The sequence below is a fragment of the Gymnogyps californianus genome, chromosome 5, assembly GCF_018139145.2.
Source record: "Gymnogyps californianus isolate 813 chromosome 5, ASM1813914v2, whole genome shotgun sequence".
In the NCBI taxonomy this organism is placed as follows: Eukaryota; Metazoa; Chordata; class Aves; order Accipitriformes; family Cathartidae; genus Gymnogyps; species Gymnogyps californianus.
Window position 1 is genome coordinate 5,416,653 of NC_059475.1, and position 116,196 is coordinate 5,532,848.

General features: G+C 40.1%; 1 protein-coding gene across 2 annotated transcripts; it reads left to right on the plus strand.

Annotated features, from left to right (window-relative positions):
* The first annotated feature begins 34,003 nt into the window (after positions 1-34,003).
* On the plus strand, positions 34,004-95,086 carry ANO5 (anoctamin 5). 2 transcript variants are annotated; one of them, XM_050897031.1, is made up of 21 exons: positions 34,004-34,080; positions 50,405-50,475; positions 57,235-57,282; positions 64,025-64,138; positions 70,906-70,974; positions 72,162-72,446; positions 72,798-72,911; positions 75,034-75,149; positions 76,058-76,192; positions 77,435-77,540; positions 77,630-77,690; positions 79,341-79,492; positions 83,285-83,359; positions 84,051-84,273; positions 86,738-86,907; positions 88,038-88,135; positions 88,398-88,528; positions 90,232-90,437; positions 91,515-91,696; positions 92,824-92,929; positions 93,790-95,086. In XM_050897031.1, exons 1-21 carry the CDS (start codon positions 34,020-34,022, stop codon positions 94,009-94,011), a joined length of 2,745 nt encoding a protein of 914 aa, XP_050752988.1. In that variant the 5' UTR covers positions 34,004-34,019; the 3' UTR covers positions 94,012-95,086. The 2 variants fall into 2 exon arrangements, with proteins under 2 accessions (XP_050752988.1, XP_050752989.1); XM_050897032.1 differs by lacking the exon at positions 57,235-57,282.
* The last annotated feature ends 21,110 nt before the right edge of the window (positions 95,087-116,196 follow it).

Here is a 116,196-nt window from a genome sequence, read left to right on the forward strand (position 1 = left end):
TGACAATGGCTGCCGTTATGTTTTTTACGCTTTTCTGAAATTTTAGTACATCATAACTACCTCACATTGCCACAGTCACCCTTAAATTATACCTTTGGTTGATCTCAGTAGAAAGGCCAAAGCCTGATATTCTTCCCACCATAAACAATGTAATTGGTCTTGTTGCCTTCAAGGAAAGTTGCATTAGGTTTTAACACGGAAAATTGTAGAATGAAGAACCTAAAGTGTTTTCTCCTTCTCCAAGGTTACCTTTTGGATCAGATTCAGGTTTTTCAGAGTACAATAATCTCCTTCTGTTTTCAACTACCCAAGAGGAACAGACGAATACTGGTGCTAGTCATATGAGCAACGACTCCTCGTGTACCAATATCATTCCTGAGAGCCTGGCATAGAGATCAGCACATAGCTTCTGTGTCAGCTGTGCTACCATAAGACATGGGCAGCCAAAAAAACCTGCAGGAACATATACCTTGTGTAAGAAGAAAACATCATTAACCAAACCTTATCCCTAGGTCTATATACAGAAATTATATTGCTATCAGTGAGACTTATAAATACAGATCCAAGGGCAGAATAAAGCTGCTAGATAGCATTTCACTGTAGAGCTGTAATTATTCACATTGTTTTTCTCAAAATAATTTTAGATTAACATACTGTAAAACTGTGTAGTGAGTAGGGTAAATTCTACTTTCCAGCTGGAACAATTCCAGACTAAGATGCTTCCTGATGAATACATAAGCTAGTTCTGCAGTCAATGAAACTATGACATGATGTTGAAATATCAATCCAGAGTCTTTTGGATAGCATGCAGAAGAAAGGCAACGGGTTATTTACTTGGTGTTCAATATTCTTTTGTTATGGAGGTCATTCTGCATTCCCTTCCAATTAGAGGGAAAGGTTCAAACAAAGTCCAGTCTGTATTTAAATTACATTATCTACATGTTCACAAGCTTTTTTTGCCATTTATGACGTTAACTGCAGGAGTCAAAGATCCAAGGCTCTGGCATGCATCATGAGTCAGCACACAAGAGACTAGTTTGTGAATTCAGCTGCACAGTACAAATCCAAAGGCATACTATTACCTGTCTCAAAACTAAAACTTTCCCATAATAAGGAATCAACAGCCTTTGTTCACCAATCTTTGCCAAAATCTCTTAATCTGGCACTCAAAATGATCAGCTGGCGGAGAACAGAATAACTCCAGTGGTGTACACAAAATACCAGCTGGGGCTTAGGGCAAATCTTGGTCCTAATGAAGTTAATGGCAGAATTCTTTCTGATCGCAATGAGACCTGACACAGAATGTGACAGCTGCACATAAACCAGAGCAGACTGGTAACAGCCTTTCAGCTCATTGTACTTCCTTGGAAACACACAGAGGCTTTCACAAGTCCTTTTGTCCACTCCAGTAACTCAAAGGAGATTTAAAATTACCTTGAGGCTAATGCTGAGCAGTACAGCTACAACTGATTTTTAGTTCTCTGCTGTATAAGAAAAATAAAAACGAAATGTTGTTTCAAGACTCTCTCAGATGAATATTTCATGAATTTTGTAGACAATTAAAATTCTAAAAATTACTAGCCAGGCCAAAATCTGTTCAATGTAAAACGTTTTGCAATGCAGTTTAAATATAAAGAAAACCATTCTGATCATTCAGTTAAAGAGAAAAGTAATTTTGAATTTAAAATCTACTAAAATTTTGTTTATAACAGCTTTTCATTTTTGACATGAGCTAACTAGAACGATGCTTATAGAAGTTGTTGAAACGTCATTTCCCCCAAAATAGTTTTGGTCAAAAACATCCTAGCTCAATTTTTGTAGATTTGACCTTTGGCAGAACAGGTCACAAGCTGCTTCTGGACTCCTTCCCAAAACAAGTGGCCTGTGGTGATCTAAAAACATCTCAAGACAAAAGAGAAGCGGGTTTAGTAACCCTAGCTGACAGGATTGCTCCTCCTGTCATGCAGCTACTGTACCCTAAACTGAGGGGCAGTTCAGGACTCCTGGGACAAAACAGAGATTGAAAATGGATTTGCCTTCCACCAGGCTTGCTCAGTGCTTACCCCTCTATTGCACTTGCACAGAGCAATGTTCAGAACTTCCTCTTTGTCCTTTGATTTTTCTGTTAGCAAAGCAGTTTAGTACTGCTATACTGAGTCCCACCACTCTGTAGGGTTACCTAATTATGCCTACGAAAAATGAATTTTACCTTCTTTTCCTACTGTATCTTTGCTTTTATAGCTCATATCACAGGTGTTTATTCAGTGGGAAGAATAAGGTCAGGGTCTTCTATTTTTCTTTGAAGAGGGTAACACAAAGCTATCCTGTTTTTTCTTGATTTAATTACCAGTTCTGTGAGGAAAGCTCTCACACAGGTTCTTACTGTTATTTCGCTTCAGTTGCTACTTGGGGCCATTGTACTGTCTGCTTCGGATATGCCTCCAGGCAGTTTTGGCCTGCTGAGATCTTTTTTTGACAGTCTGAGAACTACTGATGAGTTTTTGTACCCCTGCGGCAGTGCAACCTGTCTCCCTGGCAGCCAGAAATGATGCTGCACTGGTTGGACTGCTCTCCAGTATGGGTCATGTATTCTCTTCTTGGCACATAATTTTCAACAGGTGTAATCATGCTCTAAGAGGCCCATGGTAGCAGCCTGTAATACAGTAATTGCTTAAAGGAGCTGCTCTTTTAGAAAAAATGACACTTGCATTGTCATGCAGGCTGCTGATCATTGCCTGGCACCTCTGCCCTCGAGGCAAGAGTCCAAACAACTTGTGAGAAGGCACTTTGCCATCTCAGCAGATGGACATGAGCATAAGCAGCTTAGGGACTGTGTCTGCGTATCAAGCATAGGCATTGAGGGCATGATTCCCAGCCAAGAATGCTGCAACTGCTGTTTATCTTCTGCTTACCAACCAAGAGTTGTTTATCTTCTGCTTACCAACCAAGAGTTCAGGGAATATGTCATTCCTAATTAAGACCTGGGCTGGACTCGGTTTCAAAAGTATAAAATACGACTGCGCAAAACAAGTGTCTGTCTGGCTTGAATCGAGCAGAAAGTCCTAAGAGGGGCCAAGGGAGTTACCAGGATGAAATCTGCACCGGGGCTGACCAATATGTAGGAAGCGATACCTCAAAATGTTGCCATTTCATCAGATTCAGGAAAAGAGTAAGGGTGAACGGGGAAATCACTGTTAATATATGGGTGGATTTATATCTACCCAAAAGAAACAGTAAAACTTAGCATAATAAAAGTATGTAGTTGAAATTGCAAAAAATTTAGGCCCAATACGAGAAAAAATCCTGATTGTAAATTGCATGAATTTACAGAATAATCTCTGAAAGGAAGGCTTAGAGGCATTTTTGTTTGGCAATTGAAATACCTGAAAGAAAAAACTTCTTCAAAATAAGAAGACAATACTGTATTCACTGTGAGAAAACCCAGATGACCTAAGGGATCTTCTCCTCTCTCAGTTCCATGAGTCAGACAAGATTACGTTACCTGAGGTACGGTGGTACTACAAGTCCTATAATGCCTTTGAAAGCCTGAACTAGAATTAAGTGGTTCAGAGGCCTTGTCCGTGTACAGAAAAGAAATGAAGCAGAGGATCAGGCAATATATTATTTAAACCATGACATGACATGCTTCTGCTCATTGGAGACAACTGCAATATCAGATGACAGGATCAAGGACATGCTGAAAGTATACTGGAAATATGTTAAAACTGGATTTTGATCTTGCCATTGTTATCTGAGTTTCAGGCCAAATATTCATGAAGTATCACAAAATCTGCCCCCTCTTTTTACTATTTTAGTATCAAAAATGCTTAGTAATTAGGGCAAGAAAAGAGGTCAAGCATTTGCTTTTCTGATAAAAAAGAAATTATAAATATATAGAAGGAAAGCAAGCGAATAAAAATGCAAAACTAAAACTGGAAGGGATTCACTGCACGATACTTTACTGAATACTTGAAATACAGCACCCTAAAAAGAAAAGCTGGCCCAAAAGGTAAAAAAGTCTGACACAAAAAAATTATGAACCAGGCACAGCAGATTTCAGAGCTGATGTTCTCTCATTCAGGTCATTAACCACACACTACGAGTAAAAGGACCATGTATTTTACATCATTTTATTTCATGTATTTTTATTTACACCCAAGAAGCTTCATCAAGCCACGTTTGAAAGACATCACGCCTGTATGGGAACTGGGATACAAGAAACTCAAATGTTCTTCAAATCTTTATAAATACATATATTCAGACAAAAAGGTTTCTATATATTGTATGTTTATTTTACCATGCACTGATACTAAGAAGTTAGAAATGTCTAGCTTCCTTTCCCACTGTCCTTCCTCTTTCCTGACCTCCAATGGAAGAGGCAGAGCCTCCAAGGGAGCAAAACTGAAGAACAAGCACAGCTCACACGAACAGACGCAGCATGTTCCAACACCCTTCTCTAATGATACAACTAGATAAATCGTATCACTTCAGACTGTTCTCCAGCCCTATGCAAAAAGACAGATGGGATTCGATTGTCATTACCAAAATGTCTTTCCACAGTTCCACCAGCTTTCAGAAACAGTGCAGGCCTGACAGCTACTTTCATTATCACTACGCTTGTATCTATATCAATATTTGAATTTATATATTTACACTTCTGCCACAGGACCTTCATATTTAAGAAGAAAATTTATGTGAAAATATCTTTGGTAGTATCAGAAAAATGTTGCAAGGCCATCACATCCCCTTGCATTGTTTCATGTGATAATGCAAATATTTTGGGATACAAAGTAAATTAGAAGAAATCGGCAGTTTTGCCCTTGTCTGTTACCGTGCGCTTTTTCCTACCGTAACTCTTTAAAGTCTAAATCAAAGCACAGTGAAGTCAGAATTTTCTCAATGAAATAACCTTTTCTTATTTATCACACTTCAAGTCACCCAGTTTTCATCTGAATATCCTGATGACCTACACAGTCACACGTGAATGTCAGCTGAACTACTCATTTTCTCAGACTGCTCATACTGCTTTGCAGTGCAACCGCGGCGCCCCAACACACCAACAAAGGCAATTAAATGGATATTCTTTGCTTACTTACAAGATGTAGGTCAGCTATCAGGTTGAAGATGATGTGTTAGCCTTATCCTCTCTGCTAGCTGGCAGAATATCTAATTTTGGGAGGGTTGGTTTGGAAAAAATGTAGAAAAAGATTGCTCTCCATCACAAATCACAAGTACAGGGTACCGTGGCTGGGTTTTGTAAGGCTGGAAGATGAGCACTGGGCAGCGCCTGAAGAGTTTTAGGGAAAACAAAAACCTGAAGAAAGTAACCGGTAGTTGAACAGCAACCAGCACAGACAGTGAAAATGTGTCCTACTAAAGTAGTGCTGTTTTCTTCTGGTTTACCTTTAGTTTTTTTCTCCTCTTCCATGATACCAAAGCCAAGGCTTACAAGGAGAGTAAGCACCTGCAAGTCAGGCATTCCACAGTCAAACTTGCACTTGCAAGTGTCTGGCTCTCCAAAAGGTCTCCAGATACCTGCCTGAGGTGCCACGGCTCCGCAAGCAGTGCACAAGGAGGGTGAAGTACCTCAAAATGGGCATCCAAAGATGCTTAAAATGCATATGTGGCACTAAAGCTAGACACTAGCATTATGGTTGTTCTAAAGGTAAGTCAGTCTTTCTGCTTGTCTCCAGCTTCTTGTTTGCTGTGTCCACTCTCTCACAAATCCACACACTTCCCTTCTGAGGCTTGCTCTAGCTGTACACCTCATCTTCCGTTTCACCAGCCCTCCTCTAGCATAACCACCCAGACTGCCTATTTCTATCCTGCATAAAAATTCTTGCATGCCCAATCTCCAGCAAAAGAGGTCTCGCACACTAGCTCTCATCTGGGACTCTTATTGCCTACCTGGAGATCAAGAAAGCTAAACTCCTTCCAAACTTGCTCTAAAGAGGACTTGTATGGCCTCCCATCACTAACCTCAGGCCTTGTGTCCCCCTTCACAAAGAGATTTCTTGGAAAACTGCCTTTTTCTTGTGTAAACTGTTTTCTCACAGTCCAGCTTCATTGCTACCTTGCCTCACTGGGTAAGCAGAGATCTGCCAGCAGTGGTGGTGCAGCCAGCGCACAGCCAGGCAGGCTGGAGAGGGGCAGGAGAGACTGACCATCCTCACCCAGCTGCGGCCACAAGGACAGGGCACGCTGGAGCCTTGGGTCCTCCTCGTCCCTTCCTCCTCCAGAACGATTAGCCCACAGTAACTAGTGTACACTTTTCACATGGTTACCAGGGAGAAAGACAGAGGAAAAAGGGAAAGGTAGCGTCAATGATATTTCCCCGCGCCTCCACGTGTTCCTGAGAAATGTGTTTCAGAATTTATTCTGTGCCGTGAGGGAAGGCGGGGGAGGAGGCTCTTTTTGAAAGCAGCTGGTTTAGGAAACACTAAGCACAAGGATGCATTTGAAATGTGACCCTGACCTACTCTGTGCTTCACATTTTGCAGGAAAATGCTTTTATCTCCTGCAGATCCACAGCTTTTAGCCCTTTCCTGAAAGAAGGGGTCTGTGACCTGTCTTTGAAATAGCTAAGCAGGGACTATTCTTTTCCTTTTAAAGCACAGTTGAAAGGGGAGATGATGAAACAGCATTGAATAAAATATGAATCCTTGGAGCAGAACTCAAGTTATCCATCTATCATGTAGTGCCCTACCCATGAAGCTATGTTCGTACTCCTATTATCTTACGGGCCTAGTGAATCTTGAGTTCATTTCTACACAACAATCCAGATTCAACAGGACGGCTGAAGAGCACTGCCCACGTATATACCCCATTAACCACAGACACCTAAACTAGGCAAGAAAATGGGGCATGTGGGTCTCAACTCTGTAAGACAGGAAAGAAAGGTGAACAGAATTCTTTCGCAATTACAGGCTACTACATATAAGGGAAATGGTAGGGTGAGACTATCTTCCTTCTAAAGGAAAATGACATCTCCTACTGCATTTTGTCCAATCTTTCCAGTTCATAAGGCACTTAACTAGGTGGAATCCCTTTTGAGATTTAATCACCGGATTATCTAATTACTGGATCTTGAATGTGAAGCCCATGAAACCCAAGTTATGATTTCATTGTTACTTTAGCTTGGCATCTGGGCAAGGCCGAGTAAATCTGAACTCTGGCAGAAGAGGGAAAAGAAACATACTGAAGTATAATCAGTTGCAGCTACTCTCTGAAAGCCAACAGCAGTCAAAGAGCCAGCATCCAGATCCTGACACACAGAAGGGAAAGCATGAGTTCATGGCATATTTAAGCTCACAAAAAAAGAGAAAACTGAAAATAGCAAAACATAGAATAAAAATGTCATGAGCAGTACAACTTTTTAGGTTTCTTACTAAGTAAGTGTGGTCCAGCAAAGCAAGTATAATCTGCAGTGTGGGTTCACTAGGTAATACGTTAAGCAAATTCTCGGTTCAAAATTCCACTGGGAACAATAGTCATTAGGCACTGTCACCTACTGTAGATGGTTATGAAGGATCTTAATAGAGGAAGAAGCTATTAAACATTTCATCTTAATAATACCTACCTGCTGTCTTATGGTCTACAAAAAGAGACACGAGAATTTTCCATGATAGATTTATCTCATAGAAAAGGAAGAACTGCTACTTGTTACAGATTTTTGGCTGAATTTTTTTCCACTTGTCTTTTTTGCCATTTCACTCCATATGCTCTGGAAGCATTTGCTGCCAGAGAGGAAAAATATATTATTTACTGAACCAAACCAACAGTTCATGTAGTTTTAAGCCCTGTCCTTGGTGGTGGTCAGTATGAGTTACCTGACACAGAATAGGATGGAAGAGGTACATGAAATTCTAACTAAAAATTCTGAATAGCAGGCTCAAGAAGAAATCTGGCTTAAGCTCAGGATGAATATGCCCTGAAACATAATGATTTATAATCATTTAAATATTGTATCCCATTAATATTTGTTGGTTCTTTCCAATTTTACTTCTGGTAGTTTGATAATACGGAGACTGTTTCAACTCATATATTCCTAAATGCTATTTCACTCCTGTCCTGTGTTCTCCCAGTTCACCAGCATACGAGTTAAACTGATTGAGAAACAGGCTGCTTTCCATCTGCTACCAACAAATGTGATATAATACATTAATTATATTAAAAACCTATCTTTGAAGAGTTTTTTAATAAAGTGCTAGCGGACCATCACCAGCAGTTTTTCCAGTTAAACTTATTTTGGCTCACAGTCTGGTCTAATATTCCAAACCACCCTAACTACAGTCTGCATTTGAAGAGCAAGCCATTAGCGTTCTATTTAACAGCTGTCTGTCTGCTTCAGTTCAGATTCCCAAAGTCAGATGCAAATCCCTCATGTTGCCTCCCTTCTTCTTGACTGCTCTGCTCAGATAAATTTCCCCATGACCACCACCTCTGTTATGTTTCCTAAACCAGAAATGAAGCATGGATTTGTAACATAAGCACTAGGTCTTCATACTGGTTAGCTCAACGCAGGCAGTCACACAAATGTTTTTTGCATCCTGTTCAACATTAGTCTGTGGGAGAACTGATTTCTCCCCACACTTACTTCCATTCTTCTGGAATTGTGAAAAATTGGTGGCCTTGATGAGGTATTTTGTCAAATAGGTTTTGATGAGATGCGTAGCTGGAAGGATATTTGACTAGTTCTGCATCTGTGCTCTCCAGCAGAAACAGCTCATCTGCTTAGCTCATACATTTCAGCAGAAAGAGCAGGATAAAATGTCATGAGGCTGTACTGGATTATATGCAAGGTTTCCTGACCTAATTCACTTTCATTTTTCCTTCTTTTTTTTCCGTTCTAGTGCAGTATGCTTCAGTAAACCTAATATCTGACTTTCATAACTATTTTGAAAATTATAAATACTTCTTCTATGAAGCACTATGAAAAGTCATTGCATCACAAGCCTTACAAAGAGATGCTGAAAAAAATCTTTCATTAAAAGTGCATTAGGTGCTAAATGAATCTACAAAACCATACTCAGAGACCCATATATTGCCCGTATGGGGAATAAGATATATAAAGTTTGTGGCTGGCAATCTGTTATTTAAATGGAACATTAATGTAATAGAAAGTATCTGCTTGTATCAGCAAGACTACCATCATAAACTTTACAGAGTAATCTCTTGCTGTTAATAGCATTTCACACAATCACCACAGACAGCACAGAAAACATACCCACTGTAGCAATATACAGCAATACCCAATGGATAGTCCTTTCTCTTCAATGAGTTTAATGAAAAATTAGAGAGGGCATTCTTTAAAAAGGTCAGCACTTGAATTTGATTCTGGATCTCGGATCCCCAAAATATGAGGGTAAGGTACCAATCTGACCCAGATTTTCCATTTTATCTACAAAAAATTGAGAACTCACCAACACTAAAATCTGGTATTAAGAATATAAGGAAGGAAGAAATGTTCTCAAGCGTGGAGTGTGGTTTCTTCCCCTTATGTTAATGATATGGAACTTAAGTTATACTTAATGGATTAAGATGTGTAAATTCAATTGAAGTTTCCGAGCCAAATCCTTAACTGGTGTAACTCAGATATAGTTCAGACTTAAATAACACCAAACTAACAATATGAACTACCAGGGAGTAAAAACAGTAAGAAGGAACAAATTACTTAACTATGTCATTTCACTGACTAAATAAAATATCAGGTTTCAGTAATTTTAGCAATAGCAAGGCTTCAAGTAGCAGTTAGCAAGATGCTTCTGAAAAAAAAAATATTTGTTAGTCTCTTGGTGTCTGAAATAAATGAAGATTTTTTTGTCTTGATGTTTTGTTTCATCTTCCATCACTGCAATACCCAACCAGAAAAATATGTGATGTCTATTGGGCTTCATTTAGACTTCGCCAATGAATGGTGGATAAGGGCTTTTCTGACCACCCTGAGGTTGGAATTTCTTTCTATTTTCCTGTCTCCATATTCCAGTACAAGTCTGTGGACACTTCACATTTAAAAACCACTGTGATTTGTAACATAGACATTCCCCTTCCTTTCTCACCGACAGGACCCAAACGATATGTTCTGAGCATATTCAACCCAATGAAAGAGAGGAGAGGAACTCTCCATAAAGTCATTAGAATATTTATTTAGGTACTGGACAATCCAGATCAAAAAGCTTCATCACATTATAAAACCTACCAGCAGGACAGTATCCCACTGGAAACCACAAGATAAGTGGTTCTCAGTCTTTCCTTGTGAAGCTCTCCTTCTTTGCATAGAAAAATTAAAAAAATTTGTCATTAGTTTGAGATAGATTCTTGGAATTCATATGGGATAAAAGCAAAATGAATTAAAGTCCTTGAGGAAATTAACATTTTTTTCTTAAAAGCAGAGAGAAGCTGGGCAGGGCCATGAGAGACAGGGAGCTCCCCAAAGGCACTGACATCTGGGCCGTCCCCTCTGCCAGCCTTTCCCCATCACCTAGCTGTTTTGCCATTTCTGCATGCTGACTTTTATAAATCCATTTTTTAGGTAAATATTAGATCCAAGGATTGGGTGATAGAATTTATACACTTATCTCTGGGTTGTGAACTCGCCTAGCCCTCTGGGTATGAAAAGTTAGGAATTAAGTAGGGTAGTACTGCAGCAACAGAAATCCCCTTGAGAATCTGCCCTCAGTGTCTCAGTTCTGTGTCGCCTGAAGAAGGGCACAGGTCAGGTTATTCTACAGAACAAAACATAACAAAAACAATAATTTTTTTTGCCATGTAAATCACCACTGCCTGAGACAAGAAGCAAATTGTAATCTCTAATTGCAGATTGTCAGAACCAAGTATTTTTCCCAGGTCAGTATAATGGGGAACAGCAGTGACAAACTGATCCCACATCTAAAAACATGACTTACCGTCTCCTTTTTCTGACTTTGAAAAGACTGAAAAGCCTTTGTCTTATTAACAGGGCATACTTTTTTTAGAAGTACAAAGTACATATTTGTCCAGAATATTTCTAGATTGGATTTCAGGACAGCCATAAATCTACATTAGAAAATACCTTGGCAAGCAGCTAAGGTTTGATTGTACAAAATGCTTCCGAGTAATACTTAGCAGATTATGCTGCAAATTTCTTAAAGGCTAAAATCAAATCTAGTCCAATCAAAAACAATTCAGCTGAACTTCCTGGATGAAAGGATAGGCAGGTGGTCCACTTACATGACATCTTTACTTTTTTCTAGGATTTTCAGAAATATGGATGTAACGTAGAGACACTTGCACTCCAGAGCCACTGAGCGCTTGGAAAAGCCATTTATAGGAAAATTTTATAAGCACATTGATGACTTAGGAACCTAAATTCCCTTTTTGAAAGTGAGGTAGGCACTGACAAGCTTAACTCTTCTAAAAATGTAAGTGACTCAACACCATAATTCCCCAATTCTCATGCATATAACCAATGTGAATTAAGCTTTTCATCTTTTAAGGAACAGAATTCTTGCAAATGGCAACTATTTTTCTACTGATATTCAAGCAAATAAAGAGACTATGTATACTTTCTACAGACTCTATTTTTATGTCTGAATCTGAAATTATTTCATCTTGGAGTTGGTTAAGGGTAATTTTTTTCCCCTCTCACAATTTGAGCAAGACCACTTCCATAGCTGTGGGCAGTTTGTAGTAGACTTCTCAAAGAGCACCAAAACCAAACCAGAAAATACAAATGCTTATTATGAAAATGTTTATATTTAGAATGGGGGCAAATATTTTCAATAGTTATTTCCATGGGAAGGGATTGCCAGAAAAGGAAGACGGTGGGAATACATGTGTTTGCACCTCTTGCTAGCTGGGAAAAAGAAAGGCAATTTTAGTTTCTTTCTACAGACCCATTCTAGGTACTCTGCCAAAATCTTAGCGCAGAAGCCCCACTCCCCTTCTGCCAGGTAAGGGGGCTGCAAGGGAAGCACTGCACCCAAACTCGTATTTCCTTCCCTTGCCCATGCTGTGTGATAAACGGTCCAACTCACTGCTTCCTCAGCCTCAACACGGAGCCGCCTGTTGGGGACTTGCCTTTCAATTTTGCTCTTTCCTTGCATCCAGAAATATCTTCAGTACCTTAATTTCTCAAGAGGATTTTCCATCAGCTAAATAGTTAAAAAAAAATTCCCCCGACATTTTCTAACGTTCAGCAATCATCTGCTGAGTTTTGGAGCAGATGATTACTTATTTGAGCACAGACTTTGCTTTTTCTTCATTTTTGTACAGTGCTTTGCACAACAGGGGCCTAATTATATTAATGGTCCTTTGCCTCTAAAGTCTGTAACTTGAAAGGGTCATTTCAGAGACTTGGGCATTTCCATGTGTGCCAAGCCTCTAACAACCTGTTATTCTGAAAAAAAGTCCCCTAAAGGACAACAACATTTAAGGATCTAACAGATCACTAAGGATCTACTTGAGACAATAATATAAATATATCGACTCACAGAAACCAATCTGGTTCTGTGAACTCACATTTTGTTTCCAGACAGTATCAGATACCTTGCCTAAAAGAACTGCACTCATCTAACCTGTTGACGATAACCTCTTCCCATTTCATATAACACATACATTGTGATAAACTAATACCAATATTCATACCTGAATTTGGAAGATAGAAACTTAGGACACAATGTTTGCAAACTCAACAAGATCACTCAAAGCACTAAGGTACTCAGGCATAAAAATACACAGTAAGGGATCTTAAACTTGTACATAAATGTTACTGAAGAATAATCCTGGGAGCAAGTGTGAAAAAAAATGGTTCTCAATAGTATATTTTAAATCAATGAGCTGCCGTACTATTGGAATTTAGTGATGCTTGTGCCCTTTCTAACATTACAGTGCTTGCCATGCTTGCTTTGTCTGATCAGAGCCTGTAATCTTTGCTGTTGCTATATTTCAAGCTGCTGATGAAACAGCCTGAGGAAGACTGGAAATACCCCTTTGAAATGCACAGCAGGATTTCTCAAAAATGAACCAACAAAACTTTGAGAAAACTCTGCTGCAGAACCAAAAGCAAGAGAAAACTATGCGCATTACAAGTGTAAAGATATTTTGACATCTGGGAAATGCTAGGATAGGATTAAAATGGAGGGCAAATAATCGTCTAAAAAAATAATCAAGTATGGACAAGAGTCCCTGCACAGATGTAAGATTCCCCCAACTAAAAGTAAATATTTGCCCTTTATTGGTTTTTCCTCCTTCCTGTGTATCCAGCTTCTACAATGGCAGAAGGACAACTAACCCCGATTCTTTGCCGTGGTCTACGTTAGGAGACACAGGGGTCACTTCTTATTGCAATTGCAGAAAATCACTTGGTGAAAGCACACAGCAAAATTTTTCTGTCTTAGATGAAAGGCTGGAGGCTGGGGGAACAGAAATTGATGACGATCTCAAACTGATGATTTCATGGTAAGGAGACAAATAGGAAGTCTTCTGTAGCATCTTGCTACCAGAAAATTAGGACATTCTTTCTCACAAGGTTTTGCTGATATTTTATTACTGGTGACATTTCTGTCAGTAACCCGTGTGCAAAAGATGGAGCATTGCACTACAAAGCCTGTCATGAGAAGCAATCCCATCCAATGTTGATTTCATTTAAAGGTAACACCATAGGAAAAAATTGAGCAGAAACCAAACACTCTCTTTTGCTATATATGGAAATTTCTTGCCAAGAATAGTGCTCTAGAAAATTTTTTTCCCTCTTTCTGCTTTTGCTACACCTGTAAAAGATGACGACTGCCAGCATGCAGCAATCAGTACTACTTTGTAAAACAGATGATAAAACAAACCTGCTTGTGATAGCAGATAGCTGGAACCAATGATGTAGGGACTTTCCTCCAGCGCTGCATTCCTATAGATGGTCATAAAGTATTGGAAAAGGAAGCCTTAATATGTTTTATTTATTTTTATATCTACTTAAACAGAAGAAGTTTAAAGTTTCAAGCCTTGTGACCCCCTCAGCAAGAAAAACTTCAATAAAACAGGAAAAGAACTTGTACATCCTGAATGATGTACATCACTAGTAGATAAATTACAACTTAGCACCTCAGAGTAGTATTGTGCAAAGGCAATACATTGTCAATGCCACCTATAGACAAAGTGAATTACAAAGCACTCAGGACAGTACCTGCAGCACCCTTCTCTCAAACAGCTGGCTGTTACCCAGGGGGGACACAGCCCCCTTGGCACACAGGCACTTCTCAGCTCTCCGCAGCAGAGACCGTCTTGTTCTTCCGTGTATTTTTACTATGCAACACTGAGCAGAAGGCAGTCTCACTTCACGACTGAGGCTCTGGGATTCTCTGTTGCAAATATAAATAAACAAGCCCACCAAACAGCACTGCACACAGCTCTGACATTTGTCATGGCCTCTTCTGGAAACAGAACCCGCTCTGTATATGATGCACTCTTTCTAACCATTTCCCTTCCCAGTCTGAGAAATGTGGCAAGATTAGAGGGTTTCTACTGGAATTAGAATTATTCATCAACCTTGAGCCACCTCAGGCCTTTAAAATATTTTAAATCAAAAGGGAGTGTTTAGTTTTACCCTGCAAAGCGTGAGCCTTATGTGCGCTATATTAACAACTAATCTTAAAAGCGACCTTCAATCTAACGCTTGCCAAGTGAGGGGTAATGTTAAATCCTAGCCGCCCCAAACTTGACCCGCTTAAAGGGCGAGGAGCATTTCATTCCGGCTGGACGCTCGCGTTGCCGCTGGCAGGCGGCGGCGTTGCGCAGCGCAGGCCGCCAGCCCCCCCTGCCGCCCGAGCCGCGCAGCCGCCGCCGCGCAGGCACCGCCCGAGCCGCGCAGCCACCGCGCAGCGGGCTGGGGACACCGCACCGCGGGGCAGCGCGGGGATGGCCAGCGGCTCAGTGTGAAAAAACACGAAACAAACCAAACAACCGGAATCCCTCTTACTAAGGTTTACCTACCGTAAAAATAGTTTTAACTTTATCTGAGTATTTTGAAACATACGTATTTTCACTTTATACATGCACAATCTCATATGTGTGTGCGCGCTCCGCGATTTCCAAAGAGTTACTCACCAAAACAGCTTGCCTGGCACCATGTGCGTGCCAACAGATGCCCATGCTAACCATGACAGATAACCTGTGAGGAAGAGCGACCTTCACCTGTACGTGAGAGATCCGGGTTAGCATCCAGGCTCTGCCCGTGCTCGTGCAGATGGACGGTGTTTTCGTGCTCGAGTTTCTTGCCTGCGAGGAGAGGATTTTAAGTAACGCCTGCTTTATCTGCATGGCTATACTCGGGGTACACGATGGGGACCCTGCACGACCTGGAGGGCCTGGCAGCCCGCCCAGTCCCACTGCCCCAGCCAGGAGCAGGGCAGCCGGGGGGCACCGGGGCAGCCCCAGCCCCGGCATCAGGCACCTCCGTGGGGATGGGGATGGGGATGGGCCGAGGCCAGGTTGGGACATCAGCCAGGCTAATCTCGGTGGGGCCCATGGCCAAGCAGGGCAGGGGCAGGCAGGGCTGGTGGTGCCCTCAGGGCCCTGGCAAGTTTGTCTTGTGTCTTCTGGGTCCTCCTGCTTCAACGTTCCTCCCAACTCTCAGGTTTCTCTTCTTTTCTGCATTTATAAAGGGAAAAGAGAGGAAGTGCACCGATCTGGACGCGGCAGGGGAGCCGGGCTCCCACGCAACACGGAGCGCAGGTCTGCGTCACAGTGAGTGCAGGACTGGTTCTTGATTATTAAAGCTGACAGATAAAGACTATTAGGTCTCCTTGCCTGCCCAGTACGCAAATTAAATACTTTCCTATACCACCCACAAAGAGCTCAAACAAACCCTGAAGTGGATTAAGCAGCTAAGAAAAGGAAAATTTCCTAAATTTAGCAGGATGGAACAAATAAAATAGTTTTTAAAAATACGAATAAGAATCTCAAAGCTGCCATGTAGGTCCTTAACTGTACCATCTCTAGGCTGCTCTGGTGCCCAACCAAACCCAGAAATTTACAGCTTGTAATCAGAAATTTTTAGCACTTGTTATCTCATGTCACAAGTTTATATTGAAAACATATATTTTAGTAGTCACGCTTAAAGCTGCCAATTTGTCTCCACTGCAAATATAAACTTTTTTAAAAATATGAAAAAATAAAAGCATGATTATGTGGAATAAGTATGCAATTGGGACTTCAGAAATAGTCCCTTAATTAGTTTCCTTAGGATGATATCAAATACCTAAGAAATAACACAATAAAATAGAAATTTAAGTCACTGGAAGGTTTAAGTTCTGGTAGGACTGCTTTCACTTATTATAAAAAGAACAGAACAAATTTCCCAAAATGTTTAATGTCAGTACTTGCAGCTCTCCTTTCACAACAGCAGGAGAAAAAAAATTGTCTAATGCCCAAAAATGACATCTGCGAAAAAATCTGTGCTAAAAAGGATGAAAAGAACATCTAGTACAATTTATTCACAGAAATGCCCTTAATAGACTAAATTTACACCATAAAAGCCCTTTTCTACCCAGTTTGTATAATAAAGAAAATTGTGTTGATACTAGTGTTGAACCAGCTTTGTGTGGTATAGTAAATCAGACTCATGCTATGCTAAGCAGATGGACACATTTCTGCTGCGTGCCAGGGACTGTATCAGTTAGCCATCCGAGAAAGTCTTACCAGCACATTCATCCCTGTCATCTAACTTTCATTTAAGGGCATCACAAAAATCAGTGGCTGAGACTTAAAAGGTTGAGAAAGCAACCAGATCACCAGAACACTCTTTTGTTACGCAGCCCATGTCAGATAGCCCTTGCCACAGATTTGAAACTGGTGCTGCAGGCAGAGAGCAACAGAGTGAATTCAAGTAGCAGCCATCTTCCCAGGACAGCATTTGAAATCTCACTTGAGGAGGCACATACTGGAGTCAACCAAATTAACATTTTCACCATTATTGACACTACCAGATTTATTACTCCCTGTTCAATTTAAAAAGATTCTCTGGGGAAATTTTTAAGGGGTGCTTGCTTTATTAGTTGTTATTGAGTTGGACCATTTGACAGCTTGTGGGGAATGTCTGAATAACAAAATCCTTGCTAGAAAGAGATCAAGAGACCCCTGGTGACTGATACAGATGACATTGATTTGATTTTAGCATGATGCATTTAGTTTCCATTGTTAAAAGCATATAGCAGATTAATTTATAGAATGAATAGTAACTATACGAACTGTATACACAAAGGAGTCTGAGTAGGGCTGTGATGGAACCTGGAGCCCTACAGCGCACGCAGCTCTTGCTCCCCCAGTAAGCAATAAATTTCAGAAAGATTACTATATAGAGACGGATTACTGTGGGGAGGAAGCACTAGGGCTGAACCCTACAACTTCTATGCTTGATATTCACAGAATCACTCCATTAATGTATTACAGTGGCTGTGAAATGAGGAGAGAAGGAAAGATGGGAGAGGAAGACTTCTATCATCTTAAAGCTCATGAATAACTTTCTTCCAGCATAAATGTAAAGAAACCATGAAACATTCTTGTAGAAGCAGGGTGTTGAAACAACAGAAGTGCTCTGGCAAATACAAACACAGTGTATATTAGAGTCATGCATTCATGTAGTTGAAGAGGTATTCTTGGTATTAAAACACAAAACACAAGGCTAGCTAACAAGTAACAAAACACAAAGTTAAGCACTGATAAGACTGCAATTATTTTTTCTGAGGGATTATGAGAAAAACAGAGAGAGTCTAGGAAAGTGGAGACAGGAAAGACCAGAAGTTTAATGAATTCACCCAGACACTAGAGCATTTATAGAACTATGCAGAAAGACACCAGCTTCTTCTAATATGCTGATAAGAACTTTAGAAAAGCAGGTGTGCATCAAGTTTACATGATTACATCACCAGCATCATCTGCTAATTGCCATAAGCTCTAAATCCCTCATTTTAGATCTAGTCAGTAGTTGAAAGCTGTATTGCTGCTGTCAAAATGGCTTTCACTTTCCAAAGAAAGGGTTGGTGAATATTCCTGTTACACCAAGAAACAGTAGGTAGTGCAGGGACATACCATACTCAGAGACGGCTGAAATCAACTTATCTGAAGCTTAAACTAAAAGCTGAAGATTTTTTAAAAGGCCTTAAAATATGTCCTTAAAAAAATGCCTCAAAAAGTCTGAGGTGTTTCAATTTCAGATGAAGTCTCTGCTGGATGGGCAGCAGCTATACATATTCTAGACTGAGAACTGCACTAAGATACCTTCCTACCATGGTTCCAAAATCTCCCTATCCTCATGTATTTATTTTCCACCCCTTAGTCCCCTGGCAAATGTATAGTTGTGGCGACCAGGTTGATCATCCCTACAATTCCAACCTGCAACCACTGAGAGCCTGAAAAATTACCATGTGAAGCAAAGGGGTTTTATTCGGTCTGTGAGCATTTGGGGGCATATCAGATCTGAATTGTCTAATCCGAGAGTTCATCCAAGGCTTAATATGAATCGATCATTAAACCCACATCTGTGCTACATACTGGTATTTGGCAAAAAGGTGTGCCAGGCAAATACTCAGATTACACAAACCAAAGGAAGCCTGGAATCTGTTTCTCCAAGCACACCAAGGTTACTCAGCAGGAATAGCATTTGTCCCACTGTTTTTCTACCCATCTATACTTTGCTGTGTCCAGCTATTGTAATTATACTTAACCCTCTCTGTGTTACATATGCTAATGTAATTTTCTGTACTGTGTTTGAGTCATCCATAATTCACTCCTGCTTTTCTCACAGAAAGCTTTATGCCTGTGGGGCTGGAACACACAGTTGGTCTTCCAATATGCCAGATGAAAGCCCAAACCGGTGGATTACCGTCAGTTTCCTTAACCTTGACTCTGTCGTCAAGGCGTCTGTAGAACAAAACAGTTTTAACAGCAAGAGATTCCATGGGGTAGGAGATATTCACAAGCAATAGCTCTAACTCACCGTTTCTGGTGATCTGGCACGTCTCCATTGCCAGGTTAATATCCTTGTCATTGACCTACACAATTACCTTGTGCTAATTTTCTCTTGTTTTGGCCAGAACGAGAGAAATCCTTTTTATAGAACAAAAAGGGTCTCAAGAATAGTAAACTTCTTACTAAAAGCATCAACTTCAAATAATTAACATTAGCTTTTGAAAAACAACGCTGGACTCTCATTTTCAATGATATGTCTGTTGTTCCAGGTCTGAGACCAAAAAAGTCAGTGACTATGAATCTCTAAATGGTGGCTAAAATAGACAGAAAAATTATTGCTGGGTGTTCCCCAAATGAGAGCTTTGCACATCTTCCTAACTAGTCTGCTTACAGGAGGAGCAATTCGAGGGAGCTCCACGAGGTACTGCAGTGCAATTCCATTCCTTACACACTCCTGTAACCTGTGAAAGCCACAGACAAGGCACAAATACTTCTTGAAAAGCATTTAACAATGAAGGAAAGGAAGAACACACTTCTTCACATTAAACCAAATCAAAATACCATGTTCAAGAACCTAGCCACAGATGACTAAACATAGCAAATTGGATGATCATATTATGGTGAGCTACAGCTATGGGTATCACACGGCAAGTAGTATCCTGCAACCAAGGAGCAGCATGTAAGATCAGCCTCACTGAAAGAATGATTGATTGCAAGCAAAGAAGAAAGCAATTACATAGGATAGCTTTTTCTGGGGACAGTATTCTTCTTTGTGCTCTTTAAACCCAAGACAAAGCCTCTGGGAATGTAAGATGCTAATTCAAAAGAAATGAAAATGATTTCTAACTTGTCATATCAAACCCTTATATAAAAGCATTTCCATTCGCTGTGTAATTCCTGTAATGCCTAAAGATCTTCTCAATTATACTTGTTTTCCGGTTGATTCTCCTCATCTAAGAAAGAGATACATTGCTATCTAAAAATGAATGCTTCTGACAAGCTTTTTCTCTTTTTCAATGACATTATAACAGTAACAAAAAATCTTGAGCCATTAACTTTAGCGCAAATTTTGTCTGAAAATGGCCAAACTAAACATTTCAGGATTAGGTCCATAGAATTACACCGTCATTAGATTCAAATAGATAAATATTTATTCACCGTGAATGATATCCTAACACTTCCAAAGGAACGACGCTGGGAACAAAGGACGACAGCATCAGCAACAGCCCACAGTAGTCTGATGCTGAAACATTTTATATATTCAAATGTTAAATGTCAAATACTTGCAGACAAAGAGACAAGGGTGCATTCAAAGGTGACATAAAATACTTGCTGCTCCCCAAGGGTAACTGCTGGACACCAGGAGACTACTGTGACAGCACCTATCCCCTGAACCAGCAATCTCTGTTTCAGACAGCAGGAAATCTAGTTTTGCTAGGAAGGAAAAGGGAGAATATGTGGCTGTGCAGGAAAAGCGGAAGGCCAGCCATGCAAGCAGCAAAAATCCTGTACTGTTGCCATACCCTCATTTCCTTCTTAAGGGAAAAGCACTGGAACTCTGAGAAGAAGAAAAGATATTCTGAGCTGGCTAGGAAGAGAATGATCAACGAACCTGAGGGTACGAGGGAAGGCTGATTAGGGGAGGAATGGAAGAAAGGGGGGTATCAGAATCAAGTGGAAAGGGAAGGGATCTGGAGGGGGGTAAGAAGAGCTAGGTAGCACCAGTGGGACAAGAAGAGACAACAGAGGTGGAGAATGCAAAGGCTCTGGGAAGTTTAGTTACATGCCAGAGGAATCCTTGGTAAAAAAAAGTTTGGGAATCACTGACATAAAACACTGTACACGATACAGCAGTAAACCTACGCGAATTATTATTCAGATTACACATAATATTCACTCTGTGTAGAAGTGTGAGACTGTAACAGGAAAAGAACAAAATAAGAGCTGCAAAGTGTAAAAGAAAGTAGAGAGGGGAGAACTTGTTTTTCTCGGGTTATGTTTTTACATACAGAGAGGAAAATGGTTTCATTCTGAAATATTAAGAAAAACAATTAAAAAAACCACTTTCAGCACCTAAATCTGTATTTTAGATGTATATGCCTAATGACCCCTAGCTATTGAGTATATCTGTCACATATGAGAATCACCACCCTGCCAACTCTGGTATCTAAGTCTCACTCAGGCTCCGTACTGGGAGATATCTCTGTATGCCTCTTGCCATCAGAAAAAGGCCTTACTTCTAGTCATGTCCACAACACAGCCGGCCAACTGGAAGGTGGTCTGGAAGTGAAGTTCCTAAAGGACAAGGCTGACTAAACCACATCACAGCAGTGCCTTTTGAATTCACAAGAGTGAAAAATTAGAAAAGAATTAGCAGGAGAATAGGTTAGGTTTTTATACCTGGGAGCCATTAAACTGTACATGAGGTAGTTCAGGTTTTAGGATAACCTAGATAGGCACAAGGTGGGAGAGATCAAGGTACAAACTTAGATAGGAGAGAAAAACTAAGCAAAGATCAGGTTACTCTGGCAGGAGTTAAATACAACACTATTACGGACCGTAACACTAAGGCAATTGTGAATCCCCTACCTCCTCATGATTCCTGCTGGTTACTTTGCATTTTGAAACAGCAAAACGGAGCTCCAGCCAAGCTGTTTGTTTGGATTTGGCTCAGATATGTCTACGCCCCACTGAACCAACTGATTTCACTGACAAATTGACAGTAGCTTGAAACCTGTCACTGGAAATTATTTGTTGCACAAAGGCAAGCTCACTTGGCCAAGTTCACAACAGGTGTAATAAAACTAAGGAAAGTCTCTGGCACGTTTTCCTGGTTTCGGCTGGGATAGAGTTAATTTTCTTCCTAATAGCTGGTATAGTGCAGTGTTTTGGATTTAGTAGGAAAATAATGTTGATAACACACTGATGTTTTTAGTTGTTGCTAAGTAGTGTTTCTACTAAGTCAAGGATTTTTCAGCTTCTCGTGCCCAGCCAGCAAGAAGGCTGGAGGGGCACGAGAAGCTGGGAGGGGACACCGCCAGGACAGCTGACCCAAACTGGCCAAAGGGATATTCCATGCCATATGATGTCATGCCCAGTATATAAACTAGGGGGAGCTGGCTGGGCAGGGCAGATCACTGCTCAGGAACTAACTGGGCATCAGTCAACGAGTGGTGAGCAATTGCACTGTGCCTCACTTGTTTTGTATATTCTAATTCTTTTAGTGTTATTATTGCCATACTATTATTATTATTATTATTATTATCATTATTTTTCCTTCCTTTCTGTCCTATTAAACTGTCTTTATCTCAACCCCTGAGGTTTTTTTTTGATTCTCTCCCCCATCCCACTGGGTGGGGGGAGTGAGCAAACGGCTGCATGGTGCTTAGTTGCCGGCTGGGGTTAAATCACGACATACATTTTTCATACAACTCACCCAGGACCCTATTTCCTGACGTACCCCTTATCTGCTAGCCAAGAAACTTCTGAGATGTGTAGCGTATAAACATGGAGCAATGTTCCTGTTGTTAATAATTTTATCATTGCAACTTGAGTTGATAGATTATCACTGGACTGTTTCAATCAAAAATAATGATGAGTACTGACAAAGGGAACTGTTCTAGAAGAGCAGTTGATGACAATGCCTATCCCATCACTGTCTGGGCCTATTTTTTATCTGAATTAAAATCAGCGGTGAAAGGGCCAGTGTTAGGAATCCACACAGGGAAAGTTTCAAATCTAACTTCTAACTGACCATGCAGTCATGGTGATTGCACTGGATGCACCACATAATCACGGTGGGGAACATAACTGTGTTTCAGAGTTTCTTGTGAGAGAAAAGCAATAGGAAGAATCACATCATTCCATGTCCTAGCTCTAAAAACAATGAATGACACCAACAGGAAATAATTAGTGAAAGCTTACGGGAGACGTGAAATGGGTTTCTCAAAACGTAAAAGAAGGGCTCATGAAGCAGCGTGGGATGCTGACTATATTTCAGGAAAGGACTGTATAAAAGTTGCTGGTCTTTGGAGGAGGAAGCTCTCTTGTATGATTTAGTAAGATGTACCATAGTAAAACAATACTAATAACCAATTCTCCACTGTCTGACAACACTGCTAAAAAGATTAGTGTTAAGAAGAGTTGATTAAAGTAAGTGCTGCAACTGCTGTTGACCCTGACAACATATGCAATTGTGCTGAATTAGAGACTATGAGCCCCAATCTAGCAGCTAAGCATGATCTTGAAAATGAATTCAGAACAAAGATTATCAGATGTCTGGTTAAAAAGCATTATAACAGAAGAAGAAGAAGAGATTTTAAACATGAGTTCTGGGGTATGCAGATAGAAAAACAATGATGGACTCTTAGACCGTTAGCATTTCTTAAGGGCTGTGGTATGGAGATACTAAACCATAAGCAGACAGTCAGAAATATTATTTAAAAATAGCGTGGATGCTCATAAGTGCAAGGTAAAGAGAAATGCTCTGCCTGTTTCAGCTTTCATTTGAGCGTGACAGGAAATGTGTGGGGAGGATATCAATTTTACAAACAGAAACGGAGGGATGAAGCTTAATAACTTCATTACTTTGTGAAAGTACAAAGGAAATGAAGAAAAAAGCTGCAGCAGGCCAAGGCAAAGTTAGCCGATATAGATGGTGCCTCATTGGCTAATGATTGATAAGAGCAGCGATTACTGACAGTTTTAAAAAATGTCATTCTATTTTAATTCTCAATATGCCAGACCCAGGAAGATTAAATCACATCAGAAGCCACAGACCTATTACTGAAAGGCCAATTTTTATGAAACTTTTCCTCAACAATTTTAATGGACAGATTAACTAAAGCCTACTCCATTAACTTGAGCCAGACAAGTTTTAGGAGAACATCAGGCAAAAATGGACTAAGAACTGTTGTACTTACAGATACTGCACAAGGCTTTGCTTCTATTTCCAAAAATCGCTTGGAAATCAAAGAGTAAATGACCTTGATATTCACAGTAGTAATAGCATTCAAGACTTCTATCAAAACACGCAGATGTGCTTTGAACTGAAAAATGAAGTAGCATCACGTGTCTTAATTAATGTAGGGATGGATCAGGAAAGCCAGTGTTACCCCTCCTATGTAAAGTCACATTCACTCCTCTAACGCACCCATTAGAACTGATGGGGCAGGGGATGAGGTGATGCAGAGTCAGACCACTACACTTGCAAATCCTGATGCTGCAGCTTCTTCAGTAACCCACGGAAGGGCATGAAGGAAAATATGATCGCTGAGTCCTTGTGCAATTGACTGGTTTTAAAAGCCAGGCCAAAAAGTGCTGTGTGTTTTATACTAGCCCATTTCTTGATTCATGCACAATTTAAAATTGTGAAGCACGGACTATGCCTCTGAGAAGCTGAGTATGATTGTGCTGGAAAACTGTGAGAAAATTGAGGACCAAGTTTGGTCCAAGAAAAGGAAAGTTTATTCTAGACTTCAAGGTCTAGCTTGAAAAAACCCAACAACAGGATTTCGTGAAAAATAGACCTACTAATATATTTGCAGTACCAGAGTTTATGTACCAGATCACACAAATATCACTTTCTCTCCTTTACAATACAGAGGGCTATCAGTGAACGTCTGTGTGTTCATCTTTTATGTTTGATGATAAGGATAAGCCCAGTAATTTCAAGCATGTGACAGGTACGCTAATACCAGCTATCTTAGCAGACTGACTCACCTGAAGATTTAACTTAAAGGGAATCATCCAAAACTATATATTGTATGCTCATTAATAGGAGAAGTAATGAATTCAACAATCAGGAAAAATCTTCATAATTAATACAGTAAGACTTGGGGATTTCAGAAATGATCCAATTAGTTATTACTGCATGAGTAACTACCATGGTATCTTCTTGCCTCTTTTCACATTTGAACTGAAGTGTGAAACAGTAGAACTTTTAAAATGAGGGAAACAAGAAATGACAAATGAGATTCTTCCTCATATATTACGCACTTGAATGGATATCCAAGAGGGCATAGTTAGAAGGCATAACTGGTTTGTCTTCTGATAAACAATACAATTTACAATTCATAAGAAGAACTATATTATAGACAATAGCAACGATCTCCAGAAAAGAGATTTGACTTTTATTAGAGATGGCATAGCTCCTCTTACGAATTCAGCGGTTTGACAGGAAAGGAGAATTAACATTCTGAGTGGTAGCCACTGAAAAAGTGTTCAAATGGCAGATTTGCTCTACAGAAATTACAGAATTATGCGCTGGCCTATTTGTGTTACACTTTGGCTTTCCTACCTGAAGCCAGAGGTAAACAGCAAAAAAAGAAATAATATTGTTGGCACTGGTAGGCCTCTTTGAAACCAGATGAAACAAAGTACCACCTTGCATTTTGAGGGCTTTCATCTATTCCCCTGAAATTTTAAATATACTTCCCAGCCAATGAACGTTTTAATTTGATATTACATTTTTCTTATTTATTGCTTCTATTCTTTTTCACTCTGTTCCTCACAGGCTCTGCTTTTTCCTGTTTAGAATGTGTACATGAATTATTAGATTATATTGATTTCATCCTACTATTCATACTTCTTACCTTACTTTTAAAGTGCTGATTTTTAGATACATCTTCACTGTGTAAATTTGTCCCTTCACTTTTTTGCCCGATCCTTCCGATTCTGTTTGATGTGGCTGAGGGTGCCCTGTGCGTTTCACGGCTCCTGCTGCTCCTGGATGCTCATCACGTTCGCAGAGCTCACACAACTATTCTGTATGCCCAGGCTCAGCTGCGGCTGGGATGGACAAGCCAGCTGGGGCAGCCCTGACAACTTTGCACAAGGGTTCCCCCGGGCGGGGAGATAAGTGCTACATTATTCAGACAGGATCTGGGGTAGGGATCAGCTTGAGCTAGAGACTGGGGAAAGGCTGAAAACCGTACGGTCGCTGTATCTCACACAGTTGCAGGGAAAAGCTGTGAAAATGAGAAGGAAACTAAAGGGCTGTGTCCTGGTTTCAGCTAGGACAGAGTGAATTTTCTTCCTAGTAGCTGGTATAGTGCTGTGTTTTGGATTTAGTAGGAAAAGAATGTTGATAACACACCGATGTTTTTAGTTGTTGCTAAGTAGTGTTTATACTAAGTCAAGGATTTTTCAGCTTCTCGTGCCCAGCCAGCAAGAAAGCTGGAGGGGCACAAGAAGCTGGGAGGGGACACCATCAGGACAGCTGACCCAAACTGGCCAAAGAGCTATTCCATACCATATGACATCATGGCCAGTATATAAACTGGGGGGAGTTAACTGGGAGGGGGGATCGCGGCTCGGGAACTAACTGGGCATCGGTCAACGAGTGGTGAGCAATTGCATTGTGCACCACTTGCTTTGTATAGTTTAATTCTTTTAGTATTGCTATTGTCATATTATTATTATCATTATCATTGTTTTTCATTCCTTTCTGTCCTATTAAACTGTCTTTATCTCAACTCACGAGGTTTTTTTTTTCCTGATTCTCTCCCCCATCCCAGGGGTGGGGGGGCAGTGAGCGAGCGGCTGCGTGGTGCTTAGCTGCCGGCTGGGGTTAAACCACGACAGGCTGCAACAACCAAGAGCTACCAGCTCGCTTATCAGTTTTATTAGAATTAAAAACAAGACTGTATCAAGTAGTACTGGATCAAGGCTGATGTCATCCACTATTTAATCTATCCCTTATGAGAAAAGCTCCCTTCCAGCATATATTAGTGTTACTACATCCATCAGGGTACAGGCCAGCACAGACATCCACATCTTCAGACAACAGCACCTTGAAGCACGCAGCTGGGTTGTGAGATGGTATCAGCCAGTGCACAGCCCCAAGAATCTGGGAAAACCTGGGTGTGCACGGGTAGGGTTGGTTATTGCAGAAACACCTTAGTCACCTTCTTTTCTGCCTATGACCATCACACAGCCTCCCCTAAGGCAGACAGCCCTACCCACACCCCCTCACCTTGCTTGCTCCTATAAATGCTAGTTTCTAACTTTTTCTCCTTCTGTCCCCATAGAAGACTGCATATTGTTTTCTTTCCTGGCCCATCTATCTACACTCATTTCTGCTTAGAAGTGCTACCTGCAGCCCTATGCCCAGACCACTCTGTAAGATATGAGGCCTTTGCAGCTGCTTCTCTGCTTTTGCAGGGAAGGAGGAGAATGGGAATGCTGGCAAAGAAGAGGAAAATAGGAAGCTGCACAAGCTTGCGAAGGATGGAAACCTTCAGCCAAGGCATTGGAGCTAGCCTGCAGAGCCTACCCAAGGAGAAGGGCTGAAAAGAGATGATGTAGTTTGATCATTTGATGTCAGAGCAGCCAACATGGAAAGACGCTTCCTTTGTTTAAGTAAGTTGTTTATAGGGGTGCTGTATATGTGCACTGCATTGAATGGAAGCTTTGAAAATTAAGTGTAGGTCTACCAAATATGTAGAATTTAACAATAATTTATAACAGCAAATGTGAAGCATTTTCTAAAACTCACATTATACCTACTATTATTCTTCATGGAGAATGCTATAAACAGCAGAGAACATGGTCATTCAATACTGCCCACAGGATTAGACAATCACTTGTGCTATTATTTCTATTGTTCTCACCAGCCTGCCAGCTAACTAAGTTGTGCTTGAACATCTCGCACAAAATAACTTGTGCTTGAATACCTTGAAGGGCTTATATTTTTCTAGAATTTTTGACAAAGCTGCTAATCTCTTGATATAGTTTTTATACACTTTGTAATAAAATATGTAATCAAGGACAGGTAAAAATGCATATATGAGAGATGCACAAGTAATTAAAAGGTGTATACAAAAATTTGTGGTTATCACAAATTTATTTCTGATGACACACAATATTATTTCTGTGTATCATATGTAACTGCGTTTTTTTGTTCTCTTGTACTTTTATGGTACCTTTATCATTCAGTTCTGCTTTACTGTCTAAGCTGATTAATGCACACTGTACTGAACCGAATTTTTTAATATTTTTACTAGAGCTACTGAGCTCCCTGCATCATTTCAGTGCTCTGGCTTTCACACATCAGCCTCATTTACTCACTCCACAATCCTCTGTGTTTAAAAAAATAATGTAATTCGATTTTATTTATCCATTTTTCACTCTGGGATAATCAACAGATATAGGTAAAAAACCAAAATGAAGCATGAGGTGTCAGCATATCTAGCTTCACAGGAGAAAACACTATTATCACCAGAGGGCACTAAACCCTGAGAAACTAAATTGTCTATAAAAGGACAAGAGAGAAAATGGATGATTTCACTAGAAGCACACAGGAATTTACTAAGATGATGCAACTTCTTATCTCAACATTGTCATTTAAGTGCCAGAACTGATGAAGTGGCTTTATCCCAACCCTACTACATTCAATAATCTTTTATGTGAGCGTACCTATCAGTGAACAACCCATCAGAATTAAATACTGATCTTCACTCATGCTGTTTAGGAGCAGTTTAGCAAAATCAATGCAACTATAGCCACGGAGACATGATGAGAGTGAAGAATCATGCCTCAGACATTGTTAGTGAATAGATTTTGTACATATTCAATTATCCTTAAGAATGTCTCTGCCAGCAGGAAAGAGATGAATTCTCTCTACTCCCCAAAACACACCAAAGGTATTTTTTCTTGTCAGTTTTTTTTGTGGTTTCTCTGGATTATTTTTTTAAGAAGGCTTTGATGGCAGCTGTAAACCGGGCAATCCAGTTATGGGAGTGTAACTGCAAGATTACAGAACTAAAACGTCTGCTCGTGCTTGAAATGGGATACAGGCTTCTGTTAAGATTACCTTGATCTGTAGCAGCTCTCTCAAAATCTCAGTTGCTCACGCAGAGGGCACAGAGCCAGTGTCCCCGTCTCAGGCTTTCCTCCTCCCGCAGCCAGCTCTGCTGGGACATGGCTCTGTGTAGCTGGGACCGCACCCATGCAGTTTCCTTGCCCTGGGGAGCGTGCAAAACGGGTAGTTGATTTTAGTTCTACTGTTGCAAACGTGTAATAACTCCGGCCGAGAAAATGGTAGATTATAGTCTGTAAAGTCATCTGTTTGTTTAGACATCGTGTTATTCTTAACTGCACCGCTTACTGCAAACAGCTAACTAACTGAAAAGTGATGGAGTAGGAAAAAAATGCAGTGAGTAATGATTAACTTTTGCATACTATGTAAAACTTTTTACTTCCTTTGAGATGTATTTGCATTCTGCTGCCTTGCACTGCAACTCTTTAGGGCACTCTCTTTTCATTTCCTGACGGCTTTAGGGCTGTGCGGCAGCACGCACAAAGAATCAGCTGTCTCGATATACAAATTCACATGCCCGTCCCATCAGCAAGTGTTGCTGTATTTCTTAGCGCCTGACCCTGGAGTGGTATTCAAGCAGCTGGGTGTAGCCTTAGGAACTGTGTATAGCGGGAGGGGAAGCGTCGGATGTCAAACAGCCTCTGAGTAAAACGCAGAAAGAGTTTAGGGAACCCAGACTGAATCTCAAGACAGTTGCGATCTCCCTTGGGCTTTCTCTTTGGTCAGCGTCGGTTACATTCCTTTCTTTACAGTGGCAGCCTTCACAGGAGAGCACGCAGTACTTCCCCCATCATCCCCGTCTCCTGCCCAGTTGCTCACTCCCTCCCCACACCTACCCTAGCCTGCAGGCTGGTGGGGCAGCCTTTCCTCAGGAGAGGCTGAACCCCCTTCACTCACAGGAATTGGCCTGGGATCTCCCACACTCCAGGCATGTGTTGAAGCTTTAACTGATGTTATTGCCTGGGATACAGAAACTGTGCTCCCTTTCTGGTGCATTTAAAAAAAAAAAAAAAAAAAAGCCTGTGATAACTGAATGGCAGTTTTGGGTATCATAATGCTGGATTTGGGCACCTAACTTCCACCTGAGTCCCATTTTACCTTTCTAAGCCTGTTTGGTATCTGGCCCTACTGGTCTCTAAAAGATTCATTTCTTTCCAAATGACACTATTACTTATATTCTAAAGGGCTAATTCAAACACAGGGAAAGAAATAGGTTAGTTCTTCAACTAGAAAGCCTCAATGGTTGACAAAAGCACACTCCTGAAGATGTGGGAGGCAGCAACATTCGTTTCTGGGATGCAGCCCGCGTGTGCTGAAATCTCACAGCAAAGTGACTGTCCATGGGGTTGTTCAGCCATCAGAGAAGAAAGAGCAGGCTGAAGAAGCTGGGAAGGAGATACACCGCTTCCTTTTTGCTCCTGCATCTGGTTCAAACTCGTGTTTTGTTATTTCTAACTGGTGCTTACCGTCTGATTTGAAAACTTACTAGAACTCTGAATATACATATAAAAATTTTTTAAACAAAAGGAGTGTATGCAATACACATATCTTCAATAGCAGAACGTTGCTGCACCTTCTGAGGCTGTGACATGGATATATGACATGCATAGCATAGGGAATCCTGAAAGCGTACGTTATTTGAACAACTTACAGGTAGGTCCCCAAGTGGTAAATGCAAAAGCTGTATATATTAGATTCCTTCCCAGAGGACAGATAATAGAGAATGCATTTTTTCAGAGCATCTAACTGATAGACACAAAATCTCCATTTTCCACATGATTTAGGACTCAGGGTCATATTTTCAAAGATGCTTTAGTGCCAAAAGGTTTAGACAGTCCTCTAACAGGACTTTTAAAAGTTGGGATCTTGGGTTGTAAGTTGTGAGTTGTTTTGAACAGGCCTTGGGGTACCTACCTGAGACAATGATGGGCGCAGAGATATCTTTGAAATCTGACCCTCCAATCGCACCAATTTTCTGTGTTTAAATAATAATTTTTTAAAATACAAAGGCCTGTAAATCAGTTCCATGCTTTTGAAAAAGCCCATCAATGGAAAGCAAGACTTTATAAGGGCTACAAACTATCTCCTCTCCTTTAGCACAAACAAAGGATTACGCTTTGGTGCTGAACATCCTAAGTGTAATCACCGCTAGTAATTTTTGGTGATGCTTGCTACCTACACCCACAGCCTTCTACATATTTTTATTATTTTTTGTTTTATGTATACACTGTATCAGAAACAGTGTTTGAACTCTAGACCACCAAAAGCAGAAATACTATGGCGTACCTGGTTACTGTATTGATATTTCAGGAATAAAATGATCCTGCCGTTGTGTGGTTCCCCACTTCCTCCTTTGTTTTGGCAGTATCGGTTGCTTGCAGTGAGTCATGGAACTGAAAGCCCAGAAAAAAAAAAAATCAGTCAGTTTAACAGGTTGACCTGAGTCACTGTATCGGCTTATGATCAATCAGCAGTGAAGATGTAAGGTGGGAAGGAAAAAGGTCTGTGCCTTTTGAAGGAAGCGTGATCCTGGATCACTTAGGCATACTGTGAAACCAAGTCAGACAATGGCTGCTTAAACTCTGAATAGACAAGAAACCTCAACGCTGGGTTATTGTATGGATCTCCTGTGCGCTTGCCACGGGCACAAGGCCTTCCATAGATAGCTCCTCCTGGGAGAGCAGACTTCTGTCCCGTCCCTAACACAGGCCACTGTGTAATTTACACAAATTCAGTGCTTCAACAAACCATGAGCCTGTCCAATTATAGAGAGCTGCAAAATCATCTTCAGCATTCTGGATGTGGTACTTACACAACTTTAGGTACGGTTGGCTTCGCCGCCGCACATGCTGGGTGGAGCTGGGAAGAACGAGCGTGTAATTAGAAGGCAAAACTCAGCGACGGCCGCTGCAATTCTTGCTGTTCCTGGCTCTTGTTGAATACTGGCTCTAATTGCATCTTTTATGGGCATAAAAGCATTTATCCGAGATATATAATGCTGTGAGGAAATTAAAGGCTTAGAAAATACAGCTTTTAAACTGAACCTTGTGACCTGGTGCATTGTATGCAGTTACAAGCTGCTTAAAGGCGTCCTTTGGTGTGCCGTGCCTGTCCTCTTTGTTCCCACCATCCTGCATCATGAGATTAAAAACCAAACTAAACATTTCAGACTTTGGAAAGCAACCAGACACATTTTTAGGTCTTGCTCCTGACTAAAAATACGCTTCTCGAAGCAGTAATGCCACACAGTACAAACAAAGGCCTAATACAGTATGTAGACCTGAACACGAGCCCAGCACCTGAACTGACTCACTTTACTTGATTAACTTTATGATTAAGAAATCCTGTCATGAAGCCGCTGTTGCATTACAGTTGCCCAAGTAACAAAACTCCGTATCAGTTTGGTGCATAAAATGGTTACTTAGGCAGTAAAACCTTAATATACAAAAAGTTAATCTGAAAGAAGGTCTCAAGGTCTGCCCTGAGATGATATTAACGAACAAAAAACATGTGAAACATCTGTACTGAACGAACAGTCTGTTGGAAACTACCTCAGATTACCGAAGAAAGCGATGAGGAGACGGGGCTGTTTGAGACACGGAAATGGTGCCAGCTCCGGGAGAAGGGACAGCAGCTCTGACTGCAGCCTCCCGTCCTCCCCAGCACCGTCAGGCTCTGGTCCTGGGAGATGCCCTCTGCTTCAGAGATCCTGAAGGAGCCTAGACTAGATTCAGCCAGACTGAGGGACAAATTCCCTCTCGATCCAACACCTGGAATGAAAGATTTATGCCTTCTGAGGCCGTTTCATGCCTCATTTCCCCTTCTTCAGGCTTCATTCTTATTTCTGTCTCTCTCCCAACTACTACTTAAAAAGAACCCAGAATCATTAGCCAAAACAATGTTTTTACTAGCTCTGAATCTGTAATCAAGACAGGGAACAGCATTATCCTTTATTGCCTGACACCAGCTTAAAATTGTCCTGTAGGCAGGAGAACTGCATGCTGTTCTTAACATCCCTGCAGGATCAAAAGTAAGAGTAAATTTATCCACAGTAAAGAAGAATCGGTGACTGTACTGGTTTTCGCTAGGATAGAGTTAAATTTCTTCATGGTAGCTTGTACTGGGCTATGTTTTGGGTTTGTAATGAAAACAGCGCAGATAACACAGGGATGCTTTAGTTATTGCTGAGCAGCACTTACCAGCGTCCAGGCCTTTTCTGCTCCTCAGACTGCCCCACCAGCGAACAGACCCCAGGGTACACAAGAAGCTGGGAGGGGACACAGCCGGGACAGCTGACCCCAGCTGACCGAAGGGATATCCCATGCCATAGGACATCATGCTCAGAACTAAAACTGGTGGGGGGTGAAGGTTGGCAGGGGCTGCCATTGCTCAGGGACTGGCTGGGCATCGGTTGGTTGGTGCTGAGCAATTGTTTTCTTTTAGCATCACTTTTTTCTTGGGTTTTATTTTCCTCTCCATTATTTTTTCCTTACTGTTTTTTTAAAAATTATTAAACTGTCTTTGTATCAACTCACGTGTTTTCTCAATTTTACCCTTCAGATTCTGCCCCCCCCCCCCGTCCCACTGCAAGGGGACTGAGCTGGGGACTGCGTGGGACAGCTGCCAGCCAGCATTAAAACCACGACACTGACCCACAAAGCAAATATTACTTTAGCCCACTTTCTTCCCCCTTTTCTCTCGTGAAAGATCAACTATTAGAAAAGATGCAGACAGGCAAAGAAAAAAAAAAAAGACAAACCCTTAAATGGACAAATAAAATTTGTACAAAGGGGTGGCTTTTCCAAAATGCCACTAAAGGAGCGTGCAAACGCTCGAGAGTCAATCAATGTTCACAAGTTCTGGATGTTTTTCCCAGCTCGCCTTCGCTCACTTCTCTCTACGTAGCAGAAAACCAAAGGGTTTAATAGAAATCTTAGCGAGCTAAAGACTTTCCCTCAGGGGGGGAACCAAGCCACCCTCCACCGGGCGCGGTCCCCGCCCGGGGCGGCCGACGGGCGGGTTCCCGCCCGTCGGCCGCCCCGGGCGGGAACCGCGCCCGGTGAGGGGAGGCCCCCGGTTTCCTCTCCCTCCTCCGGTTCCCCCCCCCCCCGCCGCCTCCCCTCTTCGCGCTCCGCCTCTGCGGGCACTGCGCATGCATGGGGCGGCAGCCCAGGCCCCTGACTCACCCCCCCCTTCCTTCTCCCATCAGCTCCCGGGAGGTATCCCCCCGCCGCGGGCGAGGAGGAGAGAAAAGGCGGCCACCATGAATCGTTTGGGGAAGAAAGCGAATGAGACCCTTATCGAGATGGCTCTGTCAGCGGATGGTAGGAGATGGCGGGGGGGGGAGGGAATGGGGATCGCTGCTTTGTTTCACCTCCCCCCCCACCCCCCCGGTGAGGAGGGTGCTGCGGGGCCGGGCGCGGCCGGGGCTTCCTGCCCGGTGGTGACTCGGAGCCTGTGGAAGCGTCGCGGGTGGGAGGTAGCGGAGCGTCCCGGCAGCGGACGCGAGCCTGACGATGGTGGGGTGTTGGCGGGGTCCGGTTTCGCCGCGGGGCTCGGCAGGCAGGCGTCTGGGAGATGGGGTTGATCCCGGATGACTGCTGACGCCTTCTTTTATCCTCCGGCTTCCACTGAAAGGAGCAAACAACAAACGCGTTTGCATGAGCCCGAGCGTAGTTTGCTTAGGTCTTTATTAACCCTAAATAAACCTTGAAAGAAATGGTTGCTACATCAGCATGCTGCTCAGAACCAATACTAGAGATAGCCCTTAATGTTTATTTTTAAACACACTTCAAATGCAAAGGTTGCCTTTGCCTAACAGCAAACTTTTAGCCTTTCACGAAGCACCAACTGGGTTCGGGCTGAGCTGAGCTGCTGTCTACCAGTAGCTGAGATTTACCTTTACGCGAAGGTTCAGAGCAGACCGGGTCACCTCACTTGGGAAGGTGGGAGCAGCCCCTCTCCTGCCTTGCTCCATCCGAGATGCGCCGGTACCCGGTAAGGCCTCTGCACCAGTTGCAGTGCAGCCGGTAGATTTGGGTTGGGGCCTTGCTTTTTTGCAGTAGCCAGCTTACAGTTTCCAGTTCGTGTCAGTATGTAATGTAATTACTTAGAACAAATGTGGTAATGTTATGATTTCGTAAAATAACATGACGCAAATGCTTATGTGTGTATTTATCAGTACCTCACCCAGCAACGTGATTCAACAGTCAGATGTAAGATAGTACGTTGATATTTTCAGAAAGATTCTGTAGATATTTAAAAACAAGAAAAACCCTGACCTAGAAAAATTTCTTTTTGGGAATCGTGCTTTGCCATCAGTCCTAGAAGTGAAGATCTTAAAGCAGGAAAGAACCACTAAGCTTCTGGGTTGGCTGCTTGGGTTGTATGTTTTCCCTCACAGCTTCACTACACTGTCTCTTTTAGAAAAACATATAATACCATTTTAAACACCTCGAGCACTAGTGTAAAATCATGATTTTCAATATCTTTGACAGTCTTGTTTCAGAGAAATGTGACAGCAGATAATGACTATGAAAGTTATCCAAAAGAAGCTGTTTACAATGACAGCAAGGAGCGGTGTCCGCAGCAAGTGTCAGACAAACATTTGCCCTCTCTGTGAAAGCCCGGTGGAGCTGGCAGACCAGACGTGCTCAGGAGCCGAAGCAGATGGGTGTTACGGCCTCTTGGCCAGCGATGCATTTCTAAAGTCTTGTGGGGAGGCCTGAGTCATTGCCCGTCCCACTGCCTGTGAGCAATGAAAAGTGCTTAGGACTGAGCTGTTTTAACCAGTGGTTGTTCTGAAGTAGCTTGAGACTGAAAAATATTTACAAAATATGCAGTAACCATTTAAGGAATGATGTTAGAAGTCGGGTTTGTAAACTTAGTTCCTCAGCATTCAGTTTTCCCCTAAGTGTCTTGTGGGGTTTTTTTATAGTCATAAACATTGAATGTAAGGAGATTTGAGGGGTTTCAGTGAATGAGGATGATTTAGTAGGATTTACCATACAGTAGCACATAACTGTTCATACAAAATCTTGCACCAGTTCAATTCATTTTTTTTTAATCAACACTTTTCTAAAACAGAAACAAATTGAATATGGGGTAAAGTGAGTAGACTTTTAAAAGTTTATGTTAATTTGTTGTCCAAAAATCTCTCAAGGTTTAAAAAAAAAAAAATCTTCTTTAAATTATGGTTTAGAAAAGTTAACAGTATGCATATATTGCCACTGGGACTTCTCGTAGATCTAAACGTCTGCTTTGTGCTTTTAAGGAAAAGATAGCCTCTTAAGGAGGCTCCAAGCTATAGATGTCTGACGTGCACAAGCAGGGTCTGTGTGAGTCAGTAGGAACAAGGCAGAAGAAAAAACATCTGCTACTTATTTTCCGTAAAGACGTGTTCATATTTGGGTGGTACGTGCGTATTTTATTCTAGTTTACTACTGCTTTTAATGAAACTTGAATGCTGAGGAACAGGTTGTGGGGATGAAAAACTACTTACCAGCAGCAGAAAGTTTAACTTGCAGAGTCTGTGTTTAGAGACTGTGTGCCAAAACTTCTACCTTGAAGGAAGCTTTCTGGTTTCCTGTTGAATTACACCCACATGAGGTGAGAACTTCCATTTTCGTGTGTGTGATTTTGCTTTCTGTTGGAAGATATGTGGCATTTCCCTCAAATATTAAAAATGAAGAAAATTGAGCTTGTAAAATTGGAATGTAAATATCAGAGGAAGAAGATGGCCACAGTATGTTATTAGGAATATTTCTTTATGTCTGCTGTAGCTGTGTTGTGGGATATATCCCAAGACTGTGGATATTCTGGAAACTCAGAATTGGTTCCGTGCCGTGATTTGAAATACGCTGCCTTTATACGCATGGTTCCTCTTCCAAAACTTCCAGGAGTCCGGTTTGAACTCAAAATGCTCTAAAACTGTTCTAAATTCAAACACTTACTTAGGTTGGTTGTCATCTTGCTCATGTTCCCTCTGAGAAAGGCAGCAAAACATTGGGAAAAGCTGATGGCGTGACTTGCAAACGGCGCTTGTGACAGTGTGTCGGCTTCTCATAATGCCTCAGCATTCAGGGCCAAATACTACTGTCGTTTAATAGAATGATACTTCACTTATTTAATCAGAATTATTATGATTCATACTAGTAACGTAAAATACAGGCCTCTGTTCAAAACTACATCTGTCTCTAATTACTGGAGCAATGTATGTAGTAATTTCTGATCTATTTGTGGAAACGCTGAATGGGATATCGTGTTCCCACAGGGCTAAAGTGGAGGATTTGTTAACGTGAAAGCTTTTTTTAAAGATTATTCCTGGGTAATGAAGTAAAAGCTCCAAGAAATTTAGACATAGTTCAGAATATAAAAGGCAGGGGAGAAAATACTCCCTTAGACCAACCACGGTGTAGTTCCCGAGTGGAATTTCTTTACTGGCTGCGATGCGTCACTGCGGGGGTGCAGTGTAAATACAGGTTGGTTATCGGAAGGTAAACCTCCTTTTAATGGAAAACTCCAGTTTGTAGTAGGAAAGCCTGTTTTTGGGAACTGATCCCAACAACTCGCATAATATCGCCTTATATGTTTTTTTTGTATACGTGCTGTGGTGCTTTTAATGAGAAAATAAATGTCAAGCTCGTTCCACCACAGCTGCTAAATACGGATTTTATCCAGAGATTGTCTCAGTTAAGGAAAAAAAAATAAATTGCCCTTGGACTGGTGACTGAGACTGATAACACTTTTCTTTTAGATGAGGACCCTGCATAGAGGTTAAAGTCACTCTCTCTGCAGCCCGGTGAGTGGCAAAGCAGAGCAGCTCCCCAGGAGGGATTAAGTCTCTTGCATGCCTTCTTAACCCAGTAGCAATTATGTGGGATGTTTAGGCCATGCTTCGGAGAGCTGGGCAATACAGCTGAATTCCCTCAGGTGAAGAACTGAGTGAGCTTCACCTTTTTGCTCAGAAAATGCAAGAAAATGCTAAGCAGCTCTTTCTCCCTTGCACAGGTTCCTGGAGGAAGGGGCTTGGCTCCAGCTGGGTGCAGAGGTTCTGGGCTGTGAATGCCAAATAAATGCTAAGGAAACAACTGAAACCCTACTGCAGTGTAAGGCAGAGCAATGTTTTCTCTGTTTGCCTCTCAGGCAGTTTGCAGCTAAGGTATTGTCTGGTGTGGTGTCCCATTCTCAGGTGTTTGTAGGACTAATGGAAAGGTAGGTTTCCAGTGCGTAGGGGTTTGATTTTTTTTTTTAATAAAAATTTGGCTTTGGATATGAGTAAAATTCAAAATTTTGAAAGTATAACTACAGCTGGAAAGTTTCCAGTCTTTGCTGCTGGTCAATGAAATTGTGCCCAAAAGTATGGTGTCGCACCCTGGAAGGTTTCTGTAAGTAATTCTTCTCAACTTACAAACAAAATTCAAAGTTACTTTGCTTTTCAAGCTTTCATTTAACAGGTGCATTAGCAGCACGTGTTGAGAACGGAAAGCTGTGTTGAGATGTGAGTTTTTGCACTCTGGAAAAGTCTCTGCAGAAATGAGATAACTATCATAAAATGGAAGGGCACTTTAACATCTATGTACAAATGATTATGTACAATTGCTATGATGCAAGATAAAACTAGGATAAGATATAAGGGCACTACTGAAAATGTGCTTTTAAAATTATGCTGAGAACTGTTGGCAGATATTTTGTAAAAAAAAAAAAACAACCCCAAAACAAAAACAGAAAACCGAACACCATTGTCTTCATATTTAGTATCTGTAAACTAATTAATGAGTTGTATATACACATGGAAGAGAAGTACAGTCACCTAGTATAAACATGTAATTAAGAAGGTATAGGTAATGTAAAAATGTGGTGAGAGTTGCTGTGTCAGATGTTAAGTGGCAAGGTAATAATGCAGTGAACTTTTCCACTAGTTTTTTATTGTTAGCTCTGGGTTGAACTGAAGAGCAGCGTAGCTGCCAGGTTGTGCTTCATTACCTAGCAGTAATTTCATTATATTTGGTAGTAGCTTTTCATGTGCGCATGTGTATGAATGCACAAAGGGGAAGGAAGATCCTTGTGTCGTATTGCTAGGGATAGTTCTTGCAATTATAGTTACGGAAGGATTTTGAGGTGTCGGCTATCTGCAGAAAGCTGAATAATGTGTCAGGAATTATTTATAGATTAAACGTTGTGTGTGGGAGGAGTTGATTCTAGTTTGGGACTTGGTTACTTGGATTGTACTATAAAGATGTGTGTTTTTCTTTGAAGGGCCTCCTGCAAGAACCTACAGCTGTTAAACCTATAGCATTCATTGCTTTAGTCTGATGCATGCCAAGAAAAGGGGTGCTAGCAGACTAGTTGGCTGCTGCTGATAAAAAGGCACAGAATAAGGCAGGACGCCTGAACCAATGCTGGGAACTTCATGTCTTGTGCAACTGTGCTGACATGCATTGTAAGCCGTAATTACCTCTCTTAATATAACATAATACAATTCTTAATTTGCCTAGCTGAGTAGGCTAAGGGATGTAACGTGAAAATCTATGTGTAAGTGTAGTTCTCCAGAACAGCTGAGAGAATACTTTAATTCTGTACCTGCAATACTCATATTGCAGTAATCCAGTAAAGGCTTCTGAATCTATTTCTGTGTATTCAGAAGACATCCACGTGGAAATTTGGATCACGCTTTTGACGCCACATCAAGGCAGAACTAGCACGTATTCTCACACATTGTAGACCTGCCTTCAGTCTCTCTCTCTAGCCCCTGTTTTCATCGTTGGTTTCTGCTGATGTAGAGTTGCTGCTTAGTTGTAACTGGTGCCCAAGAAATGAGGGGAGAAATTGTCTTAGGTCCTGTTTGCACAGTTGTAATGTGCAATTTTTAATAGGTCCTATAGACTAAAGGGTTGTAGGATTTACTAATTTTTTTTTTTGCATTTGTAGTATAGTAGTCTGTTACAGATCTGACGATTAAGAATAAATTAAGAATAGACCAACATTTGATGTTACTTGTGTTAAAAGGCTTCATTCTAGGGTACTGTTTCAGATCAAATTTTTTTTCCAGTGGACGTGGATCACTCATTTACACATAACAGTACAATATAAGCACCTCATTATTTCATCTTGTTGTTTTGTCTGGGTCTTTTGGTACAGTCAGAGCCATTCTCCGCTAGTCCTCAGTGAGGACCAGTAGAGGTAGTGAAGTTCCAAATGCTGGTTTTTTAGGAAGTGAGAATATCTTTGGGTGAAGTGCAGTCTTATAACTGGAAATCCCAAGTGATCCCCTTGTCTTCCTTAGCAGGCTCCCAAGGGTAAATGTGAAATTTGAGGCCTTTGGCAAGATAGCAGAAGCCCAGCAAGCCATGTGGGTAGGGCTCATGATGCAGATGGCTGGCTTTTAATTTTCTGCGCTAGCCCTAAATTAGAAAGGGCCCTGTGGTTTGTTATTCAAAGGAGTTTTCTTAACTATCAGGTAGGAAATCAGAGAGCCTATGTTTGCACAATTTATATTGTGCTAGAAATATACCATGCTAACGAGTAACGACTAGCAGACGTGGTTTTGAGGCCATTGGCAAGTTGGATGCCTTTGCATACTTCAGTCCTCTTAACCGACTGGTGCTTACATAAAAAACCTCTAAGTGATGGGAGCCATGGTCCATTGCCCCACTCGTTTTCTTCATTGATAGGAACTGTTTCTCTCTGGGGTCAATATATGACTTCCACAGTTATTCCATTGCCTTTAAAGTAATTTGGACAGAAAACATTAAGTCTTGCAAACTCATACTTCAGAAAAAGAAAAATTTTGATGGGATTTGTTTGTAAAAAGTCTTTCTATGCTGGTATATTTTTATGTTGTTTAATATGAGAAAATGAAATACTTGGTGAATACATGAGCAGAATTCCCAGTGACACGTTGTTGTGGTTTAACCCCAGCCGGCAACTAAGCACCACGCAGCCGCTCGCTCGCTTCCCCCACCCAGTGGGATGGGGGAGAGAATTGAAAAAAAAGTAAAACTCGTGGGTTGAGATAAAGACAGTTTAATAGGACAGAAAAGGAAGAAAATAATAATAATGATAATAATAAAATTACAATAATAATAATAAAAAAAGAATTAGAATATACAAAACAAGTGATGCACAAGGCAATTGCTCACCACTCACCGACTGATGCCCAGTCAGTTCCCGAGCAGTGATCTGCCCCTCCTGGCCAACTCCCCCCAGTTTATATACTGGGCATGACATCATATGGTATGGAATATCCCTTTGGCCAGTTTGGGTCAGCTGTCCTGGCTGTGTCCCCTCCCAGCTTCTTCTGCCCCTCCAGCCTTCTGGCTGGCTGAAAAATCCTTGACTTAGTATAAACAGTACTTAGCAACAACTAAAAACATCAGTGTGTTATCAACATTATTTTCCTACTAAATCCAAAACACTGCACTGTACCAGCTATTAGGAAGAAAATTAACTCTATCCCAGCCGAAACCAGGACACACATTTCATTGGAAGCATAACCAAAATAGTATTGAACTAGGCAGAGCATGAGGACCAGAAGAAACAAAAAATTGCGGATTAAATTGGCCATCTGAAATTAAATGTCCGGGTAGTGTGAAACTGAGGAATACTGCCAGAGGATAGTAAATTCGAGGTGTAGTTTTTTACACATTGCTTTTTACTTTCTTAATAAAAGTACAAGTTGTGTGTGTTCCTGATTTATGCTAAACCTCTTCCCACCATTTTTTCACTATTTCCCCATTGTTGGTTCCCTGTTGTATTGCTTTTCTCTTACAGTATATATAGAAGATCTCTCATATAAGGATGGGGATGTAATATGTGTCCATAGAATGAGTGTACATTGGGCCCTCTGCTACTTCTGAAAACTTGTGTATTGCAAATGCCGAAAGAAATCGGGGATTGTGTTGCTTCAGGGTTACATCAGTGATTTCAGTGGAAGTTGGAGAAATGCGTTCATGAATGATGCTATAAGATTTTAAGTGTATTTCTGGGAACACTAGGAAAGCAAGTCTATACCTAACACTTTTTGAAGTGCTCGTAATTCCCTTGGGCTGTGATGAAAAGCAATAGCACGGTTCCCCTTTCTTCATCTTGAAGGAGATGTGAGAGCACCTGGCACTTTCATGTATGTGCAAGGCCACTGCCCGAGCTGTTTGTCTGCCTCTGCAGTCAGATAGTGCTGATGAAATCTGTACACGCAAGTAGTCTAAGTGCAGACAAACACACCCATAGTGCTTCATGAGTTGTCGGCACTTCTGCAGTCTGGTATTTTACCACCCTGCTCTTCTAAGGTTTATTTGCCATCCTATTCCCCCTTACTTACATGCATCTAAATGCTACACAATTTAAAAATACCTGACTTTATCCAGCTGTCACTGGTCTGGGCTTTCTTTTTTTAATTGCATTTGAACCTGTTAATCAGTTTACGTGTGTCATTCTGCAAAATTATGATACCTGAAAGGTATAAGTGCTAACTTCAGTGCTCACAGCATGCTTTAAAAGTCTTGTCTGTGCTGGTACATACAATACGGTAATGGTTATTGCCTTAGCCACATTAAAATGCCATTCAAGTTCTGTGTTACAACACTATGCTTGTGGTTTTTTGCTAAAAACAGATTTATGCAGCTCCCCCCCCCCCCGTTTTTTTTTTAGCCCAGTGCCTTTTAATCAAAAGGGGAGGTTTTATGGTTCTTTAAAAGGAAGGCAGCTGAGGGTAAACCTCAAGTTCTGATTTAAAATACCCAATTACTATACTAGAGATTAGAACTGAGGACTTCATGTCTTTTCCAAATGCTAAATGAGATTTTCTTATTGTTAGGAACAGATTTCTCTTCCGTATATTTATGCCTATATAAAATAGTTATTTTTTCTCCTTATGTGTTGATAAATACCTGTTCTCTGGAATTGCTTGTTTAATAATAAAACACAGGCTGAAAAGTAAAATATCCGTGAAGCAGCCTATACTTGAATGCAATCTTTTTTTTTTTTTTTTCCCCCAGCGAATCATAAAATTCTTTTAAAATGTTCCCAATAAATTTTCTTGGATTTACTGAGAATTTAATGTTTTCATGGTTAAGAAATAGTTTTAAATTTTGAGGAGCAGCTCTGAGTGTGCGTAAACCAGCACTTCAAACATAATCTTGAGGTTGAATCTTTGGCTCAGCAGTGCAGTTATTACTCTTCAGACGATGCCAGGTGAAGTAATAACACTTATTCTACTTGCTCAGGAGCCAGCATACTAGGTGGGTCCTCAGTTCCCCATGGCAACTCAGTCATCCAGCTCCGGGAGGATATGGTCAATATACACATAAATTTAGTTAATAAGTCATTTTAAAGCCATGTTTTTCTTAAATATGGAAGCATTTACAATAGTCATTATGAAGCTTGCTTGGAATGAGTGACCTTATTCTGGAGAGGTCTTTGTTCAGTATGCATTTTTAGTTAGTGACTCAGTGCTGAATCAGACTCTTTCTCAAATTTGGAAATCGGTCAAAGTAGGTCCCACCACAGCAGGAATCCCATGGTGATCCTTTGGGAGGAAAGGACACAGTACTATAAATAGTGCATTGATTTAATGATAAATAATCATGTTTTAAATTGATTTCTCTTTTCTGTCAGGCAGCCAGATTATTGAATAATGGCAGGGCTTTATTAAGATTGTAACTTCAAGACATCTAGGAATAAAATTTTCTTTCATTGCTTGGTAAGGATGAATATTAGGAATTTTCTTCGTAGTACAAAGTAGCTACCTCATAACAACTGCAATGTAAGTTTCGGGGGGGTTTTCTCTTTATGGTTTTTTTTTTCATTTTACCTGGACCATCAAAGTTTTGCTCTAGGGGTATATATGTGTATAAATTGATATGCCAAAGGCATCAGACATATGCAGAGCAGTGTGACAGGTCTGAAAGCTCTTTTTACCTGCTTGGTTTTGTTGACTGAAAAGGATGCTGTTAGTGTGTCTGAGAAAATAGTGGAAATAAATGGAAGCAGTATTTTGGAAATGATAATGAAAGTAATAGCAGGACCAGTAGTAATACTGTCTTACTGCTGCTATACAATAAACAGTTTATGAACACCTGCCTGAGAATCCTGGCTCTGACTTCGCCTTTGGAATAGCTCTGTCAGAGGTCTTAAGCGTGCAAGTGCAGATGATTTTCTCGTTTTAGTAGCAAAATGAAAATTTTGATCCCTAAGAAGTATATGCAGCTGCCACTTGGCTTTAGAAGCACCTAATATGTTAACATTTTTACTGGTAGAAACACATCTACCAAGAGCTCTACTTGGTGCAGATGAATCAGGGTGATAGAAGTTGAAAGAAAGGAAAACTTAAATGCCTTCTCTTGCTCTGTTTTCTGACGCAGAGTTGCTCTGAACTGTGGCAGACTGCAGCATCTACACATCAGCTGCTCCGTGCCCAGCTGTACCTTGGGTGCAGCAGCATCGGCCAAGCTTTTTTCTTCCCATCTGCCAGCAGACTCCAGCTTACTGAGGATGCTGAAGTGACAAAGATCATCATCTTCCAGGGAAATTGCTGGTTAGGTACAGTTAAAGATGCTAGAGCATCCCTGGCTGTGACTGTGCTAGTAATTAAAAAAGCCAAGGATTTTTTCATTTGCCTTCGAGGACAAGTAGCACAGTCCAGCCACGTCCATATGGCTAAATTCCCTTCTTCCCCAAGCAGGGCAGGCTTCTCCATACTGTTTTGAAGACCGGAACCTGACCTGTGGTGTCTTCCACAGTGTTTCTACTATGTCTGGGAGAGTGCTAGAAGCCAAAAACCATTCCACAAAATGCACTAATCATTAAGTCGAGTCAGCAGTCCTGTGGCGGGACCTTTTATGTGCCTACTCGAGGCACAGCCGTTGGGACCAGGACGTGGCCTGTGACGGGATTGCACTTCTCCCAGAGAACGTGCAGCTCATGATACATCACTAGTCCTGTGGCCTCGTTGAGCCGTGCTGCTTACCTCGCCCCAGCTATCAGAAAATAGGGGGCTACGGGAGGCCTTGGTTTACAATGGCATCATTACTCTTTTGTGACAGCACTGAATATATTTACTTGTGTTTTATGAGATTTTACAAATGAAATTAAACAGCACTTGTCAAAATAAACAGAATTTATTTTGCGCTGCTTGTTTTCTTGCAGGTGACATTGATTTTTAATTTTATAAGGTCTGTATTACCATTGTAGTCATCGAAGACAATTGGTAGGTAGGTTGTGCATGTGGTCTTCAATCCATATATCTGATTTTAAATATGCGATGGCCAGTCGTACTTGAATAGCTTGCATGCCGATCCTGTAAACTGCAGATACAGTAGAGTCTTTGAAAAACTGTGAGCTTGTTGGCATGTGGTGGGTTGACCCTGGCCGGATGCCAGGTGCCCACCAAAGCCGCTCTATCACTCCCCTCCTCAGCTGGACAGGGGAGAGAAAATATAACGACAGGCTCGTCGGTCGAGATAAGGACAGGGAGAGCACTCAGCAATTACTGTCACAGGCAAAACAGACTCGACTTGGGGAAAAAATTAAGTTAATTTATTACTAGTCAAATCAGAGTAGAGTAACGAGAAATAAAACCAAATCTTAAAACACTTTCCCCCCAGCCCTCCCTTCTTCCTGGGCTTAACTTTACTCCCGATTTTCTCTACCTCCTCCCCTCCAGTGGCACAAGGGGACGGGGAATGGGGGTTTGGGTCAGTTCATCACACGTTGCCTCTGCCACTCCTTCCTCCTCAGGGGGAGGACTCCTCACACTCTTCCCCTGCTCCAGCGTGGGGTCCCTCCCACGGGAGACAGTCCTCCACAAACTTCTCCAACATGAGTCCTTCCCACGGGCTGCAGTTCTTCATGAACTGCTCCAGCATGGGTCCCTTCCACGGGGTGCAGTCCTTCAGGAACAGACTGCTCCAGCGTGGGTCCCTTATGGGGGTCAGAAGCCCTGCCAGCAAACCTGCTCCAGCCTGGGCTCCTCTCTCCATGGGTCCACAGGTCCTGCCAGGAGCCTGCTCCAGTGTGGGCTTCCCACAGAGCCACAGCCTTCTTTGGGTGCAGCCCCCTGCTCCGGCGTGGGGTCCTCCACGGGCTGCAGGTGGAGATCTGCTCCCCCGTGGACCTCCATGGGCTGCAGGGGGACAGCCTGCCTCACCAGGGTCTTCCCCACGGGCTGCAGGGGAATCTCTGCTGGGGCGCCTGGAGCACCTCCTCCCCCTCCTTCTTCACTGACCTTGGTGTCAGCAGAGCTGTTTCTCTCACATATTCTCACTCCCCTCTTCAGCTGCAATTGCTGCTGTGCAGTAACTTTTTCCCCTTCTTAAATATGTTATTCCAGAGGCGCTACCACCATCTCTGATGGGCTCGGCCTTGGCCAGCGGCGGGTCCGTCTTGGAGCCGGCTGGCATTGGCTCTATTGGACATAGGGGAAGCTTCTAGCAGCTTCTTACAGACCCCACCCCTGTAGCCCCCCTTGCTACCAAAACCTTGCCACGCAAACCCAATACGTTGCGTCTAGACTACTAAGGGGTTTTGTCTTTCATCATGGAATGATGAGTAGGAAGGTTTTGAAGGACAACTTTTTGATTCCTGAAATATTAATCATATTAAAGCACTTCTTCTAACCAGTGGGTCCAGATGTGAAATTAAATTCCTTTTATCTTTTCCTAAATTGTCAGTTTTGCCATGTAGAAAAAGAAAGTGATTCAGGCACTGTGAACAAAGTTAAACTATTGTAGAATGACTAATCATTTAATTACACAAGAAGCCATTTTTCATGCTTGTTACAGAAATCATAAGATTGCACTAATAAAAGTACCTTTTTTTGTGGAGTAAACTACTTATATTTTAAGAGGCGAAATCAGTCTTGATTATATTCTCCGGTCTTCAGTTCTGAATGTTGATTTCTGTGAGCTGTTCTGTTAATGTTCATCTGATCATTCGGGTCTGTAATTGAAATAGAAATTGTCTGTAATTCTTAGGGGCAGCATACCGAAAGTTTATAAGTAGGTTGCCCTGTGGTAGGGTGTAGTTTGGGACAGCGTATGTTAATACTGCAAAATTCTAGGCCATGTGAAGCTTACTTGTTTCTAATAATATGCAAACTCCCAAGACACATGTGTTTAAGGAGTTACGAATTGCTGTGTGCAGAACTGTAAGGCTGTTGGAGACGACGGTTATATTGGGAAAGAAGCATTTCTTTCAGCTAGGATATGTGCATGCCCATGAAAGGCCAATGATTTGAATAAATATTAGAATTATATATGTCTGAAACAATTTTAATGAGTTTTGATAGCCACAGCGTTGTTCTGGAGTTAATTTTGAAAAAAAATTTGCAAGGAGTGACTGCAATTTGTACAAACGAATTTTGTATTGAGGGGCCACTTATGTTTAGTAGATGTCCTCATTCATTCTTTGTGGTGTGCAGACATTTCTAGATCTCTTTACGTACAGTAGAGCGTGTAGTGTTGAAGAACAAGGCCATTCCCTTAAATATGATGGTTTTATCAGAATATTATTGTTTTACTCCCATCTTTAGATATGAAGTTGTAATTTCTTGAAGAATTTTAAAGGTGTTTTCTTGGCTAGCAGAAACTATCATGGTCCTCCCTGCTGCTGATACGGGAAAGTGGCATCCTTATTTGTGTTGCCAGATAAGGTGCCTGGACAAAAAGGTGAATGTTGGTGTTTCAAGAGGAACCTGCTCCATGCTTTCTGTCTAGGTCACAGTCTCTGGTTTCCAGGGCTTATTCTTTTGTTGGATATAGTGGCTGTATTGTAAAGGACAGAGGAGAATTATTAAATGGGTTCATGTTAAAAGTGGATTTTACTTCTGGTTCTTACTGAAGTGTTTTTTCCTTTTAAAGATGACATTGTGATTCTCACCAAGTTCAAGCCATCGTGGTCAGAAGGTATTGTACTAACCAGCGTTACGCCTTCCTCCCTTTTGTGTGTGTCCTGTGTCCTTTTTCTTCTGCTGAGAGCCTCTTGGAAATCAGACTGAAGTTTATATGAGTCATTGATATCACATATGAGCCAGGCTTTTTTGCAATGTGATTTGCAAGTCAGTTCTTAGCTATCTGTGGGCAGCTCTCTTGGTTAAGAACTAATTGGGCATCTCCATTCCTGGTGCTTGTTGTAGTTCTGAGTTGCGGCTCCTTTACACCTTCCTACATGATGTGCATTTCTTGTACTGCTCCTGCTCAGGAACCTGTTTATGTGTTTTTCGAGGCGTGAATGTATTAAGTATGTTGTACTTCTCAGGTAATATATGTTTTGCATTCTCTTTTTGCCTTCGTGTGTGCTGCTCTAGGGTAACTCAGTTTTATTCTCCTGGATCAGAGATACCAAGAGGATTTCCTTGCACAAGTTGCATAAGTAATCAGCTATGGTACTGGGAGAGCATTTAAAATGTAGAACTCTGAATCATGCTTGTTCCTGAGGTTAAACTTTCACAACTACAGGAAGGATAATTCAGAAAAAACAAACACCAAGGCTGTTGTCACAGGCCGTGGAATCCGTTCAAGTGCTCTCAGCAGCACAGGCAAATTGAATGTTACTGCTCCAGGGCCAAGGTGCCAGGCTGCTCCGGCCATGGAGGGTTGTGTGACGAAAGGTTTGGGCTTTCTGCTCCTGGGCCCTGGGCTCGCTGCCTTCGGCCAAAGCTGCAGCAGCCACCTGCTTCCCAAGGGCTGTAGGCAGAGCAGGCAGCAGAGCGTGATGGTGATGCTCCCTTTCTTTCGTCAGGCAGCACTCTGCTGTCCTGGGCAGCTGCTGAGTTTGCATAAGCTTAGAACCAGCCCTGTTTGAAGGTAGAGCCTCTCCGTAGGAATATTCTTACAGAAGCAGTTTCTCACGTAAGTTAATCTGAGTATTTTGATAGTTGTTGTTTTTTGAGTCAAGACTTCTGTGTTCTTACTACGATACTCTCCCATTATGTGCCATTTGTTTCTCTTGCATGTTGAACGCTTGTGCTGTGTTGGGAGGTGAACTGAATTCAGTGCTGTGCTGAAGCTGTTCCTGTAAACCTTTTCTGTGTTTGGTGTTCTGTCCTACAGCGTAGTCCCTGTAGCATTTATGAGATATTTGGGTAGGAAGAATGATCCCAAAGTATTTAATTTCACACTAACTTTTTAGAGATGACTGAACGCTGATCTCCACACTTGTATCAGCATATGGAAACACCTTTCTACAAGTGCTTAAGTAAAACTTAGGTGTTCAGGTTGTATCTACTAATACAGATTTTGCAGGCGTAGGTTGCTTTAGCAGAATAGCGTGCGACAACTTTAAATGTCTTAGCATTCAGAAACTTCTTCATTATATGTTATATAACATTGCCCAGTTTCTCATCACATCATATGTACAGTTATAAATTACAGAGACTATTTTCTGTAAATGAACTTAGACAAAGAAAAAAATTATAGGAAACAAAATGCTCTCAAGCTGTACTTAAGTAGTTTATTACAGATTTTCAAAGAACCAGTTTATATCCTGCCTGGATGCAATTTTGACGTCAAATATTTGCAGGTTACCAAAAAAAAAAAAAAAAAAAAAGAGTAGGTTTGTTTTATTGGTAGGAATAATCTAACCGTAGTTGTCTTGACAGTGGTCCAGTCTAAGATGTGCTAGTCAATCTGTCCAGTCAAGGCTATACCCAGCAGTACTTCCTTGATGGAGAAAGGAGTATGATGAATCCTTGTTTTGGAAGAACGAGGCACCGTTATTAGATGCCCCCTCTAGATTGTGATGAGCTGTTTTCAAAACTGCTTATCCTTTTCCATTGGTGGTGGAGTTATTTAGATGCCTGATTTAGGAGACTGGTTTGTCTGTCTAATCAGCAGAGAGATGGTTGTTTACAAAAACTTCTTGGAGCAGGAGCCTAGCTTATGGGCTCTGAATTGCTCTCCAGAAGAAATTGGTGACAGAGTAGGTTCAGAGCCACAAACCCAGCCAACATCTCAGTATGATTTAGGGATCTGAAGATACTCAGTGTGATATTTCCCTATAAAGTTAACATTTAAGTAACAGCGTCCTTGGTGAACTGGCTATATTTGCAGGAAAGTCATGCCGGAGTTCAATACTGTTGTTAAAATGAAGGTGGGGGTTTTTTTGTGTTGTTTGGGGTTTTTTTAAACAACAAGAAGCTTGGTAATTTAAGTTGATATTACTATTCTTGATCCTGTCGTCATATCTCCATTATGTGGGCATCTGTAATCTTGAGGTTATCCACCATTGATCCCTTAGCAACAAAAAAACTAATTCAGTTTCTAGCAAGCAACCCTAGAGATAATTGAACTTTCATAACTGAGGCAGCAAAGCTCCGGGTGTGAGACCCTTATGGACAGTAACCTAGCAGACATTTGAGACAAGAAAAATAAGTGATGCTGACAGATTTTTGTTTGTCACAGTTAAAAATATGTTTCTGTGACTGCAAGGTTACAACCAGGTAGTATAGACTGAGTATATTGTGTCTCACAGCATTTTTTCCCCTTCAAAGAACCATTCTTGAAGATGTTATGTAGCTGAGTATTATTTTCCAGCTTTTGCTTTTGCTTGTTCATAGTTCCGTGCCTTCAAGATTCACATCATTTTCAGATACAATAATATTTTAAAATGAGGAATGTATTTATGTGAATCTGTGTTTCTTTCAATGTTCCTTAGGGGAAGAATGCAATGGACCTTTATGTGAAACTATTTCAACTGCAGAATCAGAAGTCCCAAGCAGCTCTGAGGTAAGGTACAGTACCGATGGTGTTAACATACTGCTGGTAGGAAGAAAGAGGAACAGTTGCTGTGAAAAAGAGAATTAGTTTTAAAAATAATGTTTCTTTTAGATTGTCTTATACCTCCTTTTTTTATCTATGTAAACATTTTCTTCCTCTAATGTTTTGAAGGAGCAAAACCATGAATGTAACACTGATACTCACTGAGTCTTATAAGAGATTTATCAGTGCTAGTGCTGCGGCACAGTAGTAGTAGAAAACAGTATGGGCTCAACAGTGTTTCCAGGATCAGTCCTGAAATGGGAATCACACGATCATGTAATGTTTTGGCAATTGGAAAAACATAATGCTTCTACACAAGCCCAACACTTTCTTTTATGCTGCGTATTATATTGCTGGCTTGATAGGGAAATCAAGGCACTCTTGTGTTTCTCTGCTGTAGGAACTTTTTGACAGTGCAGCAAGATTTATCAGAAAGCAAATGAAGATTTGAGTTATAAGAATACCTCTTCCTTGCAACATATGCAATACGAAAAGCATCACCAGCTATTCATTTTTCACAGTACCTCATTGCTTAATATGTACAGTACACAATATCTTAAATAGATAGCAGTGTGTGGTTACTACTCAGTTACGAAACAGATTTTAAAAGAATATTGAAAATATGCATTGAAATTGGTATTTTATTTTAATTTCTATTGTCTGATTTCTTTGTTATGGTGGTTATATGCTTAGAGGAAGATAGGAAGAGTTTTAGATAGGAAAAGAAATAGTTGGTCTGTCAAAGTAGAGTCTCATACTGGCCGTGAGCACTCATCAGAAACGATGTCTATTGAATTCAGTGTTGGAAAACTGTAGTTGTTCTGCTGAACTTCTTGAGAGTAAGACATGTCCTCACCTAGCTCTAAGAGGCAAATTTGGAGATAGTCATGTGAAGAGAGAACTCAGAAGTGCTTCCTAGATTACACAGATCTTTATCTTGCTAGCACATGCAACCATATCATCTAAATGTTTTCATAAATCTACCAGTTCTGTCTTAAAAATTGTTAGTATGTTCACCCTGCTACTTTCTGAATCTATTGTACGAGTTGGAGTAATCTTTTTCTCCAGGTAGATTTTCAGTGAACAGCCATATCAAATACTTCACTGAACTCTGGGCAGATATGATCTCCAATTATAGCGTATGAATCATCATACCATGATAAGCATCACAGTCTGAAGCTGATTCTGAGTTCCTTTTGAGTGTCGCTGAGTAGATGGAGATGACCTATTTCACCAAAGCTTGAAAGAATTCACTTCGTGACTTAGGATGTAGAAAAAGGCAGGAAACATGGGAGAAAGGGTGCAACACATGTGTCTTATATATGTAGAGACATGGGATTTGAACCTTGTTTGAAGGTGAAAGATTCATGATGGGGTGGGAAAGGAGGCTTTGATCTTCAGCACTTTCTTGTCTGGGAGGTAGTCTCCTTATGAAAAATGTATCTGGGTACCCTCTCAAAAATCTCTCGTTGATAACTTCATGCTGCCTTTTCTCTTGTTTTTCTACTTACTCATGTTCCTTACGTAAGTATTTTTCTTCATAATTTGTTCTTACTATCACAAAGTATTGTCATATTTGCAATATTAGTCTGTAGTTGACTTAATGACTCAGGTTTTTTGTTTTGTTATTTTCCTCTCTGCCTCTAAGAAGAGATGGCTTATGTGGCTTTAGATAGTTTGTTTCTCCAGATCAGCTGGTTATCTGATGTTTGCTTACATTTAAATTAGTACTTTTCTGTGCTTTGCATTATCCTACCCTATGTCCCCTGATACAGTCTCATTTATCTGATCTTTGCTTTCTGTGCATTAGCCAGACATAAAGTTACAGAGTTACTCTTAATCTTCTTGCCCAGTCTGACACTCTTATCAGCCATGACAGGCTTAGTTCTTGATGATTAATGTCCTAGATATTCAGGTTAAGTCTATCCTTAAAGTTTTTTCATGGATTCATTCCAACACTAAGATAGCCCTGATTTTTTTTCATACAATACTAATCCTTTATCTTCATGTGTTCTCAACTTCAGTTTTCTTCTCTATAAACTGGAAGAATTTATTTTCCCTCAGTTCTTTGCTAGGCTGCCTTTTGTCATCCATGATGCATTCCCATAGGAATTGAGCAGGGTCATCTAGCCCAGCATGAAAGCCAAGCCATGGTTTCTCCTCTTTTCACCAAGACCCTTCTGAGCTCAGGTCAACAAGCTTTCTTCTTGTTTTGACGGATAGCACATTTCTCTATTTTATGATTTTACTCCGGTGATCAGTTGGTAATTTTCGTGTTACTTAACCATGTACTTAACTTTGTTTCTGCAGTTGGAAAATATGAACACTTGGAAGTCTTAAAACAATTTAAGTCAAGTAATTTTAAAACAGAAATGGAATTCATTCATAAAAAGACCATTGGGAAGGAGTTAAATGAATTTACATTCAGGTTACAATTTCATTATGCTGGGGCTGTCTTATTTTGGAAGAGAAGAAACATAAAATACAGTAACAGTATGCTTCTGCTCAGCAGTAGGGAGAAAAAGCTAAGGCCTTATCGCTGATTTAGCAACAGAGGAGGGAACAAAAGAAACCTAGATTCAAATATGGAGAACAGAAAGCATCACCTATCCATAATTCAGTGGTATTTTTTTTCTTTTGTAATATGTAAAGGAATATGTGATTTGGACAAGGAATGATGCAAGTAAAACAAAAATGAAGGTGAAAAACAGTCTGTAGTGAAGCCTGCCAACAGATATACAGAAGTCAGATGAAGTCCGGGACTCAAAAAGCAATTGAGTCTCCAATCAATGATGCATTTGGTCCTTCTTCATGATTTTGCATTTGTGCTCTAATCCACTGCTTCTTGCCTATTTTACTTTTTTTTTCTTTTTTTTAAAATCTGCTTCGTGTTGGATCTCCTTATTTTTCTTCTTCTTTTTGTCTCCCACAAGGACAAAAGAAACAAGATTGCTTGGAGTTCAACAGCTTTTCATATTGCAAGCCTTATAGCATGAATCATTTCTAGATGCTTTGTCATGCAGGGAGGCAAGGAGATGTTTTCAGCAAACAGCAGACTGGAGAGGAAAAAAAAAAAGATATGATAGGGATATTTTCAAATAGGGGCTGCAATGGGGACTGCTTCAAATTATGTCGTTGTTAAATCAGTAATTCACAGACAGCCACTTCTGTTAGGGATAGGCAACTGTCGTAATTGAGTCTCTACGTAGAATCTACCTGAATCAGTCTTTATGGAGTTCCTGTTCCAAGAAATACGTAAATGCCTCTGAAAGTCCTTTCAAGCAAATTGGAAAATGAATGAAATAAAACCTGAGAATCTGTTTGTCCTCCATGCTTTATATTTATGCAGAGAGAGTGCTAGAAAAATATGTCATGGCACAATTCTGTTTTGATAGCACAGTGCATCTCTGTTCAGTGATTATAATTAGTTGTTCAAGTTACAAAGTAAATGAGGATGAGGCCCACTGACAAAATAGAGTTCCTATTCTTAAGAGGAAAGGAGGTCAGTTAAATAATTCAAGATTGGAAGAAAGGTTAAAAAATGGAATTTGTATTTAATTTCCTGGAGTAAAATTTTAGGCCATTCAAGTTGGAAAATTGTAAAATTAGTACAGGTTTTGTGGAAGATTGAATCACTAATTTGTAGTTTATCGACATCTGTAAGAGATGTATACAGAGGACTATTTATCTGTCTGCTATTCCAATTAAGAAGTACAAAGTAACTTAAAATGTTTGCTTTGTATATATGTGAACCTTGAGTTTCTCACCCTCATAAAAGGCAGATGGCTGCACTACTCTCTGAGTAAAGTGGCAGGATTGTGCCCTATTCTAGCTGTGAGAAGGTAGGAATTAATTTTGCACAGTTATATATGAAATTTTCACCTTTTCTGTTAATTTCACACTGGTGAAATGCTCACTAAAAATTCCTGTTAATCAGGATTTTCCGTATTGTAACTTGATCATGAGAAAATCTGAGAACAAGCTGTCTTTATTTAAGCCAGGTTAGCAGCCGTATATTGGCAGAGCTCCATCAAATGTATTAAAGCAAGGCATTTTACCTAAATTAGGGGTGTGACACACAGATTATTTTTTTTGAGAGCAGAAGGGGCTGCAGGTGTTCCAAATAAATTGAGGGTTGGTTTTTTTTTCTGAAGAAACACCATCGTAATGTACATTACTTTTCATGCTTGTTCATTTTTCAATTCAGACCAGTGGGTTTTCAAGTAGAGAGAAACATAAAATACCATTATTAATATTTTGAAGACAGACCAAATCAGTTTCAAAATCTAGAAGGAAATACAAAAAGAATTCCTTCAAGTGTAACTACAAAACACAATCTGAGAGATATTTTGGGGAGAGAGAGAGTGCATTAAAGACGTACGAGAGTGGATTCCAAAGCACAAAGGACCAGCCCAACACTGCTGCCACCACTGCCCACTGTCTTTATTCTTGGTTTTCATCTCAACAAAGTTGGACTATTTGAGTGTTGCTGAAAACACTGGTTGGTTCTTGTTTTGGGGGTCATGTGTTATCAACATTGGAGCCCCGTTGTGCTGTACATAGACTTGGGCATATAATGACCAAGTGGTGTCTCTCTACAAGAGTTTTTACACTTCAAATGTGCAGGAGGAGGTTTGATCACAAATTTTACAACAGTTAACCCCCATGACTTGAGCTAATTGATTTCAGGCAGTTGTATTGAGAGCAGGGTAATTTCCCTAGCTGAACAGGAAAGCTTTTCACAGAATGCATAGGAGTGTGCAAAGGACTCTGCCAGCTGTGTGTCTTCATCTCAGAGTTTAGTGTTTTACTGAACGTATTAAAATTTTATCTCGGAGTGAAGCAGTGTGGGCAGCATATGAGGACCAGTGGGTGGCTAAAACCCGTATTTACGTCTGATCATGGAGGAGGTGGGAAGCTGTGGGTGGGAGGAGTACGGGATGGAGAGGTGGAAGAAAAGCAGATGGAAGGGTGCCAGCTTGGCCGGGAGGGCAGGTGTGCAATGGAGAGGTCAGGAGCCGTAGGGCAGCAATGACAAGCAAGGCTGCACTTTCATTGGTGTCAAATTTGTACAGTACTTTACATGGCAGATATTTTCAGTGTATAATTGGAGAAAAACTTTCTGCTTAAGTGTCTCAGCCCTTAGTTCTCTACAAATAGTGCAGGTTTTTCCAGTAGCATCAGTGACGTGAAGTTTAGACTTCTAAACCCGGTTCAGACTGTCTTAGAGCACAGTGCAGCTATTTATATTTGCCCTGATTCTCATGTGGATTCCTTGCCAAAAACTAGGTTGATCTTTCTGTGTTTATTTGACTGAATTCTGAAAAGGACATTTTTATCTTGTTTAGATAGGCAAATACTCAGAGATGGCATCATTAAGAAAGAATGTAAAGATGTGTGTACGTATTACTTGCAATGTAAACAGGAATAAAAATAGCGTGTTTGTTTCACAAAATTATAGGAATGGACCTGAGTGGTTTCTCTCAAGTAAAATTGTAATAAAAGTGAAAAAGATTAATTTCTAATTAAAAAAATCCTAGTACTTTATGAAAATTGGATTTTGGGAAATACACCTTTTGAAATATTACAACAATATTTCTAAAACAATAAAGGGTGATACAGTAATGAAATGAAGTTAGTATCCTGCTTCTGTTGAAAGTTAAATTAATTCCGTAGAGAACTGTCATATTTTCATAATGTCCTTGCACTGTTTGGTTGCACTGTTTAAACCTGTCTGTGATTTGTTTTCAGAAGCAAAACAAAAGAAGAGTGTGAGAAATTATTGACTAACAGAATTAGATATTGCAAAACAGCTTAGGTATTGCAAACCATTATTCATTCCAATAGCGAAGACTGATCTCAAAATCCCTTGCTCGTGCAATCACGCAGTTGTGGGCCAGGACCCCAGAGAGCTTCTGGACATGTCTTTGTAGGATAGCGGTGTTCTGCAGAGTCCTCTGCTGTTGGTGTTCCTGTCATCCCTGCGTGGAGCCTGGCCAGAGGATGTTGCAGCACCCTCCAGGCCCACTTACAGGAAAATAATGAGCACCCAGATCGCGTATAATTAAAATCAGGGTAGGGCCTCACCAGGCGTGGATCAGAACTGGAAGCTGGGAAGCCCTCGCTAGTCTCATTAGGCTTAACAACTACAATTACTGATACCAATTTGCCTTGTCTACACTATGAGATTAATGATTTGTCTCCTTGCATTTGTTTTCATTCAGTGCACATGGTATAATTCCAGTTGGTATTGAAAAAATAGCTAAGTAAGGGGTGTCACATCTGTTCTGAATGCAAGCACAGCCATCTATGCTATGTACGTTTTCTCTCTTTGATATGAAAATAAGAAAAAGTACCGTTAAAAGTTGCTCTTCATCAGCTTGTAAACGGTAATCTGTGCCAAGTTGTTTAGACTTTATTTTTTATAATGGAAATGCTAAGGAATACTGTATAGCTCTTATTAAAAGTTGTTATTATTAATATTTAAAAATCAAGATGGGCCATGTAAAAGTCAGTGGCATAGGCTAGAGACCCAGCTCATCTGAGGAAGTAGAGGTTTGTTTAAACTTTGACTTTCTAGACTGAAAATCCAACTATCACTCAGAATAGCTTTTCAACAACTTAAACCAGAAGCTACACTGTTTCTTCTGAAATAGCCTTTTATTTTAAAGCATCCTTTGCATCATCGCTAACAACATTATGTTTTTCCCGTGATGCCACTGGCAGGGCCTAAACAGCACTGAGACTACTTTACTCATCCCTGAACATCAAGTGGTAAGCAGTAAGCAATATTCATGCTTCCTTGCATGAATTTGTGTGGCGTCTTCTATTACTGTATGCCAAAAAGTCCCTCACCAGAAAATTTTCCAGTTTCAAGGAAGCCATCCTTCCAAAAAGAATTGTTTTTTCTAGCTTATAAAAATGAATGTGGTTTTTGCGTTTATTCCTAGTGATGGCTTAAATGATAAATACAAGCAAATTGAAAGGATAATCGACAAAATTGAGCAGTTAAGATTGGTGGAGAAAACTGGAAAGTTTGCTTTTTTTATCATTGTTTTGGTTTGATGGGATATAGGATATATTCTGACTATGGTGTTATTAACAAATGTGGGATTCCTTTTTGTCATGATAATCTGGAGGGCTCTGTGAGTCAGCATGATACTTTAAAGTGTTTTAAAGAGCAAGAAACAAACACTGACAGCATTTGAAATGTGTTGCCTTTTTTTCTTATTGTAGTGAATAATAAGGAAAGGCTCAAAATAATCCACTTACTGAAATTCATAGACAAGATAATTGTATTAATTGTCAAATATATCAGAAAACTTAACCATTATTCTTTTATGGAGAAAAAATTACAAAAATTCATTTAAGATAACTGAAGAAGTACATGCTGAGATATATTAAAATTGTCCGCTTGCTTACATTGGGCTCTGGTGTCTTACATTAACACATATGCTCTCTCAGCATACTTTTTATTTTTCTTTGTTCTATTCTTGTTTAATGTGTTCTTTTATCCCGAGAGGCTTTTTCTCCGCATTTAAATTTTAATGCAGATATCTTGGTGTCTTAAACTGCTTTGAAATGCATGTTTTCAAGCTTTCAGATTTTAATGTGGTTCAAAATTGAAACACAATTGTGGTAAAGGTGCAAAAAGTAGCTTGCAAGTTTTAGCTACAAGAAATACATGGAGTTTTGTGTTTCTTTGATTGGGAAAGGTTCTAGTTTTGTATGCAACTTTGTAGCCTGCATGAAGCATAACTGGAAATTGAAATGTGTGGTGTTAAGAGTGTTGTTAATACACTTCTCTGAAGTGGGTAAGCACTTCATTGCGTGGATTCCTCCAAGGAAGAATATTGAAGAGAACTTCGTGCAAAGGGCATCTGCGGTATAATGGGAACTGAGTTGACTGTGCCTAAACCATGAATTTGGCTTTTTGATTTTCAGTAGAGTGCCTATATATTTGCATATGTTGTGTAAATGCATTTCCAGGAGGTTTTTGCTTTTGGGAATAAATTTTATCAAACAGTTACATTTAGCATAGCGGCACTTAAATCAGCATGTTTTTCCTATAGCTGTAAGCATGTTTAATTCAGTGAAAAGGGGAGGTATATAAATACTCTGTGCAAGCTGGGGATCTAAGTGAGGGTGATAATTTTGTTTTTAAGCCATTTAATGTTTCCTACCCTTTCAATTATGGAGGCTTTTCTTGTATTTTGATTCAGCTTTCAAACTCTTATATTTTTGTCCATTTCTGTATTCGGAAAATTTTTCTGCAGTGGATTGTTAATTCATAAATTAACTAATTGCTTTGTAATGTAGTTATTTTGGGTTTTTATATTGTCTGTGATAAAAACTAATTTGCCTGTATGAGTATCAAAGGTATGCAGTAAATAAAATAAATATTTGGTTTGTAGACTCTATCTTGTAAGCAAGCAAAACGTTGCAAATCAATTTTATTTTGTAATTTCAAGCAGTTTTCTTGTCTGGTAATGTAGGACTATGATAATACAACTCCGAGATGTGCTGATGGGGATCACGTTGTTAACGTAACTTCTCAGCATACCCATTAGGCATAGCCAGAGATTCTTCACTGTGCCACAACTCTAATGAAGCTAATGTATTGGGTTCCTCCATCTCAAATTAGTGTTGGTTACTGCTTTGTTACTGAAATTGCTGCTCTAAACCACCTTCCCACTCTGGGATACAAAAAGCAGAAGGGGAAGGGCCGCTGAGGTCTGAACCTGCAGTGCCAGCTCTGTGAGGCTGGACACTTGTGAAACCTTGAAGTCTGGGGAACTGAATTGGGAAGGGCGTTTCTGAATGTAGGCCCCTAAGAAACTTGTGGTTTTCTGTCTGAATATTAATCTGCAAAGTATTGCTCTAAGCCAGGTTCCTCTGTCTTTGAAGTTACGGACGTGGAGAGGGGTAGGATATTTAGTAGCAAGGTGTACTTGGAGGAAGCTCCATTGCTTACAAGGAGAGAGCTGTGCTAAGTGGCCTGTAAGGACATAAATTTCCTGTTAGGTGGATGACCAGAAAGAGAAATCCCTTTGAGTCCTGTGAAAATATACGGGATTAAATCATTCGGGTATAATCTGCAAAATATATTTGCTTTTCAGGTACTGTGATATTGTTAGACCACCGAGGGCTAGCTGACTGTACTGACCAAGGTCAGCTGTCTGCGTGCTTTGGTGGGTGAGCAAGGCCACGGAAATGTTTACCGCGGTCTCCGTCCCTCAGCTTCAATCCAAAGTCGTTTCTCTGAAGCGCTTTCTGTGACAGCGTTCAGAGGTTGATGCCACATCCAGCAGCTCGCTTTCCCCTCTCCTGCTCGCGGTGACTGGCTTGTTTGCTTTGGCCCTGGCGAAGCGTATCTGAACCACCTGTGGGAGCAAGGTGGCCAAGGCCTGCTCATCAAGTATTTAGCAGTGTGGGAGAGTTTTGATGGATTTGAATGTAGTGTGCGACCACCAGCCATCATTTACACGCTTTACCCAAACTAGTTTGGGCAGAACTGAACGTGGGGTGTTAGAGCCTTACTTCGTCTTGAGCTATGCTTTATTTATTTCCATGCTGACATCTTGGTCTTTCCTGTAACCTGTCCTATTTGAGTCAGGATTTCCTACTGCAGGGCTTTAGTTTTTGTCTAATGTGAGGATTGGAAGTCCAGGTACTTGGACGGTTTTTTGGTTGAACATGGTCCAATACCCTGACCTCTGCTGGATGTCTAGACAGTAGTTAATGATTATGGGATAGCTAGGAATATTAATATAATTCCATATAAATCCAATAAGTTTGCACTTATGTAGCTACATGAAAAATTTAGCTCTTTATGATAGACTGTTAGAGCATTCGTTTAGCAGATCTGTCCACAGGCTCTGAAGTCACTTAGTTCTTACAGAGATAATTAGATTATTAAAACTGGAAAGTTACTACAGGAAAATAGGAAGGTAGTATTTGTTTTTGAACAAGGAGTTTTTGTAAACTTGCTTTGTAGCCGATGGATTTATCCCACTTTTGGAAGCACTGGTAAATGCTAAACACGTGCAGTAACACCATTTCATAGCATCATATGGTGACTTGGATTGGAAGGGACCTCTGGAGGTCTCCTTGACCAACCTCCTACTGAAGGCAAGGCTGACTTCAAACTTGGATCAGGTTGCTCAGTCAAGGCCTTGGTTGGTCAAGCTGTGTGATCTCTGAGGATAGAGATTACACAGTCTCTCTGGGCAACCTGTTGTACCTGTTCCTGCTCAACCACACCCTCACATCCAGTAGGAATTTCCTTTGTTGCAACTTGTGACTGTTGCCTCTTGTGTTTTCACCATATGCCTCAGGGAAGAGACTGGCTCCATCTCTTCTGTAATTCCTCATTGGGTATTATTCAATTATTCAAAAGCTCTTGCTTGCTATCCATGATGCATTGGGAAATTTTAATTTGGTTACTTATATTCCAGAAGGTACACGTCACAGAATATCTGCTCTGATGAGGTGTAACTTCATTTAATAACTGCAGGTTGTCTAAGATCAATTAATTTGAATACGGTTCTGGAGAAAGCTGTTAAGAAGTAAGATGTACTAATCCATAATGTTTTATGATTCACTGATGCAACCAATGCAAATTAAAAACATTTTATATATTTTAAACCTATAAGTGCACATTTATGCACGGAATTGCATAAATATGCAAGACTATCTTGTTCTTCTTGTGAAATCCAAGTGCAGCAAAGTGGAAAGGAATAATTTATGGGTTTAATAAGGAGGCCTGTCACTATCCGTGATGAATAGTTCTATGTACAGAAGGAGAGAGAATTGATAAGTATTCCCCTTCTCAAAGCAGATCCAACAATGACTACTGCATCTTCTTAAATTGATAGTCAGGCCTTTAATGACTGAGTAGAATTCTGATACACCTTAGAAAATGAGCAAACTTGGATGACACTAAAGATAAAATATTACTTCAATTGTATGGAATGATCTAATTATAACTGTGCTACCCAAAGAATTTGGGACACTCCTTTGGCAGGAGCTTTTTTTGAAGTAAATATTACTGATTTTTTTTTTTCTTTCTTTGTGTATATGGATTTTGTTAGATCACTAGGACAATGTCTGTGCTCGCACAGTCTCTGTCTTTCTGAATTGGTGGTTGGGGCGGTCTGTTTTTAGGCGGTTCCCAACATTGTAAGTTGTTAGACTGCACTTTGGTGTTCACTTACTGTACTGCTGAATAATTGGAGTACTGTTGATACTATTTAGATGTCGCTGTGATTCTATACACTAATCAAATTAACATCTAAACAGTTGCAATTTGTTTGTAGTCACAATTATATGTACAAAAAAACCCCCAACCTGTAAGCACAAAATAGGATAGGAAAATACTGTTTATTTTCTTTTCTTCGATTGGATTCCATGATTTTTGTGAGCCTCTTAGTCTTAATTGATTATGTACTGCATTTGGAAGCAAAAGCATTTTTGGAGGTAGCTTGTCCTGATTTCAGTTCTTACAGAGTAGTCTACTTTAATTGATCTGCTGTAAATATTTCTCAAGAAGAGAAACAACAAAAACAGCAAAGTGTTCTGTAGCTCCCCAAAGGCTAGGATAGCTTTAGAAATACAGGAATTCTCCAGAATGCATGGATGGTCCAAGTAGGCTACCATCTGCTTTCAGCAGTTACCAGGGTATCTAGTGAGGAGGCATAAAGTTGTATAACACTATGGAACAACAGTGATTTTTAATTTTTTTTTTAATTAAATTAGAGCCTCTTTGAATATAAAAGCATGTCCTGGAGTATGTGGATATTATTGCTTGTAATTTTGTCAGCTCTGGAATTACATGGTTGCCATTCGTCTTTTTGTGTCCCAGTGGGTCCAACCTAACATGAGCGTAACAGAAACATTCATGTTCTATTCATTAGCCAGTGCTTGTTTTGTTGCCTTTGCATTACATTCAAAGAAACTTTCTCATTGTTCCTTTTTTAAATCTGCTTAAGTATCCAAATGATGGCAATTAGCAATTTAGGAGTCATTATTTTAAAATACCTGAGTTTATTATCAAAATGAATGCCAGCACAGCTTTGCCTTTAATAAAAAAGACATTATAGTCATACTGTTTGGGGATGCTTGTGTTTTTCTAATAGTTGGAAGCTTTTCCTGCCTTTCTTAAGGACACAGATCTCTCACTAACTCTAGCTGGGGGGTATGTGCTCGAAGCAGTTGGGTTGGGTCTTGGAGAGGAACAGTGGGCTTGCTAACTACTTGTTGGTTATTCCAGCAGAGTGGAAGGCGATATAATCTGTTCCTGAAGCGACGTCTCAGGGTAAAACAGTGATGAATGATATTGCAAGTGGCTTGGATGGCTGCAGTAATAACATGCTTCACTGTGTGATGCCTTTTGTTAACTGGGAGCAAGGTTCACAGTTATAAAGTTCTCTGAGAAGGCACAGAATATTTTTTACGTGCATCCTTGCATGGCTTAAGAGGGAGAAGACAGAGACATATCCCTCTGAATTGTTCTTTTTTGTTCCTACTCTGATAAAATGAAAACCCAATTCACTCCTATATAAATACAATTTTGCTGATGGGTGTGGTTAAAAAAACCCACCAACAACCTTCCTTAGCGTGGAGTTAAATTTAGACCAGAGTATTACTTTCTATGGAGAGCGCTTTGCTGTATGAACCTTTAGTGTTGTAAACAATTTGGTAGACCTGAATATTGATATGATAATAAATAGTATTACCTAATATTATGTTAACTTCCCTAGGAGAGTGAGGTAATAGTCTTTATTTGCTTAACATCAATTACTGTAGCTTAATCAGTGAAAAAGATGAATGTTGTTATTACGGCATTCCGGCATGCTGATAAATGAAAATGTGACCTTTAATAGATCAATTAGAATTGATCTAGAATCAACTAATTACCCTGTTGCATTGATACATTTTATTAAATCCCCCCCCCGAAAGTAAATACTTAATTTTGAACTGTAACCCCTGTATCGTTTGTGTGCATTTTCATATGTAGTCATTGCTGGGACATAGCTCTCTGTGGTGGTTGGTTTAGTGAATCTTGTTATGTAGAAGAAAATGCATGGGATTTACTTTTTGCTACCCGCTTCAAGTCGATGAACTGTGCCCTAGCTGGCTTTTGTGTAGAGTGGCGTTCTGACTAACTGCAGAAAAAAATCATGCTGTCAAATAACACTTGTCTTCATCATTTATGACACACTATAAAGACACTGAAAGAATAAATGGTAGCATTGTTCACAGGTTATTGTAAATACTAACATATACTTATTCTTCATATACCAGTTATTTACATGTAGTGTTTATGGATACTAGCAGTTAATTTTGAAATCATTTTAACTGGATATAGCCCTTGTTAAAACTTATGCAAGTATATCTTCAGCTATGAAGAAACTGAAGAATTGAGGCAATTTTGGGGAACTTCTTTGTCTTCTTTTATATTTTAGAGCAACAGCAATACTTGGTTTTTTTCATCATATGCCTATATCTTCCACAGATTGATAAAAGACATCAAAGCAAAGATTCTATTTTCTTCAGGGACGGTGTCAGGAGAATTGACTTTGTTCTCTCCTATGTGGATGATCTTAATAAGGAATGGGAAAAAAAGTTGGTAAGTTTGTCTTTTTGAGGTCCTCTTAATTCTTTTCTATCATAACTTGACTATCAATTACTAAGCCTTTCAGGTCACTACACTCAGCTGGATTTGGACTTAGCTAAAAATTTGATAGCTGTTAAAAAGCTACTCCATGTACTGAATTTCTGTGTAATTTACTGTTGTGCATTAGGACCCAATTAGATTTTTGGGGCTTTGTTTTCTGAATTGATCACTCTCCATTACTTAGGCTGGTCGATATATTATACAATTGATGCCCAGTAATCCAAATGATTTTGCTTTCTTCATTTAATGGTCTTATAGTTAGTTGTGGCTTTGGTGAAACCATATCTGTAAATAGATAAACGAAGGAGGTTTCTTCTAAATAAGCAAAGCATTATGCAAATGAGATGTAACAATAACTTTTTTTTTCCCATCCTTTGACTTCAGTTAGAGCAGAAATGGATTCTTAGATCCAAGAATCCATGCAATTTTCCTTTCAAGACTTTTAAGACTTTTTTTTAAATACTCTGAGCAAAATAAACACAGAGCTCCTCTTTGAGCTCTTCCCTGTGCTTGACTTGCTCTCTACATATTCATTCTTCTAGAAGAATACTTAAAGTGGCTTTGATAAGAGACCTCCTATGTAACAAAGCATGAAGTACAGGCTTTCTCTAAAATGCTGGTCAGTGATCATCTCTGAACTTCCCAGCAAGACCCAGTTGCCTGAATGGTGGCAGTAAGTCGGATGGAATCAGTAAATGACATGTATTTGTTCCTTGCTCGCACTGACACTTGAGGTCTAACTTGACTAATATGTAAATTCAAACTATTTAAAAAATCCAGTACTATGCAATGCAGTCAAGATGAACAATAAATTCTATATAAGCGTAATGTTTAAAAAAATAATAATTGTAGGGATTTTAATTATTTTGTTTTCTCTTTATTCGCTGCTTGCTTTCTGAGCCAGGAGAGGTTACATTTACAAACCAGTCTTTCCAATATATATCTCCAAACTTTGTTCTTTAAAAAAAAAAAGACCAAAAAAGACTTCATTCTCATGTAATCACATTATTCTGAAAGATAAGGCTTTCTGAAGAAAACTAATTATATCAAGGCTTATGACAAAATCATGATCAAAACTAAAGGTCTGTGAAGTAAAGAAAGTTTCTCATCTATGTCTTGTCAAAGTGTTTCATAATTAAAAATTATCATTTCCTTTGAACAAAAAGTGCACAATTGGGCTGTTCAAAAAATTGCTTACTGCTTACATTCCTTTATGTCATGGTTTAACCCCAGCCAGCAGCTAAGCCCCACGCAGCTGCTCCCTCACTCTCCACCCCACTCCCAGTGGGATGGGGAGGAGAATCGGGAAAGAAGGTAAAACACGTGGGTCGAGATAAGAACGGTTTAATAACTAAAGTAAAATATAATACTAACAATAATAATAATGAAATATAATAATAATAATAGTAATGAAAAGGAATATAACAAAAAAAAAGGGTGTGGGGGGGGGAGAAACCAGTGATGCACAATGCAATTGCTCACCACCCGCTGACCGATGCCCCAGCAGCGATCCGCCCCTCCCAGCCAACTCCCCCCCGTTTATATACTGGGCATGACGTTCCATGGTATGGAATACCCCTTTGGCTAGTTCGGGTCAGCTGCCCTGGCCATGCTCCCTCCCAGCTCCTTGCACACCTGCTTGCTGGCAGAGCATGGGGAACTGAAAAGTCCTTGGCTTAAGATAAGCGCTACTTAGCAACAACTAAAACATCGGAGCGTTATCAACAGTATTCTCACACTAAATTCAGAACCCAGCACTGTACCAGCTACTAAGAAGAGAATTAACTCTATTCCAGCCGAAACCAGGACGCTTTATGAAGGAAATACTGTTTTCTTTAAGGAGTTATGCAGCCTATATGTAAATACGATCCAGTGTAGAACACAGCTCCTGCATCATATTCTTGTTACCTTATTAAAAGCAAGAATCTCTGTCATTATCTCTGATGCTTTTCCCAGCTTAAGCATCTCACAGTCTACTTTTCCTCAGCTAGCCACGTTCAGGAGATTTGCTTGGGAGACCACAGTTATGTTACAGCTATGGTACCATAGGTTTATATGAAAGCATACTTTTTCAAACCCATGCTGACTCTTTGTCAGGCTGTAATCCTCGCTAGATTCCTCCTTCTACCATAAAGCAAAATGCATTTAAAAAAGAAGGAAGAGGAGACCAATCAGTGTAGAGAGAAGAAAAAGATACCCAAGGAAAATATGTGAAAGCAACTCTTAAAATAAACTTTTCCATTAGTCATACTCCAATAACATGAGGGAAGAAATGGAGACTATTTAGGTAATGTTTCAAGTGGGAAGGAAAATGAGCCAGATGCTCGGTCTAGTCACTCATTCGTATTGTGTGCAGCAATTTCCTTCTCATTGGTTTATAGGTCATTAGGGGGTGGCAGGAATCTTTGCCAGACCAGAGGCCATGTACGTGGGTGTCATTATTGACTGAAGGATTCACATGGGGAAGAACCCAACAGCTAGTAGCTAATATTGAAGTTCCTCTTTGAGGTAAAAAAGCACTTAGTTAGGAAGAAACATCTCTCTCTTGCAAAAGTGTAGAACATCTGCATGAAGTTTCATGAGATTTAATTCTGTATGTGTCTGTTACTTGCAAAAGATTTTATGGCCTCATGGAAGAAGGCGTTTGGTCTGTGGCCCTGTAGGTTAGCTCTGTGGTCGCAGAACAGGCAGGCATGAAGATATCAATGTTATGGCGTGTGAGTTTTTACACAGTTCTTGGGGAATCTGCTAAGAAAATTAAATTTGTCCTATATTTATGTCCAGCATAGACCTTTATACTATGAATATGCCCGTAAATTAATGCAGACTTCTTAGCATAGAAGTACTGTGCTGTTGTCTTTGTGGGAACAAGACTTAAATAGTGATGCACTGCAGCCTTTGGAATTTGTCTGAGGTACTGTACTTGCTATTGTACAGTCATCGCAGGAAAGAAATGTGAATTTCTTTTACTGTAGTACAATGATACAGCAAAATGTAATAGCTAAGAATAGAAATGCTCAGGGGAAGAGAATAACAGTTGTGACAAATGGTTTTGTTTCCTTGTCTCAAGGAAACAGCTTTATTCTGCATTTCTAAGAAAGGGATGAATGACTTCTTTGTGTGTGTCAACATAGCCCTGATACAGATGTAAGAGATGGTCTGTTCATCTTCTGCTTTAGCTTCATGCAGAACAAATGCATTAAGTTCTTTGATGTTCCCCAGAAACATTCCAGCTTAAACTCTGTTTTGAACTTGCCTTCTATAAGCTACATGAATGAATCCTAACCACAAAGTCTCGCTAAACAAAAATTAGGATTGCATGTTTGTGAGACAATACTTTATATTTTTCCTCAAAGCCTCTAGCAGATAAGTGAAAATATTTTACCCATATATGAAATACGTGTGAACCTGGAAAAATAAATATAATTTTTAAAAGTGACAAATTATTCATGTATGACCAGGACATGATCTTTATTGTCCATAAATGTGTTTCTTCACAATAAACTCCAGAGCATTAGGACTCTGGGATCTCTGTGCAAAATAACTTGTTCCTGTGTTTACTGGAAGCAAAGTCCCCCTGTCCCCAGTGGGGCATGGAGACAGAGAGAGAAATTTTATCTACTCCTTTCCCACTTTTCATCATCTCAGACAGAAACTTTTGCTCTCTCACAAGCACCAGATGGCCCAAAATTAGGGAGCCAGGGGCAGCAAAAAATCAGATGCTTGTCATTCCTGCTGCACCCTGTTAGGCTGCCAACTGGGAGAAGCCACGTCCCCAGCTCTGCAGGAGCAGCTGAAAACTGGGCGTGAGCCAAACTGGGCACCTCTCCATGCTGCTTTACAGCAGCCTGGCTGGTACTTGCAGAAGGAAGGTGTTTGGTGTCTCTTGCACTTTGGAGGGCACGCACAGCACCCTCCCAAGCCATGCAGGCAGTCCCTGCGGCGCTGCGGTAGGGCCAGTTATCTCATCCGTCTCGTCAGCCTCCTGCTCTCGTGGCTGCAGGCAGATGAGACGATAAGGGACCTTTCCGAAACAGGCTCCATCTCACCTGAAACGTTCTTGCCAGGGAGCTGCGTGGGCAGCCTGAGCTCGAACTGAGCCCATCTGTGTTAGTGCTGTGAAGTGAACTGTGTTTTCTCAGGGTACAGCTAAGAGCAGAGTTCTTGTACGCTTTACAGTAGTATGTGATTGTTCCTAAGGAATAGTATGTTGTAAATTTAAAATGATTTTATTCTTCTGTTTATTGATTGTTGTTACTAGCAGTAACAGCATTGTTATCAAGAAACAGGTTTATAACAGTTGTCTGTCTTCCTTAGATACCTAATCATGCAGTGTTGCATCTGCATTGGGCATATTAGTACTGCTGGACTTTGGATCTTGCTTTGTTAATCTTATCGGGATGGTTCATTACAGCCAAGCATACATTAGGTGGTAAAGTTAGTCTGTAGAAGTATGCAGGATATCCACAGTGGTGTTTGGAGAGGTGAATGCTCTACTGGCCTCTCTCCTATATAGGCCACAGTGGTCTCAGAAAATGCGGTTTCAGTCTTTTACAGATGCTTTGGAGAGGCTTAAGAACTGTGCTTAAACAAAATGTGAGGAAGGGCGTTAGCCCACTGTTACTGGTCTTCACTGATGTGATTACTTATGTTGCTTTCCTCTGTGACTGCAGAGTGGCATCTGTAGCGGAGTCACAAATCTATGCACCAGGTCTAGCTTTTTAGGTTTGGGACAGTAAGCTTAAAATTCTTACAAGTACATATTAAAACAAAACAGTACTGGTCCAAGGGTACATTTTGTCTGTTTTAAGCCTTTGACAGCAACACGAAGAAATCCAGTATTTGGCAAGAAAAGGGGGAGCATTGTTTTTTTGCAGCAGATTGATTTCCTTTTAAAGATGGTTGTTTCAAGTGACTGGAAAGTACAGTACATTCGCATGGGTTTCAGAGGAGGTGGCTTATGGGAAGAGAGCAAGGTGGTAAAAAGAGCATAATTTCTATTAGAGCATTGCAATTTATCACACTAAGTGTACAGTAAGGAAAGATAAGTAAGATGGGGCCAGACCCTTTGGCTCTGTCTGTTATTAAGCTGCACAGCTGGAGGAGGAGCTGGCTTGTGTCTCTGGTGGCAGAGAACCCTCTGAGCTGACTCGCTTGGCTCTCCTCCAGTGTTTGCTGGGGAAAGAACACATGCCAGCATGCTTTGTTTGAAGAAAATGTAATCCAGAGTAGCACATAGCTTTGGATACCAGGCTTGAATGTCAGCTTTTATATAGCACTTTCAAATGTAATCATAAATCATCTTTTAGTTGTATTGTTGTCTGTTAGATCAGCAGGTCAGCAAACAAGAGTTCTCTGGTGTGTCGTGTAGGCAGGTTTGTGGGGTAGATTAATTAAAAAATAGTGCATGGAACTGCATTTGCCCCCAGCGTGTGCTAGAACTCAGGAGTTATCATATTTGCAAGTTTATCTAGGCCAGTGTCTAATTTAATATCTGATAATATTTGGCAAAATCAGATGTGACAGGTAAAAATGCAAGGCCACTAACACAAGAAAATGTATCAATACATCTTAACATAGATTTGAGGGCCATTAAAGCTATTCTTCAGTCTGTATTCCTTTATCTGAGTAGTACATGCAAACTGAAATGCAAATAGGGCAGCCTGCTCCTCACAGACATGCAGGAAAAGGAAATTGGCTGAAAACTATGGTGTTTTGGGTTTTTTTAAAGTGTGTTTGAGAAATGTCATTTAAGACCTTTCAATAGAGTAAACATCACACAGTATTGCAGGCTTTAGCTAGAAATAAATTGGTAGTCTAGCCAGTGCGTTCTAAAGAGGCTAGGGCTCAATATTTAGCTTAACATGTCCTTACTCTGGCAGTTCTTCAGCAAATTTTATATAATTAAAAGGAAATTAATTCAGTCTCCCAATAGGAGCAAAAATTTCTACAGAGGAGGGGAAGAAAATGTTCTTACCTAAAGACACCACCTAGGAATTACTTGGCAAAACGCAGAGTTCAAGAGTCTGAAGCTCACAGAGGTCGTGCAGCCATCACGCACTGCCATAGGCACGTTTAGTTGTCTTTGCATGAAGTCCATGCTGACTTTACGCAAGCTAAGCGTATGTAAGCTTACACGTGATGATTTGTTAGTCTTATCTAGTTTTACAGTTATGTTGTTTGTGAAGCATACTGTTTGAATTGTCTGTAATCAGTACTTGAAGATCTGTATCAGGCATGATTGTTAAACTGGTAAATAGATGTCACTATAAGCGATCAGTCTTACATGTGCCTCCAGAATTTTTCTTTTCATCTAGTTTTAACGTTCTCTTAGAAATACAGCTGAACTTGAACAATAACGCACCACACACCCCACCCTCCCAAAGAGTCAAAAATGCTCAAGACGCATGACTTCATTTACTTGTCTGGTTAACAAGATTGCACAGTTTATGAGCCTATTCCTAACAAATAGGTTTCCTGTTGCTAGTCAATGCAATTCCCGATGTGTTGCCATCCCCAGGCTGGCCTTCACTCAGAAGTGGCCTGGTATGCATCAGCTGGTTTTTGTCTGTTGGTCTGCATTCTTTTACAAAGGTCACGTAGCATTAAGGGGTTGTCACCAGGGCAGTTAGGAGGAGTGAAACTCAGTGAAGTCATCAGTAAGTGAGCAGGTAGTTGCTAACTTCATCAGTTAATAAAGTGTGTTTATTTCTCTTCAGGAAAGAAGAAAAGAATTTGAGAGCAATCTGCAAAAGGCTGGTTTGGAACTAGAAACAGAAGACAAGAAGGTAAAAAAAAAAGAGAGAGAAAAATTAGGACCAAAAAAATAGACCTGCAAATTACTAATTAATATATACCACTTTGTTTCTTTGAGAAAAATTATAAATTATTCTAGTGGATTTGAGTGGAGTGTGACTAATTTAGGTGAAACAAGCTTAATGTGTTTGTTTGAGTTATTTTTCCAGATAAGTTCATAAGAATTGTGGAAGGAAAATACTTTCGATTCAGGAGGAAGTGATGGCTTTTGATTTCATAACAAAGAGAAAGCCGTTCCAAAATAGCTGTGACTTCATTTATACCCATGTAAATGGGAAGTATGCTCACAGCTAGATTTAATCCCGCCTAACAGCTAGTAACATGTTTGGAAGTCAGTGAATGGATTAGCGTATGCCCACTGGATGTTGTAATTATGAGGAAGGACCATGGTGTGACAACTTGAGGATGTTTGATTAGTGTTACTGTTTTGTTTAATAACTGGAGAACACGGGATGCTTCTTCAGCCAGCATGCTCTTTTTTCTGCCAGAGATTGAGTGGGGCAAAATAACTCTTTATGATGTTCAGGCTCTGTAACATCCATAGATGGGGATTCATTGAGCAACATGTTAAAAATACCTTCTGATTGCCATTTTCTCCTGTGTGTGCAGAGGAACACTAGAACATATACTGTCAGGTGAGGCCTATGATAAGATTATTCATAGCTGCAAGGCTGTAACAGATCTTAGCTCTGGTTGGTAACTCCTTTTTGCAAGGAGTCTTGTATGCTCTGCTCCGCTGTATGGAAGCTGCCCCCTCCAGGGAAGAGGACAGCTGTACAGTCCAGCCCGGTGGCCTGCAGGACGCCTGGGCTGCCAAGTGGCCAGCCCTGCACAGCAAACCCTTGCATTTCCAATGCACTCGGAGTGTAATGAGACTTTTCAGGCCTCAGTGTACCAGATTAATGGAGTTTGAAAAGCCTTTGTGAGCTTTTAATAGTGCAAAGATTATCTTTATGAACAACCAACCGCTCGGATAAGCCTTTCAGTTAAAAAAAAAAAATGTATATACAAAAAGTCCCACTATTCCCCCCTCCCTTTTTTTTTTTTAAAGCTTTCAAAAATATGTAAAAGGCAATAAATTTTGCATAACAATTATTCTCATAAACCTTGCGATAAAACGCAGTTTAGTCTGATGTCTGATTTAACTTTCCTGGGGCAGGAATCTGAAGATGGCAAGATTTATTTTGTGAAGATCCATGCCCCATGGGAGGTTCTGATCACGTATGCAGAAGTGCTGAACATTAAAGTTCCCATCAAGGAAAATGACATTCCCTCAATGGTGGAGAACCCCCTGGACTGTATGCTTGCACCGCTCAGGCTTCCCGAGAAGGTGATGCACCCTGAACCGGATTATTTCACGGCACCATTCAGCAAGGAGAAGCAAGAGCTGTACCTCATTAATGATGAGAGCACTTTCTTCTCACCATCCATGAGAAACAGAATAGTACGTATGTGAATTTGCCTGCTTACATTTACATGTAGATTTACACGGTCCCGTTGGAACATTCATGCAAGGAAGGAGTATATAAACTGTGGTATCTGTGGGTAAATACGAGGAAGCCTAGGTGCCTGTGCATCTTCCTTAGAAGTCTGGAATAGTATTTGTTGGAATGGATCTTCTGGATGTCTACAAGGCAAGCGTGCCCTCAACGGTCTCATACGGGGTAGGGCCTTCTGAAGAAACACTTTATGTGTGTTGTTCCTGCAGATTTATACACAGTGCACAACCATTATAGGTTTCTGTTAAATTGCCTTAAAGCAGGAAAGGTCTGAAATTCTTGTGTTTGAATCTCAGGTTAATTATATTCTTACGCGTTGCCCATACGGAACAGAAGAAGGGAAGAAAAAATTTGGGATTAAGAGACTGCTAAATAATGGCACCTATTCAGCTGCATATCCTCTTCATGATGTAAGTATTTTAGCTTTCTGCTCCCTTGAGCATTTCCCAGTGCTTTTACTCTTTTACCTACTGTGACATTTGCTGTTTCCAGCAGAAATGAAAATGTACTCAAACCCTTCCATTTGTCCCAGTAATTGATTCTGGTTTATAATACACAAGACATATCTGCTAGCCCTACTATTTGGCTTTTATGTGCTGAAATGTTTCTTCCTATGGATGAGTTTCTAGGATATACTTATGTGTCAGTCACATAATTTTTAAGAGACTTATTCTATACTATATTCCTATAATGTCTATGATACCGATTATGCGATAGTACATTAGAAAGATTATAACAAGGAATGAATAGCTACTGTGGATGCATACATTCAGCAGTGTGTGTGTGTATAGAGTGTGTACATACATATACTGTAGTTATACAGTAGTGCATACTACCTGTAGTTATATAAATACTCTTGGGATCATACCATGTTGGGACTGAAGTCGGATGAGTTGCATGAGCCCTACAGTTCAGTGTGGGGTGGTCACCTGCCCATCTCCTAGTCAGCTTTGGTGAGCAACTGCAAATACTGGAAGTGTGGTAAGGGTGGTAAATATTGGTGTTTAGTTTTGCTGTAAGGTCAGTTTTTAATACAGCATATGTGGACTTAGCCCTGAAATCCCTTGGAGAAAACAAGAGAGAGATGAGTTACCGTATTTTATGTTTTGTTTGGGTTTTTAATTTTTTTTTTCCTTCTGAATGTTGTGTTTCATTCGTTGCTTAAATCGTAAATTCCTTGGTTTTAATAGTTTTTTCAGATGTGTCACAATGCTTTGGTGAACTTAAATTGCTTATTTATATCTGTGAATTCTACCACAAGATATTTTTAAATACTTTATATAGATTTATACTTTTAAATGTTTTTAAATATTTTTTCCTCCCTTAGAAAATGAAAAGAAATGGATGAATGGACGTTCTTTAGGTTTTCAGGAGGAAAGTTTAACTGATCAGAGTCTAGGCTGTAGAAGACTAGTCTAGGCTGGGAGGTACTTTATACTGTTGGGACTACCAAACCCACAGATAATAAAAAGCAGTTACACAAGAATCTCTTCTGTACAACTACAACCAACCTTAAATGCTAAGAAACCGTATGAAAAAATTCCAAAAATCATGAGACAGACTCACAAATCATTGTCTAAAAAATAGCTATTTAACCTTTTAAAATATTTAAAAAATGCCAACTTTATGTTGTTTAAACTTGATTTCTATTTAGAAATCAATTTTCATGCTTTTCTTTGTGATTGAGAGACATTCAGAAAAAAAGGAGGACCAAGATCACAAACTGAATATTTGACATAGCCAAATATTTCTAAAGGCAGAGTTCTACAATGCAAAATAAAATTACAAGAGCTGTCAGAAACTGCGGTTATTTTGTGCTGTTTAATTTCTAGGAAACTGATGAAGTTCCAAGAGTTTTAGTATTTGAGAGGTAGACACATGATAGTGGCGAACACCACTGAAGTTAATTAGTGTCAGAATTTCATTTTGCACGTCCTTGCCATACAACTTGAGAAGCCGCAGCACGGAGTGCATTATAGAGCTATGGCTGGAGGCAGGAAACAACTTTAATTTATATCCCCTAGTTTACATCTCTCAGTGAAATCCTTTTGGCTGTGCAGTTCACAGTGAGACTGAAGTACAGAGAATAGGATTTAAATTTGCATTATTTTTAATGAAGTTCAGTAAAATAGTGATTTTTCTACTTTAGGGAAGCTTGAACTTCTGCAATTGCATATGCTACACCAGTGTAAATGAACAGCCCATTCACTGCAGTAATCTACCAGTGCAAATGAATATGTTGTACCGACACAACACTGGTGTAACGTAACCTGATGTGGTTAGAGTACAGGCTAACTTAATGTCTAAGATTGATAGATGTTTTCGGAAAATGTGTATTATCTTAAAACATTACATGTATAAAAAGGGTCCTACTTAAATAAAGTGGTGAAGTAGAGTGCTAAGTTTGAATTTCAAATTAGTTTAATTGGCACAGTCTTAAGAGGGGTGCATCATCATTGATGTTTGTTTCTTTCAATGTAGTATTTGAGTCTGTCGATGAGGTGTTTTGCCTTTACTCTGATTTGCTCGCAGTGCCAGTACTGGAAAAAGGCAAATGATCCAAACTGTGACAATGAGAGATACACGCTGTACATGGAGTGGGCCCGTTTCTTGCGGTTCTACAAAGAACAGCCTTTGGACCTCATCAGGTAAAATACTGCCTGTGTTCTATTATATTTACTTGGTTTTCACTGTAATACAAGCATGTATTCATTTGTAGCTTGATCCTGCTGGGAAATTTTTCCTACTTTTAAGATCCAATGAGAATCGGATACTTGATTGGGCACTAGGTCCTTGGAGGACACGACAGGTTTTTACTAGCAACTGGAAAAATGCTTTATCTCAAATCAAGCCTCTTTCAATCTAGCCAGTGCTCCCAGAGTCAGGTATATTACAGATAATTCAGCTGTAGAGGAACGCATACAAAGAATACCTCGCATTTTATAACCAATATCTGCCACAATTTTTAAAGATTGATTTGAAATTTTGAAATTTCAAGACAGACTTGAAAAAACACTGATAAAATCAGTTTTGAAGCTTGACTCTTAATTCAGTACTAAACCCAAATTTAAACTAACCTTACCCAAGATCTCTTTGATTCAGCTCATATGATATAACAAAAATGTTACTTTATTTACAGGTTACAGTTGCCCCGTTCATAACACAACCAATTGTATTTCTGTGAATTGCCCATTCGTTCTAACCATATGATCAGAACTGTTGTGCCCAGTTTCATTTGTATAACTCCTTGGAAAATCAAAAAAGTAAATCTTCGTTTACATTATCCTGGGGGAAGGAGAAAGAGTGATTTTTGAAGCTGGAGCTTCTGCTAGGAGGAAAAAAAGAGTCAAAAGAGGCCATATATTTTTGTTCATTCAGCTTGCGTAACTTCTCACAGCTAGCTTCAACTCTCATTTTTCCAGTGTGCATCAATCCATTTACTCTTCTGTTAAATGAGAATTTTGCCAAGTGTTTCATTTTGACTCTGGCCAGTTTGCTCTGTTGCAGTTTTAAACTTTGCTTTGTATTCCTATTAATTGCAATTTTTTGTATTCAGGAAGTACTATGGTGAGAAGATTGGAATCTATTTTGCCTGGCTAGGATTTTACACTGAGATGTTATTCCTTGCAGCAGTTGTTGGCTTAATCTGTTTTCTTTATGGCTTGTTTACAATGGATGAAAATATGAGCAGGTGAGTGTAATGTTGAAAATCTCCTGGGCTTATAATGGGAAAAGGTAAGCAACATGAAAATTTTTTCTTGCAAAAAACCCAGGTAACAAGGTTTTAAAGCTTGTCCGAGCAGACAAATTTGTTCTTCAGCTGTCTTTATTGACTGAAATGGTGGTGGACAGCTAATGCAGAACTTGTGACTATTAATTAGTAAGACTCGCTTGTAGGTGAAAAGCAATATTTTATTGCCATTTGGAAATAGCTTTTTATATTGGAGTACCTGCAATACATAAAATCCTAAGACTACCACTGACATCTCTCAGAATTGTTTGCTTCAAGTGTTTATTGTTGCCTTAAGCTTTTCTGTTTTAATCTGCCTTGCAGAGTAGTCCGTTGACCTTTTTGTGTAGGTCATCATTTGTACTAACTACCAAAACCATGAGTGCAGGACAGATCAGCAGTGTTCTCCTATCAAAGAGGGATCCAGTATCTCAGAAGCCAGAGTTTGCTTCTTTTTAAATAAGCATTGTATTTGTTTCTTCAAGGGTCCCAGGATTTATTGTATTCAGGGATTGGGGGGTGGGAGGGTGGGGGTGGGTGGGGAGAGGAGAAGAGGATTGACATTTCATTGCTCACTGTTTTTTGTAAGAAGGCTTCCAGAAAATTTTGAGTTTTAACCATAAAAGGTGAATAACAGGTTAAAAGTCTCATCCATTCTATTGAATCATGTCATTTTGAGACTTACATTTTAACTAGGGTCAGAATTCACCTGGGAACCCTGCTGTACGTGTTCAGATTTCTCTGGATACTGAAAGGCTATCATAGGATTATAAACTTTGCCCACTGTAGTAGTTAAATTGAAGTAGCAAATTTTACTGTAGATAGCAAAGCTGAATTAATACCTTTGCTTTTAGAAAAGGTGTTTTGAACGCATTACTAACCTGATGAGAAATAACATGGTTTATATCTCACCTGAAAGCAGTGCATGTGCAGTACAACTCCTTATAGACTTCTGATACATTACTGATAGAATCAGAAAGCCCATACCAAGTGAACTGCTAATTCTCCTCCTTGTAGCAGCTGCTACATTTCTTGGCTTGCCCTGATCAACCACAGGTTAACACCAGTGAATGTGACAAGACTTGGCATCTTCTCTGTGAAGCTCTGTTGAGCTTTGAACAAATGAAGCTTTTAATTTATTTTTTTTAAATAAATTTCATATAGCTATGAAAACAGGTACTGTACAATGTTTTTTCTCCTCAGCAAAGAAATCTGTGACCCTGCAATTGGAGGAGAGATCATCATGTGCCCTCTTTGTGACCGAGAGTGTGAGTACTGGAGACTAAACACCACCTGTCAGTCCTCAGAGGTCTGTATCTCGTTCTCCAGCCACTTGTCATTTTTGTTCATACTGCAAACCGTTCTGGTGCTGACCTGTTCCCATGTATTCTGTTGCAGTATTCCCATTTATTTGACAACGTCGCAACTCTTTTTTTTGCCATCTTCATGGGCATATGGGGTGAGTACATTTGATAAGTTTTATGTCAAGCAATAAGGAGATCTTGGCCAAACTGCTGAGGGACACTGGAAGTGGGAAGAAGGGAAATAATGGCTTCGCTTTAATATCCTGCCTCAGATGCAAAAGTGATGAAAGAGTAAATATAATTTAAAGTTACAGAGGAATTAGACTTAAAAAAACCCAAACAAAATCCAGCAGATATCTAGGATATCATAAGCATTGCGTACTCGTAACTGCTAAGATTTGTTTCTTTCCTTAGTAACCTACGACAGAATGGTCCAACCTTATGCAGTCCTTGTAAGAGTCCTCTCTGCTAAGCCCTGCACATTATCAGTGTCCCTGTGAGGGAGTAGAGAGATTTTGTGTCCTTTCACTGGATGGTGGTCCAGCACTACCAATTCATTAGCAGCACTTTCAGGATGAGAATTAGTTGGCTTCTACTCCAGTGAAGCTCATACATTAGAGTATGTTTTGATGATGCAGAAGTGGACTTCCTGACTCTCTCTACAAGCATGGTTTCACACCAGGTGATACTTGTTCAGACTTTAAGATCGTATTGTCTTGAATACGTGTTCTTTTCTTAAACTCTGTGAAGGTTTATAGATGCAAGATAATGTAGTTATTGTTCCTTATTTCCTTAAATACCTTGTCTCCTGTTTCATACTGTGTGTATGAAATATCATAATGAAGTCTTCGATTTGAATATAGATATTTCATTAACACACAAAGATTTCTGTGTGCTAATAGAAAATCTATTTGTGTATTTGTTATCGAAGGATCTAGCCACTAACTTCTTTCGTAGAGAATTCTCAAAAAAAATTCGAATAAGATGATGTTGTATGGCTGTTTTACTAAACTTTTCTTGGTTGTAAGCACTAGCCTTTGAGTGACATGGATTAGTCATTCAGGAAGTACCAGCAGAAGATTTTTAGAACTGCAGAAGATAAGCTTTCCTGTGTTTGTGTGAACCGTAAAGCCTCTCCAGTACAAATAAGAACAATCAGATTACTAAAAGTTTACAGTTTGAAGTAGTTCATAAAGGGCTTTTTAAATGTTATATAGTATTATAACTTTTATAGTTGCCTATTTTATATATGAAATCAGTTCCCTCTAGCGTCTTAAAAATTTCTTAAGGCAGCCTCACTCTTGATCATATGAAAAGCATCAGATATTCACTATTTTTAAAATGACCATGATATCAAATAATCATCAAAAAGGAAAATAAATCTTTGAACATACTACTTGAAAACAGTTCTGCTTATTTGTAATAGTTGTTCATGTGTTACAGGTTTATACACAAGCAATTAGTTGAATTATCACGTTCCTTTGTTAATTCAGTGTTGCTATTTGCATATGAAAAGTAGTTAAACTCTAATTGAACATGGTCGTCATAACCAGGGAAATACCCGTATCCTGTCTTGGCGTCTTCCTTGTCATCCACTTCTGGAATTCAATTAGCTAATAAATTACTTAATCCATATTATGGTCTTAGCTGTGAAATTTAATAGGTAGTCAATAAAAATAGATGGGTCACACTGTGAGAATAAATAATAGACGGCAGAATAGATGCCAGTGCAGAAATAAGTTTAACTTGGTTCAAGAACTTGTTCACTTCTCCCTTAGCTGTACTTTAACATTTCCAAATTGCAGTTACACTTTTCTTGGAGTTTTGGAAGAGACGGCAAGCTAGACTGAAATATGAGTGGGATTTGGTTGATTTTGAAGAGGAACAGCAACAACTCCAGCTGAGGCCTGAGTACGAGGCAAAATGTACCCAAAAGAAGAAGAATCCTGTAACTCAGGTAATGAGCGTGCTGGGTTGACATGCATGCAAATTCAGTTGTGTGTGAAAGTTTGATAATGTGTGAGTTCTGGCTCAGGAACAAGTCTGTATCTCATGGCTAGCTAAAGATTTGTGTGACACACATAAGCAATGCTGCGTTTATATTGGAGCAGGGCAGGCCCTCAGCTAGTACGTCTCCACAGAGCAGTGTTTATGACAGCAGTGAGTTTGGCTGAAATATGTAGAACGTGATGCCAACCGCACCCTTACTGAACACAATAGATTGCATCGAGTATCAAAGCAGAATTTGGTAATGCATCGTTTTCTCGCTGAAGGCATCTAGTTGATGAGTGCTGAGGTTTGTGCTCTTTGACTGACTAGTATCAGAGATAAACACTTTAACTACCAAAAGCAGCATAGCTGTGTTAGCATCAATAAATCCAGGGGTCTGTTTACCCTGGCGCAGGGCCATTGCAGCGTGGTCGTCCTGCTTTCCAGTCTGAAGGTAACAGTAACTGAAGGCTGTCAGCACGACGGCCTCTTGCACATGACAGGCATGCCCTGTCTCTTGGACCATGGCTCTCTTCCTGTTTTGTTATCTAGGCTTTTGACACAGAATAAATGAGAACATGGGGTTTTTGCCTCTGGAGTGTGTGCATAACTTTCATTAATTTTCCTCTATTGATTTTAATTTCCACTGGAAACTGATATATTAAATCGGGAATACAAAGGCAAAGTTTCTAGCTTTCACTTGGCTAACACCATCTTTACAGTGTCCTTCACGTTTCAAGGTAGCAGTCTCTGAAATCTTCACGCCTTTAAAAGCACGACTAGCTGTGGTTTTGCTTCTGATGTACAACCACTTTGTTTGGGGAACGCTAGAGAGATGAAGGTTGCTGAAGCCCTTTGTCTGAAATCTAATGGAAATACAATTAACCACACTATTTAACTCTGTTAAATACTCTGTATAAATACTTGCTAGACATTAATTGTCTTCATTTAAATTTAATTTAGGTAGGAGTTATTTGACGAATTTAGGGATCACATGGTTGCATTCCAATACATCTACCACCTCAATTTGATGTATTTTTAAATCATCCTTCCTCTTCCTAGAATTGCATATAAATAACTTATTTTCACTAGTCATAAGTATACTTAGATAACACAGTCTTCAGAAAAGAAGTAGAAGCTTAGCCAGAACACGGGAAGAATCATTGTTACATAAACAGCAGCCCTGTCTTTTAGCGCTTGTCTCCTTAATTATTAGGAAATATATACACTAATCTTATTTCTTATAAGAGACAGTTTTTCTGCCTCTCCTTCCCCTTCTGCACATGCAGCATTAATGCTGTTCTTCTTATACATGTAACTTGTGCACTGTACAAGTTACGCAGAGATCTTTGATAACCGTGTGCTGTGATTTTGAGTGTAGCTCTGCTGAGGTATTGATTTCTGCATGCTTAGGAAAACAGTTTCAGGTAAATCAATTTTTGATTAGCTAGTTCAGCTAGTTCTCACAGGCGGTTCCCAGCCCTTGTGTGCTCTGAGGGTAATTGTGTGAGGACAGGGAAGTAGTGGGCTGACTCGTAGGCAGTGGTTACGTACAGCATGGACCAAACCCCGTAGTCTGGCGAGGTGAATCGGCTGCAGCAGATCACAGCCAAAGATGGCATGGGTAAGGTACATTTGTATAACTGCCCTGAGGGAGAAGATTGTTCTTTCTCTAAATTCATGCAGTTCTCTTAGGTAGGATGGTTTATTTGGACTTTATTTGGGAAATAGAAATTGGACCATAATATATTTTTCTTCTCTCGTAGTGAGGTACTGCACTGCTCTGTGCTTTCTAAGTATGCATTAACAGTTACCATAAAAATTCAATGATGGTGCAATCCTTTATTTTATGACACATCAATTTATTACCTTGGTGGATTTGCCGAAGCTTTTGTGCAGCAGGGTTTAGCAGTGATCCTTATCAATACCCAGTTATAGCAAACCATACAGGTTAGCCACGCTGTAGTGTAATTTCCTTTCATTAGATAATGTGCCATACTGAACACGTGAAAGGACAGTGCTTTCAAATAAGTTAATTCTGCAGACTCATAAGGTAATATGGATACAGGCCACTGACTTTCTGGTGTCCCAAAGCGGGCTTTGCTTCGCTCAGAAAATTATTTCCTCATTATTCCTGGCTATGATTCAAAGTTCTAGGTGCACTGAAACAGAAATTGCCCATCTTGAGGCTTTAATTAACACCTCATTTGCTCATGGTGCTAACTATCTAGCTGGATCATAGCTAAAATCTGGGTTTGCCGATTACAGTAGAATCTTAATTTACATAAATAATGAAGCATTCCATTCAAACTTAGGCTCTGTCATTGCACATTATTACCTACATTTTGTTCTAAAGTAGAAAACTTGTTGAATAGCCTAGAATATGCGAAACATTTGTTCTTAGTAGAGAATATATGTATTATTTATTAATACAAAATAGGTATAAAATGTTATGAGCCTATGTAAAGTCACCTAATATCTATGCTTGTATCTTATCTTCAGCTGTTTTTTATAGTTTTGTTAATATAGCCCTTAACTGTTAGCATCATCAAAAAACTTGTTGTGACTTGAGACTACAGTATTGGTAATTGCGTTTAGTAAGCGTACTTAGGCAGATACAGGCAGTATATCTCTCCTGAGAGAAGAGCACATTACACTTCAAACACAGTCACATTGGTATGAGCATGCTGATTGACTGAAGAATATCGCCATCAAGAAGCAACGCTTGTAAAACAACTGCTACTGCTTGGTTGTGTCAGGGAGAAATGTGCAGCTCAGTTGCAGCCATTGTATTCAGCATCCTTACACCACATTACGCCAGTGCGTTCGGCACATTCTGGGCTTTTGTGCAACAGAAAATAAACTCCTTTCAACAATATTCTACGGGTTCACTATCTACTGTTGTCAAAACAAGCATTTTCTGGTTCAATATACTTATTGATAATATACTTAATACTGCGTTCACCTGTAGTAATCGATGCGCCTCTGTCCAAGAGGAGCGTAAGCATACTACAATGCCTTGTCCCAAACATTTATCAAATTCAGATTATTTCTTACTAAATCTTCTTCCACTGGCATTAGTTCTTAAATGATCCTTTCTTAACACATGTGATCTGGTATTTTAGGAATTAGAATTGGTTGCGAAAAAGAGAACTTTACACGAACATGGAAAATTGTTCATGTGCTATATGGGGATACTCACTTGGGTAAGACCTCGCTGCCTGATGCTGCAGCAGAGATTGGCAACTAATGAATGTAGCCATTTCTTCAATTAAAAAAAAAAAATTGAAGGAGTGGAGGAAAATGCTCTCTGGCTGTGTGGAAAAACATGGTACATCCAAGTAAATGACCATTTTAAGAAACCTCGACATGAAGAATTTCTTAAAATTCAGTCCAGTTTTGGACTCAGAGCTGTATAACAGCTGACCTAGCATTACAGTCATAGTTCTGTCCTGTTCATCTCATGAAGGAGGTGGTCTTTTTCCTTCAGCTGCTGATGGATTTTTGCAAAGGTTTAACCATTCTTTCCAAGTACTGTCTTTACTTCTAGCATTGTTATGGCCGCTTCTGTCCTGATCTTTCCCCCCCCCCCACTACATTCAAAATCATATCCTATCTGCCCTTGTGGAGAGGGGGGTTCTGAATGGTTTTCCTCGGATGTGGGCACTTTCACACAGCTGGCGAGAGCTCTGTGTGCTGCTTGATGTTAGAATAAGATTATGGATCTGTGAACCGTGCTGTGCTTGCTTGACTGTTTCAGGAGATGGAGCCTTATTTGCCTATAACTAGCCAGGCTGTGCGGTTCTGCATCTCAGGAACTACAGTGTTGTTCTGGGTGAGCATCTTTTTGAATCATCATTTTAACATGTGTCAGAGTTGCTGATTGTCACTAATCATGACATTAACACAAACTGGTTTTAATCATGATATTAACACATGCTTTTATTATTGTCCTGCAGATTTCCTGTTGTCATGCAAAATGCATTTCATTTCAGATTTAAAAAAAAAAAAAAAAGACCTTGGAAATCTGTCACTAATTTGTAATTTGATTGGATATTTTAGCATAGGGATAATTTCTTCTCTGGCTTATGTGCTGTTATCAGACCATACTGAAAAAATTTGTAGTAAAGGCGAAAAGAAGTATTATTCACTACCATGAAATATCTACATATTCCTCTGTAGAAATATCTGCAGAGTGAATTTCAGGGTGGACAATATAATCTAACTTGTTCCTTCCATCTCCGTTTCTATGACTTTCTATCCTTCTGCGCTATTTTTTTTTTTAATATTGGTATTAGATTGTCTGGTTTTCTTGTGTTAACAAATAATTTTGTCGGGTTTAATGTATGTAATACAACAAATTATTTTGCCTGTGTACTTTGCATTTCAGTGCTGCTGAACTCATATCCATAAAGAATAAAATTTAAAAACTATAAAGCATGATGATTTACATCTTACTTCAAAAGTTGCATGCATATAGCTATACTGAGCTGTAAGGGTATTTCAAATCTCTGTCCTTTCCTTAGGTGTCTCTGATTATAGCTAGCATGATAGCTGTGATCGTGTATCGTCTTGCGGTGTATGCTGCCTTTGCCAGCCTGATGGAGAACACTCAAACTTTACAGCCCATCAGTGGATTACTGACCCCTCAGCTGGCAACTTCAGTCACAGCCTCGTGCCTGAATTTTGTCATCATCATGATACTGAATTTCTTATATGAGAGAATAGCCATCTGGATTACTGATATGGGTAAGCAGTGTACTTGAAGAGAAAACTTTCAAGGAATCACTAAAGGTAGAACCCATCTAGAGGTGCTCTATGTAGTTGTTCTCAACTTGGGCACAGTGGGAGCACTAGGACGTTAGTCTGTAGCTTGCAGCAATGACTCAGTTGTATCCATGGCCATACTCAACGTTTTCCCTGCATTTGAATAGTTATCATAAGGTGGTTTCTCTTAGTATAATGTTTGCTTATTCTACAGAGACAGTCATAATTGGGAACATAGTTTGAAATTATCGTGTGTTATATTAGAGTCACCAAAGCAAGATCAAACTGTCTTGATTTAGCAGTATTTCAGTCACAAATCCTGAAGATATGTTTTTAAAAAGAGATCACAGCTTTCACAGCCGTCTTTACAAGAAAAAAGACTAAATAATCATGTCTCTTACTTTGGGGGAAAAGGTAGGAGGCCGGGGGATGGGATAGGACAGTATATTTTCCAGGGTTTTCTCTTGGCACTATTTCCCTTAGCTATGGATGTATAGATTTGGAGTTAATACAGATTGAAGGCAGAGATTGAGCAGGTTGAGAAGTTGGGCCCAAGATGTGTCATTGTGGCTGTAGCCATTGGTAGCATTACCTGCAGTAGGCTCACTCCAGAGCTGGAGGAGCTGGCAGGCAAGCAGGCCCAGAAAGATCTATTACTTTTGTAGCAGATTTTATGTTTGACTGTTGCTTGCTTGCTGGAAATATCCTTCCCTAGAGCCCTTCTTAGGTATTTTTCTTTGTTTGCCCTTAACAATTTAGATGTACAAGTCCCTGCAGGTGCTTTATAGAAAGAAATAATTGCAAAATATTCAGCTGGGGGGGAAAGCTGAAAGTATTAGGTATTTGTAGTTTGTACAGCTACCATAAAAACAGCTGGGTGATCTTTTTTTAATGAGGTCTTATAAGTGGAATCAAGAATTGAAAGGTGTTTCTTGCAGAAACTTAATGGGATGTTGCATTGGGTTTATTTTGATTTATTGTGGACCGTCTCTTGTCTCAGAGATCTGTATTGCTTATCTCACTTGGCCAAATTAGACCAAAGACAGACAGAACAAGTAATAAGTAAAATTGCCCGTAGCAAAAATAAAAACAAACAGAAAATCATCATTTTTTTAATCTTCCTTTCTTGAAGGGCATGAATTATAAGCATGAAGGCTCAGCAATGTTATTTTGCTGCTTGCAAGTGCGGAGGATTAATTTCTTAAGTGTCAGCACTACCTGTGGTTATCAGTTACAGAGGGAAAAAAAATGTTTACTTTTGTGGGGCTGGTGCCCTCCTCTGGCGGCCGTGGCAGCTCTGCTTAGCCCAGGCTTGGAGGCACGGTTGGGTCCGGGCTGTGCAATGTTGGCTGCGGCTGTCAGGAGTGTCCGTTCAAACTCTCTTCGCTCTTGAATTCCTTAAAAAGGTTAGGCCAGATTTTGCTTTCAGACATGCAGGAATAACCTACCTCTGGTGCTCTGAACATTGTGTGTCTGACACAAACACTTGAACAGCTCAATGACAATAAAAATATTTTAATGAGCTGCAACCTAGGCAGACTACCTCACCTGAGTACTGCCTCCTCTATAGTACGCTCTGATGTCAGGTTCCCAGTAAATACCTTGTGTTCTTCTGTCATGCAAACTTAGGCCAAGCTTGGAAATGTTAGTTTACTCGGATATATAAAATAACTTTACCATAGGGCAGGTGAGTTCAACACGTCTGCCAGGTCCTGACCGGTTCAGAGGGACTTGAATGCTTGTGGGATACTTTCTTCCCCTTTTTCCCAGCTTGCATTGGTTATATGTTGCCATTTAACAGGACATTTTACCAATAATGTGCTTAGGGCTTCCTCCTACCTTTAAAAATGTAAACGTGATGGAGAATGTGATTATGAAGGCAGCAAAATCTTAAGCAAAGGCTTGGTGATGTTCGGTACCACCGAGATGCCTGTATCCTTCCCTATTCTTCTCCCCATTATGAGTCTCATCTTTCAGAGGCACAGGGCCCATCCCGTTTCTGCTGATTTCAACGTTACACACGTACAGCATATTGAAAAAACCAATACTGTAACATACTTCTCTACCACAAAGAAAAAAAAAATTCTTTATCATGTGCATTGCAGGAGACTCTGCTAGTTACTGTTTGAGATTCGTCTTGGATCTCCTAAAATAGTGTAAGATTTGGGGATGGACAAGTGCTAGTGGACAGTACAAAGAAGGGGAAGTTGAAGCTTATAAAAGTTTCAAGAAAGAATTTTACTTGCCTGCCTACTCAGAACATTGCATTGTAAATTAAGGGTAGGGTGTCTGAGAGCAGGAACTCCATCTGCTGAAATGTTTGTAGGTGGTTTTCTTTTTTTTTCTTTTTCCTTTGTCATGTAAGGGCATTGTGCATGATGAGTATGTATGAATCTGTATTAAAGGGAATAAAGGAAAATAAAATTACTGTTTTCTGGTTTCACAGAGATTCCCAGAACTCATATGGAGTATGAGAACAGGCTCACTATGAAAATGTTTTTGTTCCAGTTTGTCAACTACTATTCATCCTGCTTCTACGTGGCCTTCTTCAAAGGGAAGTTTGTTGGTTACCCAGGTGCCTATACATACATGTTTAATCGCTGGCGAAATGAAGAGGTAGGACTTTCTTGATTAAGGTGGATTGAACAATAATAAACTAATTAAACTCTTTGTGCCCTCCAACCTGCGCAGTCATAAATTGCCAGCTGCAGGTTTGGTCTGGAATGAGCTGGACCTCACCTGGCCATCCTGAGGCTGATGGAGAGGCTTCCAAGGACTCTTCCTGCTGTTGCTAGTCAGGGAAACACCAGCAGTGAAAATCTGTGGCTGTCGGTCACAAGGGTGAAAAAACGAAAAGCTTTTCTTAGCCCCAGTTCTCCTGAAATACCAGTGGATCTTGCCATAGGTCTTAAAAGTGATCCTCTAGGTTGAAGAAAGCTAGTATAAATGGAAATGGTCTCTGGCTTTTGGGTGTCTTCATGAGCTTTTTGAGGCACTACGTTTTCAGAGAAACCATTTGGTAAAAGGTACCTCTGTAAGCTTTTGCTTTTTTCTGCATGTCATTGCTAATTATGCTGTTTGTACAGAGATTAAATGCAGTATTTAATGTGAAGTGTTGCCTGGGAGTCAATAGTGGAGGAAAAACTTCGTGCAAAACACGATGAAGTAATGCAGTGCACTTACTGATAGAGTGTCTCCTAATACTGGTCTGGCTGCTAAATTCTTAAGAAGACCTCAATAAAGAGTTGAAACTTTAAAACTAGTGTTCTCAGCAAACAGCAGAGACCAGATACTGGCAGGTATTTAAATATCTCTGGTATAAGGATATGAATAGAAAATGCGAGTGCTTGGCAGGTCAGGGCTGGTCTGGTATTGGGAGCTGACTGAGCACCGTGGATTCACCTTGCTGGGGCTGTGGGGTGGCTGCTGCACGCAGATCCTGCTGCCCTGTCTTTGTGTATCTGCACGGTGGTCAGCGTGAAGCATCTCTGGATTACTCTGTCTTCAAATGGTCATTATGTTTTGGTGTGTGTTTTATCAAGCACAATGAGCATTGAAAGCCCTTCTGTAACAGCCTTCCTGAGAGGGTATCTTAGCTGGCAGTCCAGGTGAAAATTAAGTGTTGTCCTAACAAGTTTTAAGAACTCTTCTTCTCTTCTTTCTTTCATTTATACAGTAGTAGAATGTAGTTTATCTGGGTAACGTCCATTGTTCATGTCCATTAACCCCCAGTTTGTCTCTGCCAGTGTGATCCTGCGGGCTGTTTGATAGAATTGACGACACAGCTCACCATAGTCATGGCTGGCAAACAGATCTGGGGAAATATCCAAGAGGCCATTGTACCGTAAGTTATCTCTTACGCTGAGATGCCCATGTTATAGACAGAGGCAATTCTTGGAAGGAGTGATAACAAGTATTGCCATATGAAGAAGCTAAGAAAAATTCTGTAAATTAAGCACATCTGACAAGTAGACTCATTTTATAGAGGCTTTTGGCCTCTTTTTGTGAAAGCCATGCTTGTAAAAGCATCTTGCAACAAGGAGCTTGCTTAGAAAAGGGATACTTTATCTGCTTCTCTCATTGTTAACTTTTTTCTGCATATACAGCTGGATTTGTAACTGGTGGGGACGCCGGAAGGCCAGAAGTAATCCAGAAAATTTATACAGTCGCTGGGAGCAAGACCATGATCTGCAGACATTTGGAGCCTTAGGCTTATTCTATGAATATCTAGAAATGGGTAAGTTTAAAAATACACATTTGGAATTGAGGACAAGACACCTTGTACTGTCACTTCCAAAAAAATAGCTTCTCAATTAATTGTTATGGGTTGATGCCACCACTTTCATCTGGTAAACAGTAGACGGTTAACTGCTGGAAATCATTAAATAGGTCAGCCTGATTTAAAAAAAAAAAAAAAGCTGCCTTTGCATCTTAGACTGCAGGGAATTACACAGAAATGCTGCAAAGACTGTTTGTTTCCCTCATTTGAATGGGGAACATTATTCTCGGTGCAGCCAGCTGTCTCGGTGTCTGTTCTGTTCTTGTTCGCAAGCATGTTCTCAGCTGATGTCAGTGGAGATTGTAAGTATGGGATGAGTGCCAAATATCCTGTAAGGATGGGTACTGCAGATATGAGATCTACGAACTGGATCACAGAGAATCCGTTTAGGTTTAGGTTTGCACTGACTAGTGCTTCGATACAGTCCAGTAGACCAGCAGAGGGAGCACGGGTAACAGGATAGGATTTTTCAAAGGTAACATGAACAGGTCAGCATATGAAATTACTTTACAAAACCTGAGAAACTAAAACTAGAAATTGAAGCCAAACTAAATCTAAAAGACACTAAAAAATACCAGTATTTGTCCATTAGGACAAAATTTGTTGAAAAGTGGTCCCTTGTATTGTTTTGTTTGTACAGAAATAATTATTGCCTACAGCTTTGCAACTGTATTATTGTCACTTCATACACTTCATGGTATTTCATACAGGGCTGTGATCTTGTGAAATTCATACGCTAAGAACCATCAGTATTGTCAGCCATGCCTGTTAATAGATGTCCTTCCTCTTCCTGAATCAGAACCGAACCAGTACACTCCAGCATTGTCCTGGGGCTGCTAAGCTAGTAGGAATGTTGTTGTTTGTCTAAGATGAAGAACTCATTACTGAAATCGTGGAAGAGCTGATGACTGGTGTATGGCAATTTATTTTTATCCATTGCCTAAACCAGACAAGATGTTCTATTTCCTGTCTTTAAAATATAGTGGCAGTATTGGCTCTGCACTGAGGACTGTCACATTCTGTACCAAGAGACATTTCATTTTGGTAATGACTAAAGGGATCCTTTGTGTATTTTATTTGCAATTCTTAAACTAAGGTTAAGACTCCCCAATGGAACTACTACATACAGAATTGGTATTAATATTTTGGCTAAACCAATAACAATAGGTGGAGGTAAGGTTGTGATAAAAGTAAAAGTATTTCCTCTTTTTCATTTAGGAGTGTAGCTGATAAGTAAAAGGAGAATGGGCTTGCTCTGTACAAACTGCAGGAGAGGAAAGCTAGCCTGTTTTTGTTCCTCTCTCGTAATTCAGTAATGTGATGTATGAGTACATTCCCATTCCCCTACAGTTACGTTCCATTTACGAGAGAACTGCAGCACCATGAAAGAATTAGTGTCCAGCACTGCTGGCAGCATCATTTGACAGGACCCGAATGCCCCGTTCCCTTGGGTGCTGCTGAATGGCAGCCCTAAGAGACTAGAGAAGTCTTGGGGCTGGGGCAGGTTGTCACTTAGCTCAGGCCAGGGCTGGAGGTGACTTGTTGTGCAGCCTGGCAGAAGTTTGCCATTTGTTTGTCAGTGGCAACTTGGGTGTTTCATTGTCACCCTGAGGGTACTTTCGTAGGGGCAGATTTTGGCACTTTTCTTTTCTCCCTTGCAGTCATTCAGTTTGGATTCATTACTCTCTTCGTGGCATCCTTTCCCCTGGCTCCCCTGCTTGCTCTGATGAATAATATCCTGGAGATTCGAGTAGACTCCTGGAAATTAACCACTCAGTACAGGAGACCTGTGGCTGCAAAAGCACATAGCATAGGAGTTTGGCAAGAAATCCTGAATGGAATGGCCATCTTGTCTGTTGTCACTAACGTAAGTATGTTTACTGTGCTACGTCAACTTTAATTCTTCCATGTGCTCAGAATTTGCAGATGTAAAAATCAGCTGATGCTTTTTCTCTTTCATCAATAGTATTCACTTTATCACGTGCTACCCTTTGGAGATACGGTCAAGCCATTTGGGTGGTTCGGCTTGTCCGTATGTTGACAACATGCAGCTCCAAATCCACATTTCACTGAACCATAATCTTTCATTCACTTGTCTCTGTTTTCCAGTGTTTTGGAATGGCATAAGCCAGCCTGAAGCTTAGTCTGATGAAGCACACTGATTGCCCAGAGGGGACCGTAGGGGACAGGAGAGGTGGATTAATTCTGTTGACTGGATGACATTCCTGTCTTGTCGCTATGAGGCCTATTCTGTGGGAATTCTGCTCGTTCACCTGCTTCTGGATGTCCCTGTGGGGGCAGTGGCTCAGAGTACTTTTTATAAACTGGAAACTAAATGCTATGCTAGTATTTAATCTTAAGTATAATGTAAAGCAGACTGCTAAGCAAAAGAGTTGCCTCTTTTTAATGTAGAATATTAAACAGTATCAGATCTGCAAGTGTCTTAGGCAACAAACCCACTTGCAGGTATTGCCTAATTAGCAAGGTACCTGAGCATCTTAAGTATCTCAAGTTTCCAGGCAAAATGTGCTGGTAGCCATCGTTTCCTTTTTAAACACAGCTGGAGAAGATGGCTCCTCTTCTTTCATGAAGTGATCACACACTGGATTCGAGTTCATCCTTTCTCACAAGAATTCAAACCCACATCTCCTCTTTCACTAAGGAGTGCTGTTATCACAGATAGAAGACAGTTTGGTGTGAGGGGATATTTGGGATTTGGTGCCTCTTGTAAGGACTATTCATGTATTTTGTTCACTGAGTGCTGGTCCTTGCAGCAGAGGCTGCAGTCAGCATCTTTACCAAGGTAAGGTGCCCTCATGCTCCTCACCCTTGCTTAAAAGATCCTGGGTTATGCCGCAGAGTCGCAGTACCAAAACCCCTTTATGAATCTGCTCACAAGTTTTGTGTGCCACTTACTTAATTTCTTTTTCCAATTTCTTTTCAGGCTTTTATTGTTGCATTCACATCAGATATGATTCCTCGTTTAGTTTACTACTATGCTTATTCTGAAAATGAAGACTCGCCTATGTCTGGATACATAAACAATAGTTTGTCAGTGTTTCAAATCTCAGATTTTCCTGACAGAAACAAGCCTAAACAGAATCCAGAAAACTTTGTCATATGCAGGTTGGTGTTAGTGTAATAATAAATATTTTATCACTTTGTTTAGAATACAGCATAAAAAGTCAACGCAGATCTAAGTAGTCCACTAGAAATTAAATGGTGTCATTCTCATCATTCTAAAGCGTGAGAGGTAATATTTAAGCTATTAACAAGGCAGTGCTTGAGATGGTAAGAGATCATGCCAGTAACAAAAGAAGATCACCTTTTTTTAGTTTAAGAGTCTCATTGCTAACTTTGGTTGGTTGGGTTTGGTTTTTTACTTAATTAAACTATTGATTTTTGAGTGATGGAGGAGATTTATGTCCCTAAGGTTGCAAACTTCAGCTATATTTTCAAAAGTTTTTAGGCTGCAATGCCTTGTCCTAAGTGGACAAGGAAGTTTCATTAAGGGGATGTTTAGATTCCAAAGCTGAAAATGAAATATGGTGTTTAAAGTCAATCGTTATTGTGCTAGGTACCACCAAGGATCTGGGCCATCCTGCTTTCATTAAAAAAATAGTCCTTTCTCACTAGGAGAAGCATTGGAGGTGCTAGAAGAATTGAGAAAGAACTTTGGAGAAGTCCATGGTAAAGGAAAAGTATTGATTTGATGAAAAAAAATCCCCAAACAAATGAACCAAACAAAAAAACCCCAGCACTTTAAGAAGAAGCTACATTTGTATGATGTTTTAGCTTTAAAGCCCCAGGAGTCTTGATGCTAGTTATACATGTAAGCGTAGAACACGTACTGAAGACTGCCCTTCCATTACACCCTGCATCTGTCCAGTCCATAATCTGTCAACATCTGTCACATTTATTTAATACTTGTCCATTACTGTGTGATACATTCCATCGCTCTGTCCTGTATTATTTGATCATTGCCTGAAAAAAAAGTAACCTGTGTACAAAATCTCACTTCTCACACGTCCTCATCTCTGCTCTGTTGCTGTGAATGTGAGGGTGTTTAAGCAAACATAAGATAGAAACAAATTGAGAGGCAACCTTTTTCTGCAAAAGGAAACAGACCATTTAAAACAAGATGAAAAGGTTCCTTAAGTGACAGCTGTATTTGCCTGTAAGTGTCACTGAGCTTGTAGTCTGTCTCAGACTGAATATGACATTTCACCTTTGCATGTCTTTCTATCCAACAGGTACAGAGACTATCGATATCCTCCAGATCATGAGAGGAAATATTTACACACTATGCAGTTCTGGCACATTCTTGCTGCAAAACTGGCCTTTATAATTATTATGGAGGTATGTTCCCTACAAAATTTTCTTCCAAAATCGGTACCTTATAGATTCTCTAGGTAGTTACTAATGTTACAGAAAACAGAATTGCTGAGAGTATAAAATAATTTCTTCCTTAAGTAATACCAAATACTCGTGTCCTAAATGATTACTATAACAAGGTCTTTTAACTTCAGGGAGTTAACCTCAGAGTAAGAACAGTGAAAACAGCTGCGGAGACTGCTAAATTTGATCAAAATGAAACAGCAGAATAAAGAAGGTCTTTATGCAGATGGAAGAGACACGAAGCACTAGGACTAGCACTCCCACTCCTACTGGTTTCATTAGAGAGCTGTATGTGAGATGACTGTATTCAAAATCCAGAAAGCATTTTGCAGTGATGTATATTGGCTAAAAGTAGCTAAATCAGTAATTTGGATAACTGGCACTTCAGTATTAAGCCACTGTCTTGCAAGTTCTGAAGGGAAAAGAGAGCTGTTAAAGTGCTCTTCTCATCACTTTTCCTACTGTATCTTATCAGTTCTCGATAGCTGAGCGTTATCAGCACGGCCGTGTGAATTTGCTAAGAAACCACACAGAGAGATTAGAAAGTGGTGCTAGGGATTCAGAACCTGACACTTTCCTCTTGGGTTTGCTAATTCATCAATGGTTTGGAATTAAAGTTTCTGCATAAAAGGAAGTGTTTTAATCTTCATGCACATCTCAGATACACATAAGTTTGTTATGTATTGTTCCAGGACAGACAAATGAAATGTATTCTGTTTGTGAACAAAAAGTGATCTATTTGGTGTTAGATAAAACAATAGGTGTTTCATTTGGTAATGAGTTGTTACATTTCTCCTGGCTTCTTTTTTTTTTCCCCCCAGCATGTTGTATTCATCGTCAAATTCTTTGTAGCATGGATGATTCCTGATGTCCCTGCAGATGTGAAAGCCAAAATAAAACGTGAAAAGTATTTAACACAGAAAATCCTACATGAGTATGAACTTGAAAAACTGAAGGAGAGACTGTGTCAAGGTGATAAACGAGCCACGGAAAAGGAGTTCATCGCCACAGAAGGGAGAATGGAGTTATCCAGAGCAATGTAGTTGAAAAAACAACTGTTTGGGATTTAGCTCATCTTAGCTTTTTTTTATCTGTGATTTGCTCAGTATGCATCATCTTGAAAGCTATAGGACAGTTTCAACCCTTTGCTTTCAGTCCAAAGATTTTAGACTTTTCTTTAGAAGTCTTACTGAGCATTCTAGGTTTAGTAAATCTACTTAACTGTATGACTTCAGCACTGTTTTCTATTTACCCATCACTTTGAATAATAAGTGTAATCTCGTAATCCTAGAATTTGGATTCCAGTATAGGGAATGTTACCCTCCAAGGGCTCACAGGATATGATAAGGTCATTACCACCAAGCCCTCCCCCTGTGGCTAAATGCAAAGTTCCAGGCTGTATCCCAGCTGAATGAAAAGGATATCGTAGAGGACTCCTGCTGTGGAAAATGCTGAGAATTACTATTCTTATGACATGATCATTTAAATAGGAGAACACTCCTGATACGAGGGTTAGGGTTTGGGGCTTTCTTTGTATCCACTATGTCTTATGAAACATTTGTTTGCAGCTTTGAACTTCTACACGCTTTTTCGAAGGAATTGATTTTTAAAGATATATTGGCGTAATTCCACTTGGAATTATTTATAGGCACAGAATTCAGTTAATACATACTAATGAAAGAAAAAAACCCATATAATTTATTTTCTTAAAGATATCATCTGCCAAAGAGTTTGCTCTTTAAATGCAAATATTGTGGAATCATCTAATTACAGTGTTTTTTTAAAAGATGTATACAGCTTGGAGAAGTACAGCTAATTTATTTCTCAGTCTCAAAAACTGCCATTGGAAGATCATGCTTGACATTAGTTTTGGCCAAAGCTGCTCCTTTGTTTGGATTCTTCCCGTCTCTGTGAATGCCAACAAAGGGCTAAAGCTGTGTGTCTGTACTCGATGCATACTACGGAGTATGGCTGCACCGTGCAGTGGATTGGGAGCTGGACTGCCACACTAATTGATCTAGCTGGATGGTTTCTACGTGGATTTGTATTCAAAAGATTTTAAGCATGCCAAATAATCTGTGTTTACGTTGTCATTGTCCTTATACATAGGAGCCTGGGGGGGGTGTTTTTGTTTTGGTTTTTTCCTTTTTAATCTTTAAGAAGGATTTTTTTTTTTCTGTTTTGTCATGGGGCTTTGCTACAAAGTTATTGGGTTTATAAATATGTAATAACTACTTGTGCAAAGTAGCTACCAGCTGTTTATGAATGTGCCCTCATTTTATAATTTGAAGCAGTTAGGCATTTTTATGATTTTGCTGTATATTTAAAACATATCAACGCTTCCATGCTTAGTGCCTTGTTTATTTGCATTTGGCAAAAGATGTGAAAATGATCACTATGAGGAAATGCGTATTTCCAAAGTGTGCTTGCAGCATCATGATACTGTGAACCTGCACACGTGGCTGTACAGTGTTAGCCAAACCCGGCCTGCCTTGGCACACTTCTGTTCTAGTGCTGCGCGAACTGTTCGCAGGGAGCAGTTCATACCTAGACTGCTTAGATAAAGTAGCGCCAGACTGTTGAGTTCTCTCATGCTGAAGTACGCTAGCTAGAGAGATTAGAAATTTTACTATATTTGCACTTTGAAAGTTATACTTCCTTGCAAGTATACACAAAAAAATTCAGATTTGTATTCCATATCAGCCAAATGATGTACTGTTTACTACATCCACAACTTAAGGTTTCCATATTTTGTTTTAGCAGACCTAGCCTGTCTTGGAATACTTGGCTAGTAACCTCAATGTTGTAACAGTTTTAAATCAATGTCTTGAGTAGAACCGTCATTATTAGCAAAGGTTTTAACATTGAAGTGCCTACCTCGAACAGACATCACATGGTTTGGCTGCCAGTCAAGGAGTTGAAGCAGATGTACATTTCTCTTACTGTAAGTTATTCAGCTTCGTTCTGTAAGTTTGCTTGATAAATCAAGCATGTTGGCAATTCATGATGAACTGACCATGTTCTTGACTATTCAGATATATTTGAAGTAAAGGATTTATTGGAGGAATGCACGTATAAATAAGCTCTGCTGCTTAATGTATAAGCCAAAGAAGAGTATCAGTCACCCTAACTATGTATGCGACACCAGAATTTACACAATGCAAGCACTTTGCTGCTTCTCACACATACACTGTTAACTAAACTGCTTAATTTAGATTTCACGGTTTTGTTACTGTTAGCAATGCAAACAACTGCTTCAAACGGTAAGGTGATGAGATGCAAAACAATATTTCTATGCAAAACGTACAATCTGATTGAAGCTGAAAACAGATTTGAAAATTCAGCATTAGATGCACTATTCCTGCTTACGAAACATTAGTTTCTTCAGGTCCTGTGATAAAGTGTCCTAATATACTACACTTGAAAAGATGTCAGCAAAATGTATTGTGGATGAATAATGCTATTTAAAAGCAAGATGGAGGAAAACAAGGAGGTACCTTCGTTTGGGATACAGCATTGATATGCAGAAGCTCCGCATGCAGACCCTGAATTTGAATTGATGTTTTGACCCCTACTTCTTGCTTCTTTCAAACTTATTTTTTGAGATCACTTCCCATTTAATGCTATACAAACAGATGTTTTGCATATGTTGTATCGTACAACAGAGAGTGGAAAAAGAGATCAGCTTATTTAAAAAGAAATATCTTAAAAAATATATCATTACACTTCATAGCATTACTTCTTTGTATATAGAAACTGTTGAAAAGAGAATGTGTTGTCATATTAAGAGCTAATGTCACATAACAAAGTAAGTCTAACACCTCTTTACATAATAGTTTACCTTTACTTGTCATTAAGCAGTATTTTGACAAAAGATTATTAGTATGATTAGGATTATAATGGTTCACATACATATACATTTCCTGAAGTGTTCTTGAGGCAAAAATAAGGAAAATGGAATAGTCAGTTTGGGGATGTGCTTATTCTTACTGATGGAATATTTGATTTTGATGTGTTTAATAGAAGTATCTAAAAGTGTCCTTTAAGCAAAGTGAAGACAGTTCTGTGTCGGAACTACTGTTACTTAAGCAACAGTAGATCGCTTCATTAGAACTGGTTAGAAAAAGAAAATTGGCCTTTCAAGTGTAATACAATCAGGGATTTTATTTTTTTTTCCGATTAAAATTTAGTATTTTTACCTTGGAAAGATTTAGTGTGGTATGTTCTAAGCAAATGACTGCAAAATAAGAGTGCTACTATAAGACACTATACTGTTTTTTCTAGAAGATTTTGTTATTATGCTTTTACTTTTTTATGTAATACTACCAGTTTGAGACAACAGAATGGAGTGAAAATAGATGGACTTTCCTACTGTTCTCTGTGTACGGCTTGTTTTGACTTGTACTGTCATGTAATCTGAGTGGCACTTTTGTCTGCTAAGTATGTTGCTGATATATATGATACACTAATGTTGGAATAAATTTTTTAAACATTGCATTCAGCTAACTTATATATGTACATTTAATAAGATCTAAATCTAGCAAATAAAGCAGTGTTTATTTTTAATGTGCTGTCAACTTGTTTTTGAAAATTCCAAGAATTCAGAGAGGAGCTGAACTATTAAAAGTTAAATGCCCAGAGAGCCTCAGGGAGAAAAGTACTCGTACAGATTTCTGCAACTCGTTGCAGGATATTTGGATGTTGTATACAGATTTCCTGCCATTGTAACTTCACAAGTTTCTTACGCAGATTATTGAAGAAAGCCTCCATCTGACTGCCATTTCCACTTGATAACTACATTGTGTAACTGTCTTTTCTGTCTTCATGCATTTTCTGAAGAATGAAGAAATTCCTTAGTACAGGGAAAACCTGTACTAAGTTCTGCACGTATTGTAGGCAACACACATGGACCGAGGTGGCGTGAGTGTGTGATAGCCCATGAGGGAATTCAGCTTTGCAAATTCCTTACATTAGAAGACCACAGTTCAGTGAAAAAGACTCACCACTTTCATCTTCCTTTAGGTACGGTACAAACAGTACGTTAACACACATGCCTTTTCAGCCAGGCTGCTTTTCCCTTCATTCTCTGGATACAGTTTTTATTCTTGCGATGCCAGGACCTGAGGTGACTTCTCAAGTTCTCAGTCAGTCACACACGCAGTTTTCACACGCAGCGCGAGCGGTTCACGTAAGTGCACTTAAATAGCTTTGAGCACATGTACTGGAAAATACGGCAGAGCTAAAGCTTTTCCAAGGGACTGGTAAAGTCTTCCTGTTCATAGATACCTCTACATATTTTAATCTTAAAACTCACTTCTGGTACCAGTGTAGGGCTTTGGATTAAATCACAGAGAATCTGGATTCAAGTTTATGACTTGCTCTCAACAGACAGCATCAGGACATGTTATCACTCCTGTTATACCGCGTTATCAGAACTTCTCTGGGAATGGGGTCGCCTGCCAGACTTGGTAGATCATTTCCTTTGTAACTTCGAAATGATAAATTAAGAGAGATGCAACAGCAGTAATCAAATGAAAGAAATAGATGAATAAAACAATCTTGTCTATATTAAAAGAAAAGAAGAAAAGACCAAAACAAGCAAGGTGTAATTACGTATTATGCTACTACCACTGTGCTGGTTACTGAGGTTGGATAGGTTACTTAATTAGGTATCAAAAGGAAAAATAAAGCGTTAAGAAAGATGGAGAAGAAAGTGGTAGCAAAAGGAGAGTGAGAAAGGAGGGGGGGAAAGATGAAGGCGCTGTTGCTGTGCAGAATATAAGGGATGTTTATGTATTCTGAAAGTGATAAAAGTTTTCAGGTGCATTCAAGCTTTGCTCTTGGAGGTTAAACCTTGCCTCCATTGAGGCCTGTGGTAAATGGGTAATGAAGTTTAATTGGGGCTACCATTTCATCCAAAGCCAATTATATTTTATAAGAAAGAGTACCATGGTAATTTGTGAGACACTCACAAATCCTGGAAGATACCTGGCTCTCCCCACGATCAGAAACTGTAGCTACCCTTCAGAAGTCTTAATTCCTTCATTTATCTTGTGCAGTAAAAGAAGAGGTGCACCAAAATTTTGAGGGTTGTACTTTTTGCATCGGAAAAATAGGTGAGGCATCTAATTTGCTCAGTGTCTTCATCTACCCAGATTAAAGGGTCTTTCTAAAAATAAGTCCGTGTTTATTCTATGCAAAAAATGGTAGGGAGCACTGAAATAGAAGAAACGTTTTGAACATGTGCATCTCAATCAAACTGGAGTAAAATAAGTTGTCTTACAGGAGTAGAAAAATATGTAACCCATTCACTAGTGGATCGGTGGAAAAGAATGGCAAGATGTGGAAGAAATGATATCCCCACATCTGAAGTCTGCACATTTCGTGTCTGTTTCAGATGTCTGGGCTCTGCAACAAATAAAATCTTGTCTAAGGTTCCTCAAAATGTTCAAAATTAAAAGAAAACTAGTGTTTCTGAAAATAACATCTTAAACATGGCACTGAAAATACATTGAGGTCAGCACAACTGTAGCAATGGCAGCTCCTGCAATCTGAGAGTCCAGCTTGTAACCAGAAGATGTAGAACGACGCACAGCTGAGAGACGCAGGGGTTGGGGTCGAGGTTCCCAACGTCTGGTGTGGCAAAGAGATTGTACTAAGAGAGGGCAAAGGCAGCCCTCACAAAGGACTCGTTTAGATATAAAATCCTTCCTTCCCTAAACAGATGGAAAGAGGTAAAGGGAAAAAAATGATGACCATTACCATATGAATGATAACAAAACGATTTCCAGAATATTTGAATTACTTTGTAACCTCATTAAGTCACAGCTACTATTTCTTGTCTGTCTTCCTGCGTGCTCAGGGTGGTCTCAACAACTCCGCAGCATAGTCTTGGCATCCTTAAAAAGGAATGGCTAAATTAAATCTTGTTCTGGTTTTAAATAATCAGTTGTCTCTACCCAACACTTACATCATTCAGATGCAGCTCAGGAAGTTTTTTTTATGTAAGTATGCGTACCGAGAAATCTGCTGGGAGATGAGTAGGATGTGAAATTCAGCAGCCATATCAATTTTTGGAAGGCGCATATGCACATTCCTCTGCAATAATTAGTGACTATGCTTTCTCAGTCAGAAATGAATCAGTCTGAAACATTTAGTAAGGGTATGATTCTTTTTAATTCTTTTTTCAACTCCTCAACAAACCAGTGCTGTTAGCTAGTCAGAAATACATTTGCATTTAAATTACTGACTGACCTAGCTTTGTCCTTGGGTGTTCTAAACATCCAACGCTATTCAGTGTATCAGTTTTGGTGCTGAAAGATGTAGGGGACATCATAACTACTTCTGTAGTCAAGAGGCATTAAATAAATGAGCCTTTTGTCCCTTCCATACCACAGTAGGTTTGAAATGCTTGACGTTGCTAGTATATCTGAACCATACCATCCTCGGCAATGAAAAGCCATGGTGGAAAAGTTCTGTCTCAGATGGCCCCTAGTTCCGTGCATCTCCCGTGCTGATGGCTTTTACTAATTTGGCTCGGCTAGTGCTTGGTGCGATGTAATAGGAAGCCAATGTTCAAGAAGCGCGCGCTGCATGCTCGCTGGCTCTTTTAATAAGTTTTCAAAAAGGAATGAAAATACTCCAGACAGGAGGTTTTAGCAGGGAAACCTGATAGGAAGACTGGATTCTCTGCCATGTTACAACCTCATCACAACAGACAGTTTTGCTATCGGATTCTCTTGAATAAACATTTCTGTTGACGTTAGCCCGTTAGTAGAGTGTCAGCAAACAGTAATGCTACAGTTAAGCCTGTTTTCTGGTTGTGGCATCTATATTATTCTTCAGATAAAATCCTGGCTGCTTCTATACTGATGGAAATTGTACTATTATTTTCAGATGTGGCCAAGATTTCAACATTTCTCTATTAAAGATCCAGGTAAAAAAAACCAGGTGAAATAGGTGGGCCAAGAGATTTCCATCCAGCTCACCATATAATGGCAATCTGTTAATTTTAAGGTGTCTCGACTTCATGCTGCTCTAAGCAAGCTGCTAGTGCATTGCAGTCAGGAAGGCTTCCCTGCTTTCCCCTTTCATATAGGATTGCCACTGTGTCATGACAGCTTTTTTGGCTTCCTCAGAAGCAGTACAGGAGACAATGTGGCAGCAGTACCAAACACCGAATCCTAGGTGCCAGGTCATACTTCCACTCATCTGCTAACAGCGGATTCCTTGCATGGCTTTCAGTTTCTCAGCTAGAAGTGAGATTCATGTGCCTCCCGAGCATCCTCCCAAGATGCTGCAGAGTGTGAAGGGGCACATGGCAGGCAATAGAGAATTGTGCCGGGGAGAAGGATATTTGTGTTGATGCCACATTGCATGAACATTTCAAGAAATATTCCTTGTATCTCAGCCAAGAACTCAAGGCACTCTGTGTCAACGATGGTTCCTGCCACTTCAACTCCAGTGAAGCTGGTGTGTGTAGGTTCAGGCCAGAGAACCGACGAGAGATGATCCTGTGGGATGTCTCAGGGGTGTTTCCTTGGAAAAGGACAAACATTCCAGCCCTCTACTTTTTTCTTTTTTTAAAAAATGGGACAGTCAGCTATAGCACCATAAAGGGAATTTTTTTCATAAAGATTTCTATGTAGAAAAGTCTATTGTTTTGAGTGAAGGAACAACAAGATCCTGTGTGTTTTATGGTAAGCAATAAGGGGCTCAATGCTTTTTCATTATATTTTTGTTGCTGTGCACTCATGTGAAAACAGCAAATGATTCTGTGGCTACAACCAGCCTGTCACGATGACTCGTGTTTTAATTAGAAGATGCCACGCTATGCTGAGTCACCACGTACCAATGAACAACATTCCACTTTTTCATCAAATGAAAGTACTCTCTCTGGGATTGGTAAAAAGATGATGATCTAGTTAATGGGGTCACTACTGTGGTTAGAGCTGAAGGAGGTGACATGGGCAGAGGAAATCAAAGCAGAAAGAAACCCGCTTTGTACTTTTGCTGTAAGTTCAAAGTGCTAGGGTTACCTGCTGAACATGTGGAGGGAACTGAATTTAGCAAGGAACTATGAAGTCCTTATTAATGACTTTATCTTCAAAAGCGGGAGAGTGAATAAATGGAAGTGTAAGGGCTCATGAACTGAAGAAGATAGAAATCTGAGGCACCAGACAGGCTTGAAGCCAGACCATGTAGAGAAACTGCTATGGAGACTTGTTAATATTCAGATGTGTAGAAGAAGCCTTTAAAGGTAAATGCCGGTCTGTCAGCAAGTCTCCCCTGCCTAGGAGAGAGGAGCCAATTTTATTAGCAGTTAATACAGGAACTGAAATGGGGCATCCAAGAGATTGATTCTGTGGGGAAGGAAAAAGCAGGCGTTCCTCTGCTTTTGCACCTGGAAGAAATTAAATGCAAAGAAATAATTTGGAGCATTTGCTTCACTTTCAGTGCGAGGATAAACTCTGCTTCAAATGTCTATCCAGCATAACCAGACACCTCCCTGTGCACAGAGCAGCCTCCCCTTCTCCTGCGCACACACCGCTCGTCGGTGATTTATTCATGCCTCTGTCATTGCAGGGACCTGACTCATTCCGGGGCACAAAGACAATCGCAGGAGCAAGTGCTCTTCCGTAGAGCTCAGGGTGTCTGATGAGGACGGGGCAAATGCTGAGCAAGGTAACTTCAGTTTCTTTTGTGGAGAGAACAACTACAACTTCCTATAAGGCTACCGTGGCGAGTTTCTTCATTCTGCAATAAATGCCAATTATTTGGCATATATTTGGCACAGAAATGCACAAAATTCTCAGTCGTTCTGGAACTTTATAATTAAACTTCTATCCTGCAAAAGGGTTGATATTATTTAGCATAAGAAAAGCAAGTGATATGGGATCATTGTCTTTGAAGAACATGTTCCTTCTCACTTTTTAAAGCATGCTGGAACAGCAGCTGGGCCTGGAGGTGTTCTGATAGGGCCAATCCAAAGGAGTAGGCAGGAATTTCTCTGTCGATTTTAATGCCTTTGATCAGACCATAGTGATTTGTCAGTAAAATGTCAAACACCTAAAAAAAAGAAGACAGTCCCACCATAAATCTCTTCTCAGAACTGGCAATAATGATACAGGCAATCACAAGATGTTCATGTTAACTGTAACGCAGAGAGGAGACGTCTGTCACGTAAAGTGGAAACATCGTGCTTTATGTCTCTGCATTTGGATAGAAAACAGAGACAGATTTTTGTGGAAACGCAGATACCATCTTGGACACTGTTCAGAAGACTCTCCTTCCAGGGATTTTTTCTTCATCCCATCTGTGGGGCTGACTGAACATCTTTGTTATCTGGATTTTCATCTTCCAGGGGAAAGGCTGGACTCAGAGAGCATGATTTTCCCTTGCAGCCTGGTCTTAGCTGAAATCACGTGGCTCCTAACCGTTCCCTTTCTGATTGCCATTTGAGCCAGCTGCACTGTATCTTTTGATGTTTTTTGCAAGGTGACCAGGACGGTTCACCATGCTTGCTACTACAGTAACATCTATTTTGTCACATGTCGGAGCACAGATCACTATTTGGCCCTGATGCATCAACTGAAATCCTTGAGGGTGTTAAACAGTGGTGGGTTCTGATTTGCCTGACCAGTGTGCCGGTCACCTCCATTGTCAGTGCTCAGACGCGTCCAAACAACACCACTATTTGTCGCATCTATGTAGTTTCCAGCTTCACCTCTCCAACACTCCTCCTTTTCTTGAGCTATGCAGTTTCTGGCTGCTTACTGCCCTTCGTTGGTATTTGCTACTGTTACCTGCAGCAGCATCAGGATGCCGACAAATGAAGCCCTCCTTTCCTTTCCTTAACAGGAATAAACTCACCCAACTTAGGTATTCCACTCTGATCATTTTTGCCTTCCTCTGTTTTCCTTAACCCTTGTGAAGAAAAACTTGCATCTTTTCGAGAGCATGGTGGCCCACTGCTGGGAAACCCATTGGGTGGGTGGATACTTTCTGAAGATGGCAGCGTGCAGCCTAAATGCTTGCATCAATCCTTTCTTCTGCTTCTTAGCTGGTGGGGATTTTTGAGAACAGGTTGCTATCAGAGTAGCCTCCTCTTTTTGTAACAGCACAATTCAGAAAAGTCAGCAGCAGAGGGCATCTGTATAACCAGTATAACTCCAGCCTCCCACAATATTAGCCGAAGAAATGAAAACTTTTCTGCCATTGAAATCAATAGCAAAGCCCCATCGACTTCCCCAGATGGAATTACACCATATATGTAGGAAACATACTGACACCCATGCTTATATTCTAAAGACTACTAATTTGGGCAGCTTCAGGGATCATGCTAAATGACGGCACCGCAATTGTCAATCTCCAACCCTGAATATTCTGTGATTTTGAAAGAAGCAAAGTAGGCAATGAACAGAGCTGGCAGAAAAACTAAAACTCTGACAAAAATTATGCTTTCAAAATTTTCTTTTGAAGACTCACAACTGATCTCTTCTTCAAGATTTGTTCGTTTATTTCTTTTATTGCTTTAATACATTCTATGTACTATTAAAAATGGCAGTGAAAGAGTTAGCACATTTTGATCCACAATTTTTGGCAAATGAAATGATTCCCTTAGTTTTATTTCCTGGTTGTTAACCCAATTTTTCTAAAATAGGATTTTTCATGAAAAACAAACTTCGATGTGGACAGTTTTTAAACTGACAAAGCTTTAAATCATACAAAATTTTCTAAATGGTTGTTAAGTATGCTTTTGGGAAGATTTTAAAATATTAAGAACAGAAGTTTTCATTATTTTTTGTTATCATCAAAGGCAAAAAGTTTTCTACTTCTTGTAATTCTCGATCTTCCATCTTGTTCTGCAAGAATGAGTTACCAATTCCCACATTCAAGTTGCATTTCAGCTACTTGCATGTGTGGGTTGTCATGTGGCCATGATTATATATGATTAGTAGCCTATTCGTATTAGCTGGAGAACTAATCTCAGGCCAATTCATAAATAAAAAACCTGAGAAGTATCAGGTATTTTAATGTAATCAAGAAGAAAAAAGTTCTCGCACATGCTCAGTTTACTCAGTCTTCCCTCCTGACACACAAAGAACAAAGAACTTCTGAGCCTGATTTCTCTTGGAGTAGCTACTAGCAGAAAAACCAATGCAGTTACACTTTGGTCAACTATTTGTTAAGGGTATCAGAACTGGGCCCAAATGTTTAGTGACACGATCAACTGTTTAGAATTATTTTAATTTTGAAGGTGATCTGTTCCTATTTATGTCCCTCTAACCTTTTGTGAAATAACAAGGATTAAACTAAGGAAAAGCTTGGAGAAGAAGGTGATTCAGCTGTCCTGTACATTTGCCGTCCCACTTCTGCTGATAAAGAGACAGTCATTCAAATGCTGGGAACCACTGGATCTGTAAACTGCTTGTTACCTTACTACAGGGAAATGGGGTAGATGAGGCATGGGATGATGAGGCATAGAGTATCTTGGGAAAAAGGAATATATATGTGAAACAGAAACCCCCTTCACCCCCCCTAAAAGGCCTAGTTATGGTCTACTTTCAGGCTGATAACCTGCCTGTGGTATGGGAAAGCAATTCCAGAAAGTGAATTGTTGTGAGATTTCCTGCAAAAATAGTAGCACTCGTGAGAAAGTCCTATTGTATCTGAGGTCATATTGCTTGAGAGTGAGTTCGAGCAGAGAAACTTGGGCTGGTTTTTACACTGTCTGACCTCCCCTGTGCCCCACATGGACTTGAAAGAGAATCCTGCTCTCTCTTTCCCTCACTGGTCATATTTTCCCATCTCCTTCAGGCTGTATGATTGGTCACCCATCCTTTTAGTGAAGAAGGATTAATGAGGATCATTTTGATATCTACTGGAAGTGCTGGAGAGTATAGGGCAGCTTTTGAAAGACAAGCAATCGATTTATGAAGCCTTTTGGAGAACGCTAGCCAAGGTACAAGACATGAGCGAAGGAAAGATGCCCACGTAGACCAGGAAAGCGTGCACTGCGCGAAGCCCTTAGGTGTAATGTTAACCAGATGCGAAAGTACCTCTCATTGATTTATGATGTGCGCTGATGATGGAGCACGCACCATTCAGAGAGTGATTAATATTCTTGTCATAAACGGAAAGAAATTGGCAGCCTGCCAAGGAAATTTGTCTGTGAAAGCAGAAGCCCAACTCAATTCGCCGAGAGTGACTCAGTAATATGAGACTGATGGAACTCATGGATTCGGTGGAGATTTGTATTAAAGATAAGCTACCTCCAGGGAAAGGTGTTTCCATAAGCCATGGGGGCCTCGTAGTAGAGGAGAATTTGGAAGTGAAGAAGACGTGACTGACAGGATGGATTTTTAGGGACTACTTGCTTGCCAGCCGTTCAGTTTGGGGATATGTAGTTATTTGAGAGCTTTGATTATTATACGATTATGCCTAACAGAAAGTCAAAAAACCATGAACCCTGTTGTTCCAAAGGCCACAAAAGCTAGCCTTTGTAATGCTTCTGATGTGCTCAGCCCTTCAGAAAGCAGAAGACATCCAGAAAAAAAGGAATATATAACAACATGGTAGGTGTGAATGAATTGGCAGTCTCAGACCAATTACTGGACACATGCATCACTCCGAAACAAAATAAAACCAAAAATAGGTACAACTAGTACCTTCCTCATTGAGTTAAAAGTCAGTCTATCATGATAAGGGGGAAAAATGATCTGCACAGAAAACATATGGCATGATTCAGATCACCGTAAGAAAATTTAGATCCTTTGTTCTGGAAATAGCCCCAGTGATTTTATTGGAATTATATACAAAGTAAGAAAGACCTACAGTTTGGAACTGTAGGAAAATATGAAGTGAGAGAGAACAAGAAAACAAACAACTAAATTTAACAAGTTATGTGTTGCAGAAATTAATTACCTAGCTGCAGCCCCCAGGGTGTGATCTCAGGACATCTGGCAAACAGCAATAGATCTGTGCTCATAGCCTACCTTTTCTTACATATTTGTGTGCATCTCAGTCTTGATCTTTGCTTGGCTGTAGCGTAATGCATATTTTTCATGGATAAAGCAGGCTTAATATCTACGAAATACCTATTCCTCAGCAGGGCTTTAGAACAACCAAATGGTAAGACAATTTTTGAGGAACTGGCATCACTTCTGAGAGGAGAGCGTAGAGGATGTGAAACTGTGTATGGAAGGGTTCTCAGCTAAAGATAGAGCACTGCTAAAATGCAATGTGCACACTAAAGTTAGTTCCATACAGAAGGCCAAATCCCGAATTCCTTTCTTGATATTCTGCAGAGACATGCCTCCTGCTGATTTGGGTAGGAATACAGCCCAAGCAGAGACTTTGACATTTGTCTTTTTCCTCCTTTAAGTTGTTATTTTTCTAATGGATTGAGAAGTTTCTGTAGCACTAAAACAGAGAATAAGTAGCATTGCCTTGTAAGAGCTTTCTATCTACACTTTAGTATTTGGCTTTGGCAAACAGTGGGATTCATAGATCATACACCACAGCATGCAGAGATAGCACTAATGGTAATACTGATCACTTCTCCAGCTGCGAAAAAAAAAGCCAGTTAAGAACTGCCCATAAAACAGTGCCCTTTGGGTAGAAAAGGGAAGCAGCCAGAAAATCTTTGCCACAAAGGGAGCCAGAAAGTCCCTCAAGTACAGAATGAGTGGTAATAATCAGACATAACGCAGTAAAAGTCCTTGGTGGAGGCCCAGTAGATGTCAGCTGTGAAGCTGAGGGCTGTTGGGCTGAAAACCAAAAGACAGAAAAGCTTGTCCTGGCTTTCACGATGAAAATGCCAACTTAAGAGACAGACAAGGAAACCTTGAGCCTAGTAAGGGCTGAAGATTCAGCATAAGTCTTTCGAACTGTTTGAACGTCCAAATCTTGTAAATAGACCACTAAATACGTAATTAAAATTCACTTCCCCTGTAGGAGAAACCCTGGAATAGCTAAAGGCATCAGAACTGGTCACACAGAGACTGAGTCACACAAGAATCAATGGGCTCAGTTTGACCCAGATGGAACTGAATAAGCCAGAGGCATTCCTTGAAACATTTGAAGTTATGGCTAACTACATCCAGAAGAACCTGGGAAGGAAGGGGAAGGACAGACTTGGAAGTGAATCAGAACCATGCTCTTAAATGTGTGGATGTGCCCATCCTTATTCTGGTATATCTATATATAAAATTAAGGTGCTAAATAAGGGTCCAGAAGCACCCCACCCATTTCAGTTTGTGCCTGTAGAGCCTAATCATGCCAGAGCAGTGCCATTGTAGTGTAGCTGTCAAAGCTAGTATCACCCCATGGCACTACACAACGCATTTGGAGCCACAGCTTCCTCTAGTGGAATCAAGTAGTTAATCCACCAGATCTGTGATGATTTATTTATAAGAAACAATAAGAAAAAATAGATATAAAATATTTACACTTAAACACCAGATTATAAAATGAAATGTGCACAAAGCCTAAACTTGAGGGTGTTCCCTGTGACGTTTAGAAAAGGGATCTGAACTGAGAAATTGATATTTTTAGTTACATTTAGAGATCACAGATATTTTGAAATGGATGGGTCAAGTGCTTTGGCCTAAAGCTAGCTGTATGATACCCCAATCTTCCCTCCTGCCCTGTGGAACACAATGTAATCACCATTGAGCTCATTAGCAGTGCCCTAAAATAAAGCAGAGATTTTCCTGTCATCTTGAATTATGTGCCACTCTAATGTTTCCGGGGGAGAATGAACATCATCTCTATTCAACAAACCAACAGGAATAGCGGTTCTGTGCTCAGATTCCCTCAAAACCTTTTACAGTCTTTGGTTTTCCTTTGCATCTTGTGGTAATAAAAAGAACATTTGGACTTTTCTGCCTTCGAACTCACGGACATGTTCTCCAAGTGAGACCTTTGTGGTTTATAGAAAGCAGAGGAATTGTTTCTCAAAAGATAGAGTAATATCAAAGATAACTTCCGCTATTAATGAAACATGAGATCAACAAAAACAACAACATCTAGCGCTGATTGTTTCAGTCCAGTTTTCTAATGAAAAGAGACTTACACATTTTTTTGGTGCCCGTTCCCCTTCATAATCACTTTTGAACCTATTTCGGTCAAATTTGCCAGAAACATAAAAGTGCCAGAGTTAAGAGTTCCGTACAATTTTCAGGAAAATAGTTTACCAAAAGCAGTTTTGTAAAGACAAATAAAAGAGACATGATGAGGGAGAGGGAAAAGGCATGCTGATGACATGACAGGAACTAAGGATGCTGACAGGAAAGCATTAGGGAACATGCAGGGGAGGACTGGAGTTCTCATAGATCCTGCCCAGGGCCTGGTGTGAGGAGGGGGTGGTAGTACTGAAGGAGGTGGGAGTACTGAAGACAGGAAGCCTCAGGGAGCCAGAAGCATTCATTCTGATGCTCATAGAACAAGCAATATTTGATTTTATATTATAAATAAAATGATGGGAGTCTTTTGATTAAAATGCTAGTCATTTGAGGAAACGCTGGCATTGCTAGCTTGGATTAGTGTTATCTGATGCAGATGCAAACATATGACATAAGAACCCCCCCCCAGATTCCTTATTTTCCTATTTTGGATCCAAATTGGAGACAATTCTATTAGGCTGATTCCAAGGAAATTTAAGCGATGAAATGTGATTACCTTCAGTCTTGAATTCATGTGATGGTTGTCAGCTTGTCAAGAAATAAAACTAAAGAAGGAAGTACGGGATGAATGGAAGCCTCCCTCAGTGAAAAACATGGTTCTTTCTTTGGAAGGCATGAGAATCACTTTCTACAGACTCCACTAAACCCAAACATCAAGTAAAGACACATGCTTCCTCCTTATTTATTTTTTGCTACAGTTATACACACTGTCTCGATATCCTTCTACATAGAAAAACTATGGTATAGCAGTTGAAAATACACAAGTGTCCTTAGATCACTGGAACCTGTTCTGGCAGAGTCTAGCGGTGAAGGTGAAACGTGTTGGCTGTCTGTAGCACTAGCAAATTATACTTTGTGGATATAGATTACTAATTACAGTTTTATGTATGTGTTTCTCCTTAGTGAAACCGCTTTACACGTAATAGAATCTCCATACATTCTTCCTACACAGCATTTTATGTATTTTGGTTTAATTTAGTCTATTGACAAATCGATACTTGTCCTAAAGAAGGATTATTCTCCCTCTTTCATAACCAAAAAAACTGAGGCATGGAAAAACTGAGTGACAAATTCAGGCTGTAATATCAATCCCAGACCCAACACTGTAGTCCAAGAGTCTGCCTGCAAACTCAGATGTCAGTTCCCTGTTGTACTAAGCACAACTATTTTCCAAATATCTATTATGAGTTGTGTTGGGTTGTTTTTCCCCACCAGGAGTAGTTTCCTGATCAAATGATGTATCTGAAGTTACCTTTGGTATCTCTTTCACAGTTCTCCTAGCAAATGAATGTCTATAATAGATTTAAGCCCTGTTCAAATCAGTGCGACCTGTGATCTGAATCAACAGAAATTCCTCCCCAAACTTCTCTTAATACATTTTAAAATAATGTTAAGAGACAAGTCAACAGAAAAGAAAGGACTACTGCAGCCTTAGAAAATCTGGTTCTGATTTTCTAATTCTAGCAATAAAAAGGCACCATAATACAGTCTTCAATTTGTACATTTCCCTCAAGGATTTTCATGCAGTGAAAAGAGACCTGGCTATCACTAAAACCAAACTGACTCTTGCGTAAAAGCCTTGCCTAAGCAGTTAAACAGTCCAATGATGGACATGATGGAACAATAAAATAATGATAGATTAATGATGTAAAATATCATTAGCCATCATATTAATAAAAGATAGGATAATATGCTGCAATCCTTGGCTAAATTTCATTGTAGGTAATTGCATCCCACTCACCAAGTGTTGCATAGCTTTCTTGTGTACTAAGAGAATTGTTACTCCGGCTCACCCCCAGAGGTAGGTGCATTTGTGTCTGTGTAACATGACAGATGGCTTGAAGTCCTTCGGGATCCTTTGCATTTAACTCATGGAGCAGTACAGGAATTCGAAGGAACAGCTGTTCCTGTAATATCTGGGAAGAAGGTAAGCACCCCCTTTTACTTTTAAGATAAATATATTCGATACTGTCAAATTTCTCCACAGATATATATTAAAAAAAGAGATATTTTTAATTTGAATATCATTGCTTTTGTGATTTAAAAGGCATTTGCCATTGGGTGGATTTTTATTAGAATTTTTTTTTTTTTTAATCTACTTGCTAATATTAAAAACAAACTAGATTTTAGACAGGAAAGGGAGGACGGAGGAAATAAATAAGCCTTTATGTAACATAATGGGAAAATTTCCAGCCATGGTGTAGTCATATACGGTAACTGCAAATCACGTAGTGTTTTTTTTTTTTCCACAGTGAAATCCGCTATGCTAGTGGAACAGAAAAATTGAGTGCACTTCTAGTGCCTTCATGGCTTTTACCACTAGAGGGCTGAAGCAACAGCTTCAACACGGTAATGAACCTGCCCTGCTACACGAGCCAAACGCACCTTGGATTATCTGAAAATTAGGCATTGCCATTGGAGTTAACACTATGAATTTATATGCTTAAAAACAAGATATTCCTTAATACAAAAAAAAAGTGTAGCTTTCAGATACTTTGATGCCTTTTTTTTCTTTTTTTAAATGACCGTTGTTACCTTCTCAGAAAGCAATAGCAACTTTCCAAATACTGGGGTTTGTAGCAAGTCATTAGAGTATTTCATCATCTCTGTTAGTGCAGAGATTTCTGGACAAATTACCTCCAGTTTGGCTTAAAACTAAAAATCACCCTGAAAAATTAGTGTGCAACTTCTGTCCTCTATTACGTATCATTTCTTGTGCTTATCAGGCTATTGGCAAAGCGATGTAATAATGTTCTAGCAACTGAATGGGGGCATCTGAAAGAGAGTAGCCCAATTTACAAGCTCTAAGCTGTCATATATCACACTTAGCTGAAGTAGTGGAAAAGCTACACAACTTTGCTTGACAAAATCCACAGTCATAGTTTATTTTGCCTCTGCGGCCAGCTTCCTGCTAGATTTTTCTACTTGTTCCTGTGATCTTGGCCCAAAGTTCCAGATTTCTATTTCCAAGAAGCATGAGCCGGTTGAGAGTGACCTTCCATGTGAATATGTATGTTCACAAACTTTCAGGGAGAATGAGGAAGCTCCTGGTTTAAAACAATCTCTTTTCTGCCTCTTCAGTCAAGGGCTTGGCACAAGATTTTATTTCAATAATTTTTTGAAATATTGAATATTTGTTTTCAATAAATAGTTTACTGAAAAAGAGTTTACAAAGCTGTTGCTTCTTCCAGACAACCTTCTTCCTGGTGGCCTGACAAGCAAGATCGTTATTTTGGCATTGCCTTGGGATTTTGCAGTTCCGTAGTCCCAAAGAAGGTAAAAAATTGCTTTGTTGTTAAGGTGACATCAAGTTCCATTGGATTCAATGGACAGCTACCATAAATAGGAGTGAGAATTAGATCATAATTTTTGAGACATGTCTATGCTATCCTCAGTCCCAAAGGACTCCGTATTACAGACCTGCATTTAATGGCAGAACTAAGATTTTAAGCACATAATTTATTTCTGAAGATGATACTGTATCATTAAGAGCAGTATTTTGTTACTTTTGAGTAGATGAGGAAAACAAAATCTCTTAGATTTTATCTGCATGATCATATGAATTTAAAGTAACACATACATGATTATTTTTCAAAATGGATCATAAAATACATATTCATTTATAAGCTCTGCATGCATGATGCTTGGGAAAGAGCAAATCCATATTGCAGTTTATCAAAGCAAAGATAAGATCAAAATGGAATTTAAAAATAATTCATATTTTAAATCACTGGTATGTATCACTGATGAAAATTTTAGCTTAGGGTGTAGTTTGCTTCAGCAAGACTAAAACTTAGAGAAGAGAAATGTATATTGCTGTGTTGACTTTGTAGTCCTCTAAAAGGATTATACTATATTTAGACACTATTCTGAGGGTTATTGTGAAAAATTTTGAGATTAGATATATAGCAATAAGAAAAACCAAGCTAAGAACCACATCTGTAATTCTTCATCTCTTTCAAATAACTTGTTGAAATAGCTCAGTCAGAAACTTGTAAAAAGGACCTATTCGTAGAAACAAAAGGACAGGTAAGGACTCAATCCTTTAGCCTTCACACAAGCAAAAGAAAAAGAAAATCTTATCAGGCAAAGAGAATTGTATTTAATTACAAGATTTCAGGATTAAACAATAAGCTTTCTGCTCTATGTGAAAAACTGCAGGCATCTGCAGCATCCTGCATCACACCATATCATCCCACAGATATTCTTAGAGCTTTTTCAGAACCGTATTTTTTGCTGGGTGACTTTTGACTGAATCTCCTTCCTTCTGGTCAATACGTGAACATTTAGTGGTGATATCTGGACTAGAATTTTCTGCATAACATCCTATTTCACCTGCCACTGACACCAGTGGAAAGAACTCACAGTGATTTCACTGGAGTTTGAATTAGGCCTTTTGTGAGAGGAGTCTGTCTGTGACAGGTATTCATTATGGAAATAATTATTGCTAACAATTTTGATAACATATATTAATGCTATGTGTTGTTTCTTCTAGAAATGGCTTATTCTACCAAGGTTAAATAACTAATATATAATTTTAAAAAAGCTGACAAGTCTGTACATATTTTATAACACTGATGACATTAGCTTTCTACTGCTCTTATTAGTGCCTCATGTGAAACCAAAACAGCTGAGCTCGATCAGGATGTGACTCAGTAATATCCGGATATAACAGGTGATAGACATAAAATTTCTACTTCAGATGGCTAGAGCAGCAGGCTAGTCACTACAGCATTTTACTATACCAGGGTTGTTTGCTATTTTGCATATTTTATCCAATTAAGGGACTAAGTAATTCTCCTCTAGTAAGAGTCTACACCCAGGAATGTCTCATCTGGCCTTTAAATTCATTTTCGTGTGATATGATAAATTATTTATCTTTCCCAATCAGTCATCATTTACTTAGTATATGCTATTATTTTACTAATAATTATGCTGCTACTTAGTAGCCGTAGCATCAAAAACATGCCAGTGCTGGCCTTTCTAAAAAAAGGGCCAGAGCTCCTTGCACGTAGTGTGCAAATAAACAAAGCACCCTTGCCCTGCAGACTTTACAGTCTCAAATTCCAGCTCAGAAAAGTGCTCAGTACTTTTCTGAAAGGCTCGTGCTATGGAATCCAATCCCACTTCATCCCTGCTAAACAATTTCCTGTTCCTGCTGCCCCTCAGAAAAATCTGTTAATACAGATTTCCTTTGAGCATCTGCAATGGCACACTGGAGCCATGAAATGCTGGGAAGAATTGCTTATATAACTGTGCAGCTTTGTGTGTACTGGGAAAAATCCTTTCGGCAGCGTAATGGTAGTGAAGATGCTGTGCTGAAACCTACGCTGAGAACCACGTTCAGTACCTACCATGATTTAGAAATCAGCTCTGTGTTATGATGCTGATTAGCGACATTTCAATTACATATAGTTTTAATTAATTTTCTACTCCAGTACTTTGTAGTTCTTTTACAACTTTGAAAGGAAATATTGAAATTCGACGCGGATTAGTCATTATGGGAATTTCCATATTAAAATAATTGGTCTTGTATAAGCGTGCTTTGCTGCTGTAAAACTTCATTAACCCTCCACCAGAGGGCAACATCAGAAAAAAATATTTGTATAAATGCAGAGAGCAGTTGCTTTTAGGATATTGCAGCTACAACACACTTTTTCATCAGGGAATCTTACTTTTAAAATACACTGTTTACATTTTGTCACCAACTAGGCAAGTGAAGGAGCTTAATAATTTTAGAAATATTTGTTTAGAGCACAAGTTATACATTGTTTTTTTAATTAACAAATCTACAGAAACTTTAAGATTAACATGAAACCTAGGAGAAATATAATGGTTATGACTTAGAAAGAAATACTACGTTTTGCATCTTCAATCTACTTCAAAGTGATTAAAGTTGGGAAACTACTACTAGATTCTGGAAAGAAAAATAATTCTGTTCAGAATGTGCCCAGCTCATTCCAGTGCTGTAAATACCACAAACCAAGTCTAAACGTTAAGCTGGCCTACTCAGAGGCATGAAAGCAGACGACACAAAAGAGATGGAAAATATTAAATGCTTAAGAGAAAGTAGTCACTAATGGATGCCTAATATGATATAAAATAAGCTGTTTGACTAAATGCGGATATAGAGATAAATATACCTTCTGAATAGATGCTATCTATTTATAGCCAGAGCAGTATTATTTGCAGCTAATGCCCTGTTTCCCCAGAAGTGCGACCGACTGCACGAAGGCCACGTCCTTTCTCCACACGAACAGTGCAAACGGCTCGGCGACGCTCGCCCCGACGTGCGGCAAACCCCGGGGCGCGGCGCTGCCCGCCGCCTCGAGCTGGCCCCGAAGAGGGGGGCGGCGATGGGCCCCCGCGAGGCCCCCCCCCTTGCGCGGCGCCCTTCCCCGCGGACGCGGGTGGGAGGCGAGGGCGCGGCTCCCCGTGGGCTGCGGAGCGAGGGCCGCCCCCGCGGCGCGGAGTGGGCGCGGCGCTGTCCGCGGTGCTGAAGGGGACGCGGCGCTGTCCGCGGTGCTGAAGGGGACGCGGCGCTGCCCGCGGTGCTGAAGGGGGCGAGGCGCCCCGAGGGTGCCGCCCGCCTCCGCCGCCGCCGCCGCCGCCGCCTCGGGGCGCGACCTGCGCGGCCGCGCTGGGAGCAGCGCTGCGCGGGTGGGCGGGCGGGGGCAGCGCGGACACGCCGGGGCTCCTCGCCGTCCGAGGGATTCAGCCAGCGGCTCCGGGGCGCGGGGTACTTCGCAGCTGTCTGCCTACGGCGGCGAATCGCACCCCTCCCCCTCCCGCTCTCCAGCCGGGGACACCGCCAGCGCCAAACCGAGATTGCTTTGAAACGCTCCCGCAAAGGGATCTCCGTCCCCTCCCAGCCGGGCATGGCACTGCCTCCACCCGCCACCGCTGAACCCTGCAAGGCCGAGAAGACTTTCTGACCGTGCCTGGCAACTCCGCGCTGCCGGGAAACCCGGGGGCTGCCTGCAGCGCTCTCAGGCTCCCCGCTCGCTGCCGCACACAGGCGCGCTCCCTCGCCCTCGCCCT

Bases quoted from the DNA above. Each gene is read 5' to 3' on its own strand.
- ANO5 (XM_050897031.1), top strand. From the start codon at position 34,020: ATGAATCGTTTGGGGAAGAAAGCGAATGAGACCCTTATCGAGATGGCT. The intron at 64,139-70,905 runs GTAAGTTTGTCT...ATTTCTCTTCAG, and splicing joins AGGAATGGGAAAAAAAGTTG to GAAAGAAGAAAAGAATTTGA. The intron at 90,438-91,514 runs GTAAGTATGTTT...ATTTCTTTTCAG, and splicing joins TCTTGTCTGTTGTCACTAAC to GCTTTTATTGTTGCATTCAC.